Raw genomic sequence first — 107500 nt, 5'->3', positions numbered from 1 at the left:
GATTTGTTTGTGGCCACCCCGTGCGGGATTAAGGCGTCTGGCAATAGATAGATAGATAGATAGATTAGTATTATTAGTATTGTATTACTACTACTACTACTACTATTATTATTATTATTATTATTATTATTTATCCTCTTGCCGTTTATTTAACATAGCTCATTGGCAGAATATGACAATGGCATGGCTGTGCATCCTTTCCTTAGCACTTCTTCGTGACTGGCATTCAAGATGGAGAGGAAAATGTTAGGCCAAGTCAAGAATGGCAGAATAAGACATCATTTTCATAACACTTCTTCGTGACTAGCATTCGAGATGGAGAACAAGTTTAGGCCAAGTTAAAGTGAAAATAGTACAATTACGTAACCTATAAGTTGTTGGTTGTTACAGATGCTTATCTATGCCGACGAAGCAAAGGTAGTTACGTAAGACAGTAGTAGTAGTAGTGGTAGTGGTGTTGGTTGTGTGGTGGTAGTAGTAGTGCTAGCAGCAGCAGCAGCAGCAGTAGTAGTAGTAGTTGTAGTAATAATAATAGTAATAGTAGTGGTGGTGGTGGGGTGGTAGTAATAATGGTAATAATAATTACAATGATAATAATAATAATAATAATAATAATAAAATAGTAGTAGTGGTATTAGCCTAGTTATTGTTGTTGCCTTATTGTCATTGAGCTGCGGGATATAATCATCACCATTACTAAAGGGTCCACAGAGCAAGAAAGAACAAAATTTGTTAAGTAAAAGGTAACCCAAGTCTGTCCAGTAGAATGAGCAGCATTTTCATTCACTCACAGTTCAGGTCCCCGAGCATCCTGACCACCTCATCAGTCACCCAGCAGTCACTCAATCAGTGTAGTGCCAAGGGTAAATCTGCTCTGAGTTACAAGCCAAATTTTTCCCTGGAACCCAGCAAACAATTTACTTCACTGGGTGGTAACCATATAACACTATATTCCCAGCGGGCGTATACAAAAGGGAGGGGCCATGGGTCAGAAACTCTCCTTTAACCCGCTGGTAAAAAATTCAGAGAGAGATATTCAAGTCTATATGATTAAAGTTTCGCGCAAAGTAAGGCACTGACATTTTGCAAACCTGTCCGTATGCGTTGCGGAAAGATCAGACAATGAACTTTTTTTGTAAGGTATATTGAAGTGAGTTATATTATTTTGTCTTCTATACCGTTAGTTGTGGATAATATGAATTATGCCTTTTATGTTATATAATCCATAATATTCCTTAGAACGGAAACATTAGTTGTAGTTACTGGCAATGGTTTGTAACACAGGCAAGACAGGTTGCCAGCTTCGCACTTTTGTCGCTAGATCTCGTAATATTACTTTTACTTTGATTTAGCGGTAATTTGTAAGGGTTAACGAGAAGTATTTGAGCGATATTCAGGATACTTTGAAAAATTTCAGTGAGATGCTACATATTTAGTGATTGTTGTAGATATTTACTATAATATAACATCATTGTTCAGCATCTAGTAGTAAGAAATTAAGCAGTAACGTATGGCTTTCCCCGTAAGAAAAAGGCCAGTATTTTAGACAGGTGTGCCTAGTTTTTGTAGTACTCAATATTATTATAAAGTTTTGGTGATAGAGGGGTAGGCCTATTAGCTGTCTATAGCAGTTGTTATGATACAGCGGTGTTAGCGGATTTAGCCTTACAGATGAAAGTGATATATTGGCAGCGCTGCACGGAGACTGTATGTGTATGTGTTGGTCTGGGGAAGTGTCAGAAGATGAGTTAAACATCAAATTTCTCGTGTTTGCCGTGTACAAGATGAATTCTGATAGGAGGAGTAAAACACCGAAAGGATTTACAGCCTATGTTGACTTCCAAGAGGTAAGAGAAGGCTAAATAATATAGAAATGAGCTGGGATCAAAAACACACCTTTTTGCATGAGAATGTTTATTTTCATCCTGTCATGCTGAATTACTACCCCCCATAGGGGGTCAAAAAATTCATATATTCTACAAAACTGCTTCTTGTGCATTTAAAGAGGATCTGAACAATGAACAATGAACACGGTTTAGGATACCCAGAAACGTTGTACAGGATGCTCTCTCACTCTCTTCCTCTCTCCCGGATTCTTCAACTTGCATTGCCGTTTCTTTCACTTTCTCTTTATATCTATCTACATGAAGAAATAATTTTTATATTTTGATTTTATAGTAGGGATTAATTAGGACTACTGGTAAATATATAATAGTTTGATAATGTAATAAAAAACAAATTCACCCAGATTGTGAAAGTATTAACTCAATAGTACAGAGTCTACCCTAATGGTCATGTACCTAACATTAAACCGCGTAGTGGAATGGAGGCTCCCTATTTTTTACGATAATTTCTGAATCGAGGGAGGCAGCTAGAATGTGTTAGTCCTCTCCACACCTCAGCTAACTGCACTCTGTAATGTGGGATACAGGCTAACCATATTTAATAACCATGAGGGTCTCCAAAATGATGATAAATAATTTGGGGCTTGCATTCCTTTTTGAAATTTAATGTTAAAGCATACTACCCTAAAAAAACGTCGCTGTGGCTGCCTCTACATGGTTTTATTTAACTCCAGGATTGTCGGTGAAGCTGAACGGATTAATCTCTGCAGTCCTGTAATATTTTTTTTCTATCTGGATCACACTACTACTGTAAAAGATGAATTTATGCAGCCAAGAGAACCCCCTAGTAAAGAGAAAGTTGATGCAAGGTAGCTCTAACTACTGTGAAAATCTAAGGTTACAATCCAATTATGTCTTGGTAAATTTTTACTTTGGGGCAGACACGAGTTTTGCAGGTAAGGTAGTGTTTTTTGTATTTTCTTATTTTTTGTGTAAATAAATTGATTTGGGCCCTAATTTCTGTTGGAAAAAGCCTCATTTTCAAAATCATTGGCATCAAACAAAAATTACCGGAAAATAACGGGTTTCATAACTACGGGATTACACTCCATGGTCTCTCCATGATATTAACCCTCCAGACTGCCATTAACCTGTATCTTGAAAAGCCACGTGCCTCAGGGAGATACGGTAGTGCTGGTTCGGGTTTGTCCGGCAAGCAGGGAGTACAGTAAACTTTCAAGGAGACATAGGACTATCTGATTTTGCAGTTTTCCTGTGTGTTGTTTACCCAGCCCATTAAGGGATTCTTTGAGTGTTTTCTGAGTGCATTTTCAAGTTTTGATTTTTTTAAAATTCCTTTTATAAGTTGTGAATAGTGTAAAGCAGTCGTTGGCAATCCCCAATGGTGCTAAGGACAGACGGACACCATTTTCCCACAAAATTACCCATATCAGTGATGATTTATCTGAACCCAACCTAAATTTTCACAATTTAACCCATCTTAATAGATCCTAACCCAGCCTAACCTCGTACAGTAACCTAACACATCCCCAACATAATGGTATTTTCCCTGGTTATTAATGGATCCATGTCATACTGAAATACACACTTCTGTGTACTTTGTCACTGAATCACTTCAAAAGCTTTTTTTTTTTTTTTTTTTTTTTTTTTTTTTTTAGGTGGTTGTATGTCTGCCTGAAGAATACCTTTTTTGTGCATCTGCTGTATATATTTCAACAACCGTGTTTCAGTTATTAATAATTCTTTAAGGGAATGATACAGGATAGGAAAAAAGGTGTTGCTGTTTATCAGGGGAACCCAAATAAAACACAGAAGTGCATGCCATACGCTGTGTTTGCCCACAAGAAGAAAAAAAACAAATGTTTCCGTTTTAATCACACTGTATCTTAGCTTAGTTGGTTTTTCATGTGACAAAGATCCATAACCCCTTTTCAGATTAGTTGATGGCCAGGTGTAGTGGGAGTGGAGGACAGCTTTGACGGGTAACCGAAAAGATTAATTTCAGACTTATAATGCTTGTTGAATTTCATGTAACCATTTGTGCAGTGTTTTCATTTTGGGGATGGGTTACTTTTGTGAAATGGAAATAAACCAGCTATGCCACTTTTTTTTTTTTTTTTTTTCTCAAGAGCCTCTAGTCAAAGGAAATTATTGATGACTATCTGTAACTCAGATGAACTTCCAAGAGGGCTCAGACTCCTTTGGTACACTAGTGTACTGTATTTATTTTGTTCATTCATAAAATTTGACCTGATTATTTAAGTACAGGTAACAGATTTTAAAAAGTTGCAAAGATACAGAATCTGGAAATACAGTACTGTACTGTAATTAGCTAGCTAGCTAACAGGAAAGCCATGCTTAGTACAACCAAACCTAACTGTGTAAGCAGCATTGTTTTAACCACTTTGCCACCACGACGTACCAGGTACATTATTTCTAGGCAATAGGAGTGTATGAGGATGTACCCTTTACGTTGGAAGCCAGTGCTTTACTAAGGGGACGGCAAGAGGGCTATCTAAAGCTTCAAAGCTCCTCTTCCTATTACTAGGATATGGAACTTGTAGGAAAATAAGCTAGTGGTGTCGTGGTGAAGGGATTAAGCATTGTCAAGGGGTTAACCTTGGTTGTGTATTTTGCATTAGGTCATATCCACAGTGAATACGGTATTTAATGGCAGGAACAGTTTACGATGGGAGTTTAGTGTAACCCATACAAGTGACCGCACTAGATGTAGCTGGGTGCCGGCAGGAACTTCTGTGGGTTACAGTGATGCAGAACTCTCACCCGCACCAGTAAGCGTATGGTGTGGGTGCGACCTTAGGATTGGTTTATTGATAAAATTGATGGAGTGCCATAATTAACAACAAAATTATCATTCTCACAACTTTTCAAAGCTTATTATATTGTCTGGTTGTATTGAATGAAGTAGAAAACAGTTACTGTACTAATTTTTATGAACAGGAGTTCTGGTACACAGAATTTAACCCCTATCCTAAGCAGATTACAGGCAATATCATACGTAGGTAAGGGTTAGGTTTGCCAAGCCATTATGTAATCGAATATTTATGTATTCATGGAACTAAGCATAAATTGTTTTAAATATTGTTAATACACCTAGAGATGCTACAACATACCGGTACAGTACTTCTTTTCCTTGTATTCATAGAAGTAGAAAAATAGCATACAATAGTGAAAAGGCTAAGAAGCACATAAACATACATTTTATTGGTACAGTATGTAATTTTATAGATTATTTCAAGTACAGGAAAGTTTTCTGTAAAATGAGCCTACATGGAAAAGATGCTACCTGTGTAATTTAAGATACTGTATACATTATCACACAGAAGGGTTAATGAAAGACTGTAGCCAGTGTTCTTGTCAGCTAAGGCATCTCCTAACACCTCCGCATTAATAGTTTATTTTCTTAACTACCCACTCTTTGTTACTTCTTACATATTTTTAATATCGACATAGATTGCATGAATAACACACAGGAAAATACTAACGGAGCAGAATCAGAATAAATTGCTAAAGGAGAGGTGTTACCAAGCTTTCTAACTGCAGCAAAATACCACCTCCAATTTAAAATCCCTCCAGTTTAAAGGTTCTCTTGTGGTTAATCTAAATATCTGAAAAAAAGTATGGTATCTAAGTTTAGCCAAAAATCAGTTCAACATTATAATGCATGTTTGTGCCCGAAACCACATTTACTGGAGATGGCATGTTTTCATCTGATCGGTAGCTATGTCTAGACTATTCCCATATTTGATTACTAAGCCTTGGTTGTACAAAATTCAGTAAGACTTGGTTTTAAGGTAGGAATGAGTTGCCTTGGTTACTAGACAAATCAGACTCACAACCTGACCACACTTCACTATTAACCGAGCTGAAAGTGTTAGGGATCTTTGTCGGGTCTCAGTAAATAGTCTGGTCACTATTCTCTGTGGTATTATCTTATCTGTTTGTATTTACAGCCTCATCTTCATATGTATTATGTTTCTAATTTTGTTTTTGTCTTTTTTAGGGGTATGTAACTTTGACTTATATTACTTGTATGGTGCTCTACTTGTGCTGCCCTTAGCACTTTGTATAAAAATAGAATATCAAATGACAACATTAATAGTAACAATAATAAGGTACTGTATGTACTTTTTAGCTGAAGCAGCAGAAAAGCCATACCCATTAACTTTTTTTTTTTTTTTTTTTTTTTTTTTTAATGGTGATTTTGTTTCTCTTGTTTTTACCCATGGTTTGCTTTCCTGGTGCGTTTTTTTTCGTAAGCATTATGGCAGACATTTAATAAAATCAACTCAAATATGAGAGAGGGGGGTGTGAGTTGGGAGCAGGGCAGTGAAATGGCTGGGGACAGGGCGACGTGGAGGCGATTTGTTTGTGGCCACCCCGAACGGGATTGAGGCGTCTGGCAGTAGATAGATAGATAAAACTCATATCTACCAGAAGTCATGTATTTTTGCACATTGATTAAGTTACCTAAAGTTAGACTAGGTTTAGTTTGGTTTGGTAAAGTAAGATTAGGCTAGGTAAGGTCAGGTTAGGTTAGGCATAATTTGATTGATAGATTAAGTTGGTTTAGGGGCTCACAATGGTTTACACCTGAGGATTGGTTGGGGTTTATTGCTTACATAATGCCTCTTGGTGGTAAATGAAGCTGGTCAACATCACCTTAAGTGTAGAGTATCTCCGGCCTCCTATGCTCCTGATGAGGCAAAAAAGGATCGGTTGTGGGATGGATGGATGGAATACTGTTTATTGAATAGTATAGTAGAGTAGATTGACAGTGGTGATTGTTGTATACTTCTGAATGAAAACCCACAAACTGGAAGCAGGTTAGTAGCACATATTAGTAGGGGAGTAGCATATATTGGTAGTCAGCTTCCTTTCATAAAATTGGGGATTCTTTTTGTAGTGTGTCCAGGCATCTTGAAATGAACGGAAATGAATGGATCTTGAATTTGGCTCTCATTCGTATTGTTTTTGTTATTTTCTTGGAAGGAATGGTTTGTAGGCTCCTGGCCTGTGGTTCCTTCTTTCTTGCATTAAAAAAAAAAAAAAAAAAAAAATACAGTGTATGGAAAGATTAACCAATTTTGTACAATGAACTTTCATTATATTCAACTGCAGTAATTGGAGAAGACAGTGACCTGATATCTGATAGTTCAATTTAGCCAGTGTTCAGTGGGTCAGCCACATCTACTCCACATTTGATATGCAGTACAGTACACTCATAAAAGCTATCCATCTGTATATCTGTTGCCAGACGCCTGAGATAGATAGTTTTACGAGTGTACTGTTCACTGGATATGTACTGGAATTATGTGTATTTAGTTTTATTTCAGTTTTGTGTGTGTTTATGCTGTGTACCTTGACACTATAAAGGTCTTTGTACTGTATTTTCAATCAGTAATAACACGTGAGAGAGAGCTGGGAGCAGGACAGTGAAATGGTGGGGGACGTGGCAACATGGTGGCGTTTTGTTTTTGGCCACCCCTTACTGGATTAAAGCATCTGGCAATAGATAGATAGATAGAATATATAACATAAAAAAGAAAGTTACTCGTTATTTACCTTTTTTTTTTTTCCAGTCTGCCAGTTGTGTCCCACCACTGTATTGGCCCCTGGTTTGATATATAACGAAGTTGTTTAGTATGATCTAGGTGGTCAGTGCAACTGAAGTTCAGTTTAACGAGGTGTGATATAGAAAGGATATACAGTACAACGATGGTGATGAATGCTGTAATGTCTGAACATAATACTGTATATTCATTGAAGCTGTTTTCAAGTGTAAATGTAATCCCTAGAAATGCATTCTTATAAGGCTATATTTAAGTGTTAATGTAATCCTGTCTGTCTATCTATTGCCAGATGCCTTAATCCCATAAGAGGTGGCCACAAACAAATTGCCTTCATGTCACCCAGTCCCCCTCCATTTCGCTGTTCTGCCTCCCAGCTCACACCCCCCTCTTTCATATAATGTAATACCAATAAATGTATTCATATAAGGCTATTTTTAAGTGTGAATGTAATCCCAGAAAATGTATTCATAATATGCTTTTTTCAAGTGCTAATGTAACCTCTATAAATGTATTCATATAAGGCTATTTTTAAATGGTAATGTAATCCTAGTAACATGGTATTTAGGATACTTCAGCTTGAGGTTCCTGGTTTGTTGATGACTGGCAGATTGAAACATGGCCGCTTCCAAGTAAAGAGCATTTTCCTTCTGAGGTGGTTTGGACATGTGAAGAGGATGGAGAGCGAGAGACTGATGAGGAGAGTGTATGTGAGGGAGGGGGAAGCTAAGGATTAGATGGAGGGATGGAGTGGAGAGGTATATGAGAGAGGGGGGTGTAAGCTGGAAGCAGAGCAATGAAATGGTGTGGGACAGGGCAACATGGAGGCGATTTGTTTGTGGCCACCACTAATGGGATTAAGGTGTCTGGCAATAGATAAATAGATAGATTTTTGGATGCTTGGGGTTGTCCCTCACTTGGATGTATCACAAATACTGATGGTGTGAATATTCTTACAGAGACCCATCGATGTTCCTGACAGCCCAGAGCATGAAAAGGTGGAACCACACCTGTTGGCAGGTTAGTACACTACCACCATCTCTGGCCCCTGTACAGGCAGCCGTCTGACCCTCGATTAAAAAAAGTATTGGCACCTTGGGGTCGGATACAATTTGAAATGTATTGTCTCTGGTTCAGTCGGTAGTGTTGGCATGCCTGTTTAGTTCACAAAAATGGTTGGATTGCAATGTAGTACAATGTTACTATGACGGATCCAGTTATATATCTGTAAAATATAAGATAACAGCACAAATGAAGGATACAAAGCAACATAATCGTGTCATTTCCTGTGAATCATTGACCGTGTATCATAATGGCTCGCACTGAAAGGGTGCTGATACTTGTTTTATCGAGGGTACCGGTATGTGGCTTATAATGGTACAACATTTTTACACATAATTCTGCATGTCCATCACCAGATACTTTGATCCCAGAAGGTGTGGCTTTACATGAACCGCCTCCATATCACCTTGTACTCACATATTGGATTTCTCTCTCTCTCTCTCATACACAGTATACATATATATTAATCCCCAATTTAACTCATTCAATTCATCAGACTTCATATTCAGGGGCACAATCTATTCTCCTGTTGGTGATCAGTATACCAACTAAAACATGGGTAGGGTCTGTTATATCACAATACATGTCAATTTCTCACATTTCTTTTATATTGTCAGTTTTCTTACATTACCTGTATGTAAATGCATGTGATATGATGAGATGACGTTTAAAAGAGCCTATTCTGGTATCTCGTGTCATCTCTTACACAATATAGCAACAGAAGCGTGCAAAATTGTGACCAGAATGCCTGAAATAGGGACCCCCAGTATAGCAGAATATTCAGTTAACTCGACAGGCTAGTGTTTTGTATTGTGTGTGTACTGGACCTTTCCACACCTTCCCTATATCTCATACTCAGTCTACCCCTCCCTCTTCCTCCCACCATTTCATCCTCAGTCCCCCCCTCCCCCTTTCTCCCTCCATCTTATCCTCCCCTTCCCCCTTCCTCCCTCCATCTCATCCTCCCCTCCCCCCTTCCTTCCTCCATCTCATCCCCAGTCTCCCCCTCCCCTTCCTCCCTCCATCTCATCCTCAGTCCTCCTCTTCCCTCTTCCTCTCTCTATCTTATCCTCAGTCTCCCTATCCCTCTTCCTCCCTCCATCTCATCCTCAGTCTCCCCCTTCCTTCCTCCACCTCATCCTCAGTCCCCCCCTCCCCCTTCCTCCCTCCATCTCATCCTCCTCTTCCTCCTTCCTCCCTCCATCTCATCCTCCCCTTTCTCCTTCCTCCCTCCATCTCATCCTCAGTCTCCCCCTTCCCCTTCCTTCCTCCATCTCATCCAGTCTCGCTGTCCCCCTTTCTTCTACCGTCTCATCCTCAGTCTCCCCCTCCCTGTTCCTCCCTCCCTTCATCTCATAGATAGATAGGAGGATGGCAGACTAATGGTCAAGGGTAGGGTGACATGGAGGGGATTCATTTGTGGCCACCCCTTATTGGATTAAGATCTATCTATCTATCTATTGCCAGACGCCTCAATCCCGTTTGGGGTGGCCACAAACAAATCGCCTCCAAGTCGCCCTGTCCCCCGCCATTTCACTCCCCTGCTCCCAACTCACACCCCCCTCTCTCATATACCTCTCCACCTCATCCTCGGCCTCCCCCTCCCTCTTTCCCCCTCCACCTCACTCACATACACTCTCTTTGTCAGTCTTTGACCCTCCATCCTCTCCACATGGCCAAACCACCTCAGTGTGTTCCTCATAACGCTTCCTATCACATCCACATCCACACCACAACGCTCCTTTATATCCTCATTCGTCAGCCTGTCTCTCCATGTGACTCCACAGGCTCCTCTTAAATAACTCATTTCCACGGCTCTCACTCTTTACTTGTGTCCTTCCAACAACGTCCAAGCTTCACTTCCGTACGTTAGAGTTGGTATCACAATACTGTCATGTAGTAACTTTTTCACTTCCATGCTCACTTCCCTGTTTCTTATCACTGCTTTCAAAGAACCAGCAACCTTTCTTCCCTGCTGTACCCTTTCAAGCACTTCACCCTCCAAACCTCCATCCTTACTCATCACACTACCCAAGTACTTAAACGTACTCACATTTTCCAATTCCTCACCATCCAACCTCGCTGAACATTCACTGACTTCACCTCTCTCAAAGACCATCACTTTACTCTTCCCTACATTCACCTTTAGATTCCGTTTCTTACACACTCTCTCAAACTCATCCACCAAGCCTTGCAGCTCCCCTTCGTCTTCACTCAACAACACGGTATCATCTGCAAACAACAGTACAGGGAGTTTCCAAACATTATCCTCTCTCACCAGGGCCACTCCAACATCCACTACCCTACCTTGTACCTCTTTTATTACCCCATCCATGTACAGATTGAACAACCACGGAGACATGACACATCCCTGTTTCAACCCAACTTTCAAAGAGAAAAATTCACTTAGTTCACCATCCACACGCACTGCAGCCTTCGCACCATCGTACATACTCTTCACAGCATTCAACAACTTCCCATCTATTCCATATATTCTTAACACTTTCCACAATCCTAGTCTATCCACCCTGTCATATGCTTTCTCCAAATCCATGAACGCCGCATACAACTTCTTTCCCTTCTCTAGAAGCTTTTCCACTAAAGATCTGAGAATGAATATCTGATCTACACAACCTCTTCCCTTCCTAAAGCCTCCCTGTTCTTCTCCAACTAATTTCTCTGTTCTTTCTCTAACTCTGTCAATAAGTATCCTACCATACACTTTTCCTATTATACTAAGAAGACAAATGCCCCTGTGATTACCACACACTTCTTTTTCCCCTTTTCCTTTGTACAAGGGAATAATTATACCTGACTTCCAATCCTCCGGGACTCTACCTTCCTCCCAGGCCAATCTGCACATCTTCCACATCCATTCTACTACTATCTCTCCCCCATGCTTCAGCATTTCACCACACACTCCATCAATTCCTGGGGCTTTCCCTGATTTAACTTTCTTCATTGCTTCCACAACTTCTCTCCTACTGATTTCTTCCTGTCTTCTCACCTCCCTTCTTCTTCCAGCCATTCCCCAGCCACTTATACTCGCATTACTTCCATCCTCCACGTTCAACAATTCCTTAAAGTGTTCTCTCCATCTGCTCACTTTTTCTCCCTTCTCCACTAGTAATCTACCATTTTTATCTTTCACTCCCCTGCTAACTTCACTTCCACCCTGTCTTACTCTTTTCACCTCTTTCCAGAACATTTTCTTACAGTCCCTCCACTTTACACTCAAATTCCTTCCAAATTCCTCATCCACTCTCTTCTTACTCTCTCTTACTAATCTTTTCACCTCTCTCTTTCTTTCTACATATAACTCTCTCTTCTGCCTCTCAACTTCTTCCACGCCCCTATTTCTCATCCATTCATTATATGCTTTCTTCTTTTGTGCCACAGCCCGTTTCACCTCTTCAGTCCACCACGCTGTTCCTTGCACCCCCCTCCGTCTTCTCTTCCTTCCACACACCACATCACATGCTGCACATATTTCTTCTGTAAATATTCTACACACACCTTCCACGTCCCCATCTGCTCCAACTCATATTTGCCCAATCGTTCCTCCACTTCTCTCTTATACTCTGCCTTTTTCTCATCCTCTTGTAACCTTTCCACTCTCCTTGCAACTACTCCTTCCTCTCGTCTTTCCCTTCTTCTATTCCTCCATCTTACTTGAACTTTAACTCTGGCCACCACCAAGTAGTGGTCAGAAAGTCCACTCCCCCAACCTCTATAAACTCTTGTATCCAATATACATCTTCGCATCCTTTCATCCACACACACATAATCAATCATTGCCTTCCTTTCACTCAATTCACCACCCACCCTTCTCACCACTCGCCATGTATACCTGTGGATCATTTTATGCCTGAAGAGGGTATTGGCTATCACCAACCCCCTCCCAGCATTTGGCTAAAGACTGGTGATAAAGGTAATGGTAAAATAGAATGTTAAAAAAAAGGTTGTGGATAAAAAGGACTGTCTGTATTGTCCTCTGGTCTTGAGGGAAAGTACATTGAAGCTCCTATCTATGTGGTAATGTTATTCTGAGTGCACACTGCCTTTACCTCTGATGGTACAGACAGGGACAGTACAACTTGTCCACATTTGACGCCTGAGATGCATTTTTGAAAGCCGATTGTACAACGATTTCAGTGTTTGTAGCGGTTGTATAATTGAGAAAACAATCATATAACAAGGAATTGGGTCATCACAGCAATTGTATAAGCTAACACCGATCTTAAAACAAAAAAGTACGGTACTAAATTCTTATTGATCATATAAGTGAGTGAGTGTATACTGAGTGATCATATAATGAGGGTGTACTCAGCACCCCTTTGTTTCATGATACAGATGCAGTTGAAAAAAATCCATTGTATTACAATTTATTGGGGATTGTATATCGAGTCATTTATAACTTGGGTTCAGTATGATATGTTTTTAGCCAAGGATCACCCATCCAGCAGAGGCTAAAAGCAAGTTTCCAACTCACCTAACTGGCATTTGTATTTTACTTTCCATCACTGCAGTTCTCCTGCTGCATGAACTTCACATTACTGTTCCATCATGGGCACTGCCACACCTGATAGTGGCGAGTGCAAAGGCCATCTTGGAACAAACAAATGCCAAGACTTGCATGTGGACTGTTGTATAAGCAAAAATAGCAATCATCATATTGACCAGTAAGGCTTGTACAGGACCATAATGATAGTATAAATGAAAACGGCAGTTATAACAACCGGTCAGGTTTCGTATAGGGTCATAATCATTGTATAAGTGAAAATTCTGTTGTTTATTGAAAAAGTTCCTAACCTTTTCATTATCATATAAGTGATTCGTCACCCCTTTACAAGATTGAGGTTTCTGGCATAGATAGATAGATAGATTCGCCACATTAGTTTACACTGTGACGAGGATGTGATGTACTGTAAACCTGTGACTAAATAGATATATGCCCAGTTGACTTGTGGTATGTAATATGAAGCAGACACATAAAGAAGAATATACTGTAGGTGTACCAGAAAAATATGTGCACACGTGTAGGGCTGTGAGGTAGTGTCAGGATTCCAAGGACTTGAAAGGTTTGTGAATTGATGTGACCCATTACATTGAACATGAAGGTGATAAGCTCTCCCTCTGTCTGTTTTCTATTTCCTATGCTTTCTGAACTGTATTTCAGCTCATCCATGTTGGAAAAAGAGGTCCAGAGAATGATGATAATGATATACTTTTACAGTGTTCTTTGCAGGATAGAAGCATATTAATTAGCTTTTTTTTCTTTCTTTCTTTCTTTGTATGGTACTGTAAACTGATTATTCTTGGGGGGTGTATGTAATTATTTTTTGTACCCTCCTATTACTTTGAAAATTATAAATTAAAGAAGATAGTAGATCAGAACAATGGTGAGGCAGAAGGAAGAGGAAGAGGAATAACTTAGAAGAAGAAGAGTGGATCAGGAAAGAGAGAGGGATGAGGAAGAAGAGTTAATTAGAAGAGAGTGGATCAGAAAAGAGAGAAGGAAGAGGAAGAGGAGTTAATTAAATGAAGGGAGTGGACCAAAACATTGGTGAGGGAGGAACAAGAGGATGAACATTGCTGAGAAGGAAGGAAGAGGAAAAGGAGAGTGGATCAGAAAGGGAAGGAAGAAGAGGAGGAAGAGTTAGAAGAGAGTGGTTGAGAACACCTGTGAAAGGAAAGGAAGAGGAAGAGTAGTGTCTGAGAGAAAGATGTGAATGAGAAAGATGTGTAAAGAGTGAACTGTATTTTCTGTGGCTGTGAACATGCTTCCTTATTTATTTACCCCTGACGTCTCAGTATCTACGTGTGTATTATTAGTGCAAAGTATGTTGGTGCTAAAATCATGAACAGTAAAGTGCATAAATGAGAGTATCAGGGTGTCTTATGTAACCCTAGGCTAATTGGAATGTGAACCCAGTGGACTGCTGGACAAAGTATCCTTTCTCCTTCAGTCCACCCTCCTTGTGGGATTTAGGGAGGGAGTTGAGGGACAATTGTATTACCAGGCAGTGGAGTAGCCTGTCCAATATCAGTGCTACCACGTGAAGGCATTGCTGTACAGTTCACCATCTTCCTTCTGGGGGATTAGGAAGTTGAGGGACATTTGTACAACCAGGCAGTGGAGCAGGCAGACCGTATCAGTGCCACCACATGAAGGCATCCCTCTGCATCACCTGCGTTGTGGAGGACAGTGTGAGATTACTAAGGCTTCTCAGTGTGTGTGTTGCCCTCACTCTGTATCCCACCATCAGTCCTGTATTTGGCTTCCTTCACCCACACACATCATCACTCATCACTTCTTTAGTTCGTCTTCCTTAACTTGGCTGAAATTATGTGGTTATGGTTTCATTTCTATACTTTAGTGGCAGAAAGAAAAAGACTAAGAAATGGACAATATTGTAAGAAAAGATAATACTGTAAGAAAAAGACAGTACCATAAGGAAAGCTAATTATGTAAGGAAAAGACAATAATGTAAGAAAAGGGAAATTTCTGTAAGAAAAGACAGTACTGCAAGAAAACAACAATACTGTAAGAAAAAGAAAGATAATTATGTAAGGAAAAGACAGTGTGATACGAAAAAGGAAATTCTGTAAGGAAAATACTGTACTGTAAGGAAAAGACTACTATAAGAAAAAGCCAAAGACAATACTGTAAGAAAAAGACAATACTGTAAGAAAAGACTACTATAAGAAAAAGACAGTGCTATAAGAAAATGACAATACTGTAAGAAAAAGACTATACTGTAAGAAAAAGGCAATCCTGTAATGTAAGGAATAGACAGTACGGTAAATCCTTTCTTTCCGATACTCTGCAAGACTGGCCATCAGATTTAAAGAACACAAAACTGTTCCAACTGTCATATACATCAGATAGTACTGTATACGATAAATGGGAAGAATCACGTGAACCTAGCGGACAACTATGGGCCCACGGAACACTGTTTTGCTTTTTACGCATGCTATCCATCACACAGGATGTATGATGCAGGCCTAATGAATCAAACTGGATCACTTTCCACACATAGGGTGACTCAGAATGCAGTTACCAATGTAGGAGGCTTTTTTTTTTTTTTTCCACACCTTTGGACTAGTCATGAAGGATTGCTATGACAAGGGTGTGAAATTATGAGTCATGTTAGTGTAAGATGGGTATACTCTAGTTTTCATTTTTAGTCCTAGAATATACAATTTTAATCATTTTTCATTAGCTGTATGCTTGAAATCCCTCTTTCAGGGACCAGTGTACTTATCGGATTATTGGCTTTATCAGATTGGGCTTGCCCCCAATTGATGTAGTATAGAGAGGGTCTGCCGTATGTTCACAAGTCTGAACAGTACAAGAAATAAACAAGGACAAAAGGGGAACACTATGAGTCCACCAGTCTGACCAGCTTTAAAATAAAGCAAGGACAATGTGCATCCACCGGTCTGACCATCATGAGAATTGAACAAGAAGTGGGAAACAATGAGTCTAACACAATTAAACAATGACTGACAGAGCAAGAATGAAACGAAGAACAAGGGGAAACAAACACTGTCCACCAGTGTGATCAGTGCAGGAATTAAAAACGAGCAAGGAGGAAAGACAGTGTCTCATAGTTTCACCTGCGCTGTAATTTAATGAGGAATAACTAATTCGTCACTATAATTGATACTGTGTGTTACCAAAGGAAACCAAATACTGTCCATGTTAAGTCAGAAATTCGGTTACATAGAAAACTTATTTTCCAGCAACTACAATTAATAGTCAAAATGCAATTGTACTAGCTTTCTTTTCGCACCGCTGCCAGTGTTGGTAACTGCGTTCTGAGTGACCCCGAGCATGGAAAGTGATCCGGTTTGATCTAGTGGGCCTGCCCCATATGCCCCATGTAATGGTTAGCATACATTAAATGTAGAAGTGTGTCCAGTGGGCAAATACTTGTCCAATAGCCTCATGTGGATTTTCGCATTTACTGGATGGTACTGTATTTGGTATATCTGGTGGTTTGCCTGGGGCTCTCAGAGTGTTCATTATATCCGATATCTGGTCTTATGGGTTATGGTAAAGTGAGGGTTCACTGTATTCTGTACATTTTCTAGCATGACCCTGTTTTATGATGTTGCATGATTATAAAAAGATCCATCACATAACAAAAATCATACCATATATTGTCAGTTATAATATGGGTTGAGTGGAGATACTTTTTTGGCCAAGGGTCACGCACCCAACAGAGTCTGGAAACAGGTTTGTAGCTCACCTAAATTGGCAATTATTTCACTTCACTGCACTTCACTTGCTGCTTGAACTCCAACACCACACTATTGTTCCATCACCAACACTAACACACCTGATGGTGACCAAGGTTACAGGCCATCTTAGAACAAACCAGTGGCTGTAACCTTGTGTGTTGGTGATTGTATAAGAGAAAGCAGTGATCGTATATTGACCAGTGAGACCATGCAGGGTCATGATGATCGTCTAAGTGAAAATGGTGTCATCGAAAGAAGAAACTAACTTTTTATTCATCGTATAAGCTATTCATTGCATACCAGTTCATTGTAAACCGGTATGTTATATTTAGCTGACTGAAACTGGCACATAGAGAACATTAGTCTGTGGAATATGGGAAGAAAAAAAAAATAATGGTCATATAGAGTAATATAAGTGTATGAAAAAAAAATAATTATGGACTTGAATTTTAAGCATATGGAATCTGAAGGAAAGATGGCTGTTGAATCTTAGTGAATGGATATGAGAAAAAAGGACAAAATTTCAAATGTATGGAATTGAGGAAAAATGAAGGTGATAGAATTAAAGTGTATAAATCAGAAGGAAAAAATGAAATAAGAATCCAGCAAATTTAAGAATACTGTATAGAATAAAAAACTGTGACCATAAAAGTTCAGTGTGTGGAATATGATAATAAACAGATAAGTAAATGAGTAATAAAAAATGAAAAAAAAAAAAAACATGCCCATAGAATTTGTGTGTGTGGAATATGAAACTACGAACCATCCATCTGTCCATCTGTCAGAACCATCCATCCATCCATCTGTCCATCCATCCATCTGTCCGTCCATCCAGCCTTCCAATCATTCATCCATCCAACTGTCCATCCATCCATCCATCTGTTAATCCTATCCTGTTTTCCCATCAGGAGCATAAGGGCCAGAGGATAGCCCATACTCTCAAAGCAAAGGAACCAGTCATAAACCCCTGAGAAGCATTGTGAAATCTGATGCCCAAACAACTGAACTGAAGAGAGTTTGAAACATGAGCTGAAGTTATAGAGGCTGAAACCTGGTATTGAGAGAGCTAAAGAGAATGTAAAATTTGAAACGGCTTTAATCTGAAATGTGAGCTGAAGTTATAGGATCTGAAACTGATATTCGTTAAGCTAAGGTGAAGTGTAAATATGAAACTGATATAGGTTTAATCTGAAACTACTGCAAAAGGGATCTGTATTGAAACATGAAACTAAACATTATGGGATTGAAAACTGATCTTTATGGAGTCTAAGAGTATGACCTGTAGTGTAAAAATTACTCTGATCAGTATTATGACTGAAACTATAGATGATCTGTATTGAAACTGAAACAAAACGTTATGGAATTGAAAACTAAACTTTGTGGAATTTAAGAGTACAACCTGTAAAGTGTAAAAATAAAACTGATCTGTTGTATCTGAAACTAAAGATTATCTGTATTGAAACGTGGAACTAGTCTTTGTGAAACTGTAGACTAAACTTTATGGAATTTAAACTAGTATAATTATAAATCTGAAATGTGTAATGTGAAACAGAACTGTATAAGTGAATGGGAAGGAGTGTAAAATTAGGACTTGTATAACTAAACTGTATGAAATTTGAAACTGTTACCTATAAAACTGAAGCATATGGAATTGGAAACTTAGCTGAAGTTTGTGGCATCTGAAACTGAGCTATATAAAATCTCTGAAAAGGGAACACTGTCTGTCTGCCTGCCTATCTGTCTGTCTATGTTGCCAGGTATCAATCCTGTAAGAGGTGGCCACAAACAAATTGCCTCCATGTTACTCTGACCTCTGCCATCTGTTTGCCCTCTCTCCAATGCCAATCCCCCTCTTTCATATACTTCACCCTATCCCTCCATCTTATCTTCAGTCTCTGCCTCCCCCACATACACTTACCTTGTTAGCCTCTCCATCCTCCCCATACACTGATACAAAATACTGTTCTCTTGTTGCATAATACATAGTGAAGGACTGGTTAACATGGCTACAGCAGGAAGGTTACAAGGATGTTTTGTATCTACACTATGTCTGCTATGTTTGCTACGGCTGTAATGTTTGTAGTTTTTGTTGTTATTGAATACAAGCGCTTTCAGGCTATCCAGTGGTGAAGGAGCTGTGAGGGTATAGGAAGAACTGGACTCATTTAGGCTCGTATGACTCAGTTGAAATAAGCCAAAAACATGTCTTACCAAACGGACGAAATTGCCTTCACACCTACAAAGGAAAGCAAACAACAGCAGACCTGATGTTCCTTTCAGGACTGTTCGTTGCAAAAAAGAATGGCAATGATATCAAATTCTAATAGCTGAAGATTAGGATAGCAAAGTGAGAAGGCTCCTCCCCCTCCCCCTCGCCCACCAAACTTTCCAGCCAAAACCAACAGGAAATAGTAAGAAGGACCACCACACAGCATAGAAATACACCTGTACTGCTAAGGAAGTTTCATAGGAAAGACTGAAAAGGAAAAAATATATATGTCCTCCACAAAGTTAATCTCTAAAGCTGATCTGAAAGAGAGGAAAAGTCAGTCGTACAATTGACCTGAGGACTGTTGATATGGCCAAGTTAACCATTAACAGCCATACCCACATTGTCCCCTTAGGAGTATAGAGGACTGAGGATAAGGTACCGTAATCCTGAATATTTAAGGGTTGGAGACTGCTCTACACCCCTGATTGTGTTTTATATGATAGGAAAAACCTCCAGTCACCTCTTAGAGTCAAACCCACTCCACATTGTGACCTAAGAGCTCTACCAGCCACACCACCAGTTGTCTTCTGTAGTCAGGTAGTCTCCATTGTTAAACCGGAAAAATGTCATCTGTGGACGTCACCAATGTGAAACTCTTAGACAGTCCCGAAGTGGCAAGTGTTGAGTGTATTAATGAGGTGCTGGTTGAAGGATGTGGTAGATCAAGTCCAAGTAATCCCACCAAAACAACAAAATATGGTGTTAATGGTGCAAATAATTCCACCAAAACAATGGGCCATAGTGCTAATGGTGCAAATAATTCCACCCAAACAACAGAATATAGTGCTAATGATGCAGATAATTCCACCAAAACAAAAGAATGTAGTGCTAATAGTGCCACAGACTCTTTGAAAGCATCAGAATATGGTGGGAAGATTGCCACTGACTCCAAGAAAACTGTACGATCCGGTAAGAAGGATGCTTTGAGGCAAAGTAGAAGTAGCTCCCTGTCCCCCTCTTGCACTCCAGAACCGTACGGGCAAGAGAGGCAGGGAAGGAACTCACTGCCCACTGCGAGCTTAGAAATTCAAAGGACGGATGAATCTGTAAATGACAAGGGTGCAGTTCAAGCCTCTAGGGAAGACAAGCCAGGGAAGATCTCATTGCCCACTATGAGTCTAAAGGAACCAGTAAATGACAAGGGTACCAAGATTAGGTCCAGGAGAGGGTCCAGGAATAGACGTCGGAGCTCCGTTCAGCGCGAGTTGCTCCTTAATGTGGCGGAACTTCATCGAATAGGCGATGGAGATAATCTGGATGGTATTAGCCTATCCAGTTCTATGCAATCTATAGTCACATGCCCCCCCTCAGAGTTGTCCTTCAGTGATGCAAATGAAAACAGACCGAAGATGAGCCCTAGTCTATTCGTTACTTATTCCCCCAGTCTCTCCCAGCTTAGTGATAGGGAGGTAAATGTACATGATGGTAGTGACACCTCTTCAATTTCATACTCATCATGCCTTTACTCCCCTGTGAAGGGTTTTGGTGACAGCAAATCCTTGTTAGAATACTCACCTAAGAAGACCCATAGTGATAGCAGAGGCTTTTTAGGGGTGTATAAAGATCATAAAGGACGTAGGATGTCCTCCCCATCCCCCTATCTTGCAAGGCGCCAGTCGTCACAGGAGATATCCAGCCTGATGCACTCAAGTAGCACACTGACTCCCTCTCTGGCCAGACGTCACTCCTCCCAAGATATCTCAACAGTTTCCTCAGGCCAGAATCTGTCTTCCTCAAACTTACAGATGAAGAAAATTGTAACCCCTGACTTAGTCACTCCTTTCACCACCCCATCTAAACTGCGTCGTTCATCCCAAGACGTCTCAGCTTCCCAGCAGAATGTATCATCGGCAAATTTACAGGCTCAGTTGAACAAAAGGGAGGCCTCGGATTTGTCTATTCCCCTGGCTGCCCAGTCTAAATTGCGTCGGGGCTCAAGTTTACTGGAAGAACCATACATCCCCACCTCAAAAGCCGAACCATGTAGGCAGGTAAGGGGCAGCATCGACATGACAGAACCAGTGGCAGGGAGTACGAACTACCTCTGCACCCAGCAAGAAGGGGGATGTGCTAAAGATTCTAAGGAAGTTACCGACCAGAATTGTCGCTCGAATTTTGGAATGATCTTGAGTGGCATTTGTTTCTTGTCGTTTCTGTGGTATCTAGGTATGGTATATGGTCACTTTATTAAAAAGGCTGTCTCGGTTGATACCTATGTGATACCAGCTGAGTTAGGGCCCATAAAGGAAGTTGTTGTCCATATTTCAGCTGAGGATTTCACTGATATGTTGTAAGATGTATTCACTACTCTGATTTTACTCTAACCTGGCCTGATATTACATCGCTCCATCGTGTATGCTATGTTGCCCCATGAGGAGCGTAGGAGCCCGGGGCTAGGCAGTTGGTCCCGACATTTAAGATGAGAGTGACCAGCTTCACTCATCCCTGAGTGGCATTGCATGAGCAATCAACCCCAACCACCCTTTGGATATAAACCTTCACCGGCACAATCCGATTGGAGCGCAATAATTACCCACTAAACCACCAGGTGCCAAAATTTGGTTATATGGTTACCACCCAGCATAGTGAATGGTTTCCTGGTGTACAGGAAACCATTTGGCTTGTCACTCAGTGTAGAGTCACCGACAGGCAGAAGGAAGAGGAAAGAATGAAGGAAAGTGAGTTTAAAAATAGATTAACTATTATAAGTTGTAAAAATAGGTTAGCACTAAAATATTATTTTTCATTCATTCATTCTTTCATCACCTGATCCATTGTTGCCCCATGAGGAGCATAGGAACCTGGGGCTAGGCAAGTGGGTCTCGACATTTAAGATGAGTGACCAGCTTCATTCATCCCTGAGTGGCATTACGTGAGCAATAAACCCCAACCACCCCTTGGATATAAACCTGTACTGGCTCAGTCCAACTGGAGTGCCTTAATTACCCACTAAACCACCATGCGCCATACTATGAATCTATGGTTACCACCCAGCATAGTATGTGGTTTCCCGATGTACGGGAAACCATTTGACTTGTCACTCAGTGTAGAGTCATCTGCAGACTGAAGGAAGATGAAAGAAAGAAGGAAAGAAAGACAGAAGAGGAAGGTAGGAAAGAAGGAAGGAAAAGAGGAAAGGGCAAGCACCCGAGAGCAGCACTACATCAAGTGAATGGATGATGAGTATCTCCACCTACCATACTAAAGTATTATGAGGTGTAAAAGTAGATAGACACTAAAATATTGTGGTGATCACAAAGAAGTGCTTTGGAAAGGAAGTTGAGCCACAGTATTGTCTTTTCCACCACTGACTTGCGTGAAATAAACTGCAAAAACATGAAAATCTGGGCCAGGTTAAGGTATAAAGAGATAACTGATGGATAGTGTATATCTGTGCTGCATAGCCAAGTTTGAATGTTAATATTGATTCACTTCATTATGATAAAAGAACCTGGTGTTGAGGGATTCTTAAGACCCAGTGATTAGATAAAAATCCCAGTACACTTCCCAGAATGTTCTGTGAAGATTTCATAATGATTGGACTAAAAACAGGACCATTAATTTTGTTCCACAGCTTAATATTTCATCAAATTTATAGGCATCGTTTTAATTCCATTCTTTGCTGTACTAGAAGTCTTTGTATGTATTCTGTAATTAGTTAATACAGTAATTATGTAATGGAACAAGTGAATATTAGAGTAGTTTATAAGGCAACAGTTTCCTTCATTATATCCATTTTATTCTAACTTGGCCTAAAATTGCCATCTCCCCACCTTCAGTGCTAGTCAACAAGAAAAAAAAAAAATAATAATTTGGTTTTATGCCAGGTATCCCCGAAGGGCTAAGGCGTTGCCTCTGGGTAGAGGACTTTTGGATTGGAGCGTTTAGCATTTTATGACCGGATGCCCTTCCTGATGTCTACCAATGACCCTTGGGTGGATTTGATCCTCTGACCCTTCGGTCAGAGCGGAGCGCTCTAACCCACTGAGCCACGGCTGCTGTGGAAAGGATGCAGAGCAGTTCTAGTTTATTTTTTGTCATTGAGCTGTGTTAAGTAGGCTGCAAAAGGACAAAAACATGGGCCAAGTTAGAGTAAGAACATTTTTTTTTTCTTTTATCTAGTGGTGCAGCCAGATCTTGCCAAATGGAGTGCTAAGGTGGAGCCAAGCCTTCGTCTTTGGGTGTCTACTGCTATACACTGTACATGTATCATATTGTATCTTATTGTTTATAAAGGCTCCAACATGCTTGCTTGTTTCGGCTTTAGTCCCCTAGTAGCGGCTCTCCACACTGCTCGATCTCTGGCAGCCACCCTGTTCAGTCACTTATCCCTGAGGTCACACACTATGACCTTGTCCCTAGTCTTCTTTGGTCTGTCTCTCACAACCCCACCTCCAACATTAATGCTTCCCACTTTCTGCACTCAGTTGTCATCCTCCATCTTCTTCTCAGGTCCAATCTATCTCAATAAAAAAATAAAATCCAGTGATGTGGGTGGAGGTCTCTGTGTAGCTAGACCACTGGCGTTACCCCTTGATTATTTACGTCTATGGTCAGCTGTCATAGTGGAGGAGTTTAATGGAGAGTGTGTCCTTTATCTTCTTAGCATGAAGTTTTCCCAGAGTTAAAAATGTTTGTTGTTATTGTTGTGGCTGTTGGCTTATCTGAATGTGAAACTGGTAGACTGCAGGAAAATAAAAATTGTATAGTTTTTGTTATCATTGTTGTGACTGCAGGAAAGTTATTTAAGTTGTATGATTGTTGTTATTATTGTTATAAATGTTAGCTTATCTGAATGTGAACCCAGTGTACTGTACTGTCTGTCTGTAAATCTGTCGATCTATCAGTCTGAAGTCAGATGCCTTAACCCCATAAGGGTTGGCCACAAGCAAATCGCCTCCATGTTGCCCTGTCGTCTAAAGTTTGGTTGCCCTTCCTCCAGCTCACACACCCCTCTCTTGTACTCTGTATGTCTCTACTCTGTCCCTCTATCTCATCCTTAGTCTCCCCTTCCTCCTCTGCCGCTCTGCCTTATTCACATACACTCTACTGTTATATTCTCCATCCTCTCCACATGGCCAAACCATCTCAGAGTATTTCTCTTAACACAATCACATCAACATCAACGCCACAGCACTCCTTTACATCGTCATATGTGTATCTGTTTCTCCATGCAAGTCTACCTGTTCCTCTGAGATAACTCATATGTGAAGTGCATTGATTAAAGGGAAAAAAAAATGAATGAGGATACTCGTGAGGTGGAGCCAGGATTCTAAGGGCTTGAATGGTGTGTGAATGATCATGTTTCCCATTTTACTTGGAATGTACTTAATAGTTCTCCCGTTTTTACAGATTTTTATTTTTTATTTGTGAAGCCTGCCTTACCCCATCTTTAGGTGGGAAAAAGTTCAGGATGATTTTTGATGATGATGATGATAATCTATCTATTGCCAGACGCCTTAATTCCGTATGGGGTGGCCACAAACAAATCTCCTCCATGTTGCCCTGTCCCTCACTATTTCACTGCCCTGCTCCCAGCCAACACTACCCTTTCTCATATACCTCTCCACTCCATCCTTCCATATCATCCTTGGCCTCCCCCTCCACCTCACTCACATACACTCTCCTCATCAGTCTCTCGCTGATGACGATAATGAGAGTTCTTCCAGTCTTAAATTTTCTCCTTCCTTGTTTCTGGGTTGTACCACACCCCTTCCTTTGGCGAGAAATTACCACCTGTCAAGGTGCATTCGCCATATAAGGCACAATGAAGGTCTGGACGGGCCAAACTGCAAGCCTTATATGAGGTACACTTTACTTTGGTTATAAAACAGTCAGGGGGAGGTGAATGACCTTAAAGAGAACCTATCTCGGCAGAAGTTAAATGTTGCTGCTGCTACTGATGATAGTGATAGAGATGATGATAGTGATGGAGATAGTGGTGGTGGTGGTGGTGGTGATGGTGGTGATGGTGATGATAGTGGTGATGATGATAGTGATGAAGGTGATGGTGATGATAGTGATGATGATTATAATTCTCCCTCTTTTGTACTGTAATAGAAAAGGCCAGAGTGATAATGATGATATCCTGAAAATATATGGTCCAAGAGTGTATTTAAGGACGTTTGATATACACATTAATGGCAAATTTATGTTGTATTTGTAATGTTTGTGGTTGTGTAAAAGTTATTTTAAGATGTTATTAATATCCTGAAGCCAATATACTGTACTCTAATTGAAATGTAAGTAATCTGAGTAAAGTTGCAAGGTATCCAGCTGTTTGTTGTATTATTTGGTCCATGGCTATCTATAACGGTATAATATATTAAGTCTACCTATTGCCAGACGCCTTAATCCCATAAGGGATGGCCACAAACAAATTGCCTCCATGTCATCCTGTCCCCTGCCATTTCACCTCCCTGTTCCCAGTTCACAGGATTAGATGGAATATATATAGTCTCTTATTATTTTCATTATTTTTCAGACAGTTGTTAATTATTTTTTAAACATGCACTGATAAACCTAACCTGATAAATGGTGCTGTTAGAGCTTTGTTTCTGTACATTATCTCTTCAGTACTGGTAATCATATCTGTTTGCACTTGTGTGGCTTCACTATCTGATTACTGTGCTGTTGGCAGATTAGCAATGAGGGACATAATGAGTGTATTTTTTTTATACACCTACAGTATTATTTATTTATTTATTTATTTATTCACCTGTTTATGTATGTATGTATTTATTTATTTGTATGGTTCTCATGTTTACTCCGTATAAAACAATGCATGATATTAATTGATGTAATGTGAGAAATAATTTAATGTACTTTGACCTCTTTGTCCATCCCCCCCCCCATCCAAATGTGGGAAAAGAGGTCTGGATGGTGGTGGTGGTGGTGGTGGTGGTATTAGTAGTGGTGTTGTTGATGATGATGATGATGACGAAATATCATTTGCCATTCATAACCAGGTAAAGATAAGACTGTTCTCAACCATATAAAGAAAGAAGCTGAGACAAAGAATGTAAGTTTGTCACAGAAATATACCATAGTTATCAAAAAATACTTATTTTTTTATTTTTTTACATAATACTGTTGGTTTAGCTGTAGGTTTGTGTAAGGGTGAAGCCATAGTTGTGTAGGTTAGTTAATGAATTATCAGTGAGGGGTGACAAAGGGAGACGTTTGTGTTACTAAATTGCATTAAGTATGTAATTCTCATTACATAAAAGTTGTTGGTTTGGAAGTGCTTGTGTAGGATGAAAGTTATGTAAGATAGTTAAATGTGGAAGGAACAGAGAGGCTGCTAGAGATCAAGCAGTAAGGGGAGCAGCCATTAGGTGACCAAAGCTGATGGGTGAAAAAACATTGGAGTCTCTAAACAGAACGAAAAAGAGAGGCTGGTAGAGATCAAGCAGTGTGGAGAGTTGCCATTAGGTGACCAAAGCCAATAGATGCAAAATTGTTGAAGTCTTTTTATATGGAACGAAATGGAACAATAGGTGATGAATTCTTAATGAAGTGTGGTAAAAGTTTCTGCAGCTAAAAGATCTATCTATCTATTGCCAGACGCCTCAATCCCGTTTGGGGTGGCCACAAACAAATCGCCTCCAAGTCGCCCTGTCCCCCGCCATTTCACTCCCCTGCTCCCAACTCACACCCCCCTCTCTCATATACCTCTCCACCCCATCTCTCCATCTCATCCTCGGCCTCCCCCTCCCTCTTTCCCCCTCCACCTCACTCACATACACTCTCTTCGTCAGTCTTTCACCCTCCATCCTCTCCACATGGCCAAACCACCTCAGTGTGTTCCTCATAACGCTTCCTATCACATCCACATCAACACCACAACGCTCCTTTATATCCTCATTCGTCAGCCTGTCTCTCTATCTATAAAGCATATACAGTATCTCTTCTCATGGACCCATATTCTTATCAACCAAAGAGGCTCCATAGCAACTCCTCCTTAATGATTTATCAAACTAACCATTAATGTCATCTTTCTTGCATCTTATACCATTTTAATGTCCACATAGATTGCATGAATAATATACTGTACCAGAATATAGTAACGGAGCAGAAGCAGAAATAAACCAGCAAGGAAGAGGTGTTAATAAGTTTCTGTACCGTATGAGAATACCATCCATAATGTTGGTTTAGCTGTAGGGGTGTGTAAGGTGGAAGCCATAGAGTTACGAAGGTTATTGTAATGCCAGTGATGTGTGAAGTTTTGTTTAGTTTTTAAAGGCTCCAACATGCTTCCATGCACCAGCCTTGGTCACTTAATGGTGGCTGTCCATGCTGCTCGATCTCTGGCAGCTTCCCTATTCAGTCCCTTATCCCTGAGGTCACACTCAGTGACTGTGTATCAGGTCTTATGTGACAGAGATAGAAATTTGTGTTACTAAAATTGAAGTAAAAAAAATAACATACTTCCCTTTACATAATGTTGTTTTATCTGTGGGTTTAAGGAGGGCAGCCATATGCTGTAGTTCAGAAGGATATTGTATTGCCAGTGAGGTGTGACAGAAATTTCTGTTTATTAAAATTGAAGTAGAAACATATACACACTGCCCTTTATGTAATGTTTTAGCTGTGGGTTTTGTGTTTGAAGGAAGCCATAGAGAGTAAGTCTTTTAGGTTCATTCGTGCCGTCTTCAGATAATTTTATTAGGTTTATGGGAGAAAATTCACAGTTTAGTTAGATGTGCGATTCAGTAGCTGCTCTGGTGCTAGATCCTCCCTAAATGAAATAATGGTCTGGAGGTAGCAAGAAGAAATTAATGAAACCAGAGGATAGTTTTATTATTATTATTATTATCTATCTATCTATCTATTGCCAGACACCACAATCCCGCAAAGGGTGGCCATTTGACACTGAGTTAGTTGTTTTACAGGGAGAGGCACCAACCCTCCACCAACCCACTTGTTGACACATAGGGAGCACGTATGGTTTGGTTATATGGTTACCACCCAGCGTTGTAAATGGTTTCTTGGCTTACAGGAAACCATTTGGCTTGTCACTCAATGTAAAGCCACCTGTAAAGGAAAGAAAAGGAATAAGAAGTGACAGGAAAGATAGGAGAAATAGGAAGAGAGGAGGGCAGGCACAGAAAAAGAATGATAAAAGCTAAGGAAGTAGGCAGCACATTATTATTATTATTTCAGTAAAACCTTGATATAACGGACTTCAGTAGACTGGAAGTTGCTTTTATGGGAATCGAGGAGGTACTGGACTAAATTCCTATATATCAGAAAAAGTCCGATAAAACCAGAAGCAGTCCAGACTGCCTGTCCACTTTAGCTATGTTCATCACAATAAGGCAAATACAAGACTTGCTTGTCAGGTACAGTATAGTATTATTATATATATTATACTATTTGATTATCATAGTGAAGTTATAACACAGAACAGTACTGCAGTGATAGTCAAAACAGTTTAAAAACCATTCATGCTATCTGGACTAATGTTTGATATGTCGGAAAAAGTCCGAGTTAGCAGGGGGAAGTCCGGATGTCACTTTTAACAGAATTTCGCATTTTTTGGAGTGGCTTGGGACCCAATTAGTCTGTTATAGTGAGGTCTTACTGTATTATTATTATTATTATTATTATTATAACTGTATTATTATTATTATTATTATTATATTTTTTTTCTTGTCTTTGTGTAGGTGATTTCATTGGACTTTACAAGCTGTGGGAGTTAGGCAAATTCATTACGAACCTTTTCACAGCTATAGCTCCTCCTGAGTTGGATAAAATTTGTCAGTTATCAGTGAAAATAAGTAAAAAATAATGGTGACTATATTGAAGTAGTTATAATTGGCCTGTTTTCATCTGATGGAATGGGGCCACTCAGAACTTGAATATTAAGTTGTGGTTGCATGAAATTGGGTGAACATTATTTAAGAGGGGAATGAGTCTCCTTGGTTACTAGTCAGATCAACCCTCCAGTCATACACCTGACCATCATCTGAGCTAAATTGGGTTAGGAATCCTGTCAGGTGAAACAAATGAACTATTGTGAGGTTAAATGAGTCTCCTTGGTTACTAGTCAAATCAACCCTCCAGTTTGACTTCACCTGGCCATCATCTGAACTAAAATGGGTTAGGAATCTGTCAGGTGAAACAAATACAGTATGATAATGATAAATGAGTCTCCTTGGTTACTAGTCAAATCAACCCTCCAGTCTGACTACACCTGGCCATCAACTGAACTAAAAAGGGTTAGGAATCTTGTCAGGTGAAACAAATACATAGTGATGTTAAATGTGTCTCTTTGGTTCTCCTTGGTTACTAGTCAAATCAACCTTCCAGTCTGTTTACACCTGGCCATCAACTGAACTAAAATGGGTTAGGAATCTTGCTGTCAGGTGAAACAAACACACTATAGTGAGGTTGCCAGTTAGGTGCCCACCATAGATGTGTTGGCAGGGCATTGTGTGGGTGAGACAATGCCACTACTCTATCCCCACCACAATGGGTCACACTGCTGCCTAATTCACACCTCCTACCAAGCCTCTGTGTAACCATGAGCAGAGCCTGTAAGTAGTTCAATATATACTGCCTTTATTTGACTTTATGCTGTTTCTAGAATGATAGTGTGCAGTATTGTTCATGTATGCAGTGGTATTTTTCAGTAAGTAATTATTTATACTGTTTAAATGTGATTGTAAAGTACTGTACATGTTGGCTGTAGTACTCTTGTATGGAGTCTCAGTGTGTGACTAGAATGCCTAGTTTTGAGATAGTTTGTACAGTGAGACATGAGATCTGGTATTGTAATGTACTGTACTGCTGTAGCGTTACTTTGTGTATGTGACAAATACTTCATCATAGCCTTACTCATGCATACTGTTAGCTATATGATCACAGAAAGAGTCAGGAAAATCAAACTGTGTATGATAGCACAGGCCAGTATTATGTAATGAAGTGTAATTGTACTTCAGATATTATCATGATGTATTATTGCACATTATAATATTATGCAAATTGTTGTTTGAGGGTGTAAATGCTGGAAAAGTGAATTGTTGAGAAATTGGAGTTTAAGTCAAGGAGGTTATTAAGTTATCGTAATACATGACATAACTAAAATTTTAATGCCTAGTAATGTTGATGATTTAGTTGTTGTTGTTGTTGTTGTTGCTGTTGCCCTAGAATGACCTGGACATGAGCCTGGTGGACTGCAGGAAACTGGCCACTTTAATTGGGTGCTCCCAGTGATCTCTTGTTAAGGTTATTTTGAAAGATTGGCTGTGTTGTGGTAGTGTGGTGCTTGAGGTGAAAAAGGTTTATATTCTCACTGGTTAAGGAAGCTCCCTAACACCTCTTCATTGATGATTTATTTTTGGATATGGCCGGTTAATATCCATTTGCTCATTATTTATGCAGAGTATGGTGATGCTGGAAGGATTTATGGAACACAGAAGAGGACAGTAACATGTATTAAACAAAATAAATTGCTTAGGAAAATGTGTTAGGGAGCTTCCGTAACTGAGAAGAATACCAGCTTTAATGTGTTATGGTGTGTGGGGGAGCATTACAGTGAGGACATAATGGATTGTTTGAGAGTTGTATTTTGTGTTGTGATAGTGTGGTGCATGTGGTGAATAAGTGTGGTGTGGTAGGGTGCTTTACAGTGAGGACATAGTGGATTGTTTGGGGGTTACATGTGTGGTGATAGTGTGATGCATGTGGTAAGTGTGGTATGGTGAGGGGTGATGTATTACAGTGAGAGTATAAGGGATTGTTTGTGTGTTGTATTTTGTGATAATGTGATGCATGTGGTGAATAAGTGTGGTGTTGCGAGGAGTGATGCAGTACATAAGAGTTATAGTGGATTGTTTGAGGGTTGTATTTTATGGTGTGACAGTGTGATGCATGTGGTGAGTGTGGTATGGTGAGGGATGATGCAGTACAGTGAGGGTATAGTGAATTGTTTGTGAGTTATATTAGTGGTGATAGTGTGATGCATGTGGTAAGTGTGGTATGGTGAGGGATGATGCAGTAAAGTGAGGGTATAGTGAATTGTTTGTGAGTTATATTTTTGGTGATAGTGTAATGCATGTGGTGAGTGTGGTATGGTGAGGGATGATATTTTTGGTGATAGTGTAATGCATGTGGTGAGTGTGGTATGGTGAGGGATGATATTTTTGGTGATAGTGTAATGCATGTGGTGAGTGTGGTATGGTGAGGGATGATGCAGTAAAGTGAAGGTATAGTGAATTGTTTGTGAGTTATATTAGTGGTGATAGTGTGATGCATGTGGTAAGTATGGTGGAGTGAGGGATGATGCAGTACAGTGAGGGCATAGTGAATTGTTTGTGAGTTGTGGTGATAGTGAAGCAAGGAAGGGTGGAATGATACAATGTCATAGTGTGGGTAGGTGAACTTGTCATTCTTTACTAACTCTTCAGTGCGATATTGTGGTAGAGTGACACTTGATACCTCTTCAGGGCTTTATTGAACTAACAAAATATATCCACAACCTGAAAAGTTTAAACAAATGAGAGTAAACAGAATCTAGCATACATAAGATATTCACACTCAAAAGGTATTCAGATAACTTGTAATATTATCCTGTTCATTGTCGTTCTGTATTAACTCTTCAGTGCCATGATGTTTTCTCTTGGTGTTGCTGCTGCCAGGTTCTTCACTCCACCAGAGGCAGATTGTAGTGAAAGGGTAAAGGAAGGCTACATTTACCCCTCCAATTTCAAAGCCTTTCTTGATCTGCATAAAATAGACAGGTAGCCATGAAAATAAAATATAAAAATTGTGATCAGCGTGAAGGGTTAACGTACCAATATCCTACATAAAGGAATATTTTTTTTTTCTTTACTCTGTTTTTCCTGCCTCTGTTCATCCATTAAAAAAAAAAAAAAAAAAAAAAAAAAAAAAAATGCCCAGCCAATTTCTATCTATAGCCTGACGCACTAATCCCGCAGAGGGTGGCCGCAGACAAAACACCTCTAAGCTGTTGTGTCACCCACCATTTGACTGCCCTCCCACCATCCCACACCCCCCTCCCTCATATGCCTCTCACATCCAACCCTCCACCTCATCCAATTTGCCCAACTTTCATTTGTAATATTTAGGTTGGAGACTAGGTAGTTTTAAGCCAAGTTGAAGTGAAGGGAGTATAACCGCTTGTTGATCTTTCAGGTGAGATAGTGATCGCCGAGGCCAACAACGTACTGAAGTTTGCGCCTCTCAAGACCAACCGTACGGGAATTTCCGGCACCTTGTTTGTCACCAACTTCAAGGTCTCTTTCGTTACCTCCTTGCCGCTGGATAACAAGGTAAGGCCAGACTGATGTACTTATTAGCTAGTCTTTTTTAGTTATTAAGTGTCCTGAGACTTCTTTTTTTCAACCACCGATCCAATCCTATTTATGGAAAGGTCTGGATGATAATGGCGGTGGTGGTGGTTGTGGTGGTGGTTGTGGTGATGGACATGATTGTGGTGGTGGACATGATCATGGTGGTGGTGGTGGTGGTGGTGATGATGACGATGGTGGTTGTGGTGGTGGTGGTGAAGGTTGTGATGGTGATGATGATGATGAAAATGATGAAGAAATGTCCTTTACCCTTCAAGACGAGATGAAGATAGGACTGTTCTCAATTTTTGGCCCAGATTTTCTTCCTTTTTCATCCTATTTGATGTAGCTTAGTTGTTGAATAATAGTGCTATGGCTCTACGGTTTTCCATAGCACTTCCTCTTGACTAATGTAATTTTCTAGTGCTCTTGCTACCACTCAGCATTCAAGATGGGGTGATGGTAAATTTAGGCCAAGTTAGAGTAAAAGCAATAGAGTTTCTGTTATATGCAGCACTACTGTATGTGTAATGGGGTATGGTGTTCCGTATTGTAGTTGGAAAATAAAATAGGCCACAGATTATATTTATCATCATTATTGTCACAAGTCATAGTGTGAGCTGTGGATATGCGTTATTTGAGAGCAGCATGTGGAGTGACATGGAGAGAGAGAGACTGACAAATGAGGAAGTGAGGAATCATTGTGGTGTGGATGTGGATGTGATAGGAAGTGTTTGGAGAAATACATTGAGGTGGTTTGGCCATTTGGAGAGGATGGAGAATGAGAGACTAACGAGGATAGTGTATTCAAGTGAGATGGAGGGGGGGAGAGGGAGGGGGAGGCCAAGAATGAGATGGAGGGCTGGAGTGGAGAGGTATATGAGAGAGAGGGATGGGGTGAGCTGGGAGCAGGGTAGTGACATGGCTGGGGACAAGGCGACATGGAGGCAATTAGTAGATAGGTAGATAGATAGACGGTATAAATAGAGAGTGCCCCTTATTTAGTACTCTTCCACTCTGCTGGGAGGCTTCTTGTGTGTTGCAAAGACAGCTTAATCAGTGTTACCAGTGTCTACCCTACATCATCTGTTTCCTACCCCCTACTGCCACACCCACACCCACACCAACAGACTGAGCAATCCCCATAACATATATCACCAGATGAGGGTCCAGTAGACTGCTATTTACAGCCATCCTCTATAATTACTGTACTTATGGTTCAGCAAGGAAAAAAATTCCCTCAAAATATATGCAGATGGATAGACTTTGAGGTAGTCAGGATTCCAGGGACTTGAACGGGTTGTGAATGAGTGTGTGGCCCATTTCACTTCCCAGTTTTGACTTTCTCTCTCCTTGTGTATAGATTCTACCTTATGTTATCCTTAGGTGGGAAAAAAGGTCAGGTTGATGATGCTGATGATGATGATTATTATTTAATGACTTGTATGTAGGAGCTCTGGGTGGGGGTGGAGGTGGTGGTGGTGGTGATGATGATGATGATGATGATGATGATAATAATAATAATAATAATAGTAATAATAATAATAATAATAATAATAATAATAAAGAAAGAAATATGTAGGAGCACTGGGTAGGGGGTGGGTAGGAAGGTCAGGATGATGATCTATCTATCTGTTGCCATACGCCTCAATCCCGTTTGGGGTGACCACAAACAAATCGCCTCCAAGTCGCCCTTTCCCCCGCCATTTCACTGCCCTGCTCCCAACTCACATCCCCCTCATATACCTCTCCACCCCATCCCTCCATCTCATCCTCGGCCTCCCCCTCCCTCTTCCTCCCTCCACCTCACTCACATACACTCTCTTCGTCAGTCTTTCACCCTCCATCCTCTCCATATGGCCAAACCACCTCAGTGTGTTCCTCATAACGCTTCCTATCACATCCACATCCACACCACAACGCTCCTTTTATCCTCATTCGTCAGCCTGTCTCTCCATGTGACTCCACAGGCTCCTCTTAAATAACTCATTTCCACTGCTCTCACTCTTGACTTGTGTCCTTCCAACAACGTCCAAGCTTCACTTCCATACGTTAGAGTTGGTATCACAATACTGTCATGTAGTAACTTTTTCACTTCCATGCTCACTTCCCTGTTTCTTATCACTGCTTTCAAAGAACCAGCAACCTTTCTTCCCTGCTGCACCATTTCAAGCACTTCACCCTCCAAACCTCCATCCTTACTCATCACACTACCCAAGTACTTAAACGTACTCACATTTTCCAATTCCTCACCATCCAACCTCGCTGTACATTCACCTCCCTCAATGACCATCACTTTACTCTTCCCTACATTCATCTTTAGATTCTGTTTCACACACACTCTCTCAAACTCAACCACCAAGCCTTGCAGCTCCCCTTCGTCTTCACTCAACAACACAGTATCATTTGCAAACAGCAGTACGAGGAGTTTCCAAACACTATCCTCTCTCACCAGGGCCACTCCAACATCCACTACCCTACCCTGTACCTCCTTTATTACCCCATCCATGTACAGATTGAACAACCATGGAGACATGACACATCCCTGTTTCAACCCAACTTTCAAAGAGAAAAATTCACTTAGTTCACCATCCACACGCACTGCAGCCTTCGCACCATCGTACATACTCTTCACAGCATTCAGCAACTTCCCATCTAGTCCATATATTCTTAACACTTTCCACAATCCTTGTCTATCCACCCTGTTATATGCTTTCTCCAAATCCACGAAAGCTGCATACAACTTCTTTCCCTTCTGTAGAAACTTTTCCACTAAAGATCTAAGAATGAATATCTGATCTACACAACCTCTTCCCTTCCTAAAACCTCCCTGTTCTTCTCCAACTAATTCCTTTGTTCTTTCTCTAACTCTGTCAATAAGTATCCTACCATACACTTTTCCTGTTATACTAAGAAGACAAATGCCCTTGTGATTACCACACACTTCTTTTTCCCCTTTTCCTTTGTTCAAGGGAATAATTATACCTGACTTCCCAATCCTCCGGGACTCTACCTTCCTCCCAGGCCAATCTGCACATCTTCCACATCCATTCTGCTACTATCTCTCCCCCATGCTTCAGCATTTCACCACACACTCCATCATTTCCTGGGGCTTTCCCTGATTTAACTTTCTTCATTGCTTCCACAACTTCTATCCTACTGATTTCTTTCTGTCTTCTCACCTCCCTCCTTCTCCCAGCCATTCCCCAGCCACTTATACTCGCATTACTTCCATCCTCTATGTTCAACAATTTCTTAAAGTGTTCTCTCCATCTGCTCACTTTTTCTCCCTTCTCCACTAGTAATCTACCATTTTTATCTTTCACTCCCCTGCTAACTTCACTTCCACCCTGTCTTACTCTTTTCACCTCTTTCCAGAACATTTTCTTACAGTCCCTCCACTTTACACTCAAATTCCTTCCAAATTCCTCATCCACTCTCTTCTTACTCTCTCTTACTAATCTTTTCACCTCTCTCTTTCTTTCTACATATAACTCTCTCTTCTGCCTCTCAACTTCTTCCACGCCCCTATTTCTCATCCATTCATTGTATGCTTTCTTCTTTTGTGCCACAGCCTGTCTCACCTCTTCAGTCCACCACGCTGTTCCTTGCATCCCCCTCCGTCTTCTCTTCCTTCCACACACCACATCACATGCTGCACATATTTCTTCTGTAAATATCCTACACACACTTTCCACTTCTCCCATCTGCTCCAATTCATATTTGCCCAATCGTTCCTCCACTTCTCTCTTATACTCTGGCTTTTTCTCATCCTCTTGTAACCTTTCCACTCTCCTTGCAACTACTCCTTCCTCTCATCTTTCCCTTCTTCTATTCCTCCATCTTACTTGAATCCTAATTCTGGCCACCACCAAGTAGTGGTCAGAAAGTCCACTCCCCCAACCTTTATAAGCTCTTGCATCCATTACACATATTCGCATCCTTTCATCCACACACACATAATCAATCATTGCCTTCCTTTCATTCAGTTCACCACCCACCCTTCTCATCACTTGCCATGTATACCTGTGGATCATTTTATGCCTGAAGAGGGTATTGGCTATCACCAACCCCCTCCCAGCACAAATGTCCACTAACGCACTCCCATTCTCATCTATTACAGCAGGCACACCCACTCACCAACTATTCCATCCACCTTCACATTCCCAACTTTACCTTTCATATCACCGATCAAAAACACTCTCTCATTCCTTCCAAACTTTTCCATGCACACTTCTACATTAGTCCAGAACTCTTCTCTCACTCTTCTAGCACGATCTTGCGTTGGTGCATACACACACACAATTGCCCACATTTGTATTCTAACTTTCAACTTTACCCACACAATCCATGACCCAACTGATCCATACTGTCTTATGCTCTTCTTGATGATGGAATGAATACCCCGTATATGTTGAGGCACTAGATGGGAAAAAAAGGTCATGATGATGAGATGACGATGATGATTTAAATGAATATAGGCAGGAGCACCAGATAGGAAAAAAGAAATGATGATGATGAAGAGCAGGAGGATTAAATGAATATACGTAAGACCACTAGGTAGGAAGAGAGAGAGAGAAAAAAAAAGACGACGATGATGATGATGGTGATTATGACTACAATGATTATGATGACAGTATGATGATGATGATGATGATCTGAATGAATATATGTAGGTCCACTTGGTAGGAAAAAAGAAAAGTGGTGATGATGATGAGTAATGACAACGATGATGACGATGGAGATGGTGGTGATTGAAAATACTGTATATATATATATATATATATATATATATATATATATATATATATATATATATATATATATATATATATATAAATATATACTGTATATTTATATATATATATATATATATATATATATATATATATATATATATATATACTGTATATATATATATATATATATATATATATATATATATATATATATATGTATATATATATATATATATATATATATATATATATATATATATATATATATACTGTATATATATATATATATATTAGAAGTATGAAACTTTTCCCAAGTTTTTTTAAGTTTCCAAAGCCAAAACAAAGAAGGTTAGTTACGTTAAATTTCTTTTCTACTTAGTCTTTTCTCCCAACTTGAAAACCTTAACACAACACACCGTTTTTTTCACTGCACAACACTCAAAATTCCCGTGTGGTTTAGTGGAGAAGTTCTTGCTGTTTATTCACTGTCAGAGCCCGAGAGTATCACTGGCAGGCGTCCAAGGGGTGCATCGGTGGATAGTGGTGATGGCGTACCGACTACAGAAGACTCTGAAGACAGCCGCAAACTCACGTCGAGCGGTGACTCCACTGTAGCTGATGTGCTGGGCTGTGGCTCGGAGCATGAGGGCCTGTCTTGGGGAGGCAACGGAGTGGAACCAGGGCTTGGCACAGCGGGGGTCACGGGCCTGAAAAAACTGTCAATCGTTGACTGACGCAAGGACCGACGATTCTGGCGATTGGTGATGCGCTGCCGGAAAGCACGCACTTCCTCCACGAGTCCCAAGGGCCCCATCTCCCTGTCGCAGTCCGGGTGTTCCAGGTAGTCTAGGACGAACTCTAGATGTTCCTGGAGTGCGCTCAGCTTGGGGATGGCTGGAGTAGTGTCCTGCTGGGCGGAGTCTGCATCATCATCGCCTTCGCCGTCGGAATCTTCAAGTTCGGGACTGACACCAGCAACCGAAGACGCGATCTCGATATCAGACAACGTCTGATACCCAGGATCGCCCTTGTCGTCGTCCAACCACTCACGAACATCGTCCACATCAACATCGTCGCCGTGCGCATGTAGCCGTGCATGGAAGTCATCCACGTCAAACCCTAGGAAATCGTACTCCACATCTGTTCCGAGAAGCAGACGAGACCAACCATTTTCAAGAGTTTTCACAGGGACTTCCTTCCATGCACTAGCCCAGTTGTACAGCGTAGACTTGATGTTGTAGCGGCGAAGGTTTTCCAAAGTCCGCTTGCCTCGAGTGTCACGTCCTTCCCTGCGCTCGTCCTCGTCCTCGAGAACCACCATCACCTCGTCCAGGAACTTCCGACGGTACAGGCGCTTTGTTGCCACGATCACTCCTTGGTCCATTGGTTGAATGAGAGCAGTCGTATTAGGTGGCAGAAACATGCACCTAATACGGCCATTCTCAGCAACCAAGTCCTTGTCGCACGGGTGGGCAGGTGCATTGTCGAGGAGAAGGAGAGCCTTTACCTGGTCGCGAGGAATTCCCAGTGTCTGCCTGGTAATGTATGACCTCCTTGACGAAGTGATGGTGAAACCAGTCTTTGAAAATCACAGCTGTGAACCATGCTTTCAAAGAATGGTACCATACGACAGGAAGGACATCCATCACCCCACGAAGGCACCGAGGCTGCTTTGCACGGCCAACAATAACGGGCTTAAGCCGGTGCATGCCGTTAGCATTGGCACAACACAAAGCAGATATCCGTTCCTTAGAAAGCTTGCGGCCAGGTACACGCTTCTCCGTCTCATCAGCGAGAGTGTTCGTTGGCACTGAGCGATAGAATAGGCCAGATTCGTCAGCGTTATAGACTTGACCGAGAGTGAGGCCCTCCCTGTCGATCAAGCCTTTCACCTTGTGCCGAAACTCGTCCACTCCATCCTCGTTAGCGTCCAATGTTTCGCCATGTGCTTTACGGTTAGTAAGGCCATGTCGCAACTTGAACGCGAAGAGCCAACCCTCGGATGCCTTGAAGTCTAGGGCGTCGTGAAGCCTTGCAAACTTCTCAGCAGCAGCCTTCAGCTCCGTTCCACGTACCATCACACCAGCTGCACGTTGCTGTCGATACCAAATCAACGTGGAGTGGTCGATCTCTGCTTACTTGGGGGTAAACATAACCTTCCTCTCCACGTTGCGTTTGCTTCTCGACGAGAAGTCAGCCGTGTACTGCATGAGCTTGTCTCGGGAACGCTTGATATCAAACAAAGTCGACCGGGCCAGGTTGAACTCGCGGAGAATGCGAGAGGAAGACCAACCCGCATCAACCTTCTCCAATATCTCCCGTTTCTTCTCCAGAGTCAACACCACTCTCTTCCTTTTCTCAGGAGGCGGGGCCATCATCACACACACTAAGAGTAGGGCAGAGAGCAGCAGGAGGCCTTGCAGCAAGTACGGCACCACCACAAAAGCGAGCACGTGGGCAGCCATGGCGAAGAGCGTAGGTCTTGTCGCGGTGAGAGACAGGCGGGAAGTGGGGAGGATGCAGCGGCGCTCTATCGGACGTCGGAGGAATGACGAACCAAAACAATGCCCCTACGCGGCGCGCGCGGCAAGTTCAAATTACGGACGGCAAAAAATCGATTTTTTTTCCAATTTTTTTGGATTTTCGGACCATTTTGGGAATGTTTGATCCCAGGACGATAAGGTTCGGTTAGTGGGGATGTTCGGATATTGGGCGTCCGGATATTAGAGTGATTACTATATATATATATATACTGTATATATATATATATATATATATATATTTTTATACAGTTTATATATATATATATATATATATATATATATATATATATATATAAAGTGTATCTGTTGCATCAATGCCCAGTATTTTTCTAGCATGTACAACTGTTGATAGGTTTGTGTAAGAGTACGTGTGTGGGTTTCAAGGCACTTCTATGTTATCTTGGAATTTGCCTCACCAAAATAGTTTCCGTCCAAGATTCAGATCCACAGCAGGTCAGGTCCAACTGTTTCAGAATTTTTATGAATGGAGGACATTTGTTGTCTGGTGTACGGATTTTTTTTCCGTACGGTCAGTCATCAAGTAATGCAGACGATATGGACTGGACAAAGACTGTGGTACTCAAACACACGTCATTCAGTCAATATGTTTGCATGTATAACAATGCAGTGTGTTCTTACAACATTCCAAAACTCTCACTTTTACCCATCTTACCACCCTGCCCCACATAAATTACCCCCTGCTTCTACCCACCATCAGGTAAAACACTGAAAGAGATATGACTATTGTAATAAAGAACATGAATTATTTTAAAATAGCTTTAATGAAAACAAAAGTTAGGCTGGGTACCCTCGTGTTGTTAATGCGTAGCTCTGTGGCACTCCACCCCCTTCCCCCGCCCCCAGTGTTCTTGTTGTCATTGTTGAGATGTTGCTGCTCCTGCAATTCCTTCTTCAACATCTAAGTTGAATCCTTCATTGGTGCTTTCAATCACACTAGGCTTTTTTTTGCCATTTCTATCTGCCTCATTGCTTGCTCTAACTTCTTCACTATCTCATACATGTGGGATGTGTGAAGATGCGCCGCTTTCTGGGTGGCTGGGATTGATCACACTGCATGACTAAGAATCAGTGTCCTCACTCGACACTCAGACACACACACGCACGCACACACACTTGCTGCACATCTCTGGTAGAACTCAGTGAGACACAAGAAAGGACTGAGTGTGCCCAGGACAGGTACCCGGATGTAAGCCGGTCAATCATGGCAAGTCTGGCGGGTGACGTCGCCATGCACAACTTTCAGATTGTCTCACCAGGCCAGCTGACACTTCGTGCATAAGCTCAAGATTTTCCCTATGTTGATTATGACCTGTTGCATTATGCTGACTGTGTTGGAACAAAAATACTTTACTCAACCATTTATTGCTTGAGGACTGACTGTATGTATTTTGTTTTTCTTTCCCATTCAGCTGCGGCTGTGGCATGGTGGCTTCTAGTAATATAATAACAATAATATTAATAATAATAATAATAATTCCGTTGAACCGCGTGAACTCTAGATGCTGTACATCACTTTACTCCATTTACTCAAACTTGGACTAAACCTTTTCATCTTGAATGCTTAGTTGTAACAAAAGAGACTTAACATTAGATTATAGTCATGAAGAAGTGCTGTGGAAAGAATGTACAGCTGCAGCATTGCCCTTCCCTACCACTGAACAAGAAATAAGCCGCAGAAAGATGAAAATGTATGCCAAATTAAGGTAAAAAGGACTATAATTTACAAAGCCCATCAAAATGTAGTGCCCAGATAGCTACAGTATTATTCTTTACAAGAGACTGCTATGACTTTGTGTATTATGTTTTACTCAAGAAAAAATAACTACAGTAATGACAGTTGGGTTGGAAGGTGAGAGATGTGAATGTCTGGGGTAGGGTTGCAAGAAGCAGACCGAAAAGACCTGAGATGAGGTCATAGACTGAACAGTAAGTTAGCCAGCGATTGAGCACAAGAAGAGCCTGCGTTAGGTGACCAAGGCCGACGGATGAAGCATGTTGGAGCCTTCATAAACGAAACAGAGTGAAGTAACGTAAGTAAGGGCACCTGCATCCATGGCACCATTTCCTAGTATACCCTTTTTACTATAACTTGATCGAAAATTACATCTCCTCACCTTGAATACTGAGTTGTAGCAGTTGATTAATACTAGATTATAGCATCAGTCATGAAGTGCTGTGAAAAGGATGTGAAGAGCTGTATTATTGTCTTTTACTGCCACTGAGCTACGTGAAATATGCTGCAAAAAGTACAAAATTCATGGCCAAGATAAACACAATGAGCTGTGATTAGTTCTGAACAGTGAATGGTATGCTCTCTCTCTCTTTCTTTCTCTCTCTCAAGGGGGAGGGGAGGGGGGACATTGTATCATCAGTATGTAGTGTGGTGGTAGTTGCATATATAAGTCGGTCTCTCTCTCTCTCTCTCTCTCTCTCTTTCTCTTTCTCAATCAGTATGTAGTGTGGTGGTGGTTGCATGTGAGTAAGCAGGTGTGGATTGTGTGACACTTGTAGGTCATCACACTATACACCCTCAATATATGTCACTAGGGCATGTATTTTAGTCAAGGAAGGTCCCTAACACCTTTTCCTAAGTGACTTATTTTGTTTATTACACTGTACACTTCTCTTCTGTTTTATATAAATCCTTCTTACATTGCCATACACTGCATATATTACATACAAAAGGGTATCAACAAGTCATATCCAAAAATTAATTGCTAAGGGAGAGGTGCTAGGGAGCTTCCATAACCCATGAGAATACCATCCTAGTCCACAACCTCCCACTGTATATTAGTCTTGTGTTTTTTCATCCACTACACCATTATAATAAAGGAAAATCACATAGTAACCTTTAACTGTACCCTGTGGGAATACTTAACCGTACCCCTTTCTTGCCCTATGCTCAAAGAACATTATTAAAATTTCTCCATTTGATTTTTTAGTCATACTGGCTCACAGAAAATGTAATGTCTATCTATCTATTGCCAGACGCCTCAATCCCGTTTGGGGTGGCCACAAACAAATCACCTCCAAGTCGCCCTGTCCCCCGCCATTTCACTGCCCTGCTCCCAACTCACACCCCCCTCTCTCATATACCTCTCCACCCCATCCCTCCATCTCATCCTCGGCCTCCCCCTCCCTCTTCCCTCCTCCACCTCACTCACATACACTCTCATCGTCAGTCTTTCACCCTCCATGAATGTAATGAATTGTGTGAAATATATGTGGAAATATTTGTAGGTCAGTTAGTGCTGCAGTTATGCCACTTCAGTATCCTGAAGTTGAGTATTGTTCAGAATTTTTTTCCCATCCCCCAATACGGTTAGTTACTTGGGTATGAGATGAAAGAAGACATGCTTAAGGATGGGTATAAAAATTTCCAAGTCATTATATACTTTGCTTTAGCTGTAATGAGACCTGTTAAATAACCCAAGAAATTACAGTTTTAATTAGTCTCTCTAGAGGCACTGTACATCGCAGCCAGAGCCACGTCCATTACTGTACCAAGATACATAATTTATAGGTTAAGCCTTTCACTCGGATAATGCACAGTTGGCAGTGTATGAACTTATGACAGTACTGTATCTTTGTGTCACAGGGGCCTAGCATTTGATACACTTGACAGATGGAGTGTGTTGATGTGATGAGGAGAGGTAGTATGAGATGGTTTGGGCATGTGGAGAGGATGGGGATGATAATTGGGTGCAGAAAGTGAGAAATGTTAATGTTAGGGGGTAGGGTAGCAAGAGGTAGACTGAAAAAGACCTGGGGTGAGGTCATTGAGTGTGACCTAAGGAATAAGGGACTAAAGAGGGAAGCTGCTAGAGATTGAACAGCATGGAGAGCCGCCAATAGTTGACCAAGGCCAATGCATGCAAGCACTTTGGAGCCTTCAAAAACGAAACGACAACCTTGACATAATCACATGTTTGTTGGTGGGGTTGACATAAATGAATGGAGGTGTCAAATATTAGCTGAAATGACCAAGTAACTGTGATGCATGAACATTGGAAATTGAAGCCAGATCTCCACTTCACACAAACACTGTTCCAGGTGCATGTGTGGCCAGCTGTAAATGCTGATTTTTTTCGTGCTTCCTCCAGATTATTCAGTTTAGGTAGATTTTTTAAACTGGAGGGAACAGATATAACCTCCATTAACCCCTTCACTGCCACAGGTCTGTCTGAAGTTGAATATAACTATCTGCTGGTAACAAGAATGTGATATAAAAAGATATAGTTGGATTGAAGGGGCTAACACTGTCTCTTCCACCAGACGACTTAATTTAGGCAAAAGACCAGAACTGAAGGTGTTGGATGAATTCTTCATGGTCTCTTTTCTACAAGGGGGGCATCCTTATCTGAAAAAAATTACATATAAAATAAGGCCTTGATTTAACATACCCCGATAGACCGGATATTGGATTTAAGACACTGTGAAGCCACCGGACTTCCATCAGCAATAACAAACAGTATCCGTTAAATGTGACTCCACTGTTGCAGAGGGAGGGGGAGGCCGAGGATGATATGGAGGGATGGGGTGGAGAGGTACTCGTATATGAGAAAGGGGGGTGTGAGTTGGGAGCAGGGCAGTGAAATGGCGGGGGACAGGGCAACTTGGATGCGATTTGTTTGTGGCCACCCCAAACGGGATTGAGGCGTCTGGCAATAGATAGATAGATAGATAGATCCATTAAATGGGGAAAAACACGTGTTTCATAAAGAAGTGCATTGACAAGGATGTGAAATAACAACAAAAGGTCAGAATCATGGGACAAGTTAGTGTATGGTGTGGTGAAATAGTTTTCATTTTTAAAACTAGAATATGTTATTGTACTCATTTATTTTCAAATGTGTGCTTGAAATCCCACCTCGGCGGGACCATTGGATATAATGGATTTTCAGCTTTAACGGATCAGGCTTCCCCCCAGTTATTTTGTTATAGGGAGGGTCCACTGTACTTTTTTAAGTTTGCTCAAATTTTCATCATTTTGCAGTTATTTCCCATCACTCAGAGGCTGAAACAAAACTGCTACAGCTCTACATCCTTTCCATAACACTTCATTGTGACTAGCATCATACAGTACTCGTCAGAAGTATTCAGCGTTGTCCGCCGGGCGCGCAATACTTATGGCCCAAAAAGAATCACCCATTTTTGGGGGTAAGAATTGAGCCACAAGTTTGAGCTCCGAGCATGACGTCACGGTAGCCTGAGGCCTTCCGACACGCTGGTTGGTTCCCGCCTCAGTCGCCTATGGGCTGCCTGAGAGAGAGGAACTCCGCCGAGTGTCCCTCTCAAATTGCGCCATTTTTTACCGAGTGTCCCGCAGTGTTTTGGCCTTTAAAACTTTGTTATGGCACCTACCCGTGAACTATCGAGTGAAATCATATCCCAGATCATTGCTCTAAAGGAGGCAGGCCACCAGACAAAGGAAATTAGTGAATTGGTTGGTGTGGCACGATCGACAGTGCGTCGCTGGTGTGCGCGGTTTCGGGAGGAAAACAGTGGTGCAGTTCCCACAAAGAAACTGAGGTCTGGTAGGCCTAGGAAAACTTCCCCAAGGTCTGTTAACGTTTTAAAACGTGCAGTGGAGTTTAATCCTCGTGTGAGTGCAAGGAAAATTAAGGAGAGCAACCCAGAAGTGTTTGGTGAGGTGTCAGTGAGAACAGTGTCTTGTAGGGTGCATGAGCTTGGTTACACAAGTCACAGGCCTGTGAGAAAGCCTCTTCTCTCTAGCAGCCAGAGAATTCGTAGGCTTGCCTTTGCTAATAAATATCTAAACTGGGGTGAGGAGCAATGGTTGTCAGTGTTGTGGTCTGATGAGGCAACGTTTAGTGTTACCTGTAACAGAGGAGCACATGTGTATCGACGCAAAGGTAGTGACCCACTTGACCCACGGTATGTAGAAAGCACATTTAAACATCCTGATTCACTCATGGTATGGGGTTGTTTCTCAGGGAAGGGTTTGGGGAAGCTTGTTGTACTTCCCAAGAACCTCAGAGTGAATCAGGATGTTTACCTGGAGCTTCTGTGTGATCATTCACCAGACTCCTTCGAGCTAACAGGTGCACGAGTGTTTCAGCAGGACGGTGCACCTGCTCACAAGCCCAAATTGGTCACCAATTGGCTTTGTGACTGCGAGGTATCATTCATGACAGACTGGCCAGGAAATAGCCCAGACCTCACCCCGATTGAAAACCTCTGGTACCTCGTAAAGAAGAGTCTCCAAGGGAAGGACGTGAGCTCTCTGCCTAAGCTGGAAGCCGCCATTCGTGACTCATGGGACAAAATACCGCTCCAGCACCTCAGGAGCCTCGCCCTTTCACTTCCAAGACGTCTCAGGTCCGTGAAGAAACGTAAAGGCTACCCTACGAAGCACTAAAGGTAAATAAAATGCATTATTTATATGTTTTTTCAATGTTGAAAGGTTTGTTTCTCAGGAGGGACGCAGGGCGCTCCATACTTCTGACGAGCACTGTACTTTAGCATTAATATATTATTACAGTTAAGCATTCATGAGGGAGAGATGGCAATTTTAGGCCAAGTTAGAGCAAAGAATGTATCATACCATCAAGGGTAATGGTGGAGAGGGATGCCTTCATGTGGTGGCACTGATGTAACTACTGCCTGGCTATACTAAATGTCCCTCATTTCCCTCCCTATCCACTGAATGGAGGATGGTGGACTGTAAGAGAAAGGCAACTTTAACATGCAGTCCACCAGGTTCAAATGAGCCAAGAACAACAGCAGCAGCAGCAACAACAACAACAACAACAATAATATTCATCCATCCATCCATCCATCCATCATCCAGTCCTATGTTGCCCCATGAGGAGCCTAGGAGCCTGGGGCTAGGCAAGTTGATCATGACATTAAAGATGAGAGTAAAACTGTAATAGCAGTAAAAAATAACAGTAATAGCACCAACAATAACAGCAACAATAACAATACATAAACCACAAAAATACATCCTGGTAGTGAAGAGGTTAGCCTTTTGGCATTTAGGACTTCACATCTATCAATCTTATCCCAGTCTTGCCACTCACTCTCTCATAGGGTGGGCAGATATGCAGTACTACTCTCATATCTTTTGGGACAAGCATCAGAGGATAAAGGAGGGCTTGAGTACTGTCCCATCACCCTCCTTTTTATCATGTATTGTGTGACTACTTGCTGTGTGGCTGATGAGTAGTGAAGTAGCTGCATTTCAGGGTTTGTATTAGTAAAAGTAAGTTAGATTTTTGTTTGACTTGGCTTGCTGTTGATAGTACTGCCATTTTTGTACTCTCTCTCCCATGTTTCTCTGTCCCAGTTCACTCAGTTTCAAAGTGGGAATGAGGGTAAGGATGATTGTGGTAATGGTGGTGGTGGTGACTACATCTGTACTTTCTCTTTCCATGTTTTTGTATCCAACATCACCATATCTTAAAGTGGGAGTGATGGTGGTGATGATGATGTGGTGATGATGATGATAATGATGATGGTCTGTCAGTCTGTCTGTAGCTAAATGCTTTTATCCTGTAAAGGGTGGCCACAAACAAATAACCTCCATATCACTCTGTCCTCTGCTATTTAGTTGCCCTCCCTTCAAGTCACATCCTCCTCCTTCATACATCTCTTCTCCATCCCTCCACCTCATCCTCAGTCATCCCCTCCACCCCACTTTCATACACTCTTCTAGTCAGTCTCTCATTCTTTGACCTCTGCACATGATGGTGATGATTATAATGATGCCAGCTACCCCCTAAATATTTCAGGAGAAGGAACAACACGAGAGAAGCCTACAGAGTCACTTCTTGGGCGTACATGATGTGTGTCTCTCGGAAATTGACTCCCTCTACCACTACTCAGAGGACAGTGCCAAGAAGAAACGACCCTTGTATAGTAACAGCCTTCCCCTCAGGTTATCAGGTCTGCAGTTAGTGTTAAAGGTGAGCAGCGTTTGGTCTTGTTTTCATGTGATGGAGCTGAACCACTTAAAACTTTAATGTACCGTGCTAAGTCTTCATAACGTGATATTCTACGAGTCCGTGTATAGTAACGACCTTCCGCTCAAATTATCAGGTCTACAACTATCCTATCTTTCACTCATGAATTTCTGCTGTTCTGTTTTTCACTCCATGCTATGAGTTTCCCTGTCTGAGCTGTCCTCCATTAATATAACCTACAGTACTTGTATAGTGAAACCCACCTGCGTTATATTGTACTTTGCAGAATCTACGCATAATCAACTTCAGTTTCAAGTTCACTCGTCCTGGTGAGGGGGTGAAGGTGGCCAAGGCGCTGCTCCACCACGCCTTCCCTTCCAGTATAGACCACCTCTTTCTGGCATCTGATGCACCACCGCCCAACCCTGGCATCCCAGACTACTGGTTAGTCAATTTTTTCATCACCATCATCCGGACCTCCTTTCCCACCCTAGGGCAGGGTGAGGTGTAGTGATGTCCAGACAGCCCAAACTTGCCTAGTCCAGTGGGCCACACTTCCATTCACTCATCATTCAAGCCCCCGGAATCCTGGCTCTATCAGATACGCCTAAAACATTCACCACGTTCTGTAGCTTCACATAAGCGTATCCGATAGAGTGAATCTGGATGCTGTGATGTTAAAAAGGGGTGCCAAATCACCTTTATTGAAAAATTTATCATGAGGTAGAGGCAGAATTCTGTGAGCTTCAGTGGTTATTGAATTAGTGTGTGGTGTATTTGGCTGGGCATGTTGTTGATTAGTTTATCCTCTGTCATTCTTTTTTCTGGTTTTGCCTTCTGGAACCCACCTCACCCCATCCATAGACAGGGAAAAGGAGTTGGTCTGATGAAGATGATGATGATGATGATGATGAGGAGGAGGAGGAGGAGGAGCAGCAGCAGCAGCAGCAGCAGCAGCAGGATGGTGATGATGATGATATTCTTGCCTTCTCTAGACGATGATATTCAGCTTAATTGTGGCATTTTTAACTAGAGGGATTACATATAGCCTTCATTAACTCCTCTGCTGTACTTGGTTTGTTTTCATCTGGCAGTCTTGGGCCACTCACAACTTGCATACTAAGTTATGGTTGGGTGGAATTTGGTGAGCCTTAGTTATGAGGTAGGTATCAGTGTCCTTTGTTACTATAGCCGCGGCGCAAAACTCTGCGGGTGTTATTATCGTTCCCTGGCAAACCTACCCCTGAAGTGCGTCCAATTTTCATGTATACTATAAGACGCTTGTGATTCATGTATAGTATGTTTGAGTATAATCGTGCATAATGATATGATTTGTGTATACTATGATACGAAATCGGGCACACTTTTGAATAGTAGGTTGCCAGGTTGTGATAATGACAACCTCAGAATACTATAGCAAAATTATCCTCCAATCTGACTACACTTGGCCATTATTTGAGCTGAAATGGGTTGCAGGTCTTTGTCAGATGAAAACACATTGGCTTTAGAGTGGAGCAGCTTCACTCCTTTACTGTAGTCTCTTCACTCTAACTTGGCCAGAAGTTTCCATCTGCTCCTTTTGAATGCTGAGTTGTAGCAATAAATTATCACTAGAATATGATGTTCGTCACAAAGAGGTGCTGTGGAAACAACGTAGAGCCATATTATTGTCTTTGTTTGCCACTGGGGTGAAACATGAAGTAAAAGAATGAAAATCGGGTGAAAGAAGTAAAACCGAAATTCTCACTGTGTGGAATGAAATGGTGAGGTGTTAGCAAGAACTGTGCCTACCCCTCCAGCATAGATCATTTCTTTCTTGGATCAAATATACCCACACCTTGTCCTTGTATCCTGGACGTATTCTTTTTACTCTAATTTGGCCCAGATTTTCATCCCTTTCCAGCTTATTTCATGTAACTTAGTGGTAGGAAAAGACAACAGTACAGCTATAAATCCTTTTACATAGCACTTCTTTGTGACTGTAATCATATTCTAGTTCCTGTTACAACTCGGCATGCAAGACAGAGGGATGGCAGTTTTAGGCCAATTTAGAGCAAAAAGAGTACTGTATATTTAAGTGATGATAGGCAGGTTTGTATGGCTTGTGGAAAATGTGAGGTGTGAAACGTGCATGTAACTTAATGGAAATAATGAATATATTCAAGGTGAGATAATGCTGTCAGTGAGGGATGTGGTTTCTTTCTGTGTCAGCTGTGAGGGTAGTGACTGTGTAATCTTATTATTTGTGTAATCTGATTATTGAAGGGGGTAGAGGGAGGGGGAGGCCAAGGATGAGATGGAGAGAGGGATTGGAGAGGTATATGAGAGAGGGGGGTGTGAGCTGGGAACAGGGCAGTGAAATGGCGACATGGAGGCAATTTGTTTGTGGCCACCCCTTATGGGATTAAGGCGTCTGGCAATAGATAGATAGATGGATGATTATTGTTATGCTAATTATGATGCGTTCAATCGTGTGTGTTGTTTTTGCTTTATGATAAATGTTCCTTAATTTGGTGTTAATATATCTTTCCTTTATACAGCACAGCACAGGACTGGGAGAAGGAACTACAAAGAACGCGATGCCCCAACTGGAGGGTATCTAAACACAATGAATACTTCAACCTTTGTTCCTCGTAAGTTATTATTGAGTTGTCAGGATCGTATGAAAAGGAAGTGAAAGGGAGTGGTAAAATGTAAAGTGAAATACTTAGAGATGGTTAGGCCATGTGGAGAGGATGGAGAATAGGAAACTGACTAGAAGAGTGTATGTGAGTGAGGAGGAGGGGGAGACCACAAATGAAGTGGAGGGATGAAGTAAGATTTTTGAGAGAGGCATGTGTGAGATGGAGGGAGGGCAGTCAAATGGCAGAGGACCAGGTGATGTGAAGGCAGTTGGTTTGTGGCTACCCATTACAGGATTAAGGTGTTTGGCTGTAGATAGATAGATAGATAGGAAATGACAGTTGCAGTTGTACAAGGTTAACTCATAGGAATTCTCTCAGTATCTCCTTTAGCCCTGGTAGGATGTTTTTATTTCATCATGGCTGATGCTGGACACTTTTGTTTAACTTTGGTATGTCTGGTATCTAGAGTTCAGGGTAGTGGTAGTTGCTCCTTCCAGTGAACATGCATAGTAAGTTATAAGTGAATGTATATGAGGACCTGTACATACATTTTATAACAAGGGCATGCACAGTTGATCAAAATAGTATCATACAGAAATGATAATGATTCTGTGGGTGTGCAGTGTAACCTTGAATGTGAGGCCTGGGGGGGCTAGGTTTACGATGGAAGAGTTAAGAAGAATGATGGGATGGGAGTGTGTTGGTGTTGTGATGAGGAGAGGTAGATTGAGATGGTTTGGGCATGTGGAGAGAATGGAGGATGATAATTGGGTGCAGAAAGCGAGAAGTGTGAACGCTGGGGGTAGGGTTGCAATAGGTAAACCAAAAACGACCTGGGATGAGGTGATAGAATGTGACCTCAGGGATAAGGGACTGAATAGGGCTGCCAAAGATAGAGCAGCATGGAGAGCTGCCATTAGTTGACTAAGGCCAATGCGTGCAGGCATGTTGGAGCTGTTATACACATAACGGTATGAATGAAACAGGAAGGGTCTGGTGATTTCCAAAAATGATCATTGTAGCTCAGGAAGTTTCAAGATGATTAAATCCATTATCATCTGAATATTTGTGGTAGGTGAGAGCACTCACCATCCACTCACTCAGTGCTGTTGGGTGTCTGCCCTTTCCTCTCCATCCTTCTTTCCTTCCTTCCTCTTCTGTCTTTCTTTCCTTCATTCTTTCCTTGTCCTTCTGTGTACAGGTGACTTTACACTCCCTCTTCTGTTTTTCTTTCCTTCATTCTTTCCTCTTCCTTCTGCCTGTGGGTGACTATATACTGAGTGTCAAGCCAAATGGTTTCCTGTACACCTGGAAACCATTTACTGCGCTGGGTGGTAACCATATAACCAAATTTTGGCACCTGGTGGTTTAGTGGGTAATTACTGCACTCCAATTGGATTGAGCCGGTGAAGGTTTATATCCAAGGGGTGGTTGGGGTTGATTGGTCATGTGATGCCACTCAGGGATGAGTGAAGCTGGTCACTCTCATCTTAAATGTCGGGACCAACTGCCTAGCTCCGAGCTCCTCCGCTCCTCATGGGGCAATGTAGGATTGGATGATGGATGGATCGTCTGAATGTGCATATGTGGCATCCTTATGAAACCAAGTCTGAGAGTGTGGGGTAGAATGATGTGGGATTCTGCAGTAACCATCATCAGTAGTGTCAGACTGTTTATGCAGAGTATGCAGCAATTCTTTTTTTGTTGACCACAAAACTGTTGCCATTGTACTGATTAGATTAACACCAAAATGTGGAGCCAATCACAAAGGAGTGCTGTGGAAAGGATGTAGTGCCTCTTTCTGTCACTGAGTGAATGAAGTAAGCTGCAAAAGGACAGAAATCTAGGCCAAATTAGTGGATAAAAGAGTATACTGTAGTTAGATCTGAGATAATAGACCTCAAGCAAATTATCGTGAAAGTAACTCTTCCATTAATAACAAGGGACTCAAGTTAGTGCATTATGTTCATATATCCTTTGGTATGCTTACATATAGTTTTACCCTTTTGGTTCAGTGACATACACTGACACTGATGTGGGGCACTGTTCTGTATGGTGTGCATGGTGTGGTAGTAGGTGTTTGGTAGGATTGGGACCCATGCCAGAAAAGCACAGGACATAACTGATCTGATACTGTTTGTTGTGTGTAGAGTAAGGACAGTGTGTCTCTGTTGTTCAGAATCTGGCCCAGTAAGTGCCCTAAGTGTGTTTAGTCTGGGGTTTCAGCACCTCTCTCATGTATATGGTCCTTGAAGGTGTGTCCAGTGTCATATGTCACTCAAAGGGTTGTTAGTGGAGGGTGCATTTGACGTGGGTACATCAGTGTGATGTTAGGTGTGTATCTGTACTCGTAGTTGTCACTGGTGATTAGGGTGGTGGTGAAGTTGGCTGGAGCAATTGTTAGCCTGTTGTCTTTGACCCATGTCTGAAGTGTATTGAAGTAATCTTGTTGCAATGAGGTGGCTGTGTCCGTGATGTGATTTGTAGTGGTATGATAATGTTAAGTGCATATGAGGTGGTGCTTGTGGGTGGTTGTGGTGTGGGAATAACATGCATGTATGAGCTGAAGAGTGTGGGTAAGAGAACAGAACTCTGGGGAACATAGTAAACTTCCATATTCATGATGACTTGCCATGGAATATACTGTGTTCTTGCCTGCCTGATAGATAGTTGGGAAACCCGGTGTTTGGTCCGTTGTAAGCAAGATTCTGGATGAAATGATTGTAAGGCAGGTTTTTAATACAGATACAGCAAATCAAATTAGATATTGCTAAAGCAGATGATATTGACTGTAAATATTATTATTGTCCTTTGTCAGGTTACCAACAGTGCTTGTTGTGCCGCGTGACCTTCTAGATGCCCAGCTGGAGGCAGCAGCACAACACTTCCAGGGCACTCGACCACCTGTGTGGTGTTGGGGCGCTGTGGCCGGTGCTGCCCTGGTACGGATGGCGCAAATATCACCGGGAATCACAGACAAGTAAGTCCTGGGCATTGGTTTATTATCTACAGTCAAGTATAGAAGTCCATTGCCTGCCATTTCTTTTTGCCTTTGCTGGAGTCGTAGATGTTTGAATGAGATGTAGTGAACAGAGGTGCTTATCACCCACAGATGAATGGTAATATACACCCTACCCTGCCCAGCAATGACCAAACCCTGTTTAACAATTATTTTTGAAGGGTCCAACATTATTGCATGCGTTGGCCTCGGTCACCTAATGGTGGCTTTCCGTGCCGCTCGAATTTGGCAGCCTCCCTGTTCAGTCCCTTAACCCTGAGGTCACACTGAGTGACCTTGTCCCACATCTTTTTCGGTCTGCCTCTCGCAGCTCCACCCCCTATATTAACACTTCTTACTTTCTGCACCCAGTTATCATCCCCCATCATCTCCACATGCCCAAACCACCTCCCTCATCACAACACCAATACACTCCTGTCCCATCCTACCTCTCAACTCTACCATCGTAAACCTAGCCCCCCAGGCCTTGCACGCAGGGGCGCACTGCACATCCACCTAATCATTGTCATTTCTGTACGTCAGAGCCTGCGAATATCCTCTTCTTTTACTGCCCAAGGTCTCACTACCATACAGTATTACACACCAGACACATGCTGCATACAAAGACCGCTTACCATGCAGGGAGAGCCCTCTCAATGTCAGGAAAGGCAACAGCTCCCTGAACTTCTTCCAACCACTCCTCTAGCCACTGAGCACATAGCATAACTCCCAGATAACAAAACTCTTCCACACACTCGAGAGACTCACCAGCAAATTCAGACATTTCACACCTGACAATCTCCACATGCTATCCCCAACACACACATGAAATCAGTGTTATCTGGCAGTTTACCTCTAATACCGCTACATCTCTTATGCACCCACTTATTACAAACACTGCACAAGGTGGAAATAATTCCTACGCCCTTGTAGCAAATTACATATGGCCGCTGTCCCTCTTCTTTGACAGTACTGCCACAAACCCTAGATACTATCACTCTTGTTTTATGTGCATTTACTCTTAAGCCCTTATGTCCCATACCATCTCTTCACTTCCTAAATCTTTTCTCTGCCTCCCTTCTCCGCCTCCCTTTCATTCTCTGCAATCAACACCAAGTCATCAGCATACAACATCTCCCACGGGAGTTCATTTTTGAAGTCACATGAGAGGGCTTTAAGTACCATGATAAAAAACAGGGGGCTCAAGATTGACCTCTGGTGCACACCAACATTCATGGAAAACTCATCACTCAAATCTCCATTCACCCTTACCTGGCTGCACACACATGGCCATAACCACCCTAACCAGCCACTCGATCCCAAGCTTTCTCATTCCCCACTTCACCACCTCCTTGGGACTCAGCCCTTTCCTATCAAAAATAAAATTGTGCACTGATAGAGAGAATAAGAGAGAAAGTACATCACTGGATTGGAGTATGTTATGAAGTACCGTACGTCACTGGATTGAGACTAAATGCATACCAATATCTGAAGTGCTGCTTGGGTGTGTTTCCAGGCAGCAGGAGAATCGCATGATGGGTCTGGTGCATCGGTGTCACCCAACAAAGCTCCAGCCCACCATACTTGACCTCGACCAGATCCTGCCATCACTCAAGGACATACAACTCTCCTACTTGAAGCTTAAGGAGTTACACACACCAGGTAGAGAGAAAGAGAGAGTTATATTTTTATTTTGCCAGACTCCATTGCTCCTTATAAGATAGCAAAGTATTAGACATCAGAAAGATAGTACAGTAAGACCTCACTATAACGGACTAATTGGGGCCCAAGCCTTTATGAAAAAAGTGAAATTCCGATAAAAGCAACATCCAGACTTCCCCCTGGTAACCTGTACTTTTACCGATATTTCAGACATTGGTCTGGATCGCATCAACAGTTTTTAAACTGTTTTCACTACCATTGCAGTACAGGACTGTATTATACATTCAATACAATAATCCATCCATCCACCCATTGTCTAATTCTGCATTGCCTCATGAGGAGCGTAGGAGCCCGGGGCTAGGAAAGTTGGTCCTGGCATTTAAGATGAGAGTGAAATACAATAATCAAATGGTATAATATATACAATAATACTGTACTGTACACTGATAAATATGTTTTTTATTTGCCTTATCATGGTGAATATTGCTGAAGTGGTCAGGCAGTCCGGACTGCTTCTGGCTTTATCGGACTTTTTGCAATATATATATAAGACTTTAGTCCGGTAGCTCCTCATTCCGATAAAAGCAAATTCCGGTCTATTGAAGTCCGTTATATCGATGTTTTATTGTATACAATATATATATATATATCTCAGGACAGCAAAGCGTAGAGATAGACATAACCAGGGACAGTAAAGTGTACAAATAGATATATCCAGGGACAGTAATGTGTACAAATAGATATATCCAGGGACAGTAAAGTGTACAAATAGATGTATCCAGGGACAGTAAAGTGTACAAATAGATATATCCAAGGACAGTAAAGTGTACAAATAGATATATCCAAGGACAGTAAAGTGTACAAATAGATATATCCAGGGACAGTAAAGTATATAGATACTGTAAATAGTATATACAGTATATCCAGGGACAGTAAGCATACAGATGGATAGTATATATCTAAGAACAGTTAGCATGCAGATAGATAGACAGCATACAGATAGATAGCTTATATATCCAGGGATAGTAAAGCACTGGATTGCAGATAGACAGAGTATTGGAGTACAGATAGATAGTATGTATGACCCTCATCCTACCACCCTAATTCACCCTAGCTGATAGATAATATTAAGTGTGTAAGTGTGTAAATTTATGCCTATTAGGTGAAGTCAGGATTCCAGGGACTTGAATGATGAGTTAATGAGAGTGTGGCCCTTTAATTTGGCACACTTGCTAGGTCCTTTTTTTTTTTTTCATAGGTGGGAAGAAGAGGTCAGGTTAATGATGATGATTTTACTTGTGTTGTCTCAAAGAGTTTAACCCCTACACCGCGGGCATGTTTACCGATGTTTTGCATGTGCCGCGGGGTTATTCGGGCTCCGACAGACTCTCAAAAAATATTTGCCAAAAATCAGTTATTAGTCCTAGAATATTAAAATTATATATGCTTATGGCACATACCTTCAGCTTTCTCCTGGAATGTTTGTTGAGCCTTCGTCAGTTACCGTAGGACTTGTGGAGACCTCTGAAGTGGGTAACGAAGTCTCCACTTCACACTTCCCGACAACCCGTAATATGATTACCACAGCCAGATATTAACACTATAAACACTACTCTATGATTTTCAAGTAGTTTGGGATCCATACTCCAAAAAAAAAAAACACTGTGAAAGCAATGAAAATTACGAGCGCGTCTGACCGTCGCACTTGCGCTAGTTCGCTCTTGGTAGTCTGTCATTTATTATTCATAAAACCCCTCACACTTTATATTTCTATTACTATATAACACTTATATATATTGTTACGTTGTCCGCCTTTCTGTTCCCACGGGTGCAGCCGTTACAGCTGGGCTAGGGGGATTATGCAGTATGTATCCGCGTCATTCGCGGAGTTTATATTAGCGAGTGCTACAAATTCTTTTGTTTCTTTCGTTCCCGCCACTGAGGGCAATTTTATTTTATACCATGCTGAGTATGCATTTGATTATTTTGATTGTCTTATGTGAGCTACCAGTATATTTAATGATGTTTTGCTTGCATTAGAAGTACCAATTCATTGTATAGAGAGAGAGAGGGGCACGAATATAAGTTCTTATTAATTAATTTGATTCATGCGTTCGCGCTTGGTCGTGCACGAGCCTTGATCAGAGCCAGTATCTTCCCAGCCAGCTTTAGTATCGGGTGTTTGTACACTCTCTCTCTCCCCAGTTATTTTTATGCCGAGCTGGCGTTTTCATTTAAGTTTATTTTTATTCTTTTTGTTGCTGACTGAGGAAAGTAGTTATTTTATTGTGTTTTGTGACCTTGTTGTCTTTGGAGGGCCAGTCTGGCTCACCGTAGTTTCTCGCTGCCTTAATTAACGTTCCCCCAACACACGTACATACACACACACCCCTAACCCCTACACTGTTTAATCCCATCTCTTTGCACAAGGCTAGTGAGAACTATCGTGAGCCATTAACTGCGTTCCCCCTTGGACACGGGTTAAGTAGAAGTCGTCACCACCGGAAGTAAGTGGGAGGTGTTCCTGTATACTGTCTCGGGCGGTATTACTTCCGGTAGTGACGATAGTAGGCTAGATCTATAGGTAGGCTGTTCCGTTTTATTATCAAAGTACAGAGTGTTGCGTTCTTAAGTAAGTACTTTTCCGTTGCGCAGTTTTTCTCTAGTTTGCGGAGTGTCAGTGCCGGGGTCTGCGTTATTTTTGCAACGCAGTGAAGGCCGATCATCTAAGGCTGACTTGTTGTCTTTTTGTAATAGCCCCGGGCTGGCGCCACCGTAACAGTGGCGACCTCGCATCAGGATATCCTAACAGTGCCTTTTTCTTGCTAGGATATCGTTACCTTGGCGTTCTCTGTGCTTTGAGGTGAAGTTGATGTGTTTGTAGTTTCTCAGTCAGCATTAGTATTTCATTATTCAGTACTGCCATTGATTTGTCGCCATGGAGTCACGCGTGTCTACACCAGATCGCGTACGTGCTGAGTCACCTGTGGATATGGAAAATATGGAACAACGAGAGGCACATAGCAAAGGTACTCCCCGTGTGAGCCCTGAGTTTGACTATGGTGCTGAAATGCCTTGTTTTGCTACCCCGCTATTACCATCTATGATGCCGCCGAGCCAGTTTAGAGCAGTTCCCCCAGGTATGTCTAGTGCTTTCCCTGGAGTTGTTCATTCCACTCCCATATACCCTGGAGTCTTGTCACCGGAGGCTCAGTTGCAGTTGGAGTTGAAAAAGATGGAGATGCAGCGTGCAAAAGAAGAGAGGGAGATGAAGATGCAGCGTGCAAGAGAGGAGATGGAGTTGCAGCGTGAAAAAATGCGATTTGAGCTGGAGAAGACTCGCTTGGAGGTGACTGCCAATAGACCAACTTCAGATACCCAAACCTCAGGCCGTGCAGAGGATAGGGAGAGTTGGTTCTCAAGGAGTCTAAAATTAGTGCCAGCATTTGATGAGTTGAAGGTGACAGAATGGTTTGTTAGATTTGAAAAGAAGGCTAGGGAGTTTGAGTGGCCAAGGCAGCGCTGGGTGGGGTTGGTATCTAATGTGCTGAAGGGAAAAGCCTTGGAAGTGTATAATAGGTTGAGCCCTGAGGATGTAGATGATTATGATGAATTTAAAACAGCCATCCTGAAGGTATATGAACTTAGACCAGAGGCTTATCGGTTGTTGTTCCGTGGTGCTCGGAAAAGGCCTGCTGACACCTATATGGCCTACGCCAGGTATCTGGAGGAGAGGTTAGACGAGTGGTTGCTGAGTGAGAGCGCCACTTCGTATAACGAGGTGCGTGAACTGCTTTTGATGGAACATTTTACCAACATGGCTGATAAAGAAATTGGTGTTAAAATTAGGGAGAAGAGATTCAAGACCGTGAAGGAAGCAGCGACGTGGGCTGATGACCGGGTGTTTGCCTTGCGGAGTATGGGGGTCAAGTATGCTAATTTTCAGTATTCCAGGGAGAGGACTGTGAGTGGCCCTGCCTGGGATAAATCTCCCGTGAATCAGTCCAAGGGAAGTTCAGAGGAGAAAAAGAATTCAGGGAGAAAGAGCCCTGTATCCAGTTCGAAGCTAGTTTGTTACTTTTGCAAACAGAGTGGGCACATCAAGCCTAACTGCCCTAAGTGGAAGGCCTCCCAAAATGCCAAACCAGTGGCACTAGTTATAGGTTCGAGTCAGGTGAACGAGAGGAGTTGGGAGAGTGGTAACGGTGAGGGAGAAGTCTGTGGAAAGCTGGAGTGTAGCCGGTTGTGCTCTCTGCCAGCTCAGGCTGGAAAAGTTACCCAACATGCTACGCCACCTCCGGATGAACTGCCTCAGAAATCGTCCCTAGACTGGTGTAAACCTTTTATGTGTCACGGCACAGTGAAAATTCATGGGATCAGTTATCCAGTTACTGTGGCTCGTGATACCTGTGCACAACAGTCTGTGTGCAGAAAACGTGACTGGAGGGCCTGTAAACTCAGGGAAGTATGTGCTGTGTAGAGGCATGAACTCAGATGAATACTATGATTATGTTCATGTGGAACTCGATTGCCCCATTGTTCAGGCTGCAGCTCAAGTAGCTGTTGCTGATGTAATGCCAGTAGAGGGGATTGATTTTCTGCTGGGGAACGACCTGGCTGGGGAGAAAGTATTTCCATCTCTTCCCCCACCAGTTGTTGTGGCAGAGAAGTGTTTTGACGCCCCAGAAATTGGTATTGAAGTTGATGCAGAAGTGGAAGCCATGTTCCCGGTCTGTGCAATTACAAGATCTATGGCACAGGTTGCAGCCCGGGAGGAAGAACTGGTGAAGTCACAGGTTCTTGGGGTCGACTGTGGTGAGGCAGGGCCACCAATGGAGGAACCTAGTGAGCAGAGTGTTGCTGTGGTGGGTGAGGAGAGTGGGAATGCGTGCATGGGTGCCGCCCCCATTTCCCACTCAGGACACTAGAGGTGGTGCTGAGTGTGTCTGTGTGGAGACTGAACCCAGCCCACCGACTGAATTAGAAGAATTTCAGGACGCTGGGGTCGACTGCGGGGATGCAGGACCACCGTCAAACGCGCCTGAGGAACAGAGTGTCACTGTTGAGGGTAGAGGTGATGATGATGTCAGTGTGGAGTCTGACATTCCTCCCCCTGTCGAGTGTACTAGAGGTGACGCTGAGATTGATCGCCCTTCGCAATCCAGTGTCCCGACCAGTCCCTTATCTCAGTCCTCAGTAGAGCTGGCGGGTGTTGGGCCAGCAGGGTGGAGGGTGAAGCAACAGGAGGATGTAACATTAAAGCCCTTGTTTGCTCGAGTAGGGGAAGAAAGAAGTATGGAGTGTGGTAAGGAGGAGTTCCTGATTAAAGACAATGTTTTACATCGCCGATGGACGCCCACTGGCGCCACGGTGGATGGAGGAGTGGGTGAGTTAGTGCAGGTGGTGGTTCCTGTGCAGTATAGGGTGCCGTTAATACAGTTAGCACATGAGGGACCTTTAGCAGGTCACTTGGGAAACAGAAAGACAGTGCAGCGCTTAAGATATAATTTTTGGTGGCCAAGTATGCCGGGACAAGTTGCTGCGTACATCCAGAGCTGTCACACGTGTCAGATAGTGGGCAAGCCTAATCAAGTTCTTCCTGTGGCCCCTTTGATTCCCATTCCTGCAGTTGAACCTCCGTTTACCCGGGTAATCATTGATATTGTGGGCCCTTTACTTCCTACTTCTGCTGGAAACAAGTATTTGTTAACCATAATGGATGTTACAACGCGATACCCAGAGGCTATACCAATCAGAAGCATGCAGGCGAAGTCAGTAGTCAAGCAACTTATCCTGTTCTTTACTCATTTTGGCCTGCCCAAGGAGTTGCAGTCAGACCGTGGAGTAAATTTTACATCTAATTTGTTTAAGCAGACAATGACAGAGTTGGGCATCAAACACATTTTGTCCAGTGCCTACCATCCGCAGTCACAAGGTGCACTGGAGAGGCTTCATCAGACCTTAAAGACAATGCTGCGCACCTTCTGCTATGATAGTGGAAAGGATTGGGACCTAGCGGTACCCTTTGTTATGTTTGCAGTGAGAGAGGTACCAACTGAGTCGTTAGGGTTTTCACCCAATGAGTTAGTGTTTGGGCACAGAGTTCGTGGTCCCTTGGATGTGGTGCGAGAGGCCTGGAGTAACAACAAATCTGGCAACCAGGAATCCATGCTTGACTATGTCTGCCTCACTCGGGAGAGACTGCATTGCGCTTTAGAGCTTGCCCGTGACCATCTAATCGGGGCTCAAGCGAAAATGAAGGCTCATTACGATAAGAAAGTCAGAAGTCGTGAGTTTAAGCAAGGAGATGAAGTTTTGGCACTGCTGCCCATGCAAGGAAAACCTCTGGTGGCTAGATTCAGTGGTCCTTATATTGTGAAGAAGAGAGTTGGGGAACTTGACTATCTAATTGTTACCCCAGATAGGCGGAAGAGTACTCAGTTGTGCCACATTAATATGTTGAAGCCATACTACCGCCCAGTTGATTCTCATTGTGGGATGACTGCTGATGTCTCTCACCTGGGATGTGAAGGACGGGGAAAGGAGGACGTGGCATCAAAGGAACGTGCTGTGGAGGGAGCTGTTGGTGCCGGTGATGTGAGTAGTGGACCAGGGTTACAGCCACAGTCCCTGGAAGGTGATTTTGGAGTGGACGTTGAGGGAACCAGGGATAAGAGCGCTCCTGTAGTTTTGGTGGTTGGTAGTGAGTTGGAGGAGCAGGAGGAAGTGCTTAGTCGTGGTGAGATGTTACCAGCTGACCTATGGGAGGGCAATGGTTATGCAGCTCTGGTGGAGAAATTGCGACACCTTGATCCAGTAAAGCGAGAAGAGCTGTGCAACAGATTATGGAAACATCCGAAAGTTTTTGGAGATTCACCGGGATTGACAACTTGGGCTACTCATGACATTGACGTTGGGGATAGTAAGCCTGTAAAATTAGCTCCTTACCGCATCAACCCTATCAGACAGAAAGCTCTCGATAATGAGATCAAGTATATGTTGGACCATGGATTGATCAAGAGGAGTTTCAGTGAGTGGAGTTCACCAGTTACCTTGCAGCCGAAGCCAGATGGGAAGGTTAGGTTGTGTGTGGACTTCCGGAAAGTTAATTCACTGTCTAAGACCGATGCTTATCCTTTACCTCGGGTTGATGACTCCGTGGACAAGGTGGGAAATGCCACTTATATCACCAAACTTGACTTAGTAAAAGGATACTGGCAGGTCCCGCTGACGGAATGGGCTAAACAAGTGGCTAGCTTTGTTGTCAGTGGTGCAGTATATCAGTGCCAGGTGATGCCTTATGGATTGAAGAATGCTCCAGCCACTTTCCAGAGGCTTATGGATAAAGTGGTGGATGGCATACCCAATTGTGTCGTTTACATCGATGATGTCATTGTGTATGACACCAAGTGGGAGGAGCACCTTGATCATGTGGAAATGCTCATTAAGCGGTTGGAGGAAGCTGGCTTAGTAGTCAACTTAGACAAGTGCGAGTTCGTACGTGCTAAGGTCCAGTACCTTGGATTTGTTGTGGGACATGGGCAAGTGGCTCCACCTCGGGCTAAGGTGGATGCCATTTCCAACTTTGCAGCACCCCAGTGTCGCCGTGCCCTCCAGCGATTTTTGGGCATGATCGGCTATTACCGAAGATTCATTGGGAATTACTCCACAGTGCTTGCCCCTCTTACTGACTTATTGCGCAAGGATAAGAAGTGGCAGTGGACAGCCGAGTGTGAGCAAGCTTTTATTACGGTTAAGTCTCTGCTGTGCCACCACCCTATATTGCGTGCACCAGATTTTGACAAACCTTTTGTGCTGGCAGTTGATGCTAGCCGAGTAGGGGTAGGAGCAGTGTTGATGCAGCCAGATGAGGGCCAGGTTGAACATCCCATATCATACTTCTCAAAGAAGTTTAATAGAGCCCAGAAGAACTATTCCGTCATAGAGCAGGAGTTATTAGCGATTATCCTGGCCCTGCAACACTTTGCTGTCTACCTGCCCCCTTTTGGCCCTGTGATCAAGATTTATTCTGACCATCATCCCCTGCAGTTTTTGAACAAGTTTAAATTTAAGAACCAGCGTTTGACCCGCTGGAGTTTGCTTTTGCAAGAGTACAATTTAGAAGTTAAGCATATTAAGGGGATTGATAACGTAATTGCTGATTGTTTATCCAGGGAGGGGTCAGGGTCTTGATTCGAAAATTTTGATCCAGGGCTCAAAATTTTCCCTTGGGGAAGGGCGTGTTACGTTGTCCGCCTTTCTGTTCCCACGGGTGCAGCCGTTACAGCTGGGCTAGGGGGATTATGCAGTATGTATCCGCGTCATTCGCGGAGTTTATATTAGCGAGTGCTACAAATTCTTTTGTTTCTTTCGTTCCCGCCACTGAGGGCAATTTTATTTTATACCATGCTGAGTATGCATTTGATTATTTTGATTGTCTTATGTGAGCTACCAGTATATTTAATGATGTTTTGCTTGCATTAGAAGTACCAATTCATTGTATAGAGAGAGAGAGGGGCACGAATATAAGTTCTTATTAATTAATTTGATTCATGCGTTCGAGCTTGGCCGTGCACGAGCCTTGATCAGAGCCAGTATCTTCCCAGCCAGCTTTAGTATCGGGTGTTTGTACACTCTCTCTCTCCCCAGTTATTTTTATGCCGAGCTGGCGTTTTCATTTAAGTTTATTTTTATTCTTTTTGTTGCTGACTGAGGAAAGTAGTTATTTTATTGTGTTTTGTGACCTTGTTGTCTTTGGAGGGCCAGTCTGGCTCACCGTAGTTTCTCGCTGCCTTAATTAACGTTCCCCCAACACACGTACATACACACACACCCCTAACCCCTACACTGTTTAATCCCATCTCTTTGCACAAGGCTAGTGAGAACTATCGTGAGCCATTAACTGCGTTCCCCCTTGGACACGGGTTAAGTAGAAGTCGTCACCACCGGAAGTAAGTGGGAGGTGTTCCTGTATACTGTCTCGGGCGGTATTACTTCCGGTAGTGACGATAGTAGGCTAGATCTATAGGTAGGCTGTTCCGTTTTATTATCAAAGTACAGAGTGTTGCGTTCTTAAGTAAGTACTTTTCCGTTGCGCAGTTTTTCTCTAGTTTGCGGAGTGTCAGTGCCGGGGTCTGCGTTATTTTTGCAACGCAGTGAAGGCCGATCATCTAAGGCTGACTTGTTGTCTTTTTGTAATAGCCCCGGGCTGGCGCCACCGTAACAATATCTACAGTCTTTATCCATAAGTTTCCTTCAGTAGTATTAGTTTATTGTCACTGCAGGGATTCAATTTCTTTCAGTAAAATACGTAGCATTCACTTTCTCGTCCTGTATACTAGCATTGAGAGTGAATGTCACTTTCATCTTCACATTCATAACTCATAGTATTCAGACATGCTAGAGTGAAACTTTCACTTTCATTACTCCTAGGGTATATACTCGTATTCTTATACTACTACTCATTTACATTTCTATTTACGTTCTCTATTTTATTTACGTTATTTACATTTCTATTTTATTTACACTGTGTTATGCACTGTCACTTGAAGTAACTTATAAAACTATTTTCCATTGTTCACGTATATTTACATTCATTACTTTCACTTGCTGTTTACACATTATTTATACATTATTTACAATTCCACTTGCACTGTTTTACTCAATAGAAAGATCGTAGTCACTCTTTTATCAATTGTCAGCCCTTTACCTCTTTCCACACGAGGTTTAGTAGGGGGTAAAGGTCACAGGGCCCTTTGCATGGGGGTGAAAAAGGCCCTGAAGTCAGCAAGAGGAACAGGCGGACCTCCTCTTCGGAAGAGAGAGAGAACTGATGAGGGAGGGCCGGCCCGGGTAGAGGCCTACTTAGGGGATATTCAGTACTACCAACGTAGCTCTTGAAACAGCTATGTATTTCACTGAAATGATTGGCAGGAAATCTAGACAATACATTATAAATTAGGTAGTTCCAGGTGAATGTAAATATCACTTAGGCTTCTCCCTTCCCTCCTTATATGTATATTTATTACGAAAATAGATTATACGGCATATTTCAAGGGGAAAAAAACAGCGAAAATTAGCGAACGAGTGCACGTGAGGTGTTGTCAGGTGATAATTAGCCAATTCCAGGTGTATGGCACTCTCACTTACCTTATTTCTTTCTTGTATATATTATTTGGTATAAGAATAGGGCATAGGGCTTATTTCAATGGATGAAATCAGTGAAAAATTCCAGGGAAGATTTACTTAGCGTAGCATGGCCGGGCAGGCGAGAGGATAGGGTAATGGAGGGGGGGTAGGGAGGGGAGTCAAGAACGGGGAGAAATGGCTGAATTGTCAACAATGGATGGGAGTACAGATGAGATTAGGAGTGCTGACTAGTGTTGGACATTGGCAGTACTGATAGATGATACAAGCCCCCACTTGGAAGCCTGGGTGAATTCAAAATAACACAGAATCACAAAAGCGACGCCCCGCGGTATGATCCCTTGCTCCCAAGCGTCACGAAAGTGACGCCCCGCGGTTAAGGGGTTAATATTGTGTTTTTATTGGCACAGATGATCCCTCACAATTCTGGGAACAAGACCGTCGGTATTTGAGTCGGTGGGAGGCATCGCAGTGGCTGTCACATGTCAGTCGCTGCCTGGAGGTGGCCCAGAACGCTGCCACCGAAATGCTGCTGCATAATTCATCTGTTATACTACAGGGTATGTCAGTGGTGTTATTGGGTTTGGGACTGTCTGTAGCACATTCTTAGTGTGCATGTGTTTGCAGTGCACAGTATACCTAGTACATGATGTTGGGGCAACAGTTTCTCATTAACCCTGAATACACAGTATGTATACAGTATATGATGTATGGTCTGAAGGGCTACATCTATTTCATTTACCAAGTAAATGGCACTCACACTTTTTACTGTTCTGCTCTGGAGGTGGCCAGCACTCCTTTTTTTTTTTTTTTTTTCCATGGTCATTGTTTTTCTCTTTTTTTATTTCCCCATAGTCATTGCTTTTCAAGATTTATATATATATATATATATATATATATATATATATTTTTCCACAGGCACCTTTCAGCATTTTTTTTCCACACTCACCTTTTTGATGGTATTTCTTGATGTTATTGAAGGGGTTAATGATGGGTAGCCACCTGGCAGATGTTTTACGCCTTGTAGTGAAAATGCAAAGAGAACAAGAAATTATTTACTTAAGCCTGAAGTAAATATCTCATTGCAGAAAACCCTCCTGCCAGACCTAGTAAACACTTGGACAGCGAATGTACATACGTACATACATTGCCAGACGCCATGTATCCCAAACGGGGTGGTCAAGGGCTTAGAGTTAATTGTTTTACAGGGAGGGGCACTAATCCTCCACCAACCCCACTTGACACGTAGGGAGAATGTGCTCTTGGATATTTTGTCTCTTTAATTTTGGTCCAGATATCCACAGATTAAGCTCAGTCATTTGTTTGTTCCAAGATGGCCTTTGAACTGTCACTATTGGGTGTGTTAGTGTCAGTGATGGAACAGTGGTGTGGTGTTGGAGTTTAAGCAGGAAGTGAAGTGAAATAACCACCAGTGTAGGTGAGTTGAAGACATCTTTAGCTTATGCTTGGTGGTTGGCCAAAAAAGTAACCTCATTGAACTCATGTTATAATGGCAGTGCTATACAGTTTGGTTTCAGAAATGCATCACTATTTCTTTAACTTGTTTATTGACTCAGACATTTAGTACACACACACACACCCAGCCACACTGTATCTATTTTTTTATAATTGACTGTGCCCCAGATTGTGATTTTTAAATCTTTGGAGAATATAATTTTTCTTGCTGGAACGCAGCCCTTGCTTAGCACGATTTTCATTCAACCCCAGTTTTTAGGAACAGATTTGTAGTATTAAGTGAGGTATTACTATACAGTTCAACCTCACCACATGATTGGGATGCATTCATGGAAAGTTGATTTGATTACAGCTGATCATATATTGAATGTAGAGACCATAGTGATCATATAATTGAAAATGCTGATCCTATGTTGAGAAAAGTGTGCTGGTATGTGAAGTTTGTATAAATGAACAATTGCCTAATAGTTGATCATTAAAGTGAGGGTGACGTGTACAATGCACCATCATTATACAGTGGCTTGGTATACGGTCATTCTCTTATTTGTGTCAATAAGGAATCAGGACCTTTTTGGTTTATGTATTTATTTTTGCTTATCACTGTGATGCCTGATTTTTCATTATACACTAATTTTTCACACTTGTACAGTCACTACAATCCAGAATTCATTATATGATCAGTTGCTATAAGATTGATTTTCATAACACATCCCAGAGGTGGAGAGGTATATGAGAGAGGGGGGTGTGAGCTGGGAGCAGGGCAGTGAAGTGGCAGGGGACAGAGCGACATGGAGGCGATTTGTTTGTGGCCACCCCTTATGGGATTAAGGTGTCTGGCAATAGATAGATAGATAGAAACATCCCATTTGTACAACAGCGGCACAGTGTATTTGGTTTCTCATATGTGACTATTCCTTCTTACAGACAGTGAAGGCCGGGATCTCAGTGCAGTGATAGCTAGCCTGGTACAGCTGTTCCTGGACCCACAAGTACGCACCATACGAGGGTTCCACAGCCTGGTGCAGAAGGAGTGGGTCGCCCTCGGTCATCCCTTCACCACACGCCTCGGACACACTAAGTCAAATCCAGAAGATCAGGTGACTATTTATATCTCTCTCATCCCGTTTCTGTCCATCTCTCTATTGCAAGAGTTAACCGTTACTCCCAGTCCTGCATTTATGCAACAGGTCAGCTCTGGAACTGTCTCCCTCTGTCTGTATATCCTACTTCCTGTGATCTCCAGTCTTTCAAACGCAGTGTGTCCAGGCAGCCCAAAATTAATGGATCTTGAAATTGGCTCATTTTTGTATTGTTTTTATTTTGTCTTGGAGGGAACTATTTTGTGGGCTCAGGCTTTGGTTCCTTCTTCCTCGCATAAAAAAAAAAAAAATCTAACTTTATAGAGCCAGACACCTTAATCCTGTTGTAGGTGAGCACAGACAGACCTCTTTGTTGCCCTGCCCTCCTCCATCTGGCTGCCTTTTCTCCAGCACACACTACCCTCATTCATGCACCTCTCTGGCCCGCCCTTGCCTATTATAGTTCTCCTACCTTCATTATTTTTATTGTACCTGGAACCTACCTCTCCCCCAGCTTTAGACAGGGAAAAGAAATAAGTGTTCACCGTGCACTATGTCTTCTTGCCACACAGTCCAGAAGACAAGGTTAATATATGTATCTTTTATATATTGGGTTTTGACAGTTCCCCAGATTGTGCAGTTTTTCTGTCCTTGTTTCTGTATCCAGCCTCACTTCCTTATGTTGGAAAAAAGGTCATATTGTTGCACCAGGCACCTGCTGGAAACTGTCCACTTCAGCTCTACCCTTTTTTCCTGTCTTCCCGGACTGTAGGGTTTAGTCCTTTACCTTTCAGTAATTGTGCCTCTGTGCAAAGGCCAGATTATAGTTGTTCATGTTGTTGCCTATCCCTGGTCTGTCTAGTTAAGCAGACCCATCAGTCACAAGTAAGCAACTATGGCTGTGGGGCTGTCCTTCATATACTGTACATTACAGTGTTTACATGGTGTAGGGATCCAACACCCCCTTGTGGTAGACAGCACCTCAGTAGGGTTGGACCAGAGCCCTTCCCCATAGTTAGGTGCAGGGAAATATTAGGAAGTTTGGTTTCTGGGTGGATGCCATAGCTGCTCCACCCCATGTGCACAGTACCACCATCGTTAAGTTCTCATTAGCACCCCATATTAGAGTTTAGTGACAAAATTATTATTATTATTATTATTTTTTTTTTTCAGTGTCCAGTGTGGCTGTTATTCTTGGACTGTGTGTATCAAGTGAGTGAGCAGCATCAGGCAGCCTTAGAATTCACCTCACAGTATCTGGTGGCTCTGTGGCATGCCTCTCACTGCTCACTACACTCCTCATTTACCTTCAACTCCATCAATTCTAAGTTCACTGCCACCGCGGTAAGTATTAGTGTACAGTATTTGGTGATGAGGTTTTACTTCTTTGTTAACCTCTCCAGTCTGGGGAGCGTCCCTTCTCAGTTTATTCTTGCTGCTAACAGAGAGTGCACTCCTCTTGGGAAAGTTGTCCTGTACTGGAGGAATTTATTAAAGCCATGTCAGACCCCTCCAGTTCAAAAAGTCTACCCTACTTTGAATAAAATCAGAAGGAGATGTCTGGAATAAATGGAAAAAGATGTCCTGGAATTTGTGTGTTAATTATGAGAGTACAATAATTCCATCACCTTCAACTTTTAGCTGTGGATTACCTGCTTTGTATTTTATTTAGCCTGTGAGGTGAAGTCAGGATTCCAGGAACCTGAATGATGTGAGATTGTGTGGCCTATTTCACTGGCCCTGACCTCATGTAACACACCTTACTTGACTCCTACCGTCATCATTTACCATCAACTCCACCAACACTAAGCACACCACCATCGCTCCAAGTAGCCTCATATTTTTGGCCATTGTTTTGGTGAGAAGAGTATACTGAAGGTGAGCGAGTTTGTTAGAGGGAGGTGGTGTGGTAGGCCAAGAGGAATGTGGATAGACATGGTACTTAAGTGTGTGAGAATGTGACATGGAAGTTGATGGTGCTAGGGAAGGAATGGAGGATTGAGTTGGTTGGATGAACTGTATAAGGAGGAGAACATAACAAGGGTGTGGCACCATTGTCTCTGTCTGTCTGTCTGTCTGTCTCTGTCTCTCTCTCTCTCTCTCTCTCTCTCTCTCTCTCTCTCAAGGAGGAGAACATAACAAGGGTGTGGCACTATCATTCTCTCTCTCTCTCTCTCTCTCTCTCTCTCTCCCCTCCTATTTAAGAGAAAGTTCAGGATGGTGATGAATGAGTTTTGCAGCCTTATTAATGGTTATTCTACAAACCACATGAAGCCAAAACTAAGCCAGCCATAAAAACCCACATCCTTTGGCCTTAACCACGGCTCAGTACACCCATCATTTATCTTCAGCTCTCTTAGTGCTGTGTAAACCTCCACTGTCATGCTGTGTTTTGTTCTTGTGGTGGGTGGACGGGGCTGCTCCTCACCTTGCCCTAGGGTGGGAAAGGAGGTTCGGATGATGATATGATGATGATGATGATGGTGATGATGACATTGATGATGATGATGATGACATTGATGATGATGATGATGACGACGACGACGACGACCCCATTTCCTTCATCATTGTCATCATCGTCATCATCATTATCATCATCATCATTGGTCTACCCATCCATCCCATTCACATACTGTGTCTTAGTCAATCTCTCACTCTCTCTGCACATGGTGAAGCTGTCATAGATATATTTTTCTCAGCACTTTCCAGCACATTCACATAAATATCATAGTGGAGGGGGGGAGAGGGAGAGGGAGGCCAAGGATGAAACGGAGGGATAGAGTGGAGAGGTATATGAGAGAGGGGTGTGTGAGCTGGGAGCTGGGCAATGAATTGGCTGGGGACAGGGCGACATGGAGGCGATTTGTTTGTGGCCACCCCTTACGGGATTGAGGCATCTGGCAATAGATAGATAGATCCTTCCCCCCCCTCCCCCCTGTCACATAATGTACTCCTCTCAGATATGGTAACTTGTTTGCAGTACTCTCATTATCCCCCGCCAGTGAAGGTGAACGGGGCAACATATTCACCCACGTCTGTTTATTTCTCTGTTTGTGTATATCTCAAAAAGTAATGAGATTTCAATGAAATTTGAATGATAAATAGGGAATGGGTCAGGGAAGAGTAGAGTAGTTTTTGAGGTGAATCCAGGTCCAGATGTAGGAAAGCATAAATATATTAGTGTTGCTGGAAGAATGTCTATCTGTCTATCTATTGCCCAATGCCCCAATCCTGCAAAGGGTGGCCACAGACACAACACCTCTAAGTCGCTGTGTCACCCACCATTTGACTGCCCTCCCCCCAACTCTCTCCCCCCCTCCCTCATATATCTCTCAACTCCATCCCTCCACTTCATCCTTGGTCTCCCCCTCCCCTTCCCTCTCCCTCACTCCATTTCACCTACATACACCCTTTTAGTCAGTCTTAGAGAATGGACGAATGTGCTTATTTGAAATTGTTTAAGAGGACAGACTAAAAGCATAGAATTAATTGACTGGGTGGGACTGTAAAAGTGTTTGTCTGTTTGGAAAGAGAAGTCACAACAGTAAGTTATAAATTGTATTGGTATTGGCAGGGGTTTGTGCTGTCTCAGTGCTTTCTTGTTACTGAATTGTGTTCTCCCAACAAATTCAAAACCTCACTTCCTTATGTTAAAGTGGGGATCACAATAATTTCATGCAGTGATTCTTTCATTTTAGTGCTCACATCCCCTGTTGTCTTCTTAGTATAATAGGAAAAGTGTATGGTAGGATACTTATAGACAGAGTTAGAGAAAGAACAGAGAAATTAGTTGGAGAAGAACAGGGAGGCTTTAGGAAGGGAAGAGGTTCTGTAGATCAGATATTCATTCTTAGATCTTTAGTGGAAAAGTTTCTAGAGAAGGGAAAGAAGTTGTATGCAGCTTTCATGGATTTGGAGAAAGCATATGACAGGGTGGATAGACAAGGATTGTGGAAAGTGTTAAGAATATATGGAGTAGATGGGAAGTTGTTGAATGCTGTGAAGAGTATGTATGATGGTGCGAAGGCTGCAGTGCGTGTGGATGGTGAACTAAGTGAATTTTTCTCTTTGAAAGTTGGTTTGAAACAGGGATGTGTCATGTCTCCATGGTTGTTCAATCTGTACATGGATGGGGTAATAAAAGAGGTACAAGGTAGGTTAGTGGATGTTGGAGTGGCCCTGGTGAGAGAGGATAGTGTTTGGAAACTCCCTGTACTGTTGTTTGCAGATGATACTGTGTTGTTGAGTGAAGACGAAGGGGAGCTGCAAGGCTTGGTGGATGAGTTTGAGAGAGTGTGTAAGAAACGGAACCTAAAGGTGAATGTAGGGAAGAGTAAAGTGATGGTCTTTGAGAGAGGTGAAGTTAGTGAATGTACAGCGAGGTTGGATGGTGAGGAATTGGAAAATGTGAGTACGTTTAAGTACTTGGGTAGTGTGATGAGTAAGGATGGAGGTTTGGAGGGTGAAGTGCTTGAAAGGGTACAGGAGGGAAGAAAGGTTGCTGGTTCTTTGAAAGCAGTGATAAGAAACAGGGAAGTGAGCATGGAAGTGAAAAAGTTACTACATGACAGTATTGTGATACCAACTCTAACGTACGGAAGTGAAGCTTGGACATTGTTGGAGGGACACAAGTCAAGAGTGAGAGCAGTGGAAATGAGTTATTTAAGAGGAGCCTGTGGAGTCACGTGGAGAGACAGGCTGACGAATGAGGATATAAAGGAGCGTTGTGGTGTTGATGTGGATGTGATAGGAAGCGTTATGAGGAACACACTGAGGTGGTTTGGCCATGTGGAGAGGATGGAGGGTGAAAGACTGACGAAGAGAGTGTATGTGAGTGAGGTGGAGGGGCGAAGTGGGAGGGGGAGGCCGAGGATGAGATGGAGGGATGGGGTGGAGAGGTATATGAGAGAGGGGAGTGTGAGCTGGGAGCAGGGCAGTGAAATGGCGGGGGACAGGGCGACTTGTAGGCGATTTGTTTGTGGCCACCCCAAACGGGATTGAGGCGTCTGGCAATAGATAGATAGATAGATAGATTCTTTCATTTCATTGCTCACATCCCCTGTTGTTATTACAGCCCTCAGTTTACCTGCAGTCTTCCTTCTCTGATGTGCCCTTTCTCACACTTCACTCCCTAAACTCCAATCTTTGCACGTCACAAGGAGTTGCTGGTGTTTTTACTGTTACACCAAACTCATGCGGGGAAAAACCACTGGACTGAAATCATAGAGCCTTTATTTGTAAGCAGCTTTTCTTCTATAAACATACCCCAGAGAGCAATTAAAATTTCCGTAAAATATTTAGGTTTGTTTACTCTGGACGTGACTGGTCCTACTTGCAGGCTGCCATTTTTGTGTGTCCCTGCTGGCCAAGATGAGGCATTATTGTTAGGTTAAGGTTAGGTAATGTGGTGCTAGGCTGGTTTAATGGTATAACACGGCTTTCTAAGTATTGTTGGTCAGATTAGTTTAATTTTTTATTGATTCCTAGTAAAAACATTGGCTGCCATACCAATACCCTGTGAAGATGCTAGGGTAATCATTGTCTTGGAAATGTTTAAATTCCACAGGATGTTTATAGAAGAAAGTGTGATTATAATTATAGGTAGTCAGTTTAATGTAGGCAGGTTGGTTTTTCCCAGCATGTTTCGTGTATAGGTAAAAATCTATTTACTTAGGTTTCCCTTAATACTACACAGGTACTCCAGCGTGAGAGTCCACAACAACCCATATTTCTAAGGCCAGTGTGGTCATGGTGGGCCGAGAGTCCAAGTCACGTGAGCAGTGAAGTCAATGGCGCCACCACGGAATTCTCAGAGAAGAAATCCTCGTCCAGACAGGCGTTCCTCAACGTTTATTACATCCAGACATTACTTGAGTCCCTGGCAGTGAGTGGTGCCCTGCAGAGGATCAAGGACCCCCTGTCAAGTGCCTATCACACCTGGCAGAGGCTGGACTACCTCTTGGGGGATGCTGGTACCCTGCCGTATGACCCTGCCACCCCTGTTGCCCCCTTGCAGTTGGATTCACTGCTTAGAGTGGAGTTCAAACTTAGCAGTCTTAAGCCGTGGAGAGACTTATTCTGTGCCTGGTTAACCGAGCCTGTCTCACTGGCACTCAATGACTCTGAGGCTCTTTTGAAACGCCAGCCCTCCACTGTACACCATTGGAGGTACATTTATTACATGTACAATACCCTCAAAACACATGTGGCACACACCTTAGTTAATGGTACAGTTCAGTAAAATTACATATATTTTGTAGGTCATATCATTGTAAAAGTACTGTGCAGAACTCTAATGGAAGAAATTAAGCCACATACTGAAAATGTGTTGTATTGTAATGGTAAATACAACTTCACTGTGATATACCAAGAAGCCTACATGTAGTGGCACTTTGCACCCTGGATGGAGCAACTGCAGCATCCATCTGGGAGCCAGCCCTCCTCATATATCCGTACACCTTACTGTGGGAAAGACACTGGTCTGGACCTGGCAAGGTACAGTGTACCAGAAGGGGGCACCATTTCCCTAAACAGTAGATGTACTGCACTTTACCGGGAGGGCAGCCTCATGGAAGCAGTTACTTACCTCTGGTCAACAGGTTTACTCTGCCAGACAGACCAGAGTTATAATACAACAGCAACTCTGACAACACACACTGTGCTCACTGTAATGCACCCTCACACCACAACACATATACCCTGTACACCTCACTGTCACAGCACACTTACTCAACATGTGCAGCCTTTTCTCGACATAACCTCAACACATGATCTCTGGGAGCTCCTGACTGAAGTGTCCTGTGTCCTGCAGTCTGCTGGGTTCACGTCCAGATGAACCTGAGGCCACAACAATAAACACAAGCTTCAGTGTGTGAGTATAATTCCTTCATTTGGATTGTTCATTGCCTGTATTCCAAGTGTAGACTTTGTAGTGCCCCCTCCATTTGCAGTTTTATTTTTTATATATTTGTACCTTAACAGTTCCTTGTATGTTCTGTATGTCATTTTAGGATCAAGGTAATTTACATGAAAAACATAGTCTAGTAGTTGTAGCCCCAGGTTCAGTTGAAATGTGAACCCAGTGGACTGCCGGCTGAAGCTGTCCTCCTCCTCTACTCCAGCATCCTCTTGCTGGAGGGATAAGAAGGGAATTAAGGGGCATTCTTAGAACTGGCAGTGGAGTCACCCAGCTATATTGGTGCCACCACATGAAAGCATCCTTCTTCAGCACCAATAATATGTTGTACTGGAGGATACTGAGACCAGGTGCACAGAATGTATGACTGAGGAAGAGCTGCAGTATCACCAGAATTACATGACCGAGGAAGAGTTACAATATCACCAAAACTACTACAAATACGAGTCTATGACAAAAATGAAAAATGTGTGATGTTCGTCAAATAATATGAAGTTTTATAATTATTGAGAAGAGGCTTAGAGGAAAACCAATGCCCCCTTCAAGTTAGACTTTCCAAGGCCACAATGTCCACCCTTCCACACTTCCTTATACTCCCTTGCATTAACACCATCACCTTTAACTGTTATTTTAATTTGGAATGGAATATAGATGGAGTTCAGGTGAGGGAGTATGGATATGGAGGGGAGTGAGTCCTGGCCAAGTGTAGTTGTAATTTGTAATATAGAGGTGGTTGTTAGTGCAATTGCTTCCTTGTTATAGTGGCAGCAGTTACCTCAGTGTGTTATATTTTGAGTAGCATGGAGATTGTGTAACACCTCTTCCTCAGTGGTTTATTCCATAAATTACACCTTGGTATTTTATCGAATGTTACTGGTGCAGGCTAGGTTGATACTGAAGTGATACTAACAGGATACTAGAGAATTAATGAGGTGTAACAGTTATCTTAGCACCTCCACTCGAGTGATGTATTCACCACATTATACCTTAGTACAGTATGCTTGTGTATGTTACTGATACAGACTGGGTTAGTTGTGAAGTGAAATAAGTAGGCCACAAGAGAATGTTAAGAAATAATGTGCAAAATAAACTGCTGAGGAAGAGGTGCTACAAGGTCCATATTCTCATAGTTCCCTAACACCTTTTCCTAAGTTATTTATTTTACATCATACTGTCCTATTCTGTATCACACAAATCCTACCACTATCACCTAACTCTGCATAAATAACATGTAAAAGGATATTAACCACCCATATCTAAATACTAATCCCAAGGGAAGAGGTGTTTAAAAGGATATTAACTAGCCATATCCAAAAATAAATTGCTAAGGAAGAGGTGTTAGGGAGCTGCCTCTACCAGTGAGAATACAGGCCCTAAAATATCACCAAGACTGGGAAAGGGGTATTGAGTATTTATTATAACTGGAGTTGTTCATTCCTCACATAATGTACACTCACACACAAAAGTTCGGTTGCTATTCCACTCCATCTACTTCACACTTAGGGCATGTCTGTCACTCCCTCCTCAATGCATGATAGCAAGTGAATTATCTTTGGTAGGTTCTACTGCTTCTACTATGTACTTGGGGCATGTCTTTTATTTTCCTCCCTGATGCATCATAACAGAGATAATCATCTGTGGCCAGAGAAACGTAGCAGGCCTCTCTCAGCTTATGAATATTTGCAAGTTGAGGAAAAGGAGCAGAGGTGAAATATTAAGCAGAAACACTACCTATGTTTCTCTGTGGCCAGAGAAACATAGGTAGTGTGTCTCACCTTATGAATATTTGCAGCAGAGGGAAGGGAGGCGTAGAAGAGGTGAAATATTAGGTGAACTTTTGTATCTACGGACATAGAAACATAGCAAGCCTCTCTCAGCTTAGGAATATTTGCCAGCAGAGGGAAGGAAGGCGTAGAAGAGATGAAATATTAGATGAACTTTTGTACAGTGAAATTTCAAATTTCGATGGACAATTTATGTACCTAAGAATCACCGCGAAATTCAAATAATCGAAATTTAAACTGAACTTCTCATGGGAAACATTAGTTTGGGTCCGGGGCCTCCAAACCTAACTACCTAAAATAATGATTTTTTGCCCACACCCCCTGTAAACTTTATGAACTATAGTTGTGGTTAAGTAACTGTAGTTCTGCATTGTATTGCCATACTGTCAGCAAGTGTTTACTTGGTGTATTTCTGCCCTTTCGTGTATTGCCATTTCTCCTTTGGCTGCGAAGATTTAGAGGTGCCAGGCTGCTCTCGTACATTACCACTGCTACCCAAAGAACCACTCTTGCTTGCCATTTTGAAACAGGTAAGTTGCGACGAAAATACAAAGAAAATACATACAGCTAAATTATAGTGAAATGCATGTCCACATACGGTTAGGCTCATACTTTTTCTTATAATTTTCCATCACTTCTAGCATTTTGGTTCGCATCAAAAATATTATCTTTGCTTGTTTTGGTTGGAGTCTGGTCCTGAGAGCACATTACATATGATATTAGGTTAGGTTCATACTTTTTCTAATAATTTTCTGTCACTTCTAGCATTTTGGTTCGCGTCAAAAATATTATCTTTGCTTGTTTTGGTTGAGGTCTGGCCTTGAGAGCATCGTAATTCGCGAATTTGCGTCGAAAAGTAAGGTAGGCAGACCACTCCAAAATGCATCGAAATTTGATTCATCGAATTCTAAACTGTCGAAATTTGAGATATTACTGTATCTGTGGCCAGAGAAACATAGCAAGCCTCTCTCAGCATAGGAATATTTACCAGCTGAGGAAGAGAAGCAGAAAATATTAGGCATAGTTTGTATTTATGGCCAGAAAACATACCAAGCCTCTCTCAGTGTATGAATATTTACCAGCAGAGGGAAGTGAGGAGTAGAAGAAGTGAAATATTAGATGAACTTTTGTATCTGTGGGCAGAGAAACATACCAAGCCTCTCTCAGCATAGGAATATTTGCCATCAGAGGAAAAGAAGCATAAGAGGTGAAATATTAGGCAAAATTTGAATTTATCTACAGAAAAATACCAAGCCTCTCGCAGCGTGTGAATATTTACCAGCAGAGGGAAAGAAGAAGTAGAAGTGAAATATTAGATGAACCTTTGTATCTGTGGGCAGAGAAACATAACAATCCTCTCTCAGCATAGGAATATTTGTCAGCAGAGGGAATGGAGATGTAGAAAAGATGAAATATTAGATGAACTTTTGTATCTGTGGCCAGAGAAACATAGCAAGCCTCTCTCAGCATAGGAATATTTGCCAGTAGAGGGAAGTGAGACGTAGATGGTTTGTATATATGGGCAGCAAAGCATAGCAAGCCTCTTTCAGCTTAGGAATATTTGCCAGCAGAGGGAAGGGAGACGTAGAAGAGATGAAAAATTAGATGAACTTTTGTATCTATTGGCAGAGAAAATATTAGGTAAACTTACATATATATGGGCAGAGAAACATACCAAGCCTCTCTCAGTGTAGGAATATTTGCCAGCAGAGGGAAGTGAGAAGTAGAAGAGTCGAAATACTAGCCAAACTCTTGTCCCCACCTGCACCATCCTCAGTAAAAGTTAGCTGACAGTTCCTTACTAGATTGTCAGTGAACTTTTGATTGTGATTGTACAGTTAAATAAAAAGATTGTCAGAAAAATAGATTTGTTCATTGTACAGTGTATTGTGCAGTTGACCAAGATGAATACATTTATAATTGTTGTATTCCAGAGTCAGTTTTGTTTGTACTGTAGTTAATATATACAGATATCTACTTATACTGTAATTTAATTCATTGAGGGTGATCTTTGTAATATACTTGCCTTTAAGTGCCAATTTTACAAGATTGTGTGTGTGTGTGTGTGTGTGTGTGTGTGTGTGTGTGTGTGTGTGTGTGTGTGTGTGTGTGTGTGTGTGTGTGTGCAAGCTTTACAATAGGTACTAGTGATGGGGTTTGTTTGGGGTTGTAATCCAGATGTGCACATGTTAAAGCAACCCCCAGTTTGTGTTTGTAAAGATAATAAGGTGTACACATTAAAAGATAAGGTGTATACATAAAGATGATAAGGTGTACTGTATATGTACAGATATGGTGTATACATAGAGATAAGGTGTATTCATACTGATAAGGTGTATACATAGATAATAATGTGTATAGAGAAAGATTAAGGTGTATTCATAAGGATAATAAGGTGTATACATAAAGTTAATAAGGTGTATACATAGATAATAAGGTGTATACATACAGATAATAAGGTGTACACAAAAATAAGGTGTATACAGTGTTGACCGGCAATTTGATTGTCACTAGTGTATGTTTATCCTTTGTAATGTTGTGACTGTAGTGTATAGGCTCTTGAAGAGTGGAAACAGACGTTGTGTATAGTTAATTACCAGGTGTATACTGTACCTCTAGCAATTTACCTCTGTTTCAGTGAATTACGAGAAATGTATAGTATTTCCGTTGATTTCCTGTATTTTGGTGATTTATGGGAAATTTATAGTATTTCCGTCGATTCCCTGTGTTTTTGGTGATTTACGAGGAATGTACAGTATTTCCGTTCCTGTAATTTCTCATGCTTTTGGTGATTTACGGGGAATGTACTGTAAGCCTGTGAATTTCTTACGTTTTCAGTGATTTACGAGGAATTACATACTTCCATTAATTCTTCTTTCAGTGATTTAGGAAGAGTGTACAGTGCATGTCCAATAATTTATGTTTTCAGTGATTTACAAAGGGTGTACAGAGTGTCCATTTATATCCCTTTGTTGTCAGTAATTTACAAGGAATTTACGTACTGTATTTCCATTAACTTCTTATGTTGTCAGTGGATGAGTGAGAGACTGACAAGGAGAGTGTGTGAGTGAGGTGGAGGGGGGGAGAGGGAGGGGGAAGCCAAGGATGAGATGGAGTGATGGAGTGGAGAGGTATATGAGGGAGGGGGGAGTGAGTTGGGGGGAGGGCAGTCAAATGGTGGGTGACAGCGATTTGTAGGCAATTTGTCTGTGGCCACCCTTTGCGGGATTAGGGCGTCGGGCTATAGATAGATAGATAAATAGGTAGATAGTTTACGTCTATGTTTTTTAATGTAGAAATATGCAAGAATTGTACAGCAGTTTATGAGGTATTGTACTGTTCTTCCATGAATTGCTTAAGTGATTTACAATGTGCCCTCATTACTGCTCTGTCTTTATGTGTGTGTTTAAAATGGCCATGGGTGATGATGATGATGATGGTGATAGTGCTGGTGATGGTGGTGGTGGTGGTGATAGTGCTGGTGATGATGATGATGGTGGTGGTGGTGATGATGATGATAGTGCTGGTGATGATGATGGTGATGGTGGTGATGATGATGGTGATGATGGTGGTAGTGCTTGTGATGGTGATGATGGTGGTGGTGGTGATGGCCTTGTAACTCCAGCACCACCAGTTTGACACCAGCAAGTGGCTCTCTCTCTCTCTCTCCGGCCATTTTGGGATTGTTGTATGCTATTAAGTCCACAGTAAAGGACAGAAATAATGCATACAAAATATTGGTTTCCGATTTGCCATTTTCCTGTCAGCAAACCATACCACTTGTTTGCCAAAAGTTATAATATTTTTACAGTATTTTTGAAGGGAGGGTGAGGCCAAGGATTGAGATGGAGGGGTGGAGTGGAGAGGTATATAAGAGAGGAGGATGTGAGCTGGGAGCAGGGCAGTGGAATGGCTTGGGACAGGACGACATGGAGGCGATTCATTTGTGGCCACCCCTTATGGGATTAAGGTGTCTGGCAGTAGATAGATAGATAGACAGATACTTTTGAACACTTCACCAACATATAAATTTGAGAGTGTGGTGGTCTGGATAAGCAAATAAAGAGAGAAAATGGGAGAGAAAAGAAAATGGTAAACAAAGAAAACCGATAATGAGGACAGACTGTAATAATTTTGTACAGTATCAGGCTTTTACTTGCTGCTGCCCATTACTACTACTACTACTACTACTTCTACTTCTACTATTATTACTACTATTACTACTACTACTACTACTACTGTGTTTTTGAGTAGTGAAGGGATGATGCATGATCAGTCAGGTAGTTTGGGGATGGGAAAAGAGGTCTGGATGATGATGATGATGCTGATGATGTGTGGAAGACCAAAAGGAAAAGGTATGGTAAATTGTGAGTGAGAAAGGAGGTCTGGGTGATGATGATGATGATGATGGTAGTGATGATGATGATGATGATAGATGAGGTGTGATCGACCAAAAGGAAGGTGTAATACATGGTGAAAAGGCATGACATTATTGAAATCATGAATTATTTGGGATTAAATGATGAATAAATGAATGAATGAATGAATTATGCAAAGTGTTATTAGGCCACAGTAGGTTTAGTACATGTAATTTACTGTACTACTGTAGGCTATATATTTCATTAGCACTTCTGTAGATATGTACATTGGTTTTCTAGAGTACTGTACTGTAGTGTATGTACATAAGTGCACTCCCTACCTTGTGTATATATATGGTGATTGGTTGTGGAGAGGTATATGAGAGAGGGGGATGTGAATTGGGAGCAGGGCAGTGAAATGGCGGGGGACAGGGTGACGTGGAGGCAATTTGTTTGTGGCCGCCCCGTATAAGGGATTAAGGCATCTGGCAATAGATAGATAGATAGATAGGTTGTGTGATGATAATGTAAAATGTATATGGGTATTGAATATGTATGGGATATTTAGTGAGTGTAGGTAATTAGTGTAGTGTATGAGGGTAATTAGTGTAGTGTATGAGGGTAATTAGTGTAGTATATGGGGTTAGTGTAGTGTATGGGGGTAATTATTGTAGTGTATGGGGTAATTAGTGTATATGAGGGTAATTACTATAGTGTATGAGGGTAATTACTTGTGTATGGGGTAATTAGTGTAGTGGATGAGGGTAATTACTGTAGTGTATGATGGTAATTACTGTATTGTGTGGGGGTAATTACTGTAGTGTATGATGGTAATTACTGTAGTGTATGAGGGTAATTATTGTCCTTATACTTACCACTCAACTTCACTTATCACCACTTTGACTCTTACACCCACCATCCATACTGAATACATACCACAGCAGTCTCAATTAGGACTAGTGTGATGGTATTAGTGAGAGTGGGGACTGGTGTGATGGTATTAGTGGGGACTGGTGTGATGGTATTAGTGGGGACTGGTGTGATGGTATTAGTGAGGACTGGTGTGATGGTGTTAGTGGGGACTGGTGTGATGGTATTAGTGAGGACTGGTGTGATGGTATTAGTGAGAGTGGGGACTGGTGTGATGGTGTTAGTGAGAGTGGGGACTGGTGTGATGGTATTAGTGGGGACTGGTGTGATGGTATTAGTGGGGACTGGTGTGATGGTATTAGTGAGGACTGGTGTGATGGTATTAGTGAGGACTGGTGTGATGGTATTAGTGGGGACTGGTGTGATGGTATTGGGACTGGTGTGATGGTATTAGTGGGGACTGGTGTGATGGTATTAGTGGGGACTGGTGTGATGGTATTGGAGATAAGAAATAAAGCAAATAAATAAATAAATAAATGGTCATGTGGAGAGATTGGAGAGTGAGAGACTGACAAGGAGAGTGAGTGAGTGAGGTGGAGGGGGGAGAGGGAGAGGGAGGCCAAGAATGAGATGGAGGGATGGAGTGGGGGATGTATGAGAGAGGGAGGTGTGAGCTGGGAGCAGGGCAGTGAAACGGCGGGGGGGACAGGGCGACATGGAGGTGATTTGTTTGTGGCCACTCTTTATGGGATTACAGCGTCTGGCAATAGATAGAATAAATAAATAAATGATAAATAAAACACCGTATTGAAATGGTGAATGTTTTTGTTCGTTTTTTTACAAGGGTCTTCTGTATAAAGTTGTTTACATAGCATAATAAAACATATGGTTTATAATTGTTTACAGGGATTGTGGATGGAAGTGTATGGTGTTGAAGAAGTAATAGGATAATATACAGTACTACCCTACTTGTTGATTTCAGGTGTACACTAATTTGAGGTGTACACTTAATTGAAGGTGTACATTTGTTTATTGAAGGTGTACACTTGTTAATTGAAGGTGTACACTTGCTAATTGAAGGTGTACACTTGTTAATTGAAGGTGTACACTTGTTAATTGAAGGTGTACACTTGTTAATTAAAGGTGTACACCCATGTTAATTTAAGGTGTACATCCATGTTAATTTAAGGTGTACACTCTTGTTACTTTAAGGTGTACACCCTTGTTACTTTAAGGTGTACAGGCTCGTCTTTATGTTGTACCTCATGTGTCATTTAGATGGTTAATTGTTTGGTGTAAGGGGACTGCTGCCAGGATGTAGGGTGATTCTCTCTCTCTCTCTCTCTCTCGGCATAAATGACCTGGGGTGGTTTTATCGTTTATACTGTTTATATAACCAGGCAGTGGATCCGCCTCGCTAGAGCAGTGCCACCACATGAAGGCATCCCTCTCCATTACCCAGTTGAATGTCAAGGAGAATACAGTATATGGACCAGCCTGTATTTATTGTATATTAAGACTTCACTATTATTTATTAAGGAGGAGGTGTAGAGACTAATATTGCCAGTGTATTGTAGCCTTCCGGGAAATTACTTTGTATGCTAAGTTGATGTATGCCTATTTATCACAGCTTTACATTGCCTGGGTAGTAATGCAGGTAGCCTAAGTCCTCATTATAAGTCAGTTTTTAACTAATATGTGCACTGTCTATGCACACTTCTCTTTCTACCCTAACTTGGCCTAAAATTACCATCTTTCCTTCCATAATGCCGAGTTGTAATGATAGATTAACACTAACATAAGCTGCCAGTCATAAAAGTGCTGTGGAAACGATGTAGAGACGTAACGTCGTCTTATCAGCCACAGAGGTGCATGGAATAAGCTGCAAAAGGGCAAAATTCTGGGCCAAGCTAAGGTGAAAGAGCTGTAACTCCTTCATTCATGGCCTGGGATATCTTGTGTATTGCCATAGGATGTAAATGTTACAACCAGCTATACAAGGGAGGTGGAGAGATGCAAGTCCTACACTCTTAGCACACATTTGAGGTCCAGAACATCTGTAACCTATACATACTGTAATATCATGACAGACAAACCCTCAGAAATGACTCGCAGTTTAATTACCTCCGATAAAACTGGTATGCCACTTCCCATGAGTATGTTTAAATGCAGTAATTTTCTGCATCTGCCTCTAGACATTGTTCGTATCGAATTGTAATGAACAAACAATAATTTAATGCCTCTGACTCTGGGCATAGACTTAGCAGCTCATTCCTCAAGGCCCAGCAGTCCTCCAAGCATACCACACACCTCAACATGACACCACTTCAGTGCTGACATCCACTGTCCACATTGAATACATGCTAGGACTGTCTTGTACAGGGTTGATGTGTATTGGTATTAGCAGGGGTGCTTTTACAGCATGTCAGCAGGTCATACAGTAGCTCAGGAAAGTCTGTTTCAATGAAATTCAAATCCTTAAACTGTTCCCTGCTGTAGCTGGTAATCAAACTTTCATCCATTAGGACAGCAGACCACCTCTTTACCAACCCAGCCACCACCTCCCCTTTACTGGTTGTGTGTAAATAGTAGTAGAGATAGATTGGAACAGTACTTGACTTATAGTGAGGACTGTGTGCATTAGCAAGGTGGTTTAGGAATACAGTATTTTGTCTCCTGTGAGTTTATATATACATTTGTAGGTACGGAGCAGATTTGGCCTAATGATCTCATGGTGTGTATATTTTTGTGGGTGCTGTGTGGGGTCTTTTGTTGAGTAAATCCTCCATTGGTGCAGTCTCTGGGTTTTGTGGATTTTACTTATGGCCATCCAAAACCTCCAAAACAACATCCTTCATGAACCACCACCAAACACCCACCCCTCAGAAACTATCCCTCCCAGAGAGACAGGAGTATGCCCAGCCAGACTACAGTATTTTCACCACTCTTCCTTGCTTCAGTACCAATTGAAGTACAACTCACAATGCACAACGCCCACACTGTAATGCATCCCTCCACATCACAACACAGTACTCACGTTTTCCACCACACCATCACAACACAAAATACAACCCACAAACAATCCATTATGCCCACATTGTAATGCATCCCAACACATCTACTCACCACTTGCACCACGCTATCACAGTACGGAGAATCCTTCAACATATCCTCAGCAAAAAATCTCTGGGAGTGCTGCCTGAAGTGGCCAGTTTCTTGCAGTCCACTGGGTTCACAGTAACATCTTTTTAACTTTACTCCCTTATTGCTTTATACTTGATGCTGTTAGGTTATTTTATTTGGTTAAGAGGAGCAGCCTCGTAGTGAAGGGGTTAGTAAAGGCAGTATCTAATCACTTCAGTTGAAGAATTCTCGTTGAACTGATGAAAGTTTTGTTAAGATGGCAGAATTAAACCATAAACAATGTACTAATAGTGAAGGAGTTGATCCACTTGTACACCATGATTGAAACACATCCAGTTATTTGCAAAGTGGTAGTAGTAGTTGTAGCCCCAGGTTCATCCAAAACTTGAACAAGTGGACTGCAGACTGAAGGTGCCTCCCTCCTGGGGAACATGGAGGGGAGTTGAACAATATGGAGTCACAGAGCTATATCGGTGCTACCAAATGAAGGTGTTTCTCTCTAATATCATCTGCTAATTATACTGTATCTAGGTTTATCTGACACCTAGTTAAGCTAATCCCATAGCATGGAGTCATCACCAGTGAGAGTAACAGAGTTTTGTGAGAGTTAATCGTAATTTCACCAGATCTATCCCAGTGTCACCATGTCTCTGACCATTTCATAGTTTTAAAAGAATGTAACCAAATTTTACACTATCACTGACCTCTTCATTGCAATTTTGGAAGAATCAAACCCAGTTTCACCAAATCCAACCCAATTTCACCAAATCTCTGTCGTTTTCATTGAAGTTTTGGAAGAACGTAACCAAATTTCACCATATCTTCCATTTTCAGGGTGAAGTTTTTAGAAGAACTTAGTGGTAGTGCCAGTGGAGGATTTACCGTAAACCACTTCAGAGTCACAAACGCATAGTCATCCAAAAGTTCCTCTTGTCTAAAGTTAATGTGGGTTGTGTGAAACTTTATTTTTAATGCCACCTTCCTGATTATGTCATCATTCTTTTTAGTCTTGCTGTCTCCTAGTTATTTCTGTTTTATTATTATTATTATTGTTATTATTATTATTATTATTATTATTACTATTATTTTTGGGCAAATTTGGGCTGTCTGGATGTTGCTGCTCCTCACCCTGCCCTAGAATGGGAAAGGAGGTCCAGATGATGATGATGATTATTATTATTCTGCTGTCTTCTGGTTACTTTATTTTACTTTACTAGGCAGTGGGTTATAGTGCTCCAGCTGCTTTGAGCTTGTAAAGGTTTAAATCTGAGGGATGGTTGGGGTTGATTGCCAGCTTAGTGCCACCCAGAGGTTAGTGAGGCTGGTTACCCTTGCCGTATATGTCAGGTCCATTTTTTATACATCCTGAAGGGGCAAGAGGGATTAGGTGATGGATGGATGGATTGGAAGAGAGTTTAGTACTGAAGAGTTAATGAAGGCTATATCAGATCCCTTTAGTTCTAACCATTTGTTCTAAAGCAAAGAAACTATTTTATTTAGATTAGGAAAGTCTCATATACTCTTTCATACTCTAACTTGGCCTAAAATTGCCGTCTCTCTAGCTTAGATGAGTTGTAGCAATAAGATTAACATTAGAGTATGGTGCAAGTCACAAAGAAGTGCTGTGGCAAGGATGTAGAGCCAAAGCCTTTTGTTCCAGTGATGTACATGAAATAAGCTAGAAAAAGATGAAACTCTAGGCCAAGTTAAAGTGAAAAAACTATAGAAGGGAGTTAATGAAGGCTCCAGTCCTAAGTATTTGTCCGAAGCTAAAGAAATTATATGGAGATAGTGAGAAAAAGAATGATGTCATGAGATGGAAGGAATAATGCTGCCTGGTTTTATACTGTAAGTGTTCATTATAAGTCTGCATTTTAGTGTGTACTTGTATGCTGTCATGTGTACAATATATCACTAAGATTGTGTAGGTAAGTGATGTATTCTGGGTTCATAAGAGGTTTGTAGCATCCCTTCCTTAGCAGTTTATTTTGCTTATTACATATTGATATTTTCTTGTGTGTTATTTATATCATTTTAATATCAGCATAGTTTCCAGTAAAAACATACAAGAGAATATCATGGTGTAATTGCTCATACCATCCATCTGGCAGCAAAGTCTCACCCCTTTTTTGTCCAACTTTTTTCCTTTTTCTTCTTCCCCGCAATTCTGAATAAACAGTTAACCGATACTGCCAGTCCTTCATATACGTAACAGGTCAACTCTGGAACTGTCTTTGTCATTCTGCATTTGCCTTTGCCCATGACCTTCAGTTATTTAAACAATTTTTCCATACATATGAAGTGAATGGATCTTTAATTTAATTCTCTCATAGATGCCAGTAGTTCTTTCTTCTCGGCATTAAAAAAATACAGTAAGGAAATAAAATGCTAAGAAAGAGGTAACATGGATATTGAGGTGTAATGTATAGATTTTTTTTTTTTTTTTTTGGGGGGGGGACAATTTTGTGCACCCCTAGCCTTTGGTTCCTTCTTCCTAGCATTAAAAAATAAATAAATAAAATAAATTGCTAAGAGAGTGGAGTTGCAAAATCTTAGTAGCCACTTAGGATATGACCAAACTTCCATTCCTACATTTAAAACTAATTGCCGAGTTTCCTGCAATTTTCTGTATCAGTCGCGTGTGGAATGTAAGTGTTGTATTTCACAACACATCCCTGACTTATAGTGACTTAGACTGTTCTGTATTATTGTATTTGCTGTATTTATGTAATGGTGGATGATGTGGATTTTTAATAAGATTACTACAGTGTTAATGCTTGCGTATGTGAGTGTCTGTGCATGGTGTCTTTCCTGAGTGTATTTTTACAGGATTGAGTGGGGTAAGGGTGTGTATGGATAAATGGCAAGAGAAGATAGGATATATTGAATGTGATTCTGTCTGTCTGTTTGTGTATCTGTCTGTCTACTGGTTTTATCTACCTAATCTAAAGGCAAGTGGCTATAAATAGATGCAGGTACAAACATAGTCAGGTTTATTTATCTGTGTATGCATGTATCTATCATATCTTAAAACATCAGGCTATTGATAGATAGATACATAAATAGTCAAGCTTGTAATATCCTACTTTTTTCTATACATTTTTATATATATCATACATGTTTGTACCTATTTATGCATATCCAATCATATTTTCACAAATTTGAGTTAGGCATATGGTGTCCAGCATTTCTTTACATTTCATCATAGACTTTCAAACAAGTGCATCCATGTGAGTATTTGTGAAGGGGATAGGGGCATAGAGATTGAACGAATTAGTGTTACTGAAGCAATTTGTACCCTAACTTGATACTGTGAAGGCCATGTAACAGCTGAGAACATCAATGAGTGAACAAGCCCTAGTTTTTGACAATTTGTGAAGCGACATGGAGGCGATTTGTTTGTGGCCACCCCTTACGGGATTAAGGCATCTGGCAGTCGATAGATAGATTGAAGTAATGATGTGGAATGTGTCTCACCTTTCTGTATTTTTGCTAACAGTTTAATGTGGGATGCAGGCTAAGTTCTTTAAATATAATGATAGAAGAACGAACACGTCTGACGCATATCATTGCTAACTGCTGTCTGTAATGTGGGATGCAGGCAAATCACATCCAAAAATTACACTCAGACCTCGATTTAAGGGACTAAATGGGGAATCAACGTGTCCCATACTTGAAAATGTCCCTTACTTGAAAATGTCCCTTACTTAAAAATGTCCCTTACTTGAAAATGTCCCTTACTTAAAAATGTCCCTTACTTGAATATGTCCATTGTTTTACCACATATAAAGACAGTCTTATTATGATATGCAATGATTGTTTCACTTTATATGATTAGGAATATTATTTTACGGGTACCGTATAAAGAAACATATTAATGTGTATAACCTAGACATTACGTATCACTTTGGAATGACCTTGTCTGTTTGTCAGGTAGAATATGGAGTCCCTTAAATCCGGAATCCCTTAAATGGAGGTCCCTTCAATTGAGGTTTGAGTGTATAAGTTTCCCGTAAATTACCTTAAATAATTAGAGGCTTGCTCACACCTTGGTGTACTCAGTTTTCATGCTGTGACTTTATATCGTAGGTAAATAGTGCTGTTATGGTGGCTACATAGTCTTCCCCTTAAAATGCAGGAGCTTTTTCTTACAGGCAGTTGTGATGGTAGGTATACAGTGAGCTTGATCGTAGTGAGCTTTTTTTGTACAGAGGTTGTTTGTACAGTGAGCTTTATGGTACAGTGAGCTTGTTTGTACAGTGAGCTTTATGGTACAGTGAGCTTTCTTGTACAGTGAGTTTTATGGTAGTGAGTTTTATTGTACAGTGAGTTTTATTGTACAGTGAGTTTTATTGTGCAGTGAGCTGTATTGTACAGTGAGCTCTATTGTGCAGTAGTCTTTGTGGTGCAGTGAGCTTTATTGTACACTGTGCTTCCTTGTTTAGTGAGCTTTATGGCACAGAGGGCTTTATTTTGCAGTGACTGGTTTGATGCAGTTAACTCTGTTGTATGGTGAGCTGTATTGTATTGTGAGCTCTATTGTACAGTGAGCTTTATTTAGTACTGAGCTGTATTGTACACTGAGCTTTATATGACAGTGAGCTTTAGTGTACAGTGAGCTTTATTGAATCCTTGTTATTTTTTTAGCGGGGGTAGTGACATCTGATGCTTATGTATGTAATGGTAGTTGGTCTGTCTTCATCTGATGGTACTGGGCAACTTCCACAGCTTCAGTACTAAGTTTCAGTGGCATGAAATTCGACAAGCTTTAGTTATGATATGGGAATGAGTCTCCTTGGTTACCAGTCAGATTCACCTTCCGATCTGACTACACCTGGCTATCACGCTGAACTGAAGGGATTTTGAACCTCTGTCACGTGAAAACAGACAGACTATAGTTGTGGAATATGGCTTTACTTGGCTTTGAGTTATGTAGAAAGGAGGGACTGACTAGGAGAGATTATGTGAGTGATGTGGAGGGGGAGGAGGAGACTGGGTATGTGAGAGTACTGTATGTGAGTGAGATGGAGGGAAGAAAAGGGAGAATGAGAGACTGACTAGGAGAGATTATGTGAGTGAGGTGGAAGGGGAGAGGAAGACTGAGTTATATGATTGACTAGAGAGTGTTAGAATGAGGTGGAGAGAGAGGAAGGCAATGAGACACTGACTAGGAGAGAGTATGTGAGTGAGGTGGAAGGGGAGAGTGAAGGGGAGGGAGACAGAGGTTGAAATGGAGAGAGTAGGTTGAGTTAGGGGGAGGGCAACGTGATTTCAGAGGACAGGGTGACGTGGAGGCAGTTTTTTTAATGGCTACCCCCTCTGGGATTAAGGTGTCCAGCTGTAGATAGATAGATAGATGTATTGAAGCATGTTCCTGTATTTTGGTAGCATTAGGATTTGCATCTGTTGTATGGTTAGTGAATACAGTATATGAGATGGGATAACAGATTTCCTATGATTTGTGTATACATGAGAAAGATAAAAAATTACTCTGATTTCTGTATACATGAGAAAGACAAAAAAAATTCCTGTGATTTGTATATGCATGAGAGAGAAAACAAATTCCTGTGTTGTGTGTATACTTGAGAAAGATAAAAAAAGCTCCTATGATTTGTGTATACATGAGAAAAATTTGTATGATTTGTGTATACATGAAGAAGAAAAAAAAATCCTACATCAGAAAGACAAAAAAATTCCTATGATTTGTGTATACATGAGAAAGAAATTCCTATTATTTGTGTATACATGAGAAAGAAAAAATTCCTATGTTGTGTGTATACATGAGAAAGAAGAAAGAATTCCTGTGTTGTGTATACATGCAGGGGCGCACCCAGGAATTTTCTAAGGGGGGGGCCCGTAGTGTGGTGAGGTCAGGTAATCCGATAATTACTGGCAGGTCATATGCAGGTTTAGAGTCAGGGAGCTGCTGGCTCATGTGTTACTCTTTGTTTGTACTTGCTAGTATTTCATGTTTTGCTGTTATCGAAATAAATATATATAAATTTTTAAAGGACCCAGAGAGCTAAGGGGGGGGCCCGGGCCTGGGGCCCCTCCCCCCGGGTGCACCCCTGTATACATGAGAAAGGAAAAAAAAGAATTCCTATGATTTTTTTACACATGAGAAGGCATAACAAAAGGTTCCTGAATTTGTGTATACATGAAAAGGAGTAAAAAATACATATATTAATTGTTATGATTTGTGTATACATTATAAGGAATACTGTTTCAAAAATTCCTAGAATTTGTTGATACAGCACATCATTGCTTTTACAATGGGTGTGCCTTTTTGAAAACCGATCATTTAATGAGTTTTAGTGTTTGTAGTGATTGTTTAAGCAAGAAAAACAATTGTATAATGAGGAATTGGTCATCAAAGCAAATATATAAGTTAAGTGATTGTACTGTACACCATGTAGTCTTATGATGATGGTATATTTATGAGAATGGGTAAAAATAAGAATTCCTATGGTTTGTGTATACATGACCGTTGTGGTATATTGTACATAATTTGATGTTGATAATTATTAATAACTGGTCAAAACTAAGCCTGCCATTCACTATTGCCTATCATGTCTTCCTTTACCATATGAAAAAATTCTGATGTGAAATGCATTGTTGGTTTCTTTAGACTTAGAGGTATTTAGTGCTTCTGACTGATTATTTATTTTTCAGTTTTATTCATGATTTGCCATACTATTTTTCTTCACTTCAGGAATATGCCACAGTACTGAAGGGTTAAGGATGAGTATATTGAATTCTTCATACCAAAATGTCTCTGTAAACCCGAAGAAAGCTGAAGAGAGCAAAGATGGATGAGAAATAGGTTATCAGATGAAGGAGTTAATGGAGAGTTGGAAGGGAGCAGAGCAAGGTGGAGTGCTAGTAGGTGGACCCATCTGGCCTTTGGTACAGTATATTTACCTCTGTCACTCGTGTTGGGTAGTTGTGTAATGTACTAACTTGCCACCACTAAATCTTGTAATCATCATCATCATCATCATCATCATCATCATCATCATCATTATTGTCGTTGTTGTAGTCATCATTATCATCGTTATCATCATCATTATCATTGTTTTCATCACAGCTATCGACATCGCTATTGTGATCTTCATCAGTTCCTCTTCCTGATAATCCTTAACACTGTACTAGTTTGGGGTAAAGTTGCGTTTAGTCACAATGATTGGTTAGATAAGCAGTTACTGTACTTTTATATTGACTGTTGCGTTTAACAATCAAAACTTATGTAATGTTCTGAGGTAGTGAGGGGAAGGTAGAGTAGAACTTTTGCATGCATCTGTGCATCTGTACACTTAATCAGAAAACTACAACCTTTGTCTTTACAATTTGAAATGGTGGACAAGATGTATGAAAATATATATGAGCAGTAATGTAATCAGTATGACATGAAGAAGGAACTTTATGTAATATGTGAAGTAAGGATTTCATTAGGAAATATTTGTCTGCAAGAAAAATGCAACCAGTGCTCAATATGAAACCTGTGTAAAGACAGTTTTTTGACCGAGTGTACATGGCAGAAGACATAAAACTGAATATATTGAAAGTGAAATGATGGAAACAAATTTTTTTTGGTTAGGTGTGAAATACAAGTTTATACAGTACAACTTCTCAAACACCTGATTTCCAAAACCTTCACTCTTAAATATCATGTTAAAGGAGGTTGTTGATAGTGTATGTCCTCACAGTCAATGCATGTTTGAAGAGGAATTTGTGGATAAGTATAACAGATGATATATAACTAATACCAGGTACTTCATTCTAATTACTTTTCATGGGACTATAGGCTATTTTTAACATGAATTTGTTAGTTATTATTTCATTCATTCATCCAATGTCTAATCCAGTGTTGCCCCACTGGAGCGTAGGAGCCCGGGGCTAGGCAAGTTGGTCCTGACATTTAAGATGAAAGTGACCAGCCTCACTCATCCCTGAATGGCATTACATGAGCAGTAAACCCCAACCACCCGTTATTATTATTATTGGTTGTCATTCTCTCCAGTGTATTCCTCTTTCCATAAAGCCTTTAGAACCAAGCATTTTGGATTTGAGAATTTATACTGTACTAAATTGAGGTTTACATCAATGAAACTAAATTTTGAGTTTTATAATAGAGTAAAAAGGTTTAGTACATCATCAGCAAGAAAATGAAGTATTATTGATGTTTTGATGCATCAGTGAGCACAAAATGATAACTTACCAATGAGTGTGTTAATAATTTGGTTGTATATTGTGTGTGTTTATTGTTTCAGTAATGTGTTTTATAGATTTATTTTTGCTTCTTCCAGACAAATATCAGTAATTCTACTCAGTTTTTGGGAGGCCTCTTCCCAGTACAGTACTCCTTCACCTTCCAGCAAGTGTTGGGAAGTAAATAGTTGGTTTTAACAGTTGGTTTAGCTTCCACACTACAGAAAACATTAGCTGTATCATGGCCAGGTATGTATGTATGTGTGTGTATGTGTGTATGTATGTATGAATGAATGAATGAATCTACCTATATATCTGTCTGTCTCTCTGTTTCCAGCAACTGTTAGGAAGTACTTAGCTGGTTTTAACACTTCATTTAGCTTCCAGTCCGTAGAAAACATTGGCTGTATCGTGGCCAGGTCAGTATGTATGTTTGTATGTATGTGTGTGTGTATGTATGTATGAATGAATCTACCTGTCTATCTATCTGTGTTTCCAGCAACTGTTAGGAAGTACTTAGCTGGTTTTAACACTTCTTTTAGCTTCCAGTCCATAGAAAACATTGGCTGTATCATGACCAGCCTCTGTATGGGTATTCTTTAAGTATAGTATTATTTGAATTGATTGAATGAGTGAGTGATTGATAAGAGGGTTACTTATTCTTGGGTGGGAATGAATGAATGAGTGAGTGATTGATAAGAGGGTTACATATACCTATTCTTGGGTGGGAAAGGAGGTTTGGATGATGATTATGGTGACAACAACGATGATAAAGACGATGACTGATGATGATGGTGATGAAGACGATGACTATGATGGTAATATTGAACATGACGATGGTGTTGATGATGATGACGATGATTGTGACTTGTGACGATGGTGATGATGGTGATGCAATGCCCAGAACTAAACCAGCCATTTTTTTGTCACACTGCAGGGTTAAATGTACTTGCTTCCATCCAGTCCTCACCCTTCTCTCAGTTCCTCAGAGATGTTCAGTTTCCGCACACCAGCTTCTTCGCTTTAGGCCTTCACAACAATAAGGTAGCATTTTATTGTTGCAGGTAGTAGTGTAGAAAGTTCCAGGTGACTTTACTGTGGCTGTTCGATTTAAGGAAGACCTTGTGTGTGTGTGTGTGTGTGTATCTTACCTACCTAATTGTTCTTATTAATTGTATCTTTGTGTGTGTGTGTGTTCTTACCTAATTGTATCTTCACAGGAATGAGTCAAACTCATACTGTCTCTTGTATTAAATCATTTTGTATGTGTGTGTGTGTGTGTGTGTGTGTGTGTGTGTGTGTGTGTGAGTGAGTGAATTCAGTAAGGTGCAGGCTGAAGTTGCCCATCTTCAACCAACCATCGTCCTTTCAGGGGATAGGGAAGGAGTTGAGGGATGTGTGTATCAGTGCCACCACATACAGGCTTCCCTCTCCAGACCTCATTTGAACTGAAGGAGTTAGTGAAGGCAATACCCAATTCATGGCTTGATAGGTAGATAGATAGATAGATGGATGGAAAAATGGGTAATGAATGGGTGAATAGATGATATAAAGGGATGGATAGATAGAATGCTGAATGAATTGATGAATGGTTGGTGGGATAAATGGATGGATAGATAGATAGATAGATAGAATGATAAGTGGAGTGAATGGATGAATAGATGGGATATATGGATGGATAGATAGATATAGAATGGTAAATGGAATGATCTGGTGAGTGGATGGTGGAGGAAATGATGAGTGAACAAATTGCTTAGCCATTTTTGTAGTTCATCCATGCCCATATGCTTCCCCCCCCCTCTCTCTCTCTCACTCTCTCTCTCTCTCTCTCTTCCTGTTTATGGACCTACCTTGCCCTATCTTTGGATTGGGTCAGAATGATGATGATAATGATTACTGATGATGATTGATGAAGGTGTTGATTATGGTTCTTGATGATGATGATGATGGTTGATGATGGTGATGATGATGATGATGGTTGATGATGGTGAAGCAGATGATTGATTCTTGATGATGATTATGGCTCTTGATGATGATGATGATGATATAACCAAGGTGGCATGTTAGACTGTATATTGTGGGATGCTTTGTAATTTTCCTATTGCTTTGTGTCCATTACTCGCCAAACCTCGCCTCAGCTCCCTCCCTATCTCACAAAAGGAGGATGGTGGACTGCAGGAGGAGAGAAATGAGCCTGCAGTCCACTGGGTTTATATTTAGACAATTCTGGGTCTACAAAAACATTTAAGTATTGAAGGTGTTAATTTTTCTTCATATTGTGTCCATTTCTTTACATTGTCTCCATATTCCCTCCTTCCTCAGCTCATTGTGTTTGGGGATTCATTCTCTCTCTGTCTCTCTCTCTCTCTCTCTTTCTTTCTAACTGATAATTTTATTCACCTCAGGAGAGATTTTTTGAACTGTTAGGGTTAAATACATCCTGAATAAACCTCTTTCAGTATGTGATGCCCTTGGTAAGTTAAGCAAAAAAAGTAACTGGAAAAAAAAGCAGTAAGTAAACTAAAAACGGTGTCACAAATTCGTGTACCTTTTTTTTTTTTAATTTTGGCTTACGATAGGAGAGTTAATAAGCAAAAAGAAGCTAAAAAACACAAATTATTATTTTTTTATTACAGTAAGACCTCACTATAACGGACTAATTGGGGCCCAAGTCATTCTGAAAAAAGCGAAATTCCAATAAAAGCAACATCCAGACTTCCCCCAGCTAGTTCAGGCTTTTTCTGATACATTATTCCGTATTGCACCAACGGGTTTTAAACTGTTTTCACTACCATTGCAGTACTGTACTGTATTATACCTTCACTGCAATAATCAAATGGTATAATATATATAATAATACTGTACTGTACACTGATAAACATGTCTTTTATATACCTAATTGTGGTGAACACAGCAAAAGTGGTCAAGCAGTCCGGACTGCTTCTGGCTTTATCAGACTTTTTCCGATATATAGGAATTTAATCCGGTAGCTCCTCAATTCTGATAAAAGCGAATTCTGGTCTATTGAAGTCCGTTATATCGAGGTCTTGTATTATTATTATTATTATTATTATTATTATTTTTATTATTATTATTATTTTTATTATTATTTTTATTATTATTATTATTTTTATTATTATTATTTTTATTACTACAGTATTATTATTATTGCTTACGATAGCCAAGTTTATGATGCTTGAGAAACCCAGGGGCATCAGTAAGGTAAAAAATATATATATATATCTGTTTCGTCTGCGAATAAATTTCATATTTATTCCTCTTTGCGATGGATGATTTCTTCAGAAGTTCGTACTTTTTTCCCCTCATATGACAGATGATTTTGTCTGTCTCGTAAAAAGTCACCTCAGGCAAAGAATTAAATGCATGTGTGTCCTGGTGCTGGGGTGCCTTCACGTAGTGGCACTGATAGAAGTGGGTGGCGGAGCTCCACAGTTATACGATGGACCTCAGTGGCTTCCCTATCCGTCAAAAGGAGAATGGTTAGCTGCAGGACGAAGGCATTTTACATTTGCAGTCCACTGGGTTCATGTTTCAGTTGAACCTGGGGCAACCACTACTACTACAACTACTACTACTAGTACTACTACAATTACTAATACTACTACTGCTACTACCACTACCACTGTTACTACTACCACCACTACTACTACCACTACTACCACTATTACTACTACTACTACTACATCTCAGTGCCAGGAGTACATTTATTACAGTACTAAAGCTGTGTTGTGTACAGGCCTCACTCACAATAAGGTTGTATAAATAACTATAATTCAATGAGAAGCAGATCAGGTGGGTGGAAGGAAGACAGGGAAGAACGTATGGCTGTATTTTGCAAGCTTAAATATCAAAGGAATCTCTCTCTCTCTCTCTCTCTATCTCTCTCTCTCTCTCTCTCTCTCTCTCTCTCTCTCTCTCTGAGGATAGAACATTGCTGGTTTTTCCTTATAGCAAACTGCACTCAGTAATGTGGGATGCAGACTAATAAATATAACTTCAATAAAAATAAAAATAATGATATATAATTGTCATAGGCATCCCCTAAATGATTGTAAGATATTGGAGTTTTTTGTACCTCTTTGCAATTTGAGATTTTAAAATACATTAAGTTTTTTCTGTGTTCCCTCCCACCTGTAATGCAAGAGTTATTATTATTATTATATTTCGTTAAGCTTTTATTATTGCTGCATTTATTATTATTTTTGCTCCTATTTTATTATTATTATTATTATAAATATTTTTTACTGTATTTTTTAGTATTATTCCATTATTACTTATTATTATTATTACTCATTATTGTCATTATTATTATTATTATTATTATTAATTATTATTATTATTATTATTATTATCATTCTTATTTTACATCTAACTATGCAAAATGTCTACCTGTAGTTATATTGCAAAATCGGTTAAGTGATATAGTAAGTGATATAGTAAGTGCTATAGGAAGTGCTACTAGTAATTAGCTGCTTTAATTTGCCCATTGATTAGACTGTATATGATAAGGGTGAGAGTGTTGTATGATGAAGTGGTTAATACACTGTGTACCTAATATTGTGATTGGTTTTTCATCCCAACGGTGTTTTCTGTGCAGGTGTAAATTTGTCAGTCATTTTGTTTTGTTACTGGTGTTAGTGTGTGTTTTTAGGTGGTAGGTAGGGGTGCCCATCATCCACTCACTTGATGTAGTGCAGGCTCCTCCTTCCTTCATGCCTGTCATTGTCTTTATTGTGTCAGTCCTCCTCTCTTCCTGTTTCTCCCATCCTTTCTGTCTCTGTTTATTGCTCTTCTTTCCACTTCAGGTGGCTCTGCACTCAGTGACAAGCCTAATGGTTTCATGCACTAAGCTGGGTGGTAACCATATAGCCAAATAATAGGGTTACATGGTATGCTCCTGTTAAGTGGCTGAGAGATGCAAATGTGGCATTCATCCAGGAACCAAACCTCCACACTTATCCCTTCACCTTGCTGTGGTGAGGTGCTGTCAGCCACTTGGAAATATTCATAAATTGCACAGGACAGCCCTACAGGAGAGGTTTCTTGCCTGTAGTTGATGGGTCTGCTCAAACAGACTTGGGCATCACAACAACAACAGTGGGTTTTCGTTGTATGTATCTTTTATGTATCTTTTATCTTTTATGTATGTATCTTGCATGTAGTTGATGGGTCTGCTCAGTCAAACACTCGGGTATCACAACAACAACAGTGTGTTTTCATTGTATCTTTTGTGCTGCCTGTAGCTGATGGTTCTACTTCATGGCACACTATGGCACAAGGTTTTATTTTTCCCTCAGCCTTCAGTATTGTATTATGATGCTTTGTGTCTGTTTGTTTTCCTCTGACATGAACACTGACTCATGGATGCTTGAAATTCAGGGAGCTTTTATTTATGAGGTAGGAATGAGTCTCCTTGGTTACTATACTCGTTTTATTCTATCTTGGCCTAAAATTCTTCTCTGTGTCTTGAAAGCCGAAAGATATTACTAGGTTAATACTAGAATATTCTGCTACAAAGGAAGGATGTAGCAAGGAGTAATAAGCAAGGTAAATCAAATAGGAAGAGATGTTTGGGAGCTAACAAAATAGCTGTGTAAGGATGTAGAGCCACAGAATTGCCACATTTAGTCGAGTTGTGTGAAAAATCTTGAGAGATGTGAAAATCTGGGCCAAGTTAGAGTAAAAAGAGTATAGTCAAATCGACCCTCCAAGAGTTAACCATTACTCCCAGTCCATCTTGTATGCAACACTACATCAGCTGTCCTGCTATGTATTTTGTACTACCTATGACCTCCAGTCTTTTAAATGCAATGTGTCCTGTCCTCTTGAAATGAATGGATCTTGAACTTAGGCTGTGTTATTTTTATTTGTTTATTTTTCTTGGAGGGTACAGTCTTGTGGGCTTCTGGCCTTTGATTCTTTCGTTTTTGCATAGATTGACTCTCAGATTCGTTTTGTGAAGCTACTGAATGTGGTGAATGTTTTTGGCGTATCTGATAGAGCCAGGATTCCAGGGGTATGAATGATGAGTGAATGGTAGTGTGGCCCATTGGATTGGGCAAATTTGGGCTGTCTGGACATTGCTAATCCTCACCCTGCCGTAAGGTGGGAAAGGAGGTCTGGGTGATGATGATGATGAAAAAGAAAAGAAAAATCTGGTGACACTTGGCCATCAACTGAGCCAAAAATGGTTAGGGATGCTGGTTATACAGAAACACTCTGATGATAGTAATGCTGTTCCATTTATCACAACACACTGAGGGTTATAAACAGGTGGCTTCCATTATACGAGCATCTGCTGTATGAGAAACCGATGATATGAGAATGGGTTATTTAGTCCCAGATTTGGTGATGCCAGCAGGATCAATTAGTCTTACCCAATTTTCCCCATAAACTGTGTACTCCGTTATTCATGTTTTTTTAATCCTTCTTTCATTCCATTATTTAAGTTTCTGCCATCCGAAAAGTCTCCATTAACATATCCTCCTCATATAACAGGATCCACCAGTACTACGTGCCATATAAGGATTTGTGGCACCATCCTAACCCTTTGGTACCCAGGACCTTTTAGGAATGTTCCTACACTCCTTATGGGGCAACATAGGATTGGATGATGGATGGATGGAATTAGGTGTTTTGAAAGGTAAAGTGGGGAACTCCAGGGTACAGAACTAGGATCTTCATGACTGCAAGCTGATAGGTGGAGGGTGGTATCATGCCCTTGTAGCAAAATCCCACACACAGGAACATGGTCATAAATAGGTGTGTTTTCTATTTTATTTATTGTACCTTAATATTATATGTTGTTATCACTATTATTTTAATATAGGGAGCATGGATACTGAGGTGTGATATGCAAAATAAATTGTTAAGGAGGTGAAGTTATGGGATGGTTTTCTTGTCAGTTGAGGAAGCTCCCTAACACCTCTTCCTAATCAATTTATTATGCCAGCTCCTTAATACCTCTTTCTAGTTGATTTATTGTGCTAGCTTCCTAATGCCTCTTCCTAATTGATTTATTTTGCTAGCTCCCGAATACCTCCTCCTACTGTATATGATTTATTATGCCAGCTCTCTAATACCTCTTCGTAATCGATTTGTATTACTCGCTCCCTAATACCTCTTCCTAATCAGTTTATTTTGCTAGCTCCCAAACACCTCTTCCTAATTGATTTATTGTGCTAGCTTCCTAATGCCTCTTCATAATCAATTTATTTTGCCAGCTCCCTAATACCTCTTCCCTATTTATATATTTTGCTAGCTCCCTAATACCTCTTCCTAATTGATTTATTATGCTAGCATCCTAATGCCTCTTCCTACTTGATTTATTTTGCTTATTACACCTTGCTGCCCTTTTCAGTGTTACCTAAATCATTCGGATATCACCAGACTCTGCATCAGTAGCTACATAACTATATTAGCCAGACTGATCCAAAAATAAACTGGTAAGGAAGAGGTGTTAGGGAGTTTCTTAAGCTGACAAGAATATGTGCTATCAGTTCTCATGTACCACCTTCACTATGCATCTTACTCACCTTATCCACCTCACCCTCGCAACACAGACACTCCTTCAGCATAACAGAAGGTCTTTGGGAGTGTCCTGCTGATGTGACCAGTTTCCTGCAGTCCACAGTGTTCACGTGCAGATGAGCTGGAGCAACAGTAACAAGTGAAGGCAAGATCTAGGCACTCTTTATTCTGTATTGCTGATTGTGGTAGGAAGCATTAGGAGAAACACACTGAGATGGTTTGGCCATGTGGAGAGGATGGAGAGTGACTGACAAGGAGAGTGTATGTGAGTGAGGTAGGGGGGGGGAAAGGGAGGAGGTGGCCAAGGATGAGATGGATGGATGGAGTGGAGGAGAGGTATATGAGAGAGGGGGGTGTGAGCTGGGAGCAGGGCAGTGAAATGGCAGGGGACAGGGCAACATGGAGGCGATTTGTTTGTGTCCACCTCTTACGGGATTAAGGCCTCTGGCAATAAATTGATAGATAGATTGATTGATTGCAGAGTGATGTGTAGAGTAGTGTTTCTGATCCCTGAATATTATTAAATACTATGACTGGCTGATAGGTAAATATGAAGCTCATGTGTGGACTTATATTTGGACAGTCAAATGGTGGGTGACAGAGCAACTTGGAGGGGTTTTGTCTATGGCCACCCTTTGCGAGATTAAGGAGTCGGGCTGTAGATAGATAGATAGATGAATGGACAGATGTAGGTAGAACCAGGATTCCAGGGGCTTGAATGGTGTAGGAATGTGTGTGTCATTCATTTCATTAGCTGCTTTATGAATGACTGTGTAGCCCTGTTCACTTTCATTCTGTACCAGTAGGTGGATATCTAAGGGAATGGTGGGTGGAGCAGGATAGTGGTGGTAGAGGGGGGAGGAGTTTTTGAGAGAGGGAGTGAGGTCTGGCAGGACAAGGTAGAGGAGGAGGAAGAGTGTTTGAGAGAGGGAGAGAGGTATGGCAGGACAAGGTAGAGGAGGAGGAAGAGTGTTTGAGAGAGGGAGAGAGGTATGGCAGGACAAGGTAGAGGAGGAGGAAGAGTGTTTGAAGGAGTGAGGTATGGCAGGACAAGGTAGAGGAGGTGGAAGAGTGTTTGAGAGAGTGAGAGGTGTGGCAGGACAAGGTAGAGGAGGAGGAAGAGTGTTTGAGAGAGGGAGAGAGGTGTGGCAGGACAAGGTAGAGGAGGAGGAAGAGTGTTTGAGAGAGGGAGAGGTGGTGTGGCAGGACAAGGTAGAGGAGGAGGAAGAGTGTTTGAGAGAGGGAGAGAGGTGTGGCAGGACAAGGTAGAGGAGGAGGAAGAGTGTTTGAGAGAGGGAGAGAGGTCTGGCAGGACAAGGTAGAGGAGGAGGAAGAGTGAAAATAAGAGAGGTGTGGCAGGACAAAGAATCATGGAGATGTCTGTAACGACCATTGGAGTTTGAGGGTGTCCAGGAGAAAATTAAGATGTTGGAGCTGATGTTTCTGCTGATGATGACGAGAAACAAGGAGGTGTGCTGCCTCAATGCCTGTTCACAACACTATATGAAAGGAATTATGAGCAAGGCTGAAATCTGAGTTGTGGACAGAGAGTTAGAGATGGTAGTAAATGGAGAAGAGATGTATGTGGCCTTATGGATCATGTATTTTGTGTTAGAATTTTAACTGTGAAAATTACATCTATATTCAGTCTGATGTACATTGTAATCACAGGGACTGGAGTGCATAATCCGTTCAGGTTGAGGACATTATACTTTTTTTTTTTTTTAATAGAAGCATCTCGAGGAGTCTCCATCCATTTTTCACTCACCAACTTTATTTATTTACTTGTACTTCTTTAGACTACCAGGGCCATGAAGCTCCTTGTCATTCTTGTAGTCCCCAGTAACTTGTATTTATTTATTTATTTATTTATTTTATTTTTAGCTCTGGGGGAAACCTCTCATACTAAAGGAGTTAATGAAGACAGTGTTTAACCCCTCTAGTTTAAAAAGTTGCTCCTGACTATACTGTAATTGCTTTGCTTTCATATGACAGAACTGGGCTACTTCCACAACTTGAGTACTAAGTTGTGGTTGTATAAGAGTCAGTGAACCTTGATTATGAGGCAGGAATGAGTGTCCTTGGTTACTAGTCAAATCAGTCTTTCATTTTGATTGCACTTGGCCATCATTTAAACTGGGAGAGGTTAGGGATCTTTGTCAGATGAAAACAAACCAACAGTAAAATAAAATGAACTGAAACAAGGAAGACAAAATACACCTTAACAGTGATTACTTTTTTCTATACAGTAAACCCTCGATATAACAGACCCTTTTATTGCAAACTTTGGATATAATGAATGGCCATAGGTTGCTAAATGAGGGGGAAGTTCAGGAATCAGTCCACGGTGACAACAGCATCCCTTCCTGGCACAGTAAGTGTACTTCAACAGCATCCCTTCTTGGCACAGTAAGTGTACTCTCACAGTACTACATTGAACTGTATTCTTATTATAGGCAGCTATTGTATTTATATGTACAACTTCATACAGTATTGTATTTACAGTACTGTACATGCACAACTTCATAAACCATTGAAGTCTCCATGTAAAGCTTCATAGGGTTAGTTTAGGTTATGTTTAAGCACATAGGATCGAATGACTCCCCTTATATAGCGAACTGAGTTTGGTAATCCCTCGGAAATACTGAACCCTCGTATAGAGTGAACTTTCAGATAATGCGACCCACCCCTCCCCTCAATTAGTTCGTTATATCGAGGGTTTACTGTATATTCTTGTTACTTCAGTTCTTCCTCCAGCATCAGGGCAACCTTTTGTAGTGAAGTGAATGAAGGCAGCATGTTACCCTTCCTGTGGGGAAAAAAAAAAAAAAATCATACGATCTGAAGGCAGCAAGACTTTTGTTGTTGTTGCTTAACCCTGTCTGTGTGCCCGAGCAGACCCGTCAGCCACAGGTAAGCAAGTGGTTCTGTGGGGCTGTCCTACAGGTACAGTACAGTACATACACCGTATAGGGATCCGGTGCCCCCTTATGGTAGACAGCGCCTCACCAGGGTCAGACCAGGGCCCTTCCCACGGCGAGGTGCAGGAAAATACAAGGAAATTTTGCAACTGGGTGGATGCTGCAGATGCTTAGTGCAAGGTCACAGTGCCACCATATGTAGGCACTTCATCAGGATCAGCAAGAATGTAAAAAACTTAGTGGGATGGATAAGAAGCAAAGCAATGGCATGTGAGCATGAATGATAAAAGTAGTTGAGGAATGAGTGTCAGCAAATTTGCAGCAAAATGAAGTTGAACATTATGATTGCATACTGGGAAAATTTGGTAATGGATGTTGAAGTGCAGGTAAGTTGCTAATATGTCATAAAAAGTAGATCTGTGATTATGAGATGTCTGATATATGTTACATTGTGCAATGAGTCTGTTGTAATGTCAGTTGTCTGTCATAATGATACATAGCCATCTTGCCCATAGGTTTTAACCTTAACTGGACCAGTTTTTCATCCTTTGACAGCTTACACTATAGCTCAGTAGCAAAGAAAGGCAGTGCAGTGACTGCAACCATTCTGTAGCACCTTTTTGTGCCTACCACCATATTCTAGATTTAATCTGTTGATAAAACTTACCATCCAAGATGGAGAGATGACAAATATAGGCCAAGTTAAAGTGAAAAGGGTATTCAATAGTTCTTTATTCATCCAGACTGCATGTCCATACCAGCTTAGTGTTGCCCATACAGAGAACAGAGACCTAAGATCACTATTAGTTGCACCATTCAGCTCCCAGACTGCAAGATACAGAACAGTTGCCTAGTGTTAAGTAACCCATACAAACATACAGCTTCAATTTAGACCAGCAAATCACCTGCATAACTGCCAACTTAGGGCAACAGTATATAATGTCTCGGTGCTCATCAGTGGCATCACAGAAGGAGGGAAGGGAGAGAAGGGAGGGAGGAAGGTGTAAGTAAAGGAAACAGAGAGAGGGAAGGGGTGGAGGAGGGAAGAGAAATGAGGGAGAAGTGGGGTTAGAGAGAGAAGAGAGGATCAAGAAAGCAAGTCTATGGAGAGGAGTTATACAAAACCACATTTTAGCCCCAAAGCAATAGGCTCAGTACATGGTTCTACCTCAGTGAGTCAGTGGTGAACATGGGGCTCAGTGCATAGCTTTTCGTGGCACATCTTGAACACCGACACAAGAATTGGTAGTATTTTTTAACCCCACTCTCCCATCAAGGCATGTCTCAGGCCCATGATAAGCACATCATGGGAGGTTGCACTGTGTGCTCGGTTTCATGTTGCGGTAGTAGAAAGTGATAATGAAATGAAGTGTGTGAATTAGCTAAAAAAGTTGATAGTAAAGTGTAACATTTTTTGGGTTTTCAGTGAGATAATGTATATTATTGAGACTGAAAATACGACATGGTACCAAATCCTAATGGTCCTTCTTGGCACAGGGAATCATTTGGTCCCTTCTCTCTCATGTGGGCTTGTGGTACCCTTGCCGTGGATGAGGGAACCACAGGGTGATGTGATGCGTCTGGTGCAGTACAGGAAGTGAGGTGCTTGCTTTGCTTGGCTTGTTACTTCTCGCTTTCAGCTGCAACCACTGGCTAGCCTTGTGCGAAAAGGGAAGTTGGGTATGAGTCTTCCCCTGCCAGTACACAGCCTCTCCATCACCAAGACTCCTGCAGAGCCTCCCAGTGGCAGCTCACGGTAACTGGGTGTCTTGTGGCCCCAGGCTAATCCTGCAGGGGATCTCGGAGCAGCAGTGGGCCCCAGAGGCGTGGTGGGTGGGTCATGTGGCTTGTGGACATGACTCCCACCCGCCATCCACTGCATTACCTTACCTAACCTAGCTTTACCCTACCTTGCCTTGTTTTGCCTTGCCTTGCCTTACCTACCTACCTACCCACCCAACCCAACCCAACCCAACCCAACCCAACCCATCCCATCCCATCCCTTCCTATCCTATCCTATCCTATCCAACCCAAACCCAACCCACCCCAACCCAACCCAACCAAGTGCATATGGAAGAACAAGAATATGGTTATGTCAGTGACCAGTACATAGCAGTGAACAGTGTATACAGAAGTGTTGAACAGTATATAGAAAGCCAACAGTATATATATTTTTAGTGTGTCGGGAAACAGTATAGAAAATAAGAATGGATACTGAAGTGTTGATTTGCAGTGTATTTAACAACAGTATATATTTTGGTGTTGACTGCTGATACATAGAACAACAGTATATATATTGAAGAGTTGATTGGCGATATATAAAACAGTATATATATTGTAAGTGTTGAATGGCGATATATAAAAGTATATATATTGACGTGTTGATTGGCGATATATAAAACAACAGTATATATATATATTGAAGTGCTGAAAGGTGATTTATAAAACAGTATATACAGTATATTGAAGTGTTGATTGACGGTATAGAGAACAGTGTATATAATTACTGAAGTGTTAATTGACGATATATAGACAGCAGTATATATATTGAAGAGTTGATTGGCGATATATAAAACAGTATATTATTTTGAAGTGTTGATTGGCGATACATAGAACAACAGTATATATAATGAAGTGTTGATAATCGATATATAGAACAGTGTATATAATTACTGGTGTTGATTGGCGCTATAAAAAACTATATATATTGAAGTGTTGATTGACGCAATTTTAAACAGTACTGTATATATATTGAAGTGTTGATTGGCGATATACAGAACAACAGTATACAGTTTATATATTTAATGTTGAATTACGGTATATAAGAACAGTATATAAAGCCGAATACTAATATAAAACAGAATATAATGAACTAAATTGAAGGGCAAGAGAAGACCAACCGCATAGATGGATATATATAGATAGCGAAGTGTGGCCAAGTGAAAACAGAAGTGGAAATAGAAGGGGATAGACACAGACATAGGAGCAGCCAGTCCACCTTCTCTTCAGTGGATTAAATAGAAAACAGAGAAGGAAGGTGCATATGTGGCTGACCAGCGTTTCTACATGAATGTTTATGTGAGTATAGTGAGGTGTATGAAGAGGGGCTGATTTCTCTCTCTCTCTCTCTCTCTCTCTCTCTCATAGTGAGATGTATGAAGAGATGCATATACAAATTCTCTCTCTCTCTCTCTCTCTCTCTCTCTCTCTCTCTCTCTCTCTCTCTAATAGTGAGATGTAAGAAGAGATGTATATACATTTTTTTTTTCTCTCTCTTTGCATTATTTTTTGACCACATGCTTTTTTCTGTATAATAATTCCTGCATTATTTATTTATTTAATTATTTATGTATACATATTGTTTCTTTTTCTAGGTGTGTACGTCCTATGAGGTGTACATGTGCGTCCCCGGTCGTATGTACATCAACGGTCGTCAATGTAAGTACTGGCATTGGTTTACACACACACACACACACACACACACACACACACATTTCTCTCTCTCTCTCTCTCTCACACACACACACACACACACACACACACACACACACTCTCTCTCTCTCTCTCTCTCTCTCTCTCTCTCTCTCTCTCTCTTTCTCACACACACACACACACACACACACACACACACACTCTCTCTCTCTCTCTCTCTCTCTCTCTCTCTCTCTCTCTCTCTCTCTCTCTCTCTCTCTCTCTCTCTCTCTCTCTCACACACACACACACACACACACACACACACACACACACACACAGTTTGTATTTCTTATAGGGCTCGTATGTCTTGGTCGGTTAAGGAAGCTCCCTAACACCTGTAAATCAGCGAATTAGTTTGGGATATGGATGGTTAATATCCGTTTGTACGTTATTTATGCCGAGTATGGCGATATTGGAAGATAAATGTAACAGAGAAGGACATTAAGGTGTAATAAAATAAATCGCTTAGGAAACGGTGTTAGGGAGCATCCAGTACCGACGAGAATTCGGACCCCAATGTTTATTATGTGTTTATTCTTATCATTTATTTGTATGTTAAAGGTAAGTGTGTTATTAAATTGTGTATGTCTGTCTGTCTATATATGTGTTTAAGTGTTGATCTGCGTGGGGTATTCTGATGATGGATTTGCGTAAGATTGTTTTGAAATTCGTGATGAGAAATTCGTTGACTTTTATTTATTT

General features: G+C 41.3%; 1 protein-coding gene across 1 annotated transcript; it reads left to right on the top strand.

The window, feature by feature from the left end:
* Positions 1-19603: 19603 nt before the first annotated feature.
* LOC145418625 (uncharacterized) lies at positions 19604-73813 on the top strand. The gene is given in 11 exon segments (XM_080286990.1): positions 19604-21023; positions 32202-32338; positions 47417-47590; positions 47874-48031; positions 50128-50220; positions 53030-53235; positions 54704-54871; positions 65428-65577; positions 67418-67590; positions 68746-68916; positions 73268-73813. Coding segments are annotated over 11 exon segments (3396 nt in total).
* Positions 73814-107500: the final 33687 nt, after the last annotated feature.

Source organism: Coenobita brevimanus, chromosome 115 (genome assembly GCF_032717465.1).
Source record: "Coenobita brevimanus isolate Jiangsu-jjx chromosome 115, ASM3271746v2, whole genome shotgun sequence".
NCBI classification, from domain to species: Eukaryota; Metazoa; Arthropoda; class Malacostraca; order Decapoda; family Coenobitidae; genus Coenobita; species Coenobita brevimanus.
The sequence above is the reverse complement of the archived record's forward strand: the minus strand, read 5'-3'. Positions and strand labels throughout refer to the sequence as shown.